At 42.9% G+C, this 144,179-nt stretch overlaps 1 protein-coding gene, 1 long non-coding RNA gene and 1 pseudogene across 4 annotated transcripts; 1 reads left to right on the top strand and 2 right to left on the bottom strand.

Moving 5' to 3' along the window:
* Positions 1–40,303: 40,303 nt before the first annotated feature.
* On the bottom strand, positions 40,304–139,614 carry UBE2H (ubiquitin conjugating enzyme E2 H). 2 transcript variants are annotated; one of them, XM_084897663.1, is made up of 7 exons: positions 139,095–139,614; positions 83,423–83,499; positions 82,748–82,822; positions 64,997–65,036; positions 63,509–63,561; positions 48,611–48,739; positions 40,304–42,575 (listed from the first exon to the last, which is right to left on the bottom strand). In XM_084897663.1, exons 1-7 carry the CDS (start codon positions 139,145–139,147, stop codon positions 42,451–42,453), a joined length of 552 nt encoding a protein of 183 aa, XP_084753789.1. In that variant the 5' UTR covers positions 139,148–139,614; the 3' UTR covers positions 40,304–42,450. The 2 variants fall into 2 exon arrangements, with proteins under 2 accessions (XP_084753789.1, XP_084753790.1); XM_084897664.1 differs by lacking the exons at positions 63,509–63,561; positions 64,997–65,036.
* Positions 84,684–138,070, bottom strand: LOC311629524. The gene is made up of 3 exons (XR_014796216.1): positions 135,346–138,070; positions 133,468–133,541; positions 84,684–84,704 (listed from the first exon to the last, which is right to left on the bottom strand). It is a non-coding gene; the product is annotated as an uncharacterized lncRNA (long non-coding RNA).
* Positions 122,419–122,995, top strand: LOC311628852 (large ribosomal subunit protein uL15-like; annotated as a pseudogene). The gene has a single exon. The product of its transcript is annotated as a large ribosomal subunit protein uL15-like (transcript).
* Positions 139,615–144,179: the final 4,565 nt, after the last annotated feature.

Here is a 144,179-nt window from a genome sequence, read left to right as displayed (position 1 = left end):
ATGCCACTCTCACATACACGAACCCACATGAGTGTGCACCACGTCTACTTTCTCAAAAAACCCTCTCAGGAAGTTCCTCCTTACGTCCCACCCAAGTCTTTCCTGCTACCAAGGAAGGCCATTTTTCTCCGAACCCATCTGGAGCCGACAGAGAGCAGCTGGTTGTTATCTGCCATCTGCTAACCTTTCAAGCACACGTGGTGAAGGATGGCACGGTCTTGGTCCCTCCTTGCCCTCACTCCCTCCCATCGTCTTTCCTTTATTTATTTATTTAAATATGTTTATTGATTTTTAGAGAGGAAGGGAGAAAGGTAGAGAGATAGAAACATCAATGATAAGAATCATTGATGAGCTGCCTCCCGCTCGCCCCCTACTGGGGATTGAGCCCGAAACCCAGGCATGTGCCCTTGGCTGGAATCGAACCTGGGACCCTTCAGTCCACAGGCCAATGCTCTAGCTACTGAGCCAAACCGGCTAGGGCTCATCGTCTTTCCTTTAAACTCCAACGACCCCAGTCTTCTCAGTCCCACCAGCCTTCAGGGGGACAGACAGGGTTTCCGTCAGTAGCACCCAGAGGGTACAGGCTCTTCAGGCCGAGGGCAGAAGGCAGAGAGCAGGGCACCTGATGGGGGAGAAGCCTCTGCCCAGTTTGTCATCTCTGACTCCGGCTGGCTCATGTCCTGCTTCAAAACCTCTGCCCCCTCGCCTGTCCTCGAGGCAGTCATCGGGTTGAAGTCTCTCTAAGACGGCACTTGTGAAGGCACCCGTCACATACCTGTTAGCACCTAGAGGCATAGGACACAAAATGGGTCCTTTATTTTTTTTATTTGGTTTAGACAACTTTGTTGAAGTAAGTTTACATACACAAAAGTGATCTATTTTAAGGGTACAATGAGATGAGCTTTGATAAGCATATGCACCTGTGTAACCACCGCCACCATCAGTAGAGTATAGAGCATATCCATCACTCTAAAATTTCCCTCAAGCCCCTTCCAGGCCATCTTTTCCCTCTACCTCTCCTCCCCCTCCCCACCACCACACACACACCTCCTCTCCATTTCTCCTACACCAGAAATGACTGACCTGCTCTTTATTGATGTAGTTTTGCCTTTCATATAAATCCAAACATAGAGTATATGTCCAGCTTTTTAGAGCATATAATCTGCCTGCTTTCCCTTAGCATAGTGGTCGGCAAACCGTGGCTCTTGAGCCACATGTGGCTCTTTGGCCCCTTGAGTGTGGCTCTTCCACAAAACACCACGTGCGGGTGCGCATGTACAGTGCGATTGAAACTTCATGGCCCATGCGCAGAAGTCGGTTTTCGGCCTGGGCGAGTCTATTTTGAAGAAGTAGCGTTAGAACACTCAAGGGACCAAAGAGCTGCATGTGGCTTGAGAGCCGTGGTTTGCCGACCACTGCCTTAGCATAATGGCTTAGAGATGTATCCAAGTTGTGTGTATTAGTAGCTCACTCCTTGTTATTCCTCGTTGTATTCCACTTTGTGAATGGACTCGCCACAGTTTGCTTCTCTGTTCTCCCAGCTGACTGGCATTTGGGTTGTTCCCAATGGCTGGCCATCATGAATGGAGTTAATGTGAACACTCACGTACTGTGTGTGAACATATTTCCACCAGACGTTGTGTGGGGACATGTTTAACAACCAGCTCTCTGGGGTGGGAGGAAGCCCTGATTTGTAGCCTTTGCTGGTTCATGAGCTATAAATATCCCCACCATGGCAATTTGAGGCTATCAATGGGCGACCATTGATTTTCACTTCCCTTGTCTCGCTCCTGAGAGAAATGAGAGTTCCAGTGGCTCTATGTCCTCGCCAACACTCTCTCTGCCAGTGTTCATGTCAGCATCCTGGGGCAGGTGTGCAGCTCCTTGTGGTTTCAATAAGCATTTCCTCGATGGCTGACGGAGGTGAGCATCGTTTCATGTGCTGTGTGCCTGGATGGGGGGGTGGGGGGGGGGCTGGGAGAAGGGCCTGGCTCTGCAGCCTTGTGGGCAGCGTCCTGGAGTGAGGTGCCACGTGAAGGGCCCAGGCACCTCGGAGCCACAGAAAAGGGAGGCGCTCAGGCCAAGGATGGGCCAAGGCAGCAAGCAGCCTTGACCGAGGCCCATGGATCCCAATTTACAGAATTCTTTTTTTTATATATAATACATTTTATTGATTTTACACAGAGAGGAAGGGAGAGGGATAGAGAGTTAGCAACGTCGATGAGAGAGAAACATCGATCATCCTCCTCCTGCACACCCACCACTGGGGATGTGCCCGCAACCAAGGTACGTGCCCTTGACCGGAATCGAACCTGGGACCTTTCAGTCCACAGGCCGACGCTCTGCCCTCTGAGCCAAACCAGTTTCGGCTACACAATTCTTTACACAACCCTTCCCTGAGCACTTGCACTTTCCTTCACATCTGACAGAGGAAGAGGCTTGAGGGGAGTGTGCGTCCTGTCAGAGGCACTTGGTGGGTGACGTGGCAGACCCAGGTTTCTCACTCCGGCCCCGATCAGGCCCCTTCGCTGCTGACTCAGAGCCCTGCACGCTTCATCTCATGTCGTCTCATGGCGTCCGCACCCCGTGAGGAAACAGAGGCTCTGGGAGGCCAAGTGACTTGTTCAAGTTCCACAAGTAGTGAGTGTGGCAGACCTGAGACTTGCACCCGAGTTTCAGATGGCTCCACCATCGGTCCCTGCAAGGCTCCTCTGACCTCAGCCCGGCCAGGCCCAAGGGGACCGCGCCGCCCTGCTTAATTCTATTGGGGCCGCGGCAGCAGCGCACGCCGCCAGCTGCCCTCGGCCTCGGCCGGTCCCGCCAGTCCGAGCTCAGCGCAGGTGAAGACCTGCTTTCTCAGCGTGGCTCTCATCGTGCCTGGAAGACTCCTGGACACCTGGCTTCAGGTTGCCCTCAGGCTTGAGAGTAGAAGACGAAGATGCTCCTCTTGAAGACGCTTCACATGCTCAGTGCTTCCCGTTTTCATCATGAAAATCCAGACCCCAATGTCTTATTAGACTCAGGAGCTGCGTCCCTGTGAGCATTCTCCACCTTCGAACTCAGACCCCACCTCTGATTGTCCGAGGGCTCGGTGTTAGCTGTGCCGTCTGGCATAGAGCAGACACTCATTACGTGCTTGTTGAATAAATGCATGGCATTTGTTAATGAACATGGTTTCTTTTTCTGGACTGTGGTTAATTGAAAAACCCAGGAGGAGGGAAGTTACATTGATTGGGTGGCAGCTTTACACTGTGTGAGGCTAGCATTATTATGCCCACTTTACAGATGAGAAACTGAGGCTTAAGAGGGTCAATAATTTGGCCACTCAGCTAGGAAGGGGTGGAGCTGGGACTCGAACTGAGTCTGTCTGAATGCCATGCCCACCCTCTGTCTGTGGTGCGAGAGGAGAGAGGGTGCGGCTATCGCTGGATGGGCCTACGGCTTCCAGGGGCAGGGAGGGAGCCCGAGATCCAGGCAGGCCTCGACCTGGCAGGCTGCACCAGTGAAGTCACAAAACTATGCTTTTCAAACTCTCCCCTGGAGCTGAGTCTCCAAACCCGGCATCCGCAGGGTCTGCTCCAAGGTCCAGACCTCTTCCTCTCCGCTGTGCGATCAGACAGGCCAGGCCCCGACATTCCAGCCCCGCAGCCCCAGGGCTGCACTCCGCAGCCATGTGCTTTGTCTGAGAGGCACCGGAGGCTTACGTATCAGCGTGATGGCTTTTCCATCCCAGGAGGGAGAAACGGTGGTCATGATGCGGACGGTAATGCTGCTCCACTAATGTCCAACCTCCTGGGACGAAATCCAATGACGTGTTTGTGTGTTTGTTGGTTGGAGGCCTGCTTCCAGGAGGAGCAGACGCTGAGAGACCCTCTGGAAGAGAAAGCAGGGTCCCCACAGAAAGAGGGGACAGAACGCACAACCACCTGCTGACGAAGCGGGGTGCCTGGCTCTCACCCGCCCTCTGGCCTCAGGGGCCCAAGGAGCCTCCGGCTGGCATGGCCGGGAGCAGACCACGGGGCTTCGAAGCTCACGCTCTCCCTCCCTGAGTGTCCGGGGGACAAGGAGGGACCAGGTCTTGGCCAGAGGCCAGATCTGAGCACGTATGACATGGGATTCTCTTTGGTCAAGGGCAGGGGTTCCAGAAAAGGTGCCCAGAGTGAGTTGGGTTTGGGGAGGGACGCCGAGGACAGGTGCTTGGGCATCTGAGAGGCTCCGTGTTTTCTGCAGGAACCTGGGCCTCTGGGCTGCAGCCCATGGTCTGGGCTGTTGGCACCCCTTTCGGCAGAGACCACTCCCAGCCGGGAGGGGGAGGACGGTGGGAACAGGGGGGCTGGGTCTTCCTTGGAGCCCTCAGCAAGAAAGAAGAGCAACAGCGATAGATACCTCGGGGCGCCAGGAGCAGCCTCTCATCTTTCTCTTTCCTTCACAGCCCATGGGGGGGGGGGGGGGGGCTGCGGGGAGGGGCAGGGAGGCAGGTGGAAGGCCACCTGAGGCTGCTTTTCAACGAAGCTATCCATGTACCGGATAGAGTTACTTGTATCAAGTGCACAGGACTTTTAATCCACTTGGTAATCAAACAGGGCATCACTCCCGGGCTGCCCGAGCCTGAGATGATGGCGAATTTCCACCCACTTCACTGGTGGGGAAACTGAGGTGCAGGGGAGACTCAGGGTTCTGTCACTCACTCCAGCCAAGCAGGCAGGGGCGAATCCGAGCCCTGAGCTCCAGGCCAGCCGGACCTTCGTGGAGAGCAGGCCTGGGCTCAGCTTGCCCGCGAGGGGCGCTGCAGGCATCTCTGTTATCCTCCAAAATTTCAGAGCCCCTTCCAGCAGGGTTTGTGTGTGTGCGCCTGCAAATACAGAAAACGCTTCGTCATCGGAGCATGCCACGAACTCGAGTTTCCGTCTGCAGAACCTGGGCCCCTCCGCTGGGCCCCCACGCAGACTGGCCAGAGCCTTCGCCCTGCCCTGGGACCCCTCCTTCTGCCTCCCGCGGAGACAGTTCCCATCCCAGCTGGCCCCCCCACCGTCCCTCTGTCCCTCTGGCAGGCCTTTGGGCTGGTCTCTCCCAGGTGCCTCGGTTTCTGCATCTGTGCCCGGAGCAGCAGGGCGCCCAGAGACGAGGGAGGGCAGAGAATCTGCTGAGCAGAAGATGCTAGACCCCCTGTGGGGCAGTCCCATGTCATGGTCAGAGGCCACAGCGGGGAGCAGGCCCTGGGCCCTGAGGCTCTGGGCCTCGGGACTGGTCTACAAAGCGAAGCTCTGCACTCCCTCCCGGCCAGTGCTTTCTGTGGGGCTCTGAGAGTGCATACCCGGGGTGGGCAGTGTTGAATCCTCTATGGTTGAATCCCCTGGTTGAATCCTCCATTCCTGGGCCCTGGACACCCTTCACAGGGGCACGCATGCTCTGGGCACAGGTGCCAACCCCTTGCTGCCAGCCCTTGAGTAACTCACAGGCTCAGCCTCTCAGGTCCCTCTCCTACCCCCCCACCCCCCGAACCCCGCGCTCCTTGGCACAGTTTGCTGGAGCGTGGACACAGGTCCTGGCACAGCGGCTTCTCACGCTGAGCTGGCACTGGAGGGAGAGCCCTGCTGTGGGGGGCTGGCATGTCTCTGCCCGGGCCCCGAGGTCCAGGAAGACAAGATTTGGGGATGTCACGTGCCTGGAGGCCCCCCCTGGCTGGGTGAAGGCGGGTGTCCGTGGCCCCAGGCTGTCACCAGGTGCCTCCTGCGTGGCCTCAGCAGCCGAGGAAACGTGGGCCCCGGGGTAGGGTTGCCAGGCAAAACCCAGTGCCAGCCAGATTGGAATTTCAGTAACAATGAATTGTTTTTAGTGAAAGTATGTCCCAAATGTTGCAAAAGACATACTTATACTAAAGGCATTCTCTGTGTACCTGAACTTGAGATTTGACCGGAAATCTGTATTTTTATTTGCCAAATCTGCAACTGCACCGGCATCCTATCCCCACGCCACCCGGTCCCGCCGCGGCTGGCAGGAAGTCCCGGGCCCAGCGGGCAGCTTCCCATCTTCCCCTTGCGGTGCCATGATGTTCCTGTGACCTGCTCCGCTGGTTCTGTTTTCACCTCCCGTTCTTGTCTCCATCTGCGCAGCTCTCGCCCTCCCGCCTTCCTGTCTGTCTCCACGGCCCCTCCTCAGCCTCCCTCCCAGGTGACACTGGGCAGCACGCTGACCTGCCTGGTGCCGAGGACCCAGGCCCCCCCCAAGGGGAGCAGAGGGGATGGGCCCTGCCCCAGGCCACAGGCCCCTCCCAACCAGCCTTGGAGGACTGGTCAGAGGGCAGTGGGATGTGCCCTAAAGGGGTGAACTCTGATCCAGACCAGGTGAGGGGAAGGCGGCAGGACAGCCTGTAGGGGGCCGGGCTGGCGGGGCCTCAGAGCGGAGGGCTTCCCAGGCCAGCCCCACCCAGGGTCCCAGCTGAGCAGAGGCTGGAGGGACCCTCCACCGCCCTCAGCCCCAGAGAAAGGACGGAGAGCGCTGGGACCAGCTGGAAGATGCAGCCAGCCCCCCTCCCCCCCCCCCCCCCCCCCCCATGGCTGGGAGTGTCTGCCGGCTCTCCTGGCTAATGTTACCTTAAACCAGCGACCTCACCTCTGTGAGCCTCAGTCTCCTCATCTCCAAGGTGGGGGCAAAAACACGTCTACCCCACAGGCTTAACTGCAACCATCTATATGGGGTTCTGAGCTCAGTGCACGGAAATGGGAGACCCTTGGTGCTCATTGCCTGGGCTGCGGGAGCCATCTCCAGTATCTTATCACACCCATTAGCCAAAGGGGAGGAAGCCCCAGGCAGATGGGACCTCCCACCCAGGCTCCGAGGGCCCTGCCCCCCCCCCCCCCACTGCTGGAAGCGCAGCTGGTGGCAGGGAGAGGGCCCAAGGGGAGACCCCTCCCTGGGTGGCGGTTACCTGAGCGGCAGAGAAGCCGTGGAAAAAGGGAAGGGGAGGGCCGCAGTGGAGTGCCAGGCGCCTTCGTGCCACGGGTGTGCCTCCCGGCAGACTTGGTTTGGTGCTTTGGATTTTTATTCTCCCTTTTTCTTTTCTTTTTTTAAAATATATTTTATTGATTTTTTACAGAGAGAAAGAGAGAGGGATAGAGAGTTAGAAACATTAATGAGAGAGAGAATCATCAATCAGCTGCCTCTTGCACACCCCCTGCTGGGGATGTGCCCGCAACCAAGGTACATGCCCTTGACCGGAATCGAACCTGGGACCTTTCAGTCCGCAGGCCGACGCTCTATCCACGGAGCCAAACCGGTTTCGGCGCTGTTCTCCCTTTTTCTATAATGTGAAAATTCATGTTTGATACCCCCACCCACCACATCACGGAGTGAAGCCTAGAATTGCAGACAGAGAAGACTAAGCAGATGTCGCAGACCCTGGAAGATTGCTGACCAGCACCCACTGGGGGCTCTTTCGGCCTTTTTCCCCATGTGTTTTTTTTTTAAATATATTTTTTATTGATTTCAGAGAGGGGAAGGGAGAGGGAGAGAGAGATAGAATCATCCATGATGAGAGAGAATCATTGATCGGCTGCCACCTGCATGCCCCCTACTGGGAATTGAACAGTGACCTCCTGGTTCCCAGGTGGATACTTAGCACTGAACCACACCAGCCGGGCCCTGTGTATTTTGTGTTAATAAAAAACTAGCCCATTTTCTGTGCACTGCTTTGTGTCTTACTTTTCTCGCCGAGTCAGCTTTTCCCACGAAGGAAGATCACAGTCTATGACAATGAGTGGCTGAGCAGTCCTTCCTTCTGTGCTCATTCCTTAGCTTGTCAAGCCCATCTTGAGGGCTTTTGGGTTTTCAGTTTCCAAGTGAGTGATGTTTAAAGGACACATTCTTATATGCGGCCTCTCTAGGTCAAAGGTTGTGCAAACGGAAGACATTATTGGTGCCCATTGCCAAAGCCACACGCAGGCACACGCGCCCGCGGTCATAAATGCCGACAAGCCGGTGTAAGGGCCCCGGGCGGAGGTGTGCTGGGTCCTGCTCGCTGCCTCCAGGCCCCGGCGGCTGGCCCTCCCCCCTGCGGCCACAGGGCCCTGGGTGCACAGCAACCAGACGGTCCATATTGGTGCCCGGGGTCTTCCTCCCAGGGCTCTTCCTTCTCTTCCAGGTCGTGTCCCCCTCCCAAGGCCAGCAACACCCGGAGGGGCCGTCCTGAGCGGAGATGGGCGTTGGGGTCAGGAGACACAGGTTGGGTCAGGATGGCAGAGTCAGCGGTTGTGACGGATGCTAAAGGCAGTGGTTGTCTTACTGCCTCGCTGGGCAGACGTAAGAAAGGAGGCTGACTGGCCCTGAGCTCCCTACTTCCTCCACTGATTTGCTCTATTTTTATCCATTGTTTTGTAGACATTAAGGAAAAGAAAAATTTTTTAAAAAATATATATTTCATTGATTTTTTAAAATATATTTTATTGATTTTTTTTACAGAGAGGAAGAGAGAGGGATAGAGAGTTAGAATTATTGATCAGCTGCCTCTTGCACACCCCCTACTGGGGATGTGCCCGCAACCAAGGTACATGCCCTTGACGGGAATCGAATCCAGGACCTTTCAGTCCACAGGCTGATGCTCTACCCACTGAGCCAAACTGGTTTCATCTATTTCATTGATTTTTTTACAGAGAGGAAGAGAGAGGGATAGAGAGTTAAAAAACATCGATGAGAGAGAAACATCAACCAGCCGCCTCCTGCACACCCCCCACTGGGGATGTGTCCAAAACCAAGGTACATGCCCTTGACCGGAAACAAACTTGGGACTCTTGAGTCTGCAGGCTAATGCTCTACCCACTGAGCCAAACCAGTCAGGGCGTGCAGGAGGCAGCTGATCAATGCTGTTTCCCTCTCATCAATGTTTCTATCTCGCTGCCCCTCTCCCTTCCTCTCTCTCTAAACAATCAATAAAAACATTTTTTTAAAAAGCTTCTTCCTCCTGGAAGCCTTCCCTGCTCCCAGCCTGAAGTGCCTCCTGCAGCATCTGGGCCAGTCCCTCCCCCCAGAGCCTGGGGAGGTCCCCCTTCCCGGGGCCTGTGATCAGAGGTTTGGTGGGAGCCTTGCTGGTCTGGCAGGACGCCTGGGGGATAAAGCTCTGGTGAAAACAACAAACAAACAAACAAACAAACAAACAAACAATGTCCACCAACCAGATCTGAAATATGGCTGACATGTACACATGTACACATGTACACATGAAGAATTGGGACTCAAAAGAACTGTTGGCCCAGAAAGGAACTCACTACAGACTGATCCGTTTGCCTCTCAGCATAACCATGATGGCTTGTCTCAGTTTCGGTTCTTACAAGGGTATTTCTTGGATCACATGATCTCACACATCTAGAGGAAATAATGAACAACATAAACTGATGAGCAAGGGCAGACCCAGAGAAAGAGAAGCAGCGATCAGACTCTCGAACCTCAGAGGGAAGGTAGGGGAGGGTGGGGGTTAGGGGAAGAGATCAACCAAAAGACTTGTGTATGGGCCTAGCCAGTGGCCATGGACAGCAGGGAGTGGGGCATATGTGGGGAGGGGTTTGAGATGGGAATGGGGGGATGAGGACAATGATGTGATATCATAATCAATAAAAAAAAAATAAACAAAAACCGAAAGAAAAAGAGAGCTGTGGGGGGTCTTGAAAGCTGGGGACCTCCCATGTGGGGACGTGACATAAAGACGGTGCCGCGGTAGCAATAGGTGGAGGGCCCCTGGGGCAGAGGGTGCAGGAGGAGAGGAGGCGGCAGAAAGCTCAGAAAACTGGAAATGGATGTCCCAGAAGAGGCTGGCTGTGGGCATGGGCGGAGGGAACCCCCAGGGCTGTGTAGGAGCTTCCAGAAGTGCCACATAGGGTCAGGGCTGGGAGAGAAGTCACAGGTGTGTGACCAAGGTCCAAGCCTTGGCTCCTTCTGGGGCTGGCTGTGAGTCCCAGGGCCAGGCAGCATGGCACTATGGGGACCAGGGCCAGGACAGGCTCAGGGCTCAGACTGGCCCATGTCCTGGCTGGTACCCCATTTCCTGGCCTACACATGGGGGTAACAAGAGTGCTCTCCTTAAGGGGCTGAGTGGGGTCCAAGGAGGCAAAGGGTCAGAAGTGGGGGGACCGCTCAGAGCTCACCTGCAGCCAACGGGGATGCAGCACCCGCCTGGCAGGGCTGCTGCGGGGAGGGGACGTGAGCTGAGCAGGTGGGCACTCAGCCTAGAGGGAGTAAGTGTCCTAGAGCAGGTCCTGCAGTGCGGCTGTTCTGACTGCCAGGCCTGGTGGTGTCTGCTCTGGGACCCCCACGTGGTCAGCCTCGATGCTTCAGGGTTCCCCATGAGGGCTCAGCACGGTCAGCCCCTGGGAGGGCCTGCTGAGTTATGGCGGCGCCCTCCCTCAGAGCCACGGGCAGGCAGGAGGTCTGCGAGGGGGGAGGTGGGGGTTGGGAGGATTGGGTAGAGGTGTCTGCAGCAGGGGCTCAGCGGGCCCAGGCCAGCAGGAGGCAGGAGCAGCTCCGGCTAGTGGGTGTGGGGAGTCAGGGCTGGGTGACCAGGCGCCTCCATCCCCCTCCACCAGCCTGGCCCAGAGGCCCCAGGGCTCACAGGTCATCCCAGCCATCGCAGTAGCACAGGACCTGCTGCTGGTGGGCCAGGGAGAGGCTGGGAGGAGGGCAGGAAGGAGCTTCCTGGCAGAGCTGCCTGCGGTGTGTGTGTGTGTGTGTGTGTGTGTGTGTGTGTGTGTGTGGCGGGCATTGGGGCGCCCTCATCCTGGAATATGATTCCAGGTCGCCCTGCGGAGTCAAGAAGGAAAGGTCCCGGGTCCTTTGAACAGCACGCCCATCCTCTGATGAGCAGAGGGGCTGCGGGGGGCAGGAGCGCGTGGGCCGCCTGGAAATGACTGTTTAGAGATCGGGTTATCTCTGTTTACCCCCGGGAGTGCAGAGAGCGGCGGCGTGCGCATTAACTGTGCCCACCTGCTCCCAGCGTGAACGTGCTCGTCCCGGGTTCCAGCCGGCGGCGCCAGCCATAAAGGAGATTGCTTTTGAAGTTGACAGACGCTGAGAACAGAGCTCTAAGATGGGCCCTCCCTCCCTCCAGGTGGCAGCTGGGTCCCTCCCCACCCACCTGCCCTCCAAAGCCAAGGGAGCGTGGATGTCGTTGTCACCATGGAGCTTGGGCAGGGGCCTCTGACCTTGATAAGTGCCCTTCCCTCCAAGGACCCTCAGCCTGCCCCCCAGCCCAGCACAGGGCCCTCTGGGTGCCAGGCTGCAGCGAGAGGGCCCAGGAGCGACACCAAGCAGAACTTCCTGGTGGCAGGCATCTCAAACATGAGGAAGGGTGCAGGATCTCCTCCTTGCAACTCTTTGGAATCCTGCCTAGGGCACCCCTCATGTGCATGACGCCCCATGACCTGAGTGGTGAGATTCACAAAGATATTCCTCCTTCAAGGGGCTTCTCTGCTTTCGGGACCCAAATTCCCACTTTCCTGGTGCCTCCCAGAACCATCTTCCAAGCTTCTCCTGACCCCCAGGCCACAGGGGGCCTGTCCCTGCAGAGGTGCCAGGCTTTCCCTGCTGGCCACGCCAGGCCCCTCCGTCTCCCACAGACGCTCACGAGAGTTCCCCTGCAGCGGCCGCTCAGTGACTGCGCTGAGAGCTCATGGCAATGGTCCCCACGATCCCCACACAGTTGCCCTCAGGTCCGGCACTGTTATCCGCTTCTATGAGGGCCTCGGGAGTCTGGGAGCCGTTCTGGAGGGTGGTCTGCCCCGCTCTGTCCAGGCTGTTTAGCATCCCTCTCTCCCAGCTGCTCCCTCCTCACCTCCTGCCTCCGGCTGAGAGAAACCTTTGGTCCCTGGCCTTGGGCACCGCCTCCCATGCCTCCCTTGGTCTGACCCCAGACCAGCTCACTGGAGGCACAGGACGCCTTGCCCAGAACCCCGGGGTGACGGGCACCTGGGGCTGTGGCCCCGGGCCAGGGGCCGCTCCCAGCCTTCCTGGGGCTCATTGTTGAGGAAGGTCTAGAAGGCTTTCCCTGGGCCAGAGGGGGACCAGAAACTCCATTTCTCTGCCCTCCGAATAGCAAAGCCAACCAACCCCTTCCTCGGCCGCATGACGGCAAACACAATGTGGTGTCTTCCGTCCCTTTAGTTGTAGAGTCTGTCCTGCTGGGAAGAGAGTCAGATGGCTGCTTCGCAGTCACTTGCTAAGTGTCCCTCTCTGTGGCCATGCCCTTTAGTAGGGACAAGGATTCCTTTGCTTTGTTCCACTTTTGATTTTTAGGAATTTTAAAAACATTTCATTTTAAATAATGTCTTTGTTTTGTTTTTAAAATATTTTTACTGATTTCAGAAAAGAAAGGACAGGGAGAGAGAGATAGAAGTATCTGCAATGAGAGAGAACCATGGGTCGGCTGCCTCCTGTGGATTGAGCCTGCCACCCGGGCATGTGCCCTGACCAGGAATCGAACCATGACCTCCTGGTTCATAGGTTGACAATCAACCACTAGGTTTAAATCATGCTTTAATTAATTTTATTTTTAAAGAGGTAAAATACATTTACATGGTCAAAACCAGAGATAATATTTTAAAAATATATATATATTTTATTGATTTTTTACAGAGAGGAAGGGAGAGAGAGAGAGTTAGAAACATCGATGGGAGTCATCCATCATCTGCCTCTTGCACGCCCCCTACTGGGGGTGTGCCCACAAGCAAGGTACATGCCCTTGACCGGAATCGAACCCGGGACCTTTCAGTCCTCAGGCCGACGCTCTATCCACTGAGCCAAACCGGTTTTGGCCGGAGATAATATTTTTAAAAATACTCTGAAAAATCTTCCCACTTATGCACTATCTTCCCCATTTCCCCCTTTCCAGCCACTTTTATTAGTATCCTATTATCTTTCCATAGGTTTTTAAATGAGGGCAAATATATCCGCTCTTACATACATGCACTGTAGTGTACTCTATGCATTGTTCAGCACAGTATCGTTTCATAAAAGTACTAAAAGCTGCCCTAGCCAGTTTGGCTCAGTGGATAGAGCATTGGTCGGCCTGTCAATCAAAGGGTCCTGGGTACAGGGGTCTTCAAACTACGGCCCGCGGGCCACATGCGGCCCACAGAGGAGTCTGATCCTGCCCTCCAGGTTTTTTGGGCAGTGAGCGCAGCCGAGGTGTTACAGTAGGAATTAGTAGTTCATATAGTCCGGCCCTCCAGCTCTCTGAGGGACCGTGATCTGGCCCCCACTTTAAAAAGTTTGAGGACCCCTGGTTAAGGGCACAGACCTCAGCTGCAGGCTCCTTTCTGGCCCAGGCCCTGGGCGGGGCTTACGCAGCAGGCAACTAACTGATGTGTTTCTGTCACATCGATATTTCTCTCTGTCTTTCCCTCTCTCTTCCACTCTCCCTAAAAATCAATGGAAAAATATCCTCAGGTGAGAATTAGGGAAAGAAAAGTACCTAAAAGCCAATCTTTTTTTTACAGCTGCATGGAATTCATTTTATGAATGTAGCAAAAGTTACTTTCATAGCCCACTACAGATTGATATTTTGGTTGTTTCATTATTTTACTATAACACATTACTTACATTTAATTTTGTGTTCTTTTAAATAAAAATTAGATAAATAAATATGTATATATATTTTATTGATTTCAGAGAGGAAGGGAGAGGGAAAGAGAGATAGAAACATCAATGATGAGAATCATCAATTGACTGCCTCCTGCACACCCTGAGAGTCGAGCCTGCAACCCCAGGCATGCCCTTGACTGGAATTGAACCTGGGACCCTTCAATCCATAGGCTGATGCTCTATCCACTGAGCCAAACCTACAAAACAAAATATATCAAATAAATCTAGCATCCATCTTTGCCCTACTTTTATATTTTAAAAAATGTTGTTATATACCTGGGAGGTTACTCCATAAAGGTAGATAGAAAAACTTTTTTATTTCCTTTATTTTTATTTATTTATTTATTTATTTATTTATTTATTTATTTTTTAAAATATATTTTATTGATTTTGTACAGAGAGGAAGGGAGAGAGATAGTTAGAAACATCAATGAGAGAGAGTCATCGATCAGCTGCCTCTTGCACACCCCCCACTGGGGATATGCCCGCAACCAAGGTACATGCCCTTGACCGGAATCGAACCCGGGACCCTTCAGTCCCCAAGCCGACGCTCTACCCATTGAGCCAAACTGGTCTCGGCCCTTTATTTTTATTTTTATTTTATTGATTTTTTACAGCGAGGAAGAGAGAGGGATAGAGAGTTAGAAACATCGATGAGAGAGAATCATCAATCAGATGCCTCTTGCACATCCCCTACTGGGAATGTGCCTGCAACCAAGGTACATACACTTGACCAGAATCGAACCTGGGACCCCTCAGTCAGCAAGTCGACGCTCTATCCACTGAGCCAAACCGATTTGGGCAAACTTTTTTTTTTTTTTTTAAATATATTTTATTGATTTTTTACAGAGAGGAAGGGAGAGAGATAGAGAGATAGAAATGTAGATGAGAGAGAAACATCGACCAGCTGCCTCTTGCACACCCCCTACCAGGGATGTGCCCGCAACCAACGTACATGCCCCTGACCGGAATTGAACCTGGGACCTTTCAGTCTGCAGACCGATGCTCTACCACTGAGCCAAACTGGCTTCGGCTGGGCAAACTTATTTATTTCTTTTATTTTTTAACAGTTGCATGGGACTGCATTATGCAAATATGTCACAGTTTATTGAGCTGTGTCCTGTGGGGACCACTGGGTTGCTGCTGTTTGCTCTTACAAAAAAGTCGCAGGTATTTCTGAAGCCCCTGGAAACAGCCATGTCTGTATCCCCGGCGGCCGGGGCCCGCGGTTATGTTCCGTGTACGCTCCTTCCGGAACATGCCCCGGGCTTCAGAGAAATGCTGCACCAAAAGCCTGATGCTTGAGCAAGGCCTTGGATCACAGACAGACCCTGAGGAGCCCGAGAGCAGGTGAGGAGGTCTGGGGACAAACTGCCTAGCTGGGACCCAGCGTGGACGGCGACGAAGGCCCCGATCAGAACCTCTGTGTTAGGAAGGGCGAGTTTTCAGCAAACACGGAGGAGGGTCACTGTGCTCTGGCTGTGCCGGGACAGGAGCTCAGGACCCCGGGCTCGGCTGGGGAGACAACGTCCGGTCGTCAGTTCTCGTGAGGGCCCGTGACTGTGACGAAGTCTTTCTCCCCTCAGCCATGCTGTTTGTTTTTTCAACACTTGTTTTTGCATACAGAGTGCAAAGGTAACTTCTTTCTACGGCGGTTTTCACACATGTCCAATGATGGATTAAAGATGTTTTATTGGAGGAGCTCTTGCAATGTGAATGAGTGAGTGTGTGTGTCTGTGTATTTGGGCTTGGGCCAGACCTGAATGATTTTTAAAATATATATATTTTATTGATTTTTCACAGAAAGGAAGAGAGAGGGAAAGAGAGCCAGAAACATCGATGAGAGAGAATCATCCATCAGCCGCCTCCCACACATCCCCCTCCGGGGATGTGCCTGCAACCAAGGCACATGGTTGCCTTGACCGGAACCGAACCCGGGACCCCTCAGTCCACAGGCCGACGCTCTATCCACTGAGCCAAACCGGTTTCGGCAAGACCTGAATGGTTTTATGAATAAAACTTAATCAGGACGACATGGGCAGAGGAGGGGGACGAGACACCCGCCTGAGAAGGAGAGCGGTGTTACTGGGCAGGGGAGGCGATGGGAAAGAACCCGGGGTGCCCACGGCCGCGGCTCCAGGCATGGGCGGGCGCTGCCGGAGGGAGGGAGAGCAGAGAGGCTGGCGTCGATGTCCCAGAAAAGTGAGAAGAGGGATGTGGTCCATGACCGCCCTGCCAGCGGGCGCAAATTATTCATGGGGAGCGAGCGGAGTCTGGTGGAAAGAGCCGGGCTGGCGGTGAGGAGGCCGGCGTGTGACCTTGGATGAATTCTGCTCGGCCTTGAGCTCGTTACGTAGGCTCGGTGCCGAAGCACCGGAGACACGCTGCCCAGGGCAGGGTCACCTCGCAGGAGTCCTTGTGCTGCCACAAGGCAGGGCACGGACAGACAGACAGACCGGGAGCCAGCTGAGGACACCGAGCCCCGCCCAGGAGGGCCACATGCCCAGGCACCCAGGGAGCACCGTGACCTTGGCTCAGGGGGAGAGAGCTGCCCGTCAGTCGGGGGCTTCAGACAGCAGCGTGGGCCTGGGTGCAGCCGGAGGAGGGCGGGCGCTGGCCAGGTGGAGGTCATTTCCCTTGCAGAAACGAATTCAAATCTGAGTGGGACCAGCGCTGCGGGCGAGAGGCAGCTGGACACAGAGGCGTCGGGGGCAGGGATCACGTCACCAGCGAACCTCAGGCCGGGATTCTGCCCGGGCCTTCCTTTCTGCGGGGCTGAGCCCCCAGACGGTGGGCGCTGGCTGGCCCCTCAGGGCTGTCCCCGAGGCCAGGCCGGGCTCCGGGCCCCCCACCCCCACCCCCTCCCCCAGGACCCAGCTGGGGAGGCGGGGATGGCCCCTCGGCCACGGCCAGCGCATGCATTAGTAATGGCCACTGATCCCGCTGGCCCCGCGCCTGTTTCCAGAGGGGCAGTAACTCGAGCCCCGGTGCCCCCTGCCCTCCAGACTCCGCCCGCGGCGGAGCCATCGGACACCGCCGCTCCCTGGTCCTCGGTCCCCACGTCGACATGAAGAGAAACCCGAGCAAGCCTCTCGGCCGACATCTGGGGCACTCGTGTTCACCGTCACCCCGCAGAGGAGCCCGCATGGAGGTGTGAGGAGGTGACCTGCGAGGCCCCGCAAGCCCTGCGCTGGGGGCAGGGCCTTCCTGGGCTGGGCCTCAGTTTCCCCGCTGGAACCATCGGTCTGCTCTGAGGCTCCCTCTGGCGCTGGAGTCCTGGGGCCCTTGGACTTGGTCTCTGCTCCCATGGGGGGAGCAGTTTGAAAATCCGGTTTAGGGAAAGCCTCCTGTGAGCTTAACGAGGCCCGGATCCTGTCCTCTGGCTCTGGGTCTTCCTTTGTCAGACTTGTGTGGCGCTTAAGACTGAAGCCGGGCCCTGACCGGCTTGGCTCAGTGGATAGAGCGTCGGCCTGCGGACTCAAGGGTCCCGGGTTCGATTCTGGTCAAGGGCATGTACCTTGGTGGTGGGCACATCCCCTCCCTGGTGGGGGTTGTGCAGGAGTCAGCTGATTGATGTTTCTCTCTCATTGATGTTTCTAACTCTCCCTTCCTCTCTGTAAAAAAGTCTGTTAAAAAATATATTAAAAAGACTGGAGCATGCGATTAAAGACTGTGTTTTGGTTCTTGTTGGGGCTGCCGAGTCTGGTGTACTGCAGCATGGGGCGTGGTGGTGACATCTCCCTCTCCTGACTGCAGTTCCTGCTCCTGAGAACAGCTCCCGCGGGGGCCACGGCAGAGCCAGCCCGGGGAGCGCTCTGAGCGTACACAGCGCCCCCTGCTGCGTGCGCCTCAGCGAAGAGCGAGGACCTGCTCCCAGGCGGCTCTCAGCATAAACCCTGACTCAGAGCCCCGTCCGGAAAGAATCGGAGCCATACAAGTTCTGGCACTGTCTTCTAAGTGTAACGGCAGATTTGGGGGGCACCATAAAGTACATTTAAAAAACGGAACATGATGCTTTTGTCAAATTAAAGAGTGCTTTGTTCAATCAGATATTTTAAAATCTACCTTATCGCCCGCCGGCATGGCTCAGTGGATGAGTGTCAACCAATGAATATATATATAATTTTTAAAATATATTTTTCCTGGTTTCAGAGAGGAAGGGAGAAGGAGAGAGAGAGAGAGAGAGAGAGAGAGAGAGAGAGAGAGAGAGAGAAACATCAATGATGAGAGAGAACCATTGATCAGCTGCCTCCTGCACGCCCTGCACTGGGGATTGAGCCCTCAACCGGGGCATGTGCTCTGACCAGGAATTGAACCATGATTTTCTGGTTCATAGGTCGATGCTCAACCACTGAGCCATCTGGCAGGGCAATAAAAAAATATATATATATATATTTTTTTCAAAATTACCTTATCAAGTATGTAATAAAGGATTAGTTGTAAATATGTAATATTTCATTTACATTATAATTAATCCTTATTTTATTTAATCTAATAAAATGTTTCATTTTTTCTCTTCATTTAAACAAAAATAAAATTATTTGCCAGCTGACAGACCAATTAGTTCTTATGCTGTTCTCTTTCATTAACATTATTGGAAAAGTTTTTGATCTTGATGTCTAACAAAACTATTGGCATTATTTCTCATTTTCTAATACAGACTTATTTTTTATTATTCCCGAAAGCCTAACAGCAGTGTGAAACACACATGAGCACATGTTTACTGAAGGAGTCCTATGTGTTTTTTTTTTTTATCATATTCTTCAAATGATAACATTTCAGTAGCACAGACAAATTGCATAGTGAGTGTGAGGACAAATCACCCCAAACACGGGGAGAGGACGGCTGGTGTCATTCCAGTGTGACATCGGAGCAGAGGATGGCAGGGCCCAGGACCACCCATTCCCCAGAGAATGTGTCTGTCTCTGAGCGACTCACTGTGTATCAGGTGCCGGACTGCTAGGTACTTGTTAACTTGCAGATTTTTGCTCAGGAGAGTGACAAATGCCCAGTAAGATATTAAGCAGTTTTGTTCCTAACTTAGCAAATGATCTTCAGCATCCTTTTGACTAACTGACTGACTATAAATCTTCATTCCTCAAATTCTCATTTGAACCAGTTATCATCCTTCTTATTCCCTCATGAATTATTATTATCACTGTTGTTATTATTTTAATCCTTGTGAGGATGTATTTTTATTGTTTTTTAGAGAGAGAGAGAGAGAGAGAGAGAGAGAGAGAGAGAGAGAGAGAGAGAGAGAAACATCAATTGGTTTTGCCTTCTGTATGTACCTCTACTGGGGATTGAACCCACAATCTCGGTATGTGCCCTGACCAGGAATTAAACCTTTAGCGTTTAGGAGATGCATGCCTGTGGGGAAAGAAGTGGGGGAAGAAGATGGGAAAGGGAATGGCAGGGATGTGGGGGTGCTCCCTAGAGGGAGAGCACCCTCTGGTCCTTTGTCTTGAGGTTTTGCAGGCGGGAATCTTAAAAAGGTCTCAGGGGAGGGTTTCAGCAGAATATTCATCAGTTTTCTGGGTGTGGGCTTCCAGGACCGTGGTCTTCACTGATTGGTCAGGGGCAGGGCAGGGTCTTCACTGATTGATTAGGGGCAGGGCAGGGGTCCTCGGTCTTCACTGATTGGTCAGGGGCAGGGCAGGGTCTTCACTGATTGGTCAGGGACAGGGCAGGGGTCCTCGGTCATCACTGATTGGTCAGGGGCAGGGTAGGGGTCCTCGGTCATCACTGATTGGTGAGGGGCAGGGCAGGGGTCCCCGGTCATCAAAGCTGGTCCTGGTGTCTCCCACCTGGTTTTGCTGCTTTTCTGTGTCTGGCGCTGAAGCACAGCAGAGGCCTGGATGTGATTTCTAAGGAAGTGCCTTTGGTATTGCTGTGAATTTCTCAGCCTGTTTGTTCAGCTGTCTCAGTTTCCCCATTCCTCTGGTCCTGGCTTCCTGGCCTGTCTCAAGATGACTTCCAATTCTTTACTTTCAGCAAATTAGAGGAGGACTGAATAGATTTGTCAGCAGGTAAATCATTAAAAAATAATTTGTGATGAAAGATTACTCTATGATTTTGGCTATAGTTCAGGAAGAGTTCAAAGATTTGATTGAAATTGTATCAAAATGCTTGCTGTTCCCATCTCCTAATCTATGTGAACAAAGTTTCTCAGGGCTTACATCTCTAAACATGAAAAAGAGGAACAATTACGCCTGAATCCTGCCCTAAAACCATGGATCTAAAACATGATTGCAAGCCCGGCTGACGTGAACATCCTCCTAGGAACCGGGAGATCACAGTTCGATTCCCGTCAGGGCACACGCCCGGCCTTCAGAATTGGGGCGTGCAGGAGGCAGCGGATCCATGATTCTCTCTCACCATTAATGTGTTTATCCCTCCTCCCTTCCTCTCTGAAATTAATACAAAATTTTTAAAAATAATTGCAAAACAAACAAAAACATTCCTGTCATTAAGAGAGAGATTTCTAAACATATTGTATAACAGCTTTTTATTTTTTTTTTAGCTATAATTCACAGTCCATGAAGTTCACCCTTTTAAAGCATACAGCCCAGTGATTATTACTATATTCATAGTTACCATGCAGCTACGACCAGCATCTAATTTTAGAAACTTTCATCAGCCCAGAGAGAAACCTGTTACCCATCGGGAGTCATTCTCTACTCCTCCCTCAGCCTGGTCTCTGGCAATTACTAATCTACTGTCTGTTTCTCTGGGTCTGACTATTCTGGACACTTCACTTACAGCATGTGGCCTTTTGTGTCTGACTTACTTCACATAGCATAACGTTTTAAAAATATTTTTTATTGAATTTTAGAGAGAGAGGCAGAAAGAAACATTGATGTTCAAGCAGAACATCGATCAGCTGCCTCCTGCAAGCCCCTTACTGTGGATAGAGCCCATAACCTGGGCATGTGCTCTGCCTGGGAATCGAACCAGCAACCTTTTGGTGCACGGGACAACACCAACCAGGGCAGCATAATGATTTTAGGTTCATCCATCTTATAACATACGGGTGTCAGCATTTCCTTCCTTTTTAAGACTGACTACCATTCCATTGCATTGTATAAACCACATCTGTTCATCCTTTCATCACCCGATGGACATCTGAGTGGTTTCTGCTTTGGGGCTATTATCAATGATGCTGCTATGGACATTCGTGAAAAGTTTTTTTTTTTTTGTGAACACGTTTTCAATTGTCCTAAGCACGTATACCTAGGATGAGAGTTGCTGAATCATATGGAAATTCCGTGCTTCACCTTTTGAGGAATTGGAAAACTGTTTTTCTTGTGGCCGTACCATTTTACATTCCCACCAGCAAGGTCTGACCATTCATTTATCCACCTCCTTGTCAACACTAGTCATCGCTCATCTTTGTTTTTTGTTTTTTTATTTTATTTTATTGTTTTTTTACAGAGAGGAAGGGAGAGAGATAGAAAGTTAGAAACATCGATGAGAGAGAAACATCACTGAGCTGCCTCCTGCACACCCCCTATTGGGGATGTGCCCACAACCAAGGTAAATGCCCTTGACCAGAATTGAACCTGGGACCTTTTAGTCCACAGGCTGACACTCTATCCACTGAGCCAAACCGGTTTCGGCTGCTCATCATTTTTTATTACAGCAATTCCAGTGGGTGTGCGAAGTGGTATCTCATTATGGTTTGGATGTTCATTTCCTTGTTGAGCATCTTTTCATGTGATTATTGACCATTCTTATGTCTTCTTTGGAGAAATGTCTATTAAAATCTTTTGCCCATTTAAGAACTGGGTTGTCTTACCTAGCTGGTGTAGCTCAGCAGTTGAGCATCGACCTATGAAACAGGAGGTCAGGGTTCGATTCCCGGTCAGGGCAGGAGCCCGGGTTCGGGCTTGACCCCCCGTGTGGGACGTGCAGGAGGCAGCCAGCCGATCAGTGATTCTCCCTCATCATTGATGTTTCTATCTCTCTCTCCGTCTCCTTTCCTCTCTGGAATCAATAAAACTATTTTTTAAATTTAAAAAATTGGGTTGTCTTTTTATTATTGAATTGTAATCGTTATTTATATACTCCGGATACTAGTCCCCTATCAGATATATAATTTGTGAATATTTTCTTTCATTCTATGGGTTGTCTTTCATATTAAAAGTTTGTTTTTTGTTGTTGTTTTTTTTGGGGGGGAGGCTGGTTTCACCACATTTTTATAACCAGTATTCAGTAGGGAAAAAATAAAGCTTTGAAATGTTATTTCTCCTTGTTGTTGTTGTTGTTGTTTTTTCTGTTTCTTAGTCCATCCACCTTTCTTCTCTTCTTTTTCTTTTTGTTGAGAACAGCTTTTTCTTCAATAAATACATTTTTAGAATGTCTGACATATTTTGAAGCAAAATTAAGTCTCTTCTTAGATTTACTGACATTCTTCAAACTGGGGTTTAAATTTTCTTTATTAAGAGGGCACATGCCTGCGTTTCCTTCCCATCCGTGCAGAATTATTTCACTTCAGAGCAGGACGAGCCACGCCCTCTGCCGACGCCTGTCAGCTGGCCGCTTGTGATCCCACCGCCACGGTGCTCCCACCGTCCAGAAAGTGGTCCTCAGCCACCATCCTCAGCGGGAGACTCCTCACAAACTCTGATCGCTGTCCCTGAGTAAGGTCTCCAGTGCTGGATCAACTGTAACACGAAATCCATCAGCAATCTGGGCCCCATTTCTGTTCAATGCTTTAGCAGCCGCTCTCTCCTCCTTAAACACAATGTAAGTGAAGCATCCGTCTTATATAAAAACTGCTGTTTGAAATTTTAACCCGGCTATTTGGCTTCTGTAAATGCTTGCTTGCTTTCTAAGACTACTTCCACTTCAGAGAGGCCATTAAACCTTCCCCGGACAAGGTTATCAGTGCTGGCACCAGGCCGGGCCTTTGGCTGAGGTCTCGAGGCCCCAGCACATAGGGCTCTTTAAGAACTTGCAAAGGGGGCCGGAAACACCCCATATTTGGGAGACAAAGAAGGTAAAAACATAAATAGGGAAAGTTCCTCCATGTTGGGGCCCAGAATTTGAGAGACATTTTTCTCTGGGCTCACGCATAATAACTGTAACTCCATCTCTCTAAGTGTTGCTTGGTTCTTCTCTGGTTTTCTGTAACACAAGCATTCATGTTTTTCTGCTCAGGGTGAATTCTATGTTTTACTACAGCCAAATGTTTGGATATAGTTCCCTCTGCTGGAATCACAGAACAAAACTGTACAGATTCTGTTGGTCCATACTTCTTAAAAAATTACTTTAGCTCTTCTTATTACTAGTACATGTGACAGGAAAGTTAGCCACATAGTTCTCTCATTCTTTAATCTCTCTTCTTGGTTGATTTGAATTTTCTTCTTTTGATTGAAAAACTGTGTGATATACATCATACAGTGCTTTTTAAAATATATATATTTTTATTGATTTCAGAGGGAGGGAGAGATAGAAACATCAATGATGAGAATCATTGATCGGCTGGTTCCTGCACGCCCCGTACTGGGGATCAAGTCTGCAACCTGGGCATGTGCCCTGACTGGGAATTGAACTGTGACCTCCTTGTTCATAGGTTGATGCCTGACCACTGAACTACATGGGCAGGGCCATCAAGTATATATATATATATATATATATATATATATATATATATATTTTTTTTTTTAATACATTTTATTGATTTTTTACAGAGAGGAAGGGAGAGAGATAGAGAGCTAGAAACGTCGATGAGAGAGAAACATCAACCAGCTGCCTCTTGCACACCCCCTACTGGGGATGTGCCTGCAATCAATGTACATGCCCTTGACCGGAATCGAACCTGGGACCTTTCAGTCCGCAGACCGACGCTCTACCACTGAGCCAAACCGGTTTCGGCAAGTATATATTTTTTTATCTGCTACTATCATACCAGATTAAGAAATTTCCCGCCAAAACCTCTTTGGCTCAGTGGAATGAGCATCAGCCTGCAAACTGAAAGGTCCCAGGTTCGATTCTGGTCAAGGGCATGTTCCTTGGTTGTGGGCACATCCCCAGTAGGTGGTGTGCAGGAGGCAACTGATCGATGTTTCTCTCTCATCGATGTTTCTAGCTCTCTATCCTTCTTCCTTCCTCTCTGTGGAAAATCAATAAAATATATTTTTTTTAAAAAGAATTTTCCCTTTTCTGCTCTTGTTTCTGGTGAATTTATTATTCTAAATCAGCACTTGCTAGAGTGCTGCTGGCCAAATTTTTGTCTGCCTCCAAAAGTTTCTTTTTCACTCAGGCCTTTTTGCAGATTCTTGCAAAAGTGGTCTTTGCGTTTGGGATGCACTTTCTTCCTCCTCATCCTGCTTCCTTTGGGGCCGTTCTCAGCCGCAGACCTCCCGGAGCTGCAGCCCATGGACCCGTGTGTCTGGGTCCGGGCAGCTTCCCTGAAAAATGATTTATTGAGATATTAGTATCACCGATGAATAACATTGTGTAAGTTCTCTTTTTCTTTTCTTGCGATGCTATTGCCCTCGTGGAATGAGTGAGGAGTGCTCCCTTCTTTACTATTTCCTTGGTAAGAGTTTTTAGAACTGGTACGAACATTTCTTTAAATGGTTGGTAGGACTCACCAGTGAAGCCAGTTGGGCCTGAGCTCTGCTCTGTGGGTAAGACACTCCCAGGGCTGGTCTCTCTGGTCCTCCCTCCCCGCCTCCCACGTTGGTCAGAGCTCACGGAGGCTCCCTGCATGGCCTGGAGGAAGGAGCCCAGGCGCCGGGCCTCCGGGCTCTGAGAGGAGGAGGGAGGCTGAGGTCTGCCTGTTCCCTGTGGTGACGATCCCTGTAAGCCCTGCTTTTCAGTGTGGTCTTTCCCCTGAGCTGGGCTGCAGGCTGCTGGTTTGCTCTTTCCCTAGACAGTGGTCGGCAAACTGCGGCTCCTGAGCTTGCAAGCCGAGGTTTGCCGCTCTGTTGACTAATGAGTTTGCAGACCACTGCCCTAGCAGAACCCCCTGCCTGCTGGGTGGGGAGGGTCGGGGGCCTGCTGCACAGACTGCAAGGAGAGGCCCCCAGCGCTGATGAGGCTCTGCCTCTCCTCCTGGCACAGCCCTCTCTCCAGCCCGGGACCGAGGAGCCTGAAGCCCCGCCTGGGAGAAGCTTTTTAAAAAAATATATATTTTATTGATTTTTTACAGAGAGGAAGGGAGAGAGATAGAGAGCTAGAAACGTCGATGAGAGAGAAACATCGACCAGCTGCCTCTTGCACACCCCCTACTGGGGATGTGCCCACAACCAAGGTACATGCCCTTGACCGGAATGGAACCTGGGACCTTTCAGTCCACAGGCTGACGCTCTACCACTGAGCCAAACCGGTTTTGGCCCTGGGAGAAGCGTTTGCAGTGAAAATGGGTCCTTCACTGTGTCCCTCCTCGCCGGTTGAGGCACAGGGATTTGCTTTGAATCCATCCTGTGAGTAATGACACGCACACCTGTTTCCCAGTCTCCACCGGTACTGTTTGCTAGGTCGGCCTTTCCTTTCTTCTGTTCCTGTGGCCGCACCCCCCTCCCTCCCCCACCCTATCCTTTCCCTGTCCCTGTGGGGTTGGCAGGGAGGGAGGTGACTGTGTGGGCGATCGGTCATCTTACCTGGAGGCCACCACCTTCTGCTTCAGGCTTTGGCTCAGACCTTCCCTTTTACCGGCACCTGCGGAAGTCTGTCCCCAGGCCCAGGGTGTGGCTGCCTCGGGTTCTGAGCAGACGCGGGAACCTTGGGTTGGTGAGTGCACCTTCTAGTGCCCTCACTGGAATATTTGAAGTGTGTGTTAGGACTCCGATCACGGAGGACGGAGAGCCAGTGTAACGTGCTTCGCCAAAAAAGGGCTTTAACATTCTGATCTAAAGAACGGCCCCAATGCCGATGCCGAAACCGGTTTGGCTCAGTGGATAGAGCGTCGGCCTGTGGACTGAAAGGTCCCGGGTTCGATTCCAGTCAAGGGCATGTACCTTGTTTGTGGGCACATCCCCAGTAGGGGGTGTACAGGAGGCAGCTGGTCAATGTTTCTCTCTCATCGATGTTTCTAACTCTCTATCCCTCTCCCTTCCTCTCTATAAAAAATCAATAACAATATATTTTTAAAAAAAAAAAGAGAAGAAAAGGAAGGAAGGAAGGAAGGAAGGAAGGAAGGAAGGAAGGAAGGAAGGAAGGAAAAAAGGAAGGAAGAAAGAAAGGACCGGGGAGGAGGTTCTGAGGCAGGTTCCCCGGCCCTGCTCCAGGCTCACCTGCTGCCAGCTTGGCATCCCAGAGGGAAAGGGGTCTTCAGAGCAGGGCGCCGGATTGGCTGGCGGGGGGAGTGGCCACCATTGGAGGGAGGGGAAGAGGACCTCAGACTCCAAAGGCCGCAGGGGCCAGAGCGAGTGAGGAGTGGGTTCCCGCACACAGCACAGCCGCGCCGAGACCCGCAGGGAACAGGTGCTGGGCGCAGAAGCAACAGGTGTCCCACTGCAGGCGGGTCACCCCGCCACTCAGCCCTGCTGTAAGTTACACCCTTCGCTCCATGCCTGGAGCCTCACAACTGGCCGTCTTGGCTTTGTGATTATTGTCACTATCACCAGGGAGACTCCGTGGATTGCCTCTTGACCCTTCAGAACTAAGTCCTTTGCCAGGGACTCCAACGGGCACAGAGCCAGGCCTCCTCGGTGCCCTGGGACAGGAAGTTGACAGCCAGGCTCGTGTGGCCCCGGATCACATGCCCCTCTCGCCAGGTGGGCCTCTCTCCGTACCAAGTCAAGGTCCAGCTCGCCCTGCCTCCTCCTCCAGGCAGCCCTCCTGGATGCCTTGCTGAAAGAGCTCCGGGAAGCACTGCCACCTATGGCTCTGTCTGCTCAGATACGTTAGGAACTGCTTGGGACCAGGGCCTGGGTCTCGCGTGCCCTCAGTCACACCGCTTCTTCCCTTCCTCTCTTCCTCCCAGGCCCGTACACCAAATCTGGCCTCACAGCAGATCCCGGAAGAACAGGGCAATCCGGGTGTCTGGCTGGTGCCGCGCCGGAGGGCAGGGCCAGGTCTGTTGGGGGACAGCAGACCTGGGACAGCCGGGCCGCCTCTGTCAGCCAGGAACGGAGCTCGGCTGCCAGTCACCGCAGAGTCAGCCTCCCCTGTTCCTTAGAAGAACTCCGATATTCCAGAACCCCCGTTTTAAAAATGTGAATCTCAGTGCTTTATTTAATAGCAGGACTTTACAGGGACTTTCATTGTGAAAATGTTATAATCTGTTCAGAAGTGGAGAGAATGGTATAACGGACTTCTGTGAACCCACCGCAGTTGTTAACATGTGCTACTCTGTTCCATCAGTTACATCCCTCCCACCACTGGGTTATTTGGAGACAAATCCAAACATCATATCATTTCATCCAACAATTCAATGTGTAGTCTTTGAACACACACACACACACACACACACACACACACACACACCACAAAACCTTTTAATCTCTAAAACACAACGATAATTCCTTTCCCCAGCTATTTCATTTTTTAAAAATATATATTTTATTGATTTTTTACAGAGAGGAAGGGAGAGATATAGAGAGCTAGAAACACTGACCAGCTGCCTCCTGCACACCCCCTACTGGGGATGTGCCCGCAACTCAGGTACATGCCCTTGACCGGAATCGAACCTGGGACCCCTCAGTCCACAGACCGACGCTCTACCACTGAGCCAAACTGGTTTTGGCAGCTGTTTCATTTTTTAAAATTTATTTTTGTTAATCCCCACCTGAGGATATTCTCCCATTGGTTTTTAGAGAAAATGGAAGAGGAGAGACAGAGAGAGAGAAACATCAATGTGCGAGAGACACATAGCCTCCTACTCTCTCCCCGGGGATTGAGCCTGCAACAAAGGTATGTGCCCTTGGCCGGAATTGAACCTGGGGCCGTTCACTCTGAGGGCTGGTGCTCTATCCACTGAGCCAAACCAGCTAGGGCTCACAATTTAATTTTTTTTTTTTTTTAAGAGCTGACTTGTTTCCAGAGGATCCAAGAACACAAGACTCACACAGTGCAGGAGGAGAACTCCAATTGCATTAACGGGCAGGTGTGCAGCCGGAGGCAGGCGCTCCCCGCTTCCTCGGCTCAGTCTGGCCAGGAGGAGCAGTGGGAGCGGAGGAGGCTCCCCAGAGGAACCCTCCAGAGGAGTGTCCCTGAGAGAGGAGCACCTTTCCCTCCCGCTCCCTGCTTCCTGCTGCCTGGAACTTGACGTACGATTCCTGGGGCTCTCGCAGCCGCCTTGGACCCTGAGGTGACCTTGCAAGGGAAAGCCAGAGCAGGATGGCAGACAGAAAGACGGTGGGACCTAACTTTCTACTCCACTGTCATTCCCGGTCTTTTTTTTTTATCAATTGTTTAAGGTTGGGTTCAGTGTTAAGAAATAGAAAACAAAATATATATATATTTAAAGTCATGGCTTAAACATGATAGAGCTTATTTTCCTCTCCACATAAAATGAGCCTAGAGGTAAGCAGTCCATGGCTAATACGGTGGTTCCACGGGGTCAGAGAGTATCAGATATCTATGGCTGTGTACTTACACCCCAGGTTCAGAAGCATAAAACCACAATTGATTACCTATTTCAGCTTTTCGGGGCCGGAAACCTGGGCCTCGTGCGGCCTGGGCTGCAGTCATTCCCAGCTTGACGGAGTCTCGAGAAGCCCGGGTTCCTGGCTTCCGTTCCCAGCCACGGGGTCTCTCCAGAGGCAGCTCCGGGCGGTGAGGAGGAGCAAGGGCGAGGCACACTTCGGTGGAGGCTGGTCTCCCCTCAATCTCAGCGGCAACACCCCCAGGCCTCCTTTATCCTGCCGGTCCTTGTGCTCCAGGTCTGGTGGCTCCGCCTGTCCCCCTGCCCCACCATCCTGACAGTAATTTGTCTCATATTCCCTCTCCACCAGCCTTTTTTTTTTCTTCTTAAACCCTCACCTGACCCAAAGGATATGTTCATTGATTTAATTTTTTTTTTCTTTATTGATTAAGCTATTACCTATGTAGCCTTATCCCCCCATTGCCTCTCCCCCACCACTCATGCCCCAACCCCCCTGTTGTCTACGTCCACTGGTTAGGCTTATATGCATGTCTACGAGTCCTTTGGTTGATCTCTCATTCTCACCCCTCCCTTCCCTTACCTTCCCTCTGAGGTTTGATGGTCTGATCGATGCCTCTCTGTCTTTGGATCTGTTTTTTTAAAAATATATATTTTATTCATTTTTTTTACAGAGAGGAAAGGAGAGGGATAGAGAGTTAGAAACATCGATGAGAGACAATCATCGATCAGCTGCCTCCTGCACATCTCCTACTGGGGATGTGCCCGCAACCCAGGTACATGCCCCTGGCTGGAATCGAACCCGGGACCCTTTAGTCCGCAGGCTGACGCTCTATCCACTGAGCCAAACTGGCTTCGGCTGGATCTGTTTTTGTTCATTCGTTTATGTTGTTCATTATATTCCACAAATGAGTGAGATCATGTGATATTTATATTTCTCTGCCTGGCTTATTTCACTTAGCATAATGCTCTCCAGGTCCATCTAAGCTGTTGCAAATGTTAAGAATTCCTTCTTTTTTTACTGCAGTGTAGTATTCCATTATACAGATGTACCACAGTTTTTTAATCCACTAATCTGCTGATGGGCACTTAGGCTGTTTCCAAATCTTAGCTATGGTAAATTGTGCTGCTATGACCATAGGGGTGCATATATCCTTTCTGATTGGTGTTTCTAGTTTCTTGGGATATATTCCTAGAAGTGGGATCACTGGGTCAAATGGCAGTTCCACTTTTAAGTTTTTGGGGAAACTCCATACTGTGCTCCTCAGTGGCCGCACCAGTCTGCATTCCCACCAGCAGTGCACGGAGGTTCCTTTTTCTCCGCATCCTCGCCAGCACTTGTCGTTTGTTGATTTTGGCCATTCTGACAGGTGTGAGATGATACCACATTGTCATTTTTTTTGTTTGTTTGTTTTAAATATATTTTATTGATTTTTTACAGAGAGGAAGAGAGAGGGATAGAGAGTTAGAAACATCGATGAGAGAAGAATCATCGATCAGCTGCCTCCTGCACACCCCCCACCGGGGATGTGCCCGTAACCAAGGTACATGCCCTTGACCGGAATCGAACCCAGGACCCTTCAGTCCTCAGGCCAACGCTCTATACACTGAGCCAAACCGGTTTCAGCCACGTTGTCGTTTTGATTTGTATCTCTCGGATGGCTAGTGACTTTGAGCATGTTTTCATGTGTCTCTTGGCCTTCCTTATATCCTCCTTCGAAAAGTGTCTATTTAGGTCCTTTGCCATTTTTTGGCTGGGTTGTTTATCTTCCTTTGTGTTAAGTTGTATGTGCTCCCTGTGGATGTTGGAGATGAAATCCTTATCGGTGATAACATTGGCAAATATGTTCTCCCATGCAGTGGGCTTTCTTGTCGTTTTGTTGATGGTTTCTTTTGCTGTGCAGAAGTTTTTTATTTTGATGTAGTTCCATTTGTATGTTTTCTCTTTAGTTTCCATTGACCTAGGAGCAGTATTGGTGAAGATATTGCTTCGGCATATGTCTGAGATTTTGCTGCCTGTGGATTCCTCTAGTATTTTTATGGTTTCCCGTCTTATGGGTTTTTTGTTTGTTTGTTTGTTTTTTAAAATATATTTTATTGATTTTTCACAGAGAGGAAGGGAGAGGGATAGAGAGTTAGAAACATCGATGAGAGAGAGACATCGATCAGCTGCCTCCTGCACACCCCCAACCAGGGATGTGCCCGCAACCAAGGTACATGCCCTTGACCGGAATCGAACCTGGGACCTTTCAGTCTGCAGGCCGACGCTCTATCCACTGAGCCAAACCGGTTTTGGCTCCCGTCTTATGTTTAAGTCCTTTATTCACTTTGAGTTTATTTTTGTGTATGGTGTAAGTTGGTGGTCTAGTTTCATGTATCTGTCCAATTTTCCTAACACCTTTTATTGAAGAGATTGTCTTGCCTCCATTGTATGCTCTTGCCTCCCTTGTCAGATATTAATTGAGAGATATAGAAATATAAATGAGAGAGGAACATGGATCAGCTGCCTCCTGCATGCCCTCCGCTAGGGATGGAGCCTGAAACCCGGGCCTGTGTCCTCAGTCGACCTGGTGACCTCTTGGGGTGCACACGACAGTGCTCCACCAACTGAGCCACACCGACTGGGCATCACTGATTTTTAAAAAATATTTTTATTGATTTTTAGGGAGAGAAGTAGGGAGAGGGAGAAAGAGAGAGAAACATTGATACGGGAATGAAACATCCATCAGTTGCCTCCTGCACACCCCCTACTGGGATGGAGCCAGCAACCTGGGCAGGTGCCCTGACCAGGAATTGAACCGGCAACCTTTCAGTGCACAGTACGATCTCCAATCAACTGAAAAACACTGGCCAGGGCTTCATTGATTATTTTAGAAAGATGGGAAGGAAGAGAGGGGAAGAGAGAGAGAGAGAGAGAGAGAGAGAGAGAGAGAGAGAGAGAGAGAGAGAGAGAGAGAGAGAGAGAGAGAGAAACAGAGGATCTAGATTGCCTCTTGCACTTACTCTGACCAGAACCAGGGATTGGATCCAAAACCTAGGTATGTGCCCCGACTTGGAATCAAACCTGGGACCTTCCGGTGTACCGGAAGACACTCCAACCCACTGAGCCACACGGGCCAGGGGCACCCAGCCCTCTGCTTCTGGAGAACACTTCAGGGCCCTGCCCACGTCTCTCCTTTTATCCCCGTTTGTGCTTCTGATGTCTGATTTGGCCCAAGCCACCATTCAACTCCTTTTCCATCACGACCACCAGGCCAGCCAGAACCCGGAGACCCACCCCTGTCCCACCGGCCCCTCAGGTCCATTCCCACCTCTGCACACCGCTGGCCAGTCCCCTACCTGCCTCCGGTCGCAGGGAGACCTGGGAGGGCTTCCTGCCTCCCAAACTTGCCCGCCTCTCTTCTCCCTTTATCCAGTTCCTGCCCCCCCCCCCGCCCCCCGCCCCCGGCTGCCGGAGCTTGTGGTCTGTGGTGCTTTATGACCCTCAGTCCTCCCTGTCCAGCAGGGGGGCCGGGATAGGGGGTGCAGCAGGTGAGCTGCCTCTCCCTCCCGGCCTCAGGCAGTGGCCGGTGGTCAGCGCCTGGGAGGTGCCTCTCTTTGCTGGACCCCTTTCCACTGCGGGGAGGGGTCTCCCCCTCAGTGACCTGCCTCCATCCCTTCTCTCTGGTCCCACCACGAGGCCGGGGCCTGGCGCCAGCCGGGCTGTGCTGGGCTGTCCTCCAGGTGAGGCAGAGGAGGGAGGGCTGGACTGATGCAGGGCGGGGGGGTGGGGGTGGGGGGCCAGGGCAGCCTTCTGGGATGGCCGTGTTCTGGCCGGATGGCTCCTAAGGCCGGGTTTGCGGGGTCCCTCTTGGCTCCTCTCATTTTCCCAAATCTTAGCCACAGCCTCCCCTTTCTGGGGCCCCACCCTGACCTCCCAACCACAGGCCTCTGCTGGCTCAGGCCCGCATCAGCCTCCGCCACCAGGAGCCCAGGGAGGGGCGGTCCGGAGAGGCCCTGGCCCCCTGGGCTGGGCGGGAGGGCCAGGGCCAGGGCCTCCGGCGGCCGGGGCCTCCGGGTGGAGCCGGTTTCCCGGGCTCAGGGTTTGAGAGGCCTTGACGGTTTTTTCTGGCAACTGCAGGGCACGGCGGGCAGAACCGAAGGGCCCGTGACGGGCGCCTCCGGGGGCCTCTGGGCTCCACTCCCCACCAGCTGGGCGGCGGGCACGGGACCGGAGGGCCATCCCGGACTCCGGGCCGCAGCGCGGGGCCCTGGCGCCCTCTGGTGCTCGAGGCAGGGACTGCCGCGCCCTCCCCGGCCCCGCTGCAGGAGGAACCCGGACCGTGCACGTCCCTGCGGGGCCAACCGGAGTCCCGGGGCCAGCACGGCGGGCACATGGCCGGGAAGTCACCCCAGGGGACCGGACGGCCGCCTGGGCCTGGCCCTGAGGGTCCTTCCCGGGACCCCACAGCGGTCCCCATGCGCCCTCAGCAGGAGGCATTCGCTCGCAGGGAGACCTGGGCGCGCTCCCCGCCCCCCCAAACCTGGCCCGGGCTCCCCTGGGCGGGGACGGACGGTTGCGACCCCAGAACAGTCTCTGAGTGTGAGGTTCTGGGTCTTGCCCCAAACCCACAACGAAAGTCGCTCTGGTGATTTATTTGCTTCTAAAAATGCCAGCTCTACCCGGAGGGCTCTGGGCTGCACTGCCCGTAGGTGGCCACGGCCACATGGGGCTACTGCTGAGCACTTGAAGAGGAACCCAAGTGTTCATGTTAATTTAAATGTAAAAGCAAGCCTTGTGAAGTTTGCTGGGACACAGCTTTGCTTTGGGTAGGACTGCATGTCACTTTGAAGGTTGAAAATGTAGCGTCCAAGCTGAGACGTGCTGTGAAAGTACACCCTGGATTTACATCCTTAGTGCAAAAATAAGAATGTAAAATACCTCATTCACTTTAAAAATTAAAAATGTAGGGCTTTTTAAAAATCATTTTTAAACTAGAGGCCCAGTGCACAAATCTGTGCGTGAGTGGGGTCCCTCTGGGTGGCCTGCAGGGACCAGGCCAAACCCGTAGTCCAACACCGCCCGCAGCCCCTACCTGCCGCTCCCCCTCATCCGGGCCCCACTAGTCCCTATCGGGAGAGGCTTGTGCTGCAGCAGCCCTCACCAGCCATGAGCCATGTGTCTGCGCCCTCCCAAGGGGAATGACCTGAGGGATCCTGCTGAAACCAGCTCTCCGACATCCCCTGAGAGGCCCCTGATTGTAGGCCAGGCTGAGGGACCCCACTGGTGCAAGGTCCTGTCCATCTCACTCAGTCTTGATGGGCTGGACCCCAGCAGCAAGCTAACCTACCAGTTGTAGCAGCTGCCCCCTGGTGGTCAGTGCATGTCACAGAGACTAGTCGACCAGTTGACTGTCTGCCCCATGGTGGCCAGTGCATGTCATAGCAAGCGGTTGAGTGGCCTTAGTATCATTAGCATATTATGCTTTGATTGATTGTTCGGTTGTTCTGCCGTTCGGTCTATTTACATATTACCCTTTTATTATCTATATACATAAAAGTACAGCAACCGTTACAGCAGAACAATCATGACTGGTTGCTATGATGTGCACTGACCACCAGGGAGCAGACGTTCAACGCAGGAGCTTCCCCCTGGTGGTCAGTGCACTCCCACAGCGGGAGTGCCGCTCAGCCAGAATCTGGGTTCACAGCTGGCCTGGCGAGTGCAGCAGCCGTGGCAGGAGTCTCTCCTGCCCCGGCGACAGCGCTAAGGAACAGTGAGCCAGGTGGTAAGGGGCAAGCAGGCGGGTAGTAAGGAGTGAGCAGGCGGGTGGGGTGGTTAGTAGTGAGAGGTCCCAGATTTGAGAGAGGGATGTCTGTCTGCCAGCAGTCAGACATCCCCTGAGGAGTCCCTGATTGCAAGAGGGCACAGGCCAGGATGAGGGACACCCCACTCCCTCAAAAATCTTGTGCATTTGGCCTTTAGTCTACAATAATTAAAATGTAATACGCTAATTAGACCAGACAACCAAACGACCTTCTGAACATCATTCTGAACATTCTTCCGGACAAAGCCATGGTGGTGGTGGTGGTGGTGGTGGGGAGGCAGAGGCAGTTAGGGGCAATCAGACAGGCAGGTGGAGTGGTTAGGGGCCATCAGGCAGGCAGGCAGGCAGGCAGTTAGGAGCCAGAGGTCCCTGACTGTGATCGGGCCTAAACCAGCAGTTGGACATTCCCCAAGATGTCCTGGATTGCAAGAGGGTGCAGGCTGGGCTGAGGGATCTCCTTCCACCCCCCAACCCCCGTGCACATATTTTGTGCAGTGGACCTCTGGCATAGGAGGTAAGTATTGTTGTAAGTCTTCCCCCATTGACCCCCTCCAGCCTGCCCCTGCCTCCAACCCCAAGACCTCACCACCCCTTTCTCTGTGGCCATGGGCCATGCATATATGCATACAACTTCCACTCATCCACACTCCTCCACCCCCTCCCTCTGAGATTCCGCACTCTGCTCCATGCTTCGGTCTCTGGCTCTACTCTGGTCATCAGTTTATTACTTAGATTCCACATATGCGTGAGATCATGTGATACTCTTCTTTCTCTGACTTATTTCACTTAGCATGGTACTCTCCAAGTCCCTCCACGCTGTCTCAAAGGGTAAGGATCCTTATTCTTTATTGCTGCAAGCATTCCATGGTATAAATGTACCACAGCTTTTTTATCCATTCTTGATCCATTCATCCATTGATGGACACTTGGGCTGTTTCCAGATCTTAGCTCTTGTAAATTGTGCTGCTGTGAACGTAGGGGTGCATACATTCTTTCTGATTGGTGTTTTAGGTTTCTTAGGATATATTCCTAGGAGTGGGATCACTGGTCAAATGGCAATTCCATATTTAATTTTTTTGAGGAAACTCCATACTGTGTTTCATAATGGCTGCACCAGTCTGCATTCCCAGCAGCAGTGTACGAGGGCTCCCTTTTCTCCGCATCCTCGCCAGCATTTATCACTTATTGATTTGTTGAGGGTAGCCGTTCTGACAGGTGTGAGGTGATACCTCATTGTCATTTTAATGTGCATCTCTCTGATGATCAGTGACTTTGTGCATTTTTTCATGTCTCTTGGCCATCTGTATGTCCACTTTGGAGAAGCGTCTATTTAGGTCTTTTGCCCACCTCATTCCTTTTTAAATAGTAATCACACACTGGAATATTTTGGATATATCGAATAAAACATTATTTTTACATTAAAATACGTTTTTATTGATTTCAGAGAGGAAGAGAGAGGGAGAGAAACATCAATCAGCTACCTCCCGCACACCCCCTACTGGGGATGGAGCAGCAACCTGGGCAAATGCCCTGGAATCTAACCAGGGGCCTGTTGGTACATGGGATGAGGCTCAACCACTGATCCACACCAGCCTGGCTACCTTTTTCTTTTTCTTTCTTTTTCTTTCTTTTTTTTTTTTTTTTTAATGTGGCTACTAGAAAGTTTTAAATTACTTTTGTAGATGGCATTCTATTTCTATATTTCTGCTCTAGGGAGTGGGCTGGGCTAAGTCTGATTTTTATTTTCTGGCTCTACTGCAGGCCCTGATCCTCAGAGACCCAGGGGCAGGGGGAGTCAAGCTCACAGAATCAGCTGGGAGCATCCGGTGGGAGTCCCAGGTGGCAGGCTCACTTAGGTATTAGATGGGCACCGGCCTTGGCACAGCATGGCACGTGCAAAGAACACTCATCTTTTGACCTGAAGACCTGGGTTCCAACAATGACTGTGCCACTCACTGTGCCCAAATCTCTTGGCACCTCACAAGCAGTTACTGTGAAATGGGGCCACATTCGGGTCTTCTCCTCCGAGGCTCCCAGGGCCCGTGAGAGAGCCTCAGGGAAGCCCGCTTTGGCCACAGCTGACGGCTCTCCCGAGGAAGGCATTACTGAAGACTTCACGTTTCTGGGATGCTGACTTGCTACCAGCATAATTCGTTTGCCCTCCGCTGAAGTACAACTTTGAAAAGCTTTGGTCCACTCTCTGCAATGCACCCCAGTGGCCAGTAGCAGGCTCCCGATTCCTTGCTCAGAGAACTGGATAGAACAAAATCGGGCTGAAGCTTCAAAGGGAGCTGCTTGCTCTGCCCGGGGGACGTGGCTGGCAGGAGCCACGGGCAGGGCAGCTGAGCGACCTGAAGGCCTAACCCCACAGCTGTCCAGCAGCCCCCCTCCAGGTCATCCGGCCATGACCAGGCAGCCAGAAGGCCGAGTTTTGCTCTTAGGAAGCCCAAGTCTGTTCTTGCCACCTCAACCACCCGACACCAGGCCTAGGAGCCAAGTTTGAGTCCCAAAGAGCTCTGAGGAGCCCAGGCTCCTTCAAAACTAAACATCTGTCACCATGGGCGCACGCGCACACACACACACACACACACGCACACACACAGCAAGAGGAGAAACGATCCCGACTTTTACCTTCTAACATTAAACCCCAACAGGGCAAGTCTTCCGCCCCAGGAAGTTGTGTGTGCACAGACCCCACAAGAGGCACTGGCCAGCGGTCGGCTCAAGACGGATCGTTCTCGGCCCATCCTGGGACCGGAGTCCCTAGAAGCCTGCGAGCTTCTCTCATCAGCAGGGCTGCTCCTGTCAGGTGCTCCAGGGCCTCTGCAGGGCCAAGGCCTGAGGGTCACACCCTCCTTGCCCTGGTTCTAGGTGGGCGCAGGCAGGAAGTACCAGGGCCGTGTCATGAAAACGCATCCCCGGTGGGGTGGGCGGGCGGGGAGAGCAGCCTTCAGAGATGGCAGAACTTAACCTGGGTGACCTTCCTTCATTCCCAGGACCATGTGCGCAGACACCCCAGGTCCCCTTCTCAAGGAAGGGGCACGGCTCAGGCAGGCAGCAGGACTGAGGCTGAGGCAGTGATTACGGACGGGAGAGGCGACGAGGTGCCAGCCCTACCCCCATCCTCCCCCAGTTTTTAAGGGAGCTGCCGTGTGTGACCCACTGATCCAATTCTCCCCTCAGCTGAAAACAGACGCTCCAAACTGCCAAAGCTCTTGGGGTTCCAAAACTCAACCTCTGCTCTTGAAACCTTGGTGTTTGTCGGGGTGACACAATTCCTCTCTCCGAATACGGTGTCCTGTGATGTTTCTGAGGCTAGGTGGAGTTGAGTCAGTGTTAGAATCTACTAGTTTAGGGAACTTAAGGCTGGCTGTACAGCTAGTTAGTGCAGGAGATGGGACTAGAATTCACACTGCTGGTCCAGTCCTGGGGCCCACTCCACCCTTGGCTGAGGGGCCAGTGAGACCACCTGCAAAGAGCCTATGCAATGCCTGGCTTCTGAGTCCTGGAGGCAGCCAGGGGAGTTTGAGGTGTTTTCACACAGGACATTGCTCCGATGGCTTTACCTCTCCCCCCCAGGTAGATACAAAGCTGGCTTACTGCAGAATACATGAGGATGCAACAAGAAAAAAAAAAAAGTGTGGGGGGAATGAATAAGGAGAAGAAAACGGGGAGTTGGGGGAATGAGAACATGTGACCAAAGGAACGCTTTGTCTTAAGGGTCTGCTGACAAAATCCAACAGATTCTCCAATAAACTAGGTAATAGCTCCCTCTGGTGGCCACTGAGGGCGATGCCTCAGGAAGGGAAATGCAGCGATAATCAGTGGCTAACTTCTGATGGACCCACTGCTCTCCCCTCGCTGCCGAGGCTGGCACCTGGCACAGGGGGGGCCTGCTGAGGAAGACTGGCCCCAGCAGGAAGCTGCACTGCCTGCGGACCCCAGCATCAGTTGCCGGGGTCTGGAAGGTTTGGGCTAACGTGGAAGCCATGGCTGCTGACCCACTTGGGGTCACTGGGTCCTTCAGGCCACAGGACTTGATAGAAGAAATGGCTCTTTAAGGCCCCCAGGAAGCCTCCTGGCCAGCCCTGTGCACAGCCAGCAGGCACCTGCTGCTCCAGGGACAGGCCTCTGAGGGAAGGGTCTCGGTTATTACTGCCTACAAGTGACACTCCAGTCCCACGCTCACCCCGTCTGCCTTGTAAGAGCTTCTCCGCAGGAAAAGGAAAAGGAAAAGGAAGAGGCCAGCTGCTGTGCAGAGGAGCCAGACGAACAGGGATGACGTTAATAAAAACAGGCCAAGTAATCACGGGGGCCAATCTCATTCATCAAGGTCCAGCCGTTTGCCAAGGTATATACACATTTTATTTAAAAAAAGTTTACAATTTTCATTATACACAACTATTAAGAGGTTATAGTCAGAGGAGGCATTTGTCCTGGTGACACAAGTGCCACTAGATCATCACAATGCAAGGGAAAAGATGGAAGGGGGGAGATGGGGCGAGGAAAAAATAAGTGGTAAAGAGCTCAGATTTCAGCTAAGGGCTGGCGAGTCCCTTTTATCTCTTCAAGTATCACACAATATGTACCAAATACAATCAGTAAGTAATGGCCGCTCCTCCCCGAGGCCACAGCCTAGACCAGCATTTGCTGGATTAAGAGTCCTGGCCCTTCCTCCCTCAGGTGAGGGGAAAATCGTCACACCTGAGCCGTTAGCTCCCCTGCCCCCAGGGGCCTCCACTCCAGCCAGTCCCAAATGGGATCGCCAAGGTGTCCGTGGCCACAGGAAACATGGACATGGATTCAGAAGTCCAAGAAAACCGGGTGTCTGTGCCCAGTCAGAAATGCTTTGATTTCAGTCAACAAGGCTGTGAACCCAGTTAGGAAGCTGGTGAAATAAAACTTACTTCTGTTGATGGCTTTCACTTTTCTAATCGAGTTCCTAGGACACAGAAGGGTCACCTGCCACAAAATCCAACACTAGTTCCCAGAAGCTTGGCCCCTGGAGCTAGTGGAAGATGTGTCTTTCATGATTAGCAGCCATCCCAACAGGAGGTGTCTTACAAAGCAAGTGTCCTAGGCCAAGGCCAACGCCAAGGATGGCTCCAGGGGGACGTTTGGGAGGGGACATTCCTTTGAGGGGAGACACCCTCCAGGAGCTTAGATCAGCCAGTTGGCAATTAGAACAGCTTTGGAAGTGGAAGAAAAATGTTAGGTACATGGCAACTTGTGGTAATTATCTCACTAGTATAAAATGCTGGTTGAAACTGCACAGTCAAGTCAAGGAGGGCAATGAGACTGAAGACTAAAAGAGCAAAGACGCCATAGTCTAGGTTGGCTACCAACAGACACAACCCACCAGGCTGGGGCCTGGGCCGCGGACAGCAGTGGATCCACTGCCACAGCCATCTTGCTCGTTGGTGTTTGGCAAGAGCTGGAGCTCGGTCATTGAAAGGGGCAGAGAAGGGCCGGCGCTGGTAAACCACAGGGTAGAATTTTAAAAAAGTGACCAGTATTATGGAAGGGAAACTGCCAGAAGCAACCCTGACTTACCACCACCACTTCTAAATGCAGTAACACCTGGCCCTTCTGAGGGGCTCCAAATGCATCTGAGCTGTGATGAGACAAGCTGGCAAAGTGCTTGGTGCTGAGACCCCCCGCCCCGGCCTCCCTCTGCCATCTGTTACTGGGGGCCCCGACCTCAGATCCATGCCAGGCCTCTTCCAGCCCCCTCTGCACTGTAAGTACGGTCTCCTACTCCCACCTCTTCCAGGCACTGGGAAGGGACACACAGTTAGCTTTAAGAAGGGATTCTGTTCAACTTACCCACAGTCCCCTTGGAAGTGGAGAGCTCAAGACCCACACAGAGTGAGGAACATGCATGGGACCAAGGTTAGTGCTCTGATGAGTGATTTGCACAGAATGAGTGATTTGAGTAGCAATTCTGGAAGCTTCCAGTACTAATAGAGAAGCCCTAATTACACTTTCATCACACAGACGTGGAGACCACACACACACACACACACACACACACACACACACACACACGCGCGCGCGCGCGCATGGCAGCCACACTCGGGTCTGGTTCTTATCGCCTGCACCCCGCTCCCGTCCTCACGTGGGATTCTGCACTACCGGATCTCTAGCGCCGAGCTCTCATCACAGGCAAGCTGGTGTCTTTTCGTTAGAGAAGCAAGGGTTCAGTCGAGGAGCATAGCTGTGGCACATACCTTTCCTAAACTTGGTTCTGCTAGTTTTTGGGGACAAGATTTAAAATAATTGTGTGTTTTTTTTTTTAAAGGTAATTAGAACACTATTGTTTATACAATATTGAAAAAATACAATTTTTTATTGTTTGAACTCAAATCACCACCCAGCACTTTAAGCCTACCCTAAGTCGCACCTACAATACCGGTTATAGCACAAGCAAACTGCTAATTCAGCAGGTAAGCAAGTTAGACAGTGCCAGCAGACCCTCCCTCCCCCAAAGCAATGAGAAGACAACGTGCTAGATAAGAGTGAAGTACACCGTTACATGTTAAATAGTTAACACTACCCTTCCAACAAGCCACAAATGCTAGGTCGGCAACTCAGTACGGTTAACTAACCACAGCCTTACATAACTGCACTTTTAATTTTTGTAAAGAAAACCTTTTGCTTCATGCCCGTAATTAACATAAAATAAGTAAATTCTTTGTCTTTTTTTTATTTAGGAAAATAATCATGCTAAAAGCAAGTTGTACTTTATATAGATTTTCAAAGAAAAGATTGATTGTGCTTTTTGACTAAAAAAGATAGGATATCTTCCAACCTCATTGACTCAAATCTTATGGAATATAGCACTTCTAAACTAAAAACACACATCAGAAAGAGAAATTAAATTATCCCGGTGGGACATTCAAAAATTGTCTTTAGAAGGTTTTAGGATTGGCTAATTCTGTTCTTGTCCTACTGGTTGCGACACAAAACGAATACAGAGGTGCTGTCTAGAGTTCTCCAAATTCAGCAGGCAACACTCAGATGGGAAAGAAACTGCCGGCAACCTGGACATATGGTTAGCTGAGTACACATTTCATTAGCAAGCATTGTCAGCTGTCTGATTTCCTCTTACCATGCACAGGAGAGAAGACTTTCTGCCTTCTAACCTGTTTTACTACTGCATCACATTTCCGATTCCTTTCCTCCACTCAGTCACACTCGGAAAAAAGCTGTGTTTTTCCCATGCACAGTCACTTTGGGTACAAGATACTTTATTTGTTCCAATTCTCACTCGTGTGAAATTTAGAATATGTGTTGGGTCTAAACTACCCATTTCCCACTCCCACAAGCAGATGATGACCAGGCCGCTGCCCAGAGCAGCAGCAGCAGGAAAAAACCAAAACCAAAACCAAAACCAAAACGCGGAGGAGAGAACCCAGGAGTCACAGCCACCAGAAAGGTCGTCTTCCTGAGTCTAATGGTCCACTGAGCGGCTCTCCACGCAGGAGGCCGTCTCTTGGCAGGTGGAGATTAAATGTGTAACCTGTCTAAGCACAATTCACACGCACACCAAAACCCCAAATCCAAACGAACCCACAACCACCCTCAGATTTAAAGCTCTCAGCCAGGGCAGCGTCCCAAAGCGGCCCCCGGAGGAGGAGGAGACTGCGCGTGCTGGAGAGGAAGCATCTTCCCAGTCACTCCTCTCCTCCTGGCCTGTCCTCTCAACAAAGGTCTGGATCTCAAGCTCCACCACAGAAAGAGTCAAGTTCAGAAAACACTTCGCCTGGGTTCTCCAAAGGGATCCGCCCCGAAGGAACGGCTGCAGGGCCGAGTAGCCAGGAGGGCAGGAATCTACATATAAAAATGCACTTAAAATCCGAGGCAAAAATTGTTTTAAGTTTCAACACTCCAATTAGCTCCCTGCTCACACTGTTACTCCCCAGCAACGAGGCCACCCAGGTCGGCCCACAGGAGGGAGCAGCTCCTGACGCGCTGGCTCCCGCTCCCGCGGCAGGCCTGTGCCCCCCCCCCCCCCCCCCCCGCCCCTCCTTCCCGTCTGAGAAAGCACTATTCTATCTTCACATCCAAGAGCTGGCTGGTTCGGTTTGTTTCTTTGGAACCATCAATAAAAGAAGCAACTTTTTCCTGTTACGTTTACTTGTCTACCTATCAGAGCGGCTATTTCTTTTGACAGTTAGTAGCACACAGGCTGACTTGGCCAGATGGACTTGTGAATGCATGCATCCAGACCGCATATTGCTACCAAAATGGAATGTGGGAATATGCTATGCACCTCAGGTTGAGAAATGACCAAGAAATCAAGATCTAAAGGGTGATATATAATATATATATATCAATGCTATTATTCATAAAAACCTTGTTTAGTAATAAAAAAAATTGCTTTGTTTAAATATGAATATTATAGTCTGCTTCTCATGGTTAGGAAATAATAGTCTTTCTGAAAAGCAGGTGCTTTTTCTACTACAACTCCATATCCTGGGCCTCATCTTCTGAAAAGTCAGACATAGAACTCTCCGAAGAGCTGTCACCAGTGCCTTCCTCCTGCTCCTTCAGCGCCTCCTCCGTTGCGTATTTCTGGATGTACTCTGCACAGGGGGCAGGGAGAAAGAAAACACAGGGGCAGTGAGCAGGCAGGCATGTGCTTTATGACCCCAATGTTGGCAAGTCCCAGGAAGCCCCAGCTCTCCCAACATGGGTGGGTCGGTGGGAGGCAAGATAACATTTATGGTCACAAAAACCAAGGGAAGACTTTGGAGTTTGTGAACTTTACGCCATTAGGAGGAGAGGCAAAGCAGGACGCGGACTTGTAGGGGAATAAATACACTGTGTCACCATCTAGACCTCCCTGGGCCATCGCCTCCCAGATGTAACAACATCTGTCAGGTGTGGGAACACCCTCCGATGGATGTACACAAGGCAGCCAACCGCCCTTGGCACAGGAAGGTCAGAGATACCCAGGCCGCCGCCCAGCGTGACACGGCCTCCAGCCCTCTAACCTGCAGTACGGCTGCCCTCCTCCAAACGTGACGGTTTGGGAACATGTGTTCTCTGCCCTTTCTTGTAACTTTCTGTATTAATAAAACTATTCACCTCCCAGATAGCACTGGACTAGTTATGATTCCATAGTAATTTATACGGAAATCCCCCACCATTTTTAGATTTGCAGTTATATAATTGTAGTCAGCCAAATCTGTTATTTTAGGAATAGATTTGAGTTTAAACAGATCCTGCCTGTGAGGTTTCTGAAGCAGCTGGAAAAGCAGTCTCTCAGTTTGCTCAGGAACGAGCTGCTGTCTGAGACAGCCACCTGGAGGGACTTTACCATGTATTATTTACCTGAAGATTCATGCTGCTGTAATCTAGGTTGAAAAAACATTTAAGAACTGCTGAATAAACAACTAATCTTGTTCCTAAGATCTTTAAGGGCACACTGTTCTCAAGTAAATAGCCTATACACAATATGAAGAGACAGACATTTAGATTCCCGTTCAGAATGCCAGCGGGGACACACACACATCCTCATCTCCTTACGCTTTGTTTTTCCTCCCAGGGGATTCCTTAGGGGCTAAATAAGATGAAGATGAGAAAACAGCCAAACGGGACTGTCAAATCTGAATAACTTAGCGCAGGATCCTAGATAAGGATTTTTAATTTTTAATTTAAATGATGAATGAGAATCATTGATCGGCTTCCTCCTGCATTCCTCCCCTCCTACCCAATGGGAACAGAGCTCGCAATCCGGGCATGTGCTCTGACCAGGAATCGAACGGTGACCTCATGGCTCATAGGTAGATAATCAATGAGCCATAAAAATTAAAAAAAATAATAATAATAATAAATATATATATATATATATATATATATATATATATATATATATATATATATATATATAAATATAAATTATTGATTTTTTACTGAGAGGAAGAAAAAAGGAGAGTTAGAAACATAGATGAGAGAGAAACATCAATCAGCTGCCTCCTGCACACCCCAAACTGGGGATGTGCCCGCAACCAAGGTTCATGCCCTTGACCGGAAACCAACCTGGGACTTCCCAGTCTGCAGGCCGATACCCTATCCAATGAGCCAAACTGGTTAGGGCTAGATAAGAATTTTTAAAAAATATTTTTTTAAAGGGTTGTTTAAAAAGAGAAAAAGAAGAGCATGTAACAGACACCATAGTGGCCAAATTGGGTGTTTACAAAACAAGTTTACAGATTTCTGATTTCAGAGTCCTACAAATTCATTGTGACAAAATTTAACGCTGAGATAATGAGTTGGAGAAAAAAAGCCCCTAACTAGACAGAAACTGACATCACCTCTTAGAGTGAGAAATGTTTATTAAAGCCCTAGAAATTTTATTTTTACTCTCTAATGGGCTGGCTACTTTGTAGAAATAAGCTGCTGCACTTTGACACTGCAATTTGACACTATTAGCCTTCTTAATTAAGTATATTCAAGGAAACACATACATATTAAGTGCTTGCTGGGACAAGGCGTTTCAGGAGAGAGAAAATGAAGAGCAAGGTCACTAATGAGGAGAAGCCGTGAGGAGAAAAGGCAGTCGGCTGCTGAGTGCATCAGAGGGAAGGAGCGTGTCTGCGCTGACCCCTGAAGGGGCAGCGCAGGAGCCACCGCTCCCGGGGAAAGCCAGGGCCCGGCCAAACACACGGAGGGAGAGGAAGTGGCCGGGAGGCTAAAATACAACCTTAAGAGAGCTACATTTGTTTTCTTAAAAAAAAAAAAAAATTTTTTTTGAAGCAAATAAGGCAAAATGTAAAGGTTCATCTAGAGTTGGGTGGTGGGGACAGAGTTATCTCTTTCTCGGTAGTGCTGATACTTTCCCTGACTAAGGAAGAGGTTATAATTGGGTACCTGAAACTCAGCCAATTTTACTGTCTTATACTGATGCATTTAGAGGAATAAAGGTAAAGGTGAAGATCACACACAGTAGCAGAGCGTCTGGAATGGCAAGCTGAGATGCCACTTGGTGAAGGATGAGCAGGGAAGTGACCGTGCCAATGACGCCCTGTTCTACAGACAGTCCAACAGTCACAGGTAAAACAGCATCAACTCGATATGAATAATGCACATGGTATAAATGGTGCATACACTGACCTCTGTGTGATGTTAGGAGAGGTCACACCCAGACACATTTTTTGTTTTATTTTTTATTTTTAAAAAGCATTTTATTGATTTTTTTTTTAGAGAGGAAGGGAGAGGGAGAGTTAGAAACATAAATGAGAAACATCATTCAGCTGCCTCCTGCACACCCCACACCGAGGATGTGCCCACAACCAAGGTATATATGCCCTTGACCAGAATTGAATCTGGGACCCTTGAGTCTGCAGGCCAATGAACCAAACCAGTCATGGCTTTATTTTATTTTATTTTTTAATCTTTTTATTGAAAGTACTAGAGGCCTGGTGCATGACATTCATGCACTCAGGAGGATTGAGGGGGATCCCTCAGCCAGGATGGGGAGCGGGCCTAAGCCATCAGTCGGACATCCTTAGTGCTGCCACATCAGGCCACTGCTGCTGTGCTCACCAGCTGACAGTCTGGCTTGTGGCTAAGCTGTGCTCGCCCTGTGGGAGTGCACTGCCCACCAGGGGGCAGCTCCTGTGTTGAACATCTGCTCCCTGGTGGTCAGTATGCATCATAGTGAGAGGTTGTTCCGCTGTTTAGTCAATTTGCATATTACCCTTTTATTATATAGGATTACATATGCCCACACCCCCCCCCCCCCTCCCGTTAGACACATTTTTGGAAATCATCTATCTGGAGGGGATTTATTTTTTTGAAATATATTTTTATTGATTTCAGAGAGGAAAGGAGAGAGGGAGAAAGAGAAACTTAAGTGGTAAGAGAATCACTGACTGACTGCCTCCTACTGAGGATCGAGCTCACAACTTGGGCATGTGCCCTGAGAGGAAATTGAACTGCGACCTCCTGGTTCATAGGATGACACTCAACCAATGAGCCACACCAACTGGGCTGGAGGGGATTGTTTAAAGTTGTGAGGGTTGAATAGGCTTTCCAAGGGGTGGGAGAGGCGGAAGAGGGGGTGGACAGAATTTTAAAAAGAACGACCATGTTTGGGAATGGAATGAGAAATGTTTTCAGAAAGAGGTAAAATACCAAAGCTGCAGAGAGGTCCATGAAAACAGGTCTTGAGAAGGATCCAAAAGATTAGGAAGAAATGAGATCATAGATTCAGCATAGGAGGAAAAATAAAAGTAGATCTCATAAGTCTAAGGCAAGGAAACAAGAAGTTTGAAAATGAAAGGAATTAAATAGCAAGACTCCTAAAGGAATCCACAGGAGCAGATAGAGGCTTCTGAAATGAGAGTGCTTCTAGTAGTTAGGGCCGTGGTCGGCAAACTGTGGCTCATGAGCCACATGCAGCTCTTTGGCCCCTTGAGTGTGGCTCTTCCACAAAATACCACGGCCTGGGCGAGTCTATTTTGAAGAAGTGGCGTTAGAAGAAGTTTAAGTTTTAAAAATTTGGCTCTCAAAATAAATTTCAATCGTTGTACTGTTGATATTTGGCTCTGTTGACTAATGAGTTTGCCAACCACTGGTCTAGGGGAAGAGGAACCAGGAAAAGGGGATATAGTCTGAGAAATAAGACGGGACATCTCTTATTTCCTATTGGAGGGAACAAAGGTACAGTAGGAAGTTGGGGTGAGCTCAGGTCTGACAGCCATGATTTTCTCAGATTACTAAGGAAGATAAAATGATAGCCGGCATTAACATTTCAGAAAGCTAGAGTTCCCTAAGCTAGAGCTAGCCATTCTAAGATGAAAATGTAGGCTAGGTTCCTTTGCAATTGGTACTATAGCAGATATGTACTAAAACAGCAGTGTTCAATTGCTGCGGCATGGTAACACAGAACTACAGACATGTGTTCTGCATAAAGGTATCTGTGGGTTGTAGACACTGTTAAGTGATTCCTTTGTCAAATTTTTAATAGTCTCATAATATTGTAGAATTCTATCTGATTGAAACTGCCTTTTTTTTTGATACATGTTTGTTTGGCTATGTAGATATTCTGCCGCATAAATTAGATAACTTGCAAAGCACCTGAGAGCTAAGTAAATTAGAGGAGATTTATTTCTATTTTATCTCAATAAAAATATTGAACAATACCCTGTAGAGACCAGAGAAGATGAGAAAACAAAGAGAAGGAAACCGACCATGTTCCACCAGTAGCCCCAAATGCTCCCGTCTGTCTCAGACTGCACAGAGTGAAGACCTATGTATTCAAATCCTCATGAATTATTCCTACTACCATCTCTTACGAATGCACCTCAGAGGGCACTGCGCTGCCAAAGGTAATGTTCTTAACTGCTAGGCAGATGCGCAAGTTGTGCTAAATTTTGGGTATATACCAATGCCTTCCATTTGTTAAGGCAAACAGGTCTATGGATTCTTTTCCTTTTTGGTAGAACTTTATGTATCTAGACTTTTCGATATGAAAGTTCTCAAGCATGCACAGATAAAGAGGACAACTTGATGAACACCACGAAACCTGGGTGATGCTTTAAACGTTCTTTTGCAACCCTAATTTCATTTTTATGACATTCATGTCCCATTAGCATGTAAACAGTTTTAAGATGGGAAAATGGGATTCTAAATCCTAAAGAATTAGGAAACTAGTCCTGCCATCACTAACATATTTCTAACTTAACAGTACATTTCAGGTTTTAATAGAAAAATCCCATAGATCAGGGGCAAGGTATGTGCAGGAGGAGAGCGATACGCCTACATGAAAAGTTCCCAGAGTAAGACAGTATTGGACCAAGAAAAGAAGCCAGCTGAGTATATTCTTTTGGTGGTTAATCCTCACCGTAGGATATTTTTCCTCATTAATTTTTAGAGAGAATGGAAGTAGGGGGGGAGGGGAGATAACGAGAGAGAAACATCAATTTGAGAGAGACATATCAAGTGGCTGCTTTCTGCACATGCCCTAACCAGGCCCAGATCAAACCTGCAACCCAGGTGTGTGCCCTTGACCAGAAACTGAACCTGTAACTTTTCAGTGCATGGGGCAATGCTCTAACCACTGACCACAGTAACCAGGGCCCAATTGGGAATTTTTAACTCAATAGGTAACTATGATTTTTTATAAGTCTAATATGGATTTGGCAATTATTTTTCCAACTCCCAAAGGTAACTGTTTTATTGAAAGGCCAGGATGATTGTCTATTAAACACATGTGAGATTATACCTTTCAATTAATAATTATTCTCAAGTCCAATTTTCTAACTTTATAGGATAAGAGGAAGCAAATGAAGGCAAAAATTCTTTTGGACAGGTGTCCACATTGGTTTCTGGCAGGGTTACACCTTCTTCCACCCAACAGTTAAGCCTCCCACTTTCTCATCTTTCCATCTTTCATTTTGCTCTTTCTCTCCTTCCCTTCTCCCCCTTTGGTACTGCAGCTTCCAAAGGTTGTCTCTGACCCTCAGAACTACAGAGCTAGTGAGCTCTGCTCCAGCCAGCAGCTATGTCTTTTCAGGCCTGAGAAAAGTTATTAGTAACTAAGAAGGGTGATCGCTGATCAAAGCTCAATAGACTTCTGTTCTTCTCTAGGTTAAACGATTTGCCTTCTTACCTTTAATTTTCTGCTTGTATTCTTCTGGTCGGTGGAGGTACATGGCTGCAGCGTCACCATTGAGAGGATCTATGGGGTTGGGATAGGCCAACAACTGGGGCAGGAAGGACTCAAATATATTGGTAAGATCTGAAAAAACCAACAGAAATACATCATGCACGGAACAAACAAGTTCACCTAAAATTCACTTGAATTCAGTAGTCAAAACTTCCTATACATTCAGTAGCTTACCTTCCTAGACATTTAACCACATGGACATGTGCTCCATTATCTGTGCTGTACATTGTATATTCCTTTTAATACCAATTAAAAAACTTAAATTTAATTTTAATTTGAAGAACTAGATAAAGGAATACTTGATATTCACTTTGAAAGGCAATTTTTCCCAATTCTAAATCACCCCATTTTCTAAATGAGAATTCAGAAATACTACATACATTGTTTATTAATTAAAACTTGTGCCCCAATACTTACTTTCCTACAAAGTAAGTAGTTGATCTCTTAACATAGCCTTTTTCTAAAGCTTTGAAAATCACCACTCTGAAAAGTATTCAAGCACCAGATCTTATAAGAACTGAACACAATTTTATAGGTTTTGACATTTAATCCAATTCTCACAACTTCTAATGGAGGTAAATATAACCAGTTATTAAATTATTTTGTGTAATGAGGGTAAGAACTTATATGGACAACCTAAAATCACAACTAAGACAGATAAGTACTAATTTACTCCATTTCTCAATTATTTAAAAACTCCTTCTGGCCAGATTCAGCACAAGGTACTGGGTATATACACATGACATCTACACACTCAGTTAACAAAAACCCTGCGGTCACATCGTGTTTCATCAGGTGGACCAGAAAGCCTGCAAAATTAACCACATGTCCCCACTAACTTCAGAGATGGTGTGACTTCCATCTTATTTGCTCCCCAGTGAGCAGTGAACTGTGGAACCTCAGTGCATCCATTCCTCTCTGCCCTACTCAGTTTCTCTATCTGCTAAAGGAAACATTTCTATTTCTGGAGAGAATGCTAATGTAGCATAAAACAACTTTTTAATTTATTCAGCTCTCTAAAGATTTTTTTTTTCTCTTAGTACTATAAATGGATGTTTTGTCAAGCCACATCACCATACATTAGTGGTTCTCAGAGCAGGGGGTGGGGTGGTTCTGCTCCCCAGAGATGTCTGGCAATGTCTGGAGAAATTTTTGGCTGTCACACTGGGTATGGGACGGGGCAGTGGTGCTCTCTGAATCTAGTGCACAGAGACCATGGATGCTGATAAACATTCTATAATGCACAGGACGGCCCTTCAAAACAAATAATTATTGCTGAAGTTGAGAAACCTTGTCTAGATAAAAGTAGTGGCAAACTTTTTGTAAAGGGAGAGTGAACACTATGGGCTTGTGGGCCACTTTTGGTCTGGCATAACTACTCAACACAGCTCTGCTGCTGTAGCACAAAAGCAGCCATAGGCAAACCAACAGGTGTAGCTGTGTTCCAATAAAACTTTAAAGAACCACATTACAGTAAGATTCCCATGTATCAGGAAACAAATACAGAGACTCCTAATCAAAACAAAAAAAAAAAATCTCCTAAGCTAACCCTTACCATCTGCAGGATTTTCACTTGCCATTTTATTTATATATATATCTTTAAAGGGTGAAACTGTATACAACAAACCAATAATTATCCATGATTAAAAAAAAAAAAACCACATTGAAAACTGTCAAGGCTAAGTGACAGAGAAAAATGCTTATGCTGTAATGCTGGGTGGTTAAAATCCATAAAATGATATGTCCTCTAGAATTACAACTATGTGCAATATGCATTGTATACACAGAATATTTAAAAAGTTGGGTCAAGGCAAAAGGCTTGTAATTTCCACTTTCCACACTTCAAATGACACTTTACACCTTTAACCTTTAAAAATAGCACTTTCCTAAAAATATGTTCTTTTTACTTTTATATGTTTGACACATTTAATAAAACACGACAAGTGTGATAATTTTTCTTTTCCTCTCTTTATCCTTGGGTGGATTATTGATACAGTGGTAAAAATTGCTGAAAGGTAACCAAGTTAGGAAGGAAAAACAAGGTGTGGCAGTTCTAGAAATTAAACATGATCCGAGAGCAGGGAAGAATAAAAGTTACAATAACGTTAATAGTTGCAACAGCAATGACAGCAGCAACAGTTTATACTTAGCACTTACTAGAAGCCAGGCACTCACCAATGTTTACATAGACACTTACTTTCAATGCAGGCAATGAGGTAGGTATCATTACTATCCCCGTTTTGTATATGGGGAAACTGAGGCAGAAAGAGGGTAAGTAACTTGCCCAAGGGACTGGTTTTCAAACCTGGGCCTATCTAAAATGCTGCCACTATTACAGATAAAATGAATACTGACTGTCTTAACTTCATGATGACATAAGCTCCCCATGTCTGCATCAAAAACATATACCCTCAGTGATGGCCACCCTCTCTTCAAAGCTTTTCTTTTTCACAAGTTCAAGGCCAGCAAGATGATCTCTAAGTATTTAGGTGTTTCTGTGGCTGAGCTGCCTGTATTTCACAGAGGCTGTGTGCTTGTTTTCAAAAGCACAGCCACAGGAAGTAGCCCAGGCTGTTCGCGGATACCCACACACAGTGAACTAGGGGCTTCTCATGTCCTTACTACACACCTGCACAGAAAGATTAGCAGCTGAGTATTCCTATCATACAACGAAATTAAAACAAATAAAAGATCGCTCAATAACTGGTTCTTCCTTCATGTGTCTACTTCCTGCATTAACATACTTTTTACCCATTTCACAGATGTGCTGAGTCACATGTGTAACACAGAGCAGAAAAGGGAAAGTATGGCACTCTCTCTCCATGGAGCATGTCTGTGCCGTTCCCTCCCTCTCATCTTCCCCCAAAAGCACGTACGTATCCCCTAAACTCTAAGGGACTCCATGAGACTTGCAACCAGGGGAGCAATGGGCAGAAGCAGCTTATCCCAGCTAATCCCCTAAACCTGTCTCCAAGGCCCCTATTCTCTGACTTCCCAGTGAACCCAGCCAGACTCTCCTGTTGTTTCTTCTATGTCCTTCCGTGTCTCACACTCCTAAGTATATTTTTGTTGTGGTCAATAAATTCTTGCTTGCTTTTCTACAGTCTCTTGATTGAAATCTCTCTCTCCAGAGGACAGGAACCGAGGTCTTGTCATCTCCCTGGTAACATCTTTTTGGCACAGACTGCACAAACACTTGCCTGCCCCTGGATTCCCAGGCATATTCTATCCCAACCACGTCTGTGGAGATACTTAACACCCGGCATACTCCTTATATTAAAAAAATAATAATAAAATTAAGTTTAAAAAAAGAAAGAAAAGGGAAGGTACGAAGCCCAATTTTGGCTACAGAAGGCAGCCTTTGAAGGGCAGGATGTTGAAGCAATGATGCATTCCTAAAAGGGGCTAACAGAGTGATTACCACCGACAGGATCCTCCCCAAAGACATCTCTCTCAAACATGCAGATGTGCACAAAATCTTCTTTCAAATAAATATGTTGGCAGAAGAGACCTAAACTATAAAAAATGAAATAAAGATACTCATCTTTGGAAAAATGCACCATAACAAACATTTCCCCCTAGAATTGTTAATAAAAACATCTATCATTTCAAAAGTCTTTTTAAAAAAACACATTAACTTCCACTTTTTGAAAGGGAGAGAGCCAGACATGGGCCACCCAATCTACACATTACAATCATTTGGCTCCACTACTGGCTGCCTTCATTGCCAATTCCTGAGAAGTATGGTTTACAACGAATGAACAGCTCCAAATTCTGCCTTGGACTAAATCAGCACTTACCAAAATGCAATCCATTAGGACGGACTCTTCAGTCTGACCCTATTAGCATTCATGTTAACAATATCACAACATTCATGTCTCCATTTAGACACATAAACTAATAATTTATATTTAATTTGTAATATTTAAAAAAATATATTTTATTAATTTTTTACAGAGAGGAAGGGAGAGGACAGAGAGTTACAAACATCGATGAGAGAGAAACATCAATCAGCTGCCTCCTGCACAACCCCTACTGGGGATGTGCCTGCAACCAAGGTACATGCCCTTGACCGGAATCGAACCTGGGACCTTCAGTCCGCAGGCCGACGCTCTATCTACTGAGCCAAACCGGTTAGGGCTATATTTAATTTTTAGAAACACTCAAATCATATTGATCTCTTATTTAAAGCAGCATCATTTATCCCATTCAGTCAAGAGCAAAGGCTTATGGGTGAATCTAGGTCCTGGCTGTTTGTCCATCAGATTTACCCGTGGAGTTTCCTCACAATACTGAGGTCTCATACTCACCCCATGGACTCTGATTTAGGATTGGGCGGAGTGTGTGTGTGTAGAAATACACAGCCAGAAAACACTACCTACCTATACAACCTCTATCCTCAGGGACCAAATGAGAAGATGGCCATTTGCTTGTGGCTTCTTTGGTTCAAGAAAATATTGTCTTGGCAGCAATGCTGATGAGGCTCTAGCTGAGTATCCCTCCCTGGCCCTTTCCTCATGCTTTTGTCTACACTTTAAGCAACTTCACTTCCTCCGGGTGGAGGTGTTGTAAACCATGGGCAGGAAAAAGTGGGTCCAGGCATTAAAGGGCTGCTGGAAAGTAGAACAGGTGGTGATGGGTGTCACCCAACACACTGTGGACATCGAGTAGAGCAAAGCCCACTAAGCTGAACTGTTTCTAGCAAAAGAGGAGTTAGCTCCTTAGAAGTGAACAACATGAAAAATCTAGAGACCACAAGTCTAATTTCAGGCCTTCCACTGACTGGTTCTTAGGCCTTGGGCAGGTCTCTCTGCATCCCCAAAAGAAGTATAATACTGCAGTTCCTTAAAAGGAAGAATTCACATTACTATTAATGACTATAAAATAGACTTCAAACTGCATCAAAGAGGACTAGTCTAAAATAGTTACACAAATATGCCATTTTCTTAGAGTAGCAATTTCATCTACTTGTATCCCTTAAGGAATACATGTTAATAAAAATGAGCCACATTGAAAAAAATAAAATAAAAGCACCAATTCTTAAAGTAAAGTTACCCTATTCCAGGTAACTCACAAAAAGATGGTTCATTGCTTAAAAGAGAAAACATGGGAGGGGATGAACCACACATCTCATGTTTTATTCTTGGCTGTTTATGAACCAGTGATCATAAGTTATTTCTTCTTTATTTCCTTTGAAAATTAAAATAACTCTTGTAAAGCATGCTGCTATCTTCAGGTTAAAACCCTGTGGAAGCCCAAAGGTTCACGTGGTCTGCCCAAGTAGAAACCACAATTACCAAGCAAGGCAGTCATCTCAGAGACTTTAACTTGCATAATCTTCATTTGTTTTTCAGCTTTAACACCCCAGATGCTGTAACTCAGAAAACACCACCATCATACAGTACAGTCATAATCAGAAGCCTAAAACCATCAAATCCTTCTCACATGCCACCTCTCACCCTTTCCCCAATTCTACTCCTCGTCTTCCAGATGCCCAATGACCTGGGTTCCTTCTTTTTAAAACCAAACAAACATGGAAAAGCTTGTTTGAAAGAAATCAGTATTAAGAATTAGCTTCATACTCTCACTCAGGGAAGCTCATCATCTTACAATAAGCCTATGCTGATAACTGCCAATTATTTCTAATCAGTCTTTTATATTTTGATCTTATCAAACTCAATATGTCTAAAATTATTTCTCTGAAAATCAATTCCTGCCTGGCTGATGTGTCTCAGTGGTTGAGCACTGACCCATGAACCAGGAGGTCACAGTTGATTCCCGATCAGGGCACATGCCCAGGTTGTGGGCTCGATTCCCAGTGTGGGGCATGACAAGGCAGCTGATCAATGATTCTCTTTCATCATTGATGTTTCTATCTCTCTCTCCCTCTCCCTTCCGCTCTGAAATCAATAAGAAAAAATATTTTTTTTAAAATAATTAATTCCTTTCTCCTAATAGCTAGGTTGACCCTGTTCCTTGGCTCCAAATCTTTGGAAGGACCATGATGAGGCTTTTCTCCTTTCCCCCTGTATGCCAGTTTCCCAGACTTGCTATTTGACCTAATAAAATGCTTCTAGTTCCTCTTCTGTCCCCTCTGCCATGTAATTACATTAAACTCAATATAGCATTCCAGCCATGGATCAAGGCAACACCCATCTGCTGGTTGGCCTTCCAGGCTGTAAACTCTTGCCTTCCTTTAAAACAGTCAATTCTCATCAAGAGCAAGTTCTCTTTCACAACTCTTCATTACTCCAGAAGCATGCTATGCAAGGGCCTAAGCCGCAGTCGGACATCGTTTTAGCACTGACCCGGAGGCGGGCTGCTCTGCTGGCCAGCCTTTAGCCCGACTTTGGCTGAGCTGCGCTCCCCCTGTGGGAGTGCACAGTCATCCCACTGTTCGGTTGATTAGCATATTACCCCCCTTTAAAAAAAAATATGTCTTTATTGATTTTAGAGAGGAAGGGAGAGGGAAAAGAGATAGAAACATCAACAATGAAAGAGAATCACTGATTGGCTGCCTCCTGCATGTCCCCCAATGGGGATCAAGCCCGCAACCCAGGCATGTGCCCTTGACCGGAATTGAACCCGGGACCCTTCAGTCAGCAGGTTGATGCTCTATCCACTGAGCCAAACCAGCCAGGGCACATATTACCCTTTTATTATATAGGATATATAGGAAGAATATCCTTGATTTACTACAGAAAATCAGCAGCTTACCTTTCAAAATCTCATTGACTTTTGCTCATCTTTGAAGAAACTTTAATTCATTATGAACTGCTAAGCAAGTCATAAATTTATAATGTATCCAAAATAAAACTCATTTCACTCATTCAACAAGTGTTTTTTTTTTTGTTTGTTTGTTTTTTTTTTGGGGGGGGGAAGGTAGGGTAAGGGAGAGACTATTTATTGTAAGTATAAAAAAAAAATACATCCAAACATATATGCAGCCAATTTCTTTGGTAAGACTGAAACGGCAAATAAAATTTCCAGATTTTCTTTAGTTACTTAATAATTTGGGGTTAATAGATCTTTACTTTTCTACTCTTATCAGCTCCTAAGAAGTTACAATTTAACAATGGATCTGAGTGTCTTCTACTTTAATGTTCACCTGCTTACAGTATGTAAACATTAAGAAACAGTGAAATTCTACCCCCCAAAAATAGTAGTCAGAAATCCTATACACTCAATTGGAGGGTTAGCATTGTATCTGATCAAGCAGTTAGTATATATGAAAAAGACAGAGTAAGCAGTGGGCTAGAAGACTGACTTCCTCAAGATCTTCAATAAAGACAAATAGGAGAGATGCCCTCAGACAGGAAGGACATGAAAGAAGTAAGGGCTTTGAGATTAAAAATCATTCTCTAGCCGAAGCCGGTTTGGCTCAGTGGTAGAGCGTCAGTCTGCGGACTGAAAGGTCCCAGGTTCGATTCCGGTCAAGGGCATGTACCTTGGTTGCGGGCACATCCTCAGTAGGAGGTGTGCAAGAGGCAGCTGGTCGATGTTTCTCCCTCATCGACGTTTCTAGCTCTCTATCTCTCTCCCTTCCTCTCTGAAAAATCAACAAAATATATATATAAAAAAAATCATTCTCTAAAATAAATATTTTGAACCCAATTTCAATGAGGAAAAGCTTATTTCTATAGCTGCCTGAGGGCAAACATGTGCTGAGCTGAAGCAGACAACCACAAAGACTTTCTGTGGTACCATGGCAGAACCAGCAGGCCACAAGGCTAGCCATGCTACATTTGGTTTACCAAGTGCTAACATGCTGCTAATGGAAGAGATCCAGCCACCAATTTACTAGATGATAAATTCGAGAATGTATCTGGTTACTTAACTGAGAGGGTCTTCTGTGTAGATAAAATATACAAAAAATCTGAACTCATCAGATTTATGTATGTTCTCATGGTAGTCTATGGGGATTTACATTTTTTAAAATATATTTTTATTGATTTCAGAGAGGGAGAGGGAGAGACAGAAACATCAAAAATGAGAATCATTGATTGGCTGCCTTCAGCATGCCCCCCCCACCCCCCACCCCCCGAAGCCTGAGCCCTCAATCCCGGGAATGTGCCCTGACTGGAATGGAACCACGACATCCTGGTTCATAGGTCAATGCTCACACCACTGAGCCATGCCAGCTGGGCATCTATGGGGATTTTTAAAAAGACAGAATAAGATCTCATGAAAAGAGTCATGCAGGCACAAAACAAAGCAACTCCTTCCTTACCCCTCTCAAAAGGAAGAACAATTAGTAGGAATTAATAAGAATTAGTAATTAGACAAAGAATTTTGTAATATATGATATGCCTAATCTCACTAGTGGAAGCATTACTGTTTATAAGTATTCTAAGCTGAAAATAGGTATTTCTGTTTTATGTGGGAAAGGACAATGTCAAAGATGTAGGGTACTAAACCCTGGAGGAACACCAGACACATTCTGCTAAGTGCCAGATTACCAATGAGAGGTATGTATCAATAGTTATGTAACGCCAACAGTTTAAAGCATTCCACCAATTTAGAAAATAATCTTGCATCCATTACCTCGATGTGGCTCCCTCTCCACAATGTATTTTAACTAAGAGATCTACAGAAGAAAATGAATGCAAATACTTAGACCAGAATGAAGAAAACAGGCTTTTGTTCATGAAAAACAATCCCTTTGTTGCCATGTCAATCTCAAAACACTTTCCACTTTACTTAGGTGGTTCTTTGGAGGTCATCTTAGTTCTCCCACTTACCACCCCTGCTTACCATAAACCATTGCAAGCTAAAAACATGGTAATAGGATTTGTTATTAACCTTCCAGAAATGAGGGCAGTTAATGTTTAATTAACTACTTGAGTATTCTTACAGTCATACTAAAACTCATTATTTAAGTTTTTAATTACTAGACAATAACTTAATTTGTCCTTAACATCAAAAAAGAGCACGGTAATTTCATGCAATTACAAGATAACTGGCTATGCATGGAGACTTGACTTATACACAGTGATCACATGCAAACAAAGAGAAAAATAAATCCATATAATCACAATTGAACTCTGAAACTATAGCCCCAAAGAAAGTAGAACAGCCCGGCTGGTGTGGCTCGGTGGTTGAGCATTGACTATGAACCAAGAGGTGACAATCTGATTCAGATTCAGAGCACATGCCTGGTCCATATCCCACGATCTCACAGCCTGGATCACTCCATGGTTTTAATCAATTTCTGCTAAGTTGTTCAAGAGACTCCATTTTCTAGGAATAGTTAATTAAATTCTTGGGCCTCATAGCCATACCACATCTGAATGTCTCCAAGCAGATAAAGGAAGTGGACGATGAAGCTAAGTACTGTTGAAGTCGTCAAATCCAAAACTCAGCCTATTTCTTCTTTATGTACAATAGCTGACATTTCTCCCAATGTACCTGGCCTGTCTCAGAGACCCATAACATCCAGCTATTCAAAGGATCATGTTTGTGATTCCAACATGGATGCATTAGTACTGTGTTTTCAAGCCTGTTCAAACAGTAGTTGTTGGCCAATCATCCATGCAGACAGACACATATATTTTTGTCTAACTACACTGAAAAGTCTAGAAACATAGTTAGAAAACACTAACTCAAAGCATTATTTTAAGATATTTACCTTCAGCCAAAATTTGCTTTGTTTGGAAAGATTCACAGGTTATCTAACTGAAAAGAGGGATGGAATAAATATTTCCAGCATGGGAAACTTACAGTCATTTAGCAGCTTAAATTCATTAGGCTACAGTTTAGTACTAGTAAATAAATAAATGGTTTAAAATTTTTCTAAATGTCTAGTGAAACTTTCTTTTGTCTTAACTCTAATCTCAAAATCCCTGAAGCATTCCTTTTGTTGCAGTCACTTTGTTATTGACTCTCCAAATGACCTAGGGGAAGTAATTTCCCAAAAAAAAAAAAAAAGAGTACCCAGTCCATTAGCTAGTAACCTAACGGTGAGAATTATAAAATGCCTGATTTTATAAGAAAAATGTCTTCCACCTTTCATGTCCACATTTTAATCTACAAAATAAATAATTTACCAAGTCAGTTGAGAAATTAGTAAAATGAAAGTTGGGAAGATAACCACAATCTGCAGGGGTCAAGTGTGCATGGCCCAGAAGGGTGGGAGGAAATTAGAGCTGTATTAGAGTGAAGGTACCTGAGCTTCCAAGAATTTGGGTTGGAAAGACAATTACAGATAAAATAAATTGGAGTAAAAAGGAAAACAAAAATAGAAAGGGGAACTTACAAAGCTACCTATGACTTAATGAACTTGGCTTCCATCAACCTTTAAAATTAGAGTTGTTTTTGAAACTGAAATCCAGATCCCCTTGGCTGCATTTTAAGTTTTCCAGAGCTTTTATCACTGCTGTCTGGAAAAGCAAGCAGGAAGGGATGTAAAAAAAAAAAAAAAATTTTTTTTTTTTAAATGGTATTATACAGGAAGCCAAAATAAATCAATTTTGTAACGGCATCTGCTACTTTTAATGTCACACGAGTAACAATAGAAACTTTATACTCAATAGATAACTTCATACTGATGACAAATATTTTTAGGAAATTAGCCAAATTACCCACTGTAATTAGTTCTCTTGCAAGGTTAAATAATATAAAATTAAAAATTACTGAGCAATTAAACTACAATTATACTAATTCAGAGTTCCTGAATAAGCAAACTGCATGTATACTTGGCAAGGAAAACCAGGATGAGAACAGGAGCAATGAGTGAAATGGACTACCAGAAATCCCATTTCTTTTTCAGGGATGGGGCGAATAGAGGACTAGACTTGCTATAAACATGAATGAATGCTGTTTATTTTCAAGGTATGGTAAGTATAAATTTGAAATTTCTACTGGGAATTGCTATTATGCTAAACATATGCATATCCTTTGCACAGTACATTACCTGAGGCAAAGTTAATTGCAGAAAATTTCCAAGTAACTCCATGCTCCTTACCAGATTGTACAGTAGAGGTGCTGGGTTGCCAGGCTAAGCATTTTTCTTTTCAGTTGAATGTGCTAATATGATACCTTTCTCATATCAGTTGTTTTATATTAAATTTTTTTGTTCTTTGAATAAATATTCTCTCGAGTTTACAGCAAAAATTAGAGTAATTCAGAATTCACCAATTTTGAATTAACCTTCAATGCCAGAAGCTTTAGCAACTTGTAATAAAAATTCAGTTTAGGCACAAGCCGGTTTGGCTCAGTGGTAGAGCGTCGGTCTGCGGACTGAAGGGTCCCAGGTTCGATTCCGGTCAAGGGCATGGGCATTGGTTGCGGGCACATCCCCGGTGGGGGGTGTGCAGGAGGCAGCTGGTCGATGTTTCTCTCTCATCGGCGTTTCTAGCTCTCTATCTCTCTCCCTTCTTCTCTGTAAAAAATCAATAAAATATATTTAAAAAAAAAATTCAGTTTAAGATCTCAAGATCAGGTAAGTCTGAAAGAAACAAGGTAGCCCTGGCCAGGTAGCTCAGTCAGTTAGACTTCTGTCCTGTGTCTCTCTCTCCTCTTTCTTTCTAAAATGGATAAAAATAAAGTAAAAGAAACAAGGTAATTTGAACCAGCCCTTTCTACCCGGACTTTGATATAAATTGTATTTATCTGCTTCTAAAACTTTTTATGAAAGAAAACTTAAGTTTAAATAAAATTATAAAATTTTCTTGAGGAATAGTTTGTGTGTGAGCAAAATATCAAGAACAATTCTCCCATGCACAATATACTTTGGACTATATTCTAAATATATTTCTTCTGATTTCCTGCACTTACCTGTAATGTTAGTATATCCATGCTCTTGTATCATGGAACATTTAATGATAATTCACACTCATGTAATACAAAAATAAAAGTTCACTTTGACCAAGAAGGTTTAATTCATGTTACTTATTAAATACTTTACAAGGTAATACAAGAACATGTTCTAGCATTTTACAGACGTGATGAAATCTTAGTCATGTTGGCCTTCTGCTTTTTTTCTTTTTTTAAAATATATTTTTATTGATTTTAGAGAGGAAGGGAGAAATAGAGATAGAAACACTAATGAGAGAGACACATTCATCAGCTGTCTCCTGCACAACCCCCCCCACTGGAGATCAAGCACACAATCTGGGCATGTGCCCTGATTGGGAATCAAACCCAGGATCTTTTATTCCATAGATGATGCTCAATCGACTGAGCTACACCAGCCGGGCTGGCCTTCTGCTTTAAAATGTGTCCTGAACCTCTTACATTTGACATACACTGGTGGGAATGTAAAATGGTAAAACCACTTTGGAAAACAATATGTCAGTACCTCAAAAGATTTAACAGTTACAGAAATTCTATCCAGTAATTTTGCCTGTAGGTAAAACACCCAAGGGAAATGAAAACATATGTCCACATTGAAATTTGTGCACAAATATTCCTAACAACCAAAAAGTAAAAGCAACCCAAATGTCCGTCATCTGACAAATAGATAAAAATATGATATGCTTTGAAAAGGAATGAAGTACTAATACCTGTTACAACAAAGATGAATCATGAAGAGATGATATGAAATGGGGAAAAGGGAGCTGGTCACAAAAGACCACATATAATTCTATTTATAAGGAATGCTCAGGATAGGCAAATCTAGAGAGACAATAAGTAGATCAGTTGTTGCTAGACCTAGGAGGATAAAGGGGTAATAGTTAAGAGTAACGGGTTTCTTTTTGAGGTGATAAAAATGTTTTATAATGAGAATGTAGTAATAACTGCAAATATACTAAACCTATCAAATCACACATTATAAATGGGTGAATTTTATGTATGTAAATTATAATTCAATAAGGCTGTTATTATAAAAATAATCAGTTCTGAGATGTGAGGTGCTTGAGAATTAGCAAACCTCTTCCACAAAGGTTATTAGGTTAATAGTGAAAGAATTAGTTAAATTAACGTCCAGTTTACTTTATTGTAAATGGAACCAGCTTACAGTATTTTGTTATGTACATTTCTAAAAATGTGAATGCAGTTTAAGAAAAGACGTCATTACATCAGATATTCCAGGCAGCCTGCCATGAGACATTTTTACAAAAAAAAAAAAAAAAAATTAAAAAAAATCTTAAAAGGAATCCATTTAATCAACCTTATATGTTCTTTCTTGTCACTTCTTTTCTGTATAAGCTGTAATTTCCTAAAAACTCTTGTTAAACAGTACTGGGCACTATTTTAGACATGTGTGTATACATGTGTGCACATAAAATCCCTGCTCCCATGGAGCTTACAATCTAATAGAACAAAATAGCCAATAAACAATGCTGGTGTGAAAGACAGATTTTTGAAACCGAGTGCTGTGCTATGATGGCTATTGTTTTAGAGGGAGTGGTCAGGGAAAAAGGCTTCTCTAAGAGATGATGTCTGAGGTGAGAAAAGTACCAGCCACACAAAGATTAGAGAAGAACTCTAGACAGAACAGATAATTCTTTTAAAAAAAATATTTTTATTGATTTCAGAGAGGAAGAGAGAGGGAGAGAGAGAAAAACATTAATGATGAGGAAGAATCATTGATCTGCTGCTTCCTGCATGCCCCACAATGAGGACTGAGCCCGCTATCCAGGCATATGCCTTGGACCAGAATCAAACCCAGAACCCTTCAGTCCGCAGGCTGACGGTCTATCCACTGAGCCAAACTGGCTAGGGCCAGATAATTCTTAAATAGCACAATTAGGAGAAAAAAGGACTAACTGTGCACTGCTGGTAAGCAACTTTCCTCTGTGATTCTCATGTTCCATCCTTGTATAAGTGTGTCTGGCAAGGTTCTCACAGATTGTGGCCAGAAAATGATGTCTTAGATACCTTAAACCTTTAAAAAGTCTCACAACTCTTCAACAAGAGGCGGCCATCCCTTGTTAACCCCAACCTGAAGTGATCTTTCCTCCCTCTTCTTGCATCTCTCAGCAATTGTTTCTGCCACTCATCCTTTCAAATGCATGAGTGTTAGGAGTGCCAGGACTTTAAGACAAATCAGACATACACACCTTAAACAAAAATTAAGGCAGGAAAGAATTTAGTAGTTCAAAAAACATAGGCATAACAACAAACACAAAGTAAATGCAGGGCTATAAGATGTAAGAGTGGCCAGAGGTTACTGCCAGCCTGAGCATCAGGGGAAGCTTATGGGGTTAGGGCAGGAGAGCAGGGAGAGTCTGTGATGTCTGAGGACTCGGTATGTGGGGGAATAAACATACTAATTTGTTGTATTCCAAATTAACTTTAAATATATTTTAAAATATTTTTAGCTCCCCAATCAAGTTACAAGCTAAGGGAGAGAAGGCCTGACACTCCTTATATTTCTCTGTGATATTTAGAATAGTATTTTGCAATGCTAAATTAGGGAATTCATTGTTGATTCACTGTACATAGATGTCAAGTTCAGCACTAATGGTAAAGCTAAATTATTATTTGCTTCATTAGCAAGAGTTAGGCCTTTGAAACGGATGGTACCCCAAACCTCTTAATACCTCATATCATTTAATGTTTTTCTAAAGAAAAAAAAAAAATTACAGATAAACATGTATACAATGTACTTCTGAATACACACAGATATGCAAACATTTTAATATGAATCTCTATGTCTGCATATGTATATCACTATACCTTAATTTCAGAATCACACAAGATTATTTTAAACTTCTGCTAACCCAAAGTTTGAACTTGAGAAAAAATTTTTCTCACTGATCAAAACTCTCCCATCCAGGACTTCAAAATCCCTTCCCATTCCCAACAAAGCATCTTAAATCAGAGAGGAAAAGCCAAACAACATTTTTTTAAGGCAGTGTCTCAACATCTCTAAAAATATTCCATGGCCAAACTCACCATAGAGAGCTGTCCAAGTTTGATTAATTACATCTAGACACACAGTTCCTGACCTGAAACAGATGGAAAGAATGGCATTTTTTTAAAAATTAGAAAGTTAGTTGCATGTATCTGGCAACTAATTTTATTTATCAAGAAAAATACTTTTAATAGATCATTAAAAAAAAAAATCCCAATTGGGGAAAGTATGAAGAAAATCAGAATATAATACAGAGTGCGGCAAAAGTAGGTTTAGAGTTGTGAGTATGCAAAACAGAGTTTATTCTTGTATTATTATTTACTGATTATTGTATTATTTTCCATACAAACAACTATAAATCTATTTTGTCCCACCCTGTATTCAACGTCTTAAGTGTCTCTGTACAGATTGAAAGGGAAAAACAATAGCTATACCATGGAGAAACCAACACCTGAGCCGGTGATATGAATTAACACTGGTAACCAGGGGCAGACAGACCTATATGCCTCTGAATAGGATACCCTGAGGAGGACACAATCTCACTTTGTGGTTTTCTGGCCTTAAGTGCATATTCTGAATGTAACAGTAAGAAGATGTCAAACAAACCCAAATGGAGGTATAGTTGTCTTATAAAATAACTGGTCTATATTCTTTAATAATGTCAATTTTATAAAAAGCTGAGGAACTGTTCCAGATTAAAGTAGTATAAAGAAACATGACAACTAAATGTAATACATGAGCTTAGATTGGATCCCTTACTAAATGGGGGAAAAAAAAAAAAGGAAACAAAAGCTCTAAAAAGTACATTGTGAGAATATGGCAATAGATTAAAAGTACTGCTACATTAATATTCAATTCCTGAGTCAGAGGACTATATTGCACTTACACAAGAGACTATCCTTGTTGTTAAGATGAGTGATACATAGAAGTATTAAAGGACAATGGGGCATGATGCATGGATACAACCTACTCACACAGTGTTCAGAATACCCCACATGTATGTGTATGTATGTATGTGCACAAAATATCAAAATTCAGTGCCATGACAGGGAAAAAATGAAGAATAAATAATTATGTATTCTAAACATCACTGAAGTAACAAAATAGGAGGCACGGGTATCAAATTTAAAATATCACTTATATTAGAAGAAAATAAAGGGGTAATTAAGATTCAATCACAGAAATGAAACTAGTCATGTCTGCTTTACTCTCATGAACTGAGAAATACTTGAAAGGGGTGAAAATAATAAATCTGTATATTAAACACAGATCTTTGAATTGTGTCTAACAGAGATTGGAGATGTGGCACATTCATGACAATGGAAAAACTAAGCAGTCCAATAGAATTTGAACTAAGTGGTTTAGAATATCATATCCCTGGGACTGTATAGTCTAAGTGACCATTCAGATAGTCCTATCTGCTGATAAAATCCAAAAAGATAACTGAAGCCTCTGTATAACGAAGAGAGAGATGAACTCTAATCAAGAGCAGTTGCTGCTAAGATTTAAACATTTTTAAAGTTACTTACGCTTCATCAATGTTGGGATGGAAAATTTTATTCATGAATCCTGTAAAAAGAGATGTTAATTAGCAGCAAAAAGTACCCAGAGAACAATTAAAGTATTTCTGTATCAGAAACATTTTCAGATTGGGAAAAGGTAATGATACTCAGAACTCATTACCTTTCAATCTTAGATCTTTGAATATGATAAGACTATCTTCTCCTTACAATAGCATTTACTTAAAATACACGAGAGTTCTATTTTTAAAATGCGCAAACTCAGAGCAATGCAGCCTCTTACACAAAATGATCATTAAAAGAAACTGTTTTCAGAGTTATGAAGTTACTTGCCAAGAAAATTGATAGTCTTAAATGGTTTATAACTAGTGTCCTGATAAAAGTTAAGAAAGCTACTCTGACTTCCCTCCCCCAAGTTTTATTGTTCAATCTCTAAATTAGGAGGTTCTGCATTTGAACACTTTCAAAAGCTGTTACTGGTATCGCTCTGCTACACAGTGTGCGGAACATGAATGAAACTGTTGAAATGCTAAAGGAGTGCCGCTTCCAAACCACAAAGGATTTCATAAGATCGGTGACCAAAATGTTTCCTTTAACTTTAGTCTACTCATTCCAGGAAACCCAATTTTGATTAAAATTGGGGCAACCAAGGAATGAGGCAAGGAGTTAAAAAAATTCTGTAAGATAGCTAGATCTGTCAGGGATCCAAGTTTTCTTTTCTTCCTTTCTTTTCTTTTTTTAAAATTTATGCCTAGAAAAACAAGTATGGACTTAACAAATATATTGATGTTTCAATTACAAGAAGAAATGAATTTTTGTAATGTAAAACTGGTGATTTAATCAGCCTGTTATATATGCAGATGGCAATATTCTAAAACAGATCCAATGTCAAAGCTGTCATTTTACCAACCTTATCACTTCATTTCCTTTTAAAACTTCCTATTGCATTTCACTTTCAAAAAATTGAAATTCCTTACTAAAGTGACCATCTCCATTTCCTACTCCCACTCTCTCATACCCCCTCACATGGTCTCACTTTCCTTTATTCAAAATATATTTGGTCAACGCCTATGTTTCAGGCACTGTGGTTGTGTAGGGTACAAAATAAGTAAGACTACACTATTCTCAAGGAGGTGGCTGTAGCAGCGGAATAAGAGACATGAAGAAATAGCTGAAATGTGTGCACAGAGCCGATACAGTCAGGGAAGAGGAAGCTGTCAGAAAAGATGCAGAGAAGTGGCATCAGAGGAAAACCCTGAAGGATGAGTCATGACAGAGGATATCTCAGAAAAATCTAAGAAACTTCTTTAGACTTAGAAAGGGGGGATACTACACAAAATCCTAGATATGCCAGTCTTTGCTTGCTCTAGCCACTCCAAGTATTAGTCATGCTTCTAATTTTTTTAACCCTTTGTGTTGAAATAGCTTAATGTTTTATCTCCTACTATTAAGAGAACCCATGCAATGTTTAAATTACTCTGATGTAGAAAAAAAAAAAGCCGTATGTCCATTTACAATTTCATATTAATTTTTCATTATGGAAATGAAAGAGGTTTCAAAGTCTAGATTTAAGAGTTATGTGCTTATGAATAGATTATACTATAGCCAATGGAAATGCTCATGTTTTAATGGTAAGAGGAGAAAAAGCAGGATACAAATCTACATGACCCTAGAAAAACACTAATATATGTGTTCAAGAAGACCTATGAGGATTATTTGTTGCAGCATCCTACCTAATAAAAGAGTAATATGCAAATTAACCACAACTCTGCTCAAGCCATGCCCAACAGCCACACCCACCAACCAATCAGAGCGAGTATGCAAATTAACCCCAACCAAAATGGCTGCAGCCACAGAGAGCAGTTGAGAGGCTAGGGTTGCCCCCGGCAACGGAGGAAGCAAAGCTTTCCACCTGCCCTGGCTGGCCTAGGCCTCCACTCAAGAATACAAAGTTTTAATTATAGAAGATACATAAAACCAAACAGAAATAGCGGCAGCCAGAGTGAGCAGAGGGCTTGGCTCTGCTCGAGGCTACAAAGTTTCAATTGTAGAAGGTAAATAAATTCTAGATACCAGGGCCTCCACTTGGGTTGCCGGAGGGCGTGGCTGGCCTGCAAACCACCACAGGCCCCTCGCCCAGGCCATCCCACGTCCCAAAGGAACCCCCACCCTGATCCGGGACACCCTTCAGGGCAAACCAGCTGGCCTCCACCCATGCACCAGGCCTCTATCCTATCTAATAAAAGAGTAATATGCAGATTGACCATCACTCCAACACACAAGAGGCTGCCCCCATGTGGTCAAATATCCTGCCCCCATGTAGACACAAGATGGCCAGCAGGGGAGGGCAGTTGGGAGGCACCAGGTCTGCAAGGGAGGGCAGTTGAGAAGGACCAGGTCTGCAAGGGAGGGCAGTTAGAGGCAGTCAAGCCTGCAGGGGAGGGCAGTTAGGGGTGGCCAGGCCGGCAGAGAAGGGAAGTTAGGGGCAAACAGGCTGGCAGGGGAGCAGTTAGACATCAATCAGGCTGGCATGGGAGTGGTTAAGGGGTGACCAGGCTGGCAGGCAGAAGTGGTTAGGGGCAATCAGGAAGGCAGGCAGGCAAGCAGTTGGGAGCCAGCAGTCCTGGATTGTGAGAGGGATGTCCGACTGCCCATTTAGGGCAGTTTAACATCCCTAGAGGGGTCCCAGATTGGAGAGGGTGCAGGCTGGGCTGAGGGACACCCCCACATCCAGTGCACAAATTTCATGCAGCGGGCCTCTAGTTATTTATAAAAGCTAAGAAACAAATGTAATCCCATCAAAAGGAATTTTAGAAACTGTGGTATATTCATAGACTGGGAGTCCTATACAGCCAAGGTAATGAGCTAAATCAGTAAGTAGCAACTTGGATAGATTCAAACCTGAGAGGGAAAATAGTTGCAGAATGATATATTTACAGCATAACACCGTTTAAAGAAACTAAAACAAAGCAATGCTACATATTCTCTATGGTAACAAGTATGGAAACAGTACTGGACCAATATATATAATTTAAAAATTAAACTAAATAAAAAAAAGAAGGCGACTCAGAATAGGAATGCTGGGGTGGGGACTGCTATTTTGAATAGGACAGTCAGGGAGGGCCTTACAGAGAAGCTGACTTAATTTGATGGAGGTGAGGGAGGCTCATTCGTTATCTAGGAGGAAGAGTGTTCACACAGCACCAATAGCCAAGTGCAAAGTGCACCAGGAGTTTGCCTGGGTGTTAGGAGACCAGCAAAGGAAGTAAGTAGTAAAACTAAAGTGGAGTGAATAAAGGACAAAAGACCAGTCGTAAGATCAGAGAGGTGATGCGTATTTGTGGGCCTTTTAAGGATGCTGGTTTTCACTGAGTAAGGTGGGAAGCCTGCTGGGTAAAGAATGATGGGGAATAGCAGATCCCAAGATTGAATGAAGCTTCGACAACTTATGTCACAGGAAACTTCAAAAGTATACGTCAAGAACACAGCTATGATGAAAGACCTCTACGTGCTTATCAACACTGTCTCTGAAAGGTTAAGGTGCCTCCCTCCTTGTACAAGACCTGGAAATTACATTTGGAATCAATACAGTTTCCACATTGTTTTCAATTAAATCTAGATTTTTTGACTTGGTTGAGTCCAAGAGTACATAACAGAGAGGGCCAAAAAGGACTTAGTAAACATATTCTTAAGTAATAAATGGTCGTTGGAGCCCAGTCCCTTGCGCCCCTACTAAGTATAAAACACTGTCTGAGACAGGCAGAATCAGACTAGAAAGAGAAAAGCACTAACAGAGATTTGGGTCTAGTCCCAACTCTGCTGTTAACAGCAGGCCTTGGGCAGGTCACGTCACTTCTGTGGGCCTGTTTCTCTACCTGCAAAGAGAAGTAGCTAGACTATATAATCTCTACAATATCCAATATTATTCTGTTTGTAAAGGGACTCTCAGCTCTAAAAATGTAAGATTTAATAACAATGGCTAGAGTCCTGAATACAGAAAACTTAAGGGGAAATGTCCAGAGATTAAGTCCTTAAAGAAAATTTATTCTATAAGACACATTTTTAGGAACAGAAGTATTGTGGAGAATACAAAGCTACCAACATGCTAAAATACCACCAAGAGACACAAAATCTGCTGACTATTCCAAAGTAGGCAGAACAGGGTTTATTACCTGGCCCCAGAGGAACAAGCACAGCCAGACCAACCAACTCTAACAATTTCCAGACTACAGTGCTCTCTTCCTATCCAGGGCTTCTCAATTGTTAGAAAAATACCCAGAGCGAATAACTGGAAGTGAGCATATATATCTCTTGCACATTTGTGCTCAGAAAAAGCCATTTACATTCTGGATAATGTGGGCAACAATGGAACTTTTGGACGAGGAAGGGAGCAGATGAGAATGAACAGGCTAGGAATTCAGAGAAGGAACATTCTCAGGGCTGAGCATGTTTGCCCTGGCATGTTCTCTTTCCTTTTGGCAATGCGAACACCACACTAATGAATACATCTGCAACAAGAGAACTTTCCCAACACTTGTTTCCATTCAACCAGGAACTATTTTGAAGATATTTTAAGAGAATATATTTTGAAAACTGCTTTTATGGAAACATGATAAGTGGACACAACAAGTCATTTTAATCTACAAGATTTAAGGTTTTAGTCATTACTAGATATTTTCTAATTATGTATTTCAATGATTTAACAACATAAAATTTAGAACTTTTTTGTTTTAAATCTTTTGGACAATTATTCTCTGGCATGACTCAAGGACTTGTGAAAAAGGGGATAATAAAACAAATGTTTAACTAAAAAGCTCACCACCTCTTTTTTTCTTTTAGCAAAAGAGAATCAGGTGATTTATAATTCTGGTGGGGAAATGCAAATCATGCTTAGTTGATACAAAACTACATATTTAAAAAAATAATTGCATAGATTATTAAAATAGAAAATATTTTGGTTTGTTTCACTCTAACACTCAACTGCTCTAGAATAACAAATCTCTTGGCCCATAGGCTAATAGGCAGAGAAAGTAAATAACATTGTGCCCAGTCATGCTGAAGAACTGTTTTTCATTTCAGCCTGTTTCTGAGTTAATCTCAAGAGAGGATCTGTACAAAGTTGCACATACTTTCAAGTAACTTCTGATATTGGGGTCAATATGTAAATAAAAGAGGCAAAGACTCATTGTATTTTTCACCTTTGCTTCCTTTACTTGTGAGGATATTTTTAATGATTGAATTTGTGGATAGAATGAAATACTACCTAGGGCCAGTCATCTATCCAGAAATTTCCTTTAGAATAATCTTCAAAATATGAGAGATCAAACGAGTGACTCATGAAACAAAGTAAACCAACTTTAAGGTAATAGGTGAAAAAGTGTCAAAGGCAAAAAAACGATAGCTCTCTCCCAAGGATAAAATGAGCCTGGACTGCAGATGGTTGAGGCAGCTGTGGCTGATGCAATTTAATTATAACCTTATAAAGTCCTGTGAGAAACAAGTAAATACATTAAATTATTCTGATATTCCATCTTCAGGACAAACGCCCACATTAAGGAGATCATTCAGAATAAGACTGATTAATTCTATTTTTAAAAGTAGGTATAATTATTTAAAATATAATTAAAGATTGAATCTTATCTCGCCTATCAGTATATCAGACTATAGACTCTTTAAGGGCAATAACCTGGATCTCCATTCCCCGCATGCAGGAAGAGGTGATTAGAGTTGGGGACGCTGCCAGTTGCACTAGCGACACTGCCAGCTCTGTGCATTACTGCACAGTTGATAGATTATCATCTTACCTCAGACAGCCAGGCCCAGCCCATGGCAGCCTGCACCCGAGTAGAAGTCTCTTCAGAGAGCTGAGCCTTCCCTACTCAGGAGAGATGGACCTGGACCGGTCTCTTCTTGGGTGAGGAGCCAAGCAAGAAGCTCCCTCTCAATGCCCTGTGTCATGGGAACTTCTGAACTGATCCTGTGTGTGTTCAGGAGATCTAAACTCAACAAGGGGTCCTCTTTTCTGTTTCTTCCTTTCTCTCTGATAATATGGAGTCTGAGGAATGGGCTGGGTGGATAAGAAAAGGTCATTTATAACTAAGAAAAGGTGAAGTGTTATCCTTCAACAGCATAACCCTTCTACCAACCTAGCATTTTACCAAAACCTGCACCCTTAAACCTACTCTTCTGTATTTTCATTTAAGACGATTGTAATCACTTTCCTGTTTCCATAGCTTATCTTTCACTTTCCTAGTCATTCATATAACCATACTGAGTCAGGCAGTATTTATTTTATTTTCATGGACAGAGAAAGTAAAATATAAAAGACACTGGACTTCAAATTTTGAGACCCAATTCCAACTCTCTGCCACTCATATTAAACAAAAATATTAGTGGTGGGGAAAAAAACCCACAAAGTCGCCAAAACCGGTTTGGCTCAGTGGTGGAGCAGTCTGTGGACTGAAGGGTCCCAGGTTCGATTCCGGTTGGGGGTGTGTGGAAGGCAGCTGGTCGATGTTTCTCTCTCATCGACGTTTTTAGCTCTCTATCTCTCTCCCTTCCTCTCTGTAAAAAAATCAATAAAAAATATTTTAAAAAAAACAAAAACAAAAACAAAAACAAAAAAACCCCACAAAGTCATGGTGGTTAAAAAATCAGATGCCATCTAGACCGCCTAAGTTCCCCTCTATGCACTTTGGGCAAGTTAGCGTTACTCAACCTCTACCTTTCTATTTCCTTAATCATAATGCTAAGTTAAATAATGGTATCCACACATAATAGGTCTGTCATGAAGGTTAAATGAATTAATATATGTATAGCATTTGTCCAATAAATGGTACACAGTAAGCACTCAGTAATATTATAGTTTAATGAGCTCAAGCAAGTAATTTCCTCTCATTTTCCTCATGGTAAAAATAAAAATACTACTTCTACATACCCATACATCTCTTAATCCTGTAGGAATTGTAAAGAGTAGTAGAGGATATTTTGATTATAGGACACTGGGTTTCCTATAGCCCTATCACACTGAAAATGGAAAAGTACAGTTGTTCTACTAATTATTATTAAGAAGACTATTCTGGTTGCATTTTTTTGGGAGGGGGGGTTTGGGAGGGAAAGAACACTAGCCTGGAGGCCAGAAAGCAGGCTCTACAACTAGTTAGTTTATATATCCTCCACCTTCCTGAGCCTCATTTTTACCATCCTTAAGGTGAAGCAGCTGTATGGTATAATCTCTGGAGTTCCTTCAAGCAATATGGTTTTCACCAGCATCAGGAATATAAACAAATCTTAAATTGTGTGAAAAAGCTTTTCAAAGGGAACTAGGACATTATTCTGACTTGTTTTTATTGTTTCTGACTTGTTTTTAAAAGAATTTCACTTTAACCAAAGAAAAAGGAAGCCAAGAGTACATGTACCAACCGTAAAGTGGAAGGAATGGATTTAATGCAAAAAAGATGACAGAATAACCAAGTCAAAAGCTAGAGGTCTCCTACTTTAGTTAAAGCAGGGGCTAACCTAAACAGCAAGTTAGATGGAATTTTTATATAACAAATGGAGAGTATATAATATTGCAAAATTAAAACTGACATAAGCCAGATTCAAGAAGGAAGTGGACACATCTCACAGAAGCGAGCATGTGAAAGGCAAGGCTACCCTTAGAGGTGGACTGGAGGAGGTGAAAACATTCAAGATGTGTCCTGGGAGTATGAATGAGATAGAAGGAAGGTCACTGAGGGAAATCTAACTACTATTTTTACTCTGGCTAATAATAAGCTGAATTGAGATATTATAGATCACTAACAGAAAGTTTTCTTTAATAGGGTCAATCAGACCACTGGTTTCTTCTGTCCCTGAACACCCAGCCTCCAAGTCTCCCCCCACTCCCCCCCAATTCCTGTCATTTTAAGTGAGATTATCACCTTTACAGACTACACTCCAGACACCCTGGCTTCTCAGTCAGTTCCTTAAGTTTCTCCTCAGTGACCTTCCTTCTATCTCATTCATACTCCCCGGACACATCTTGAATGTTTTCATCTCCACAAACAGTCTCACCTCCCAACTCACAAATTCAGACACCCCCTTTCCCACCAGTCTCCAATCTCTGTCAAAGAGCTTCCCATCCTATCAGCAATTCTTTCATTTGTGAACTCTAATCCATTGGTCCTCCCTTTTCTTCCTACCTATCAGCCCTATCTTTCTCCTTTCTCCTTTCCTCAGCTTAAGATTTAAGAGCCATCACCATCACCATTCTCTAACAATCCTTTGCAAAAATCCCTGACCTTCTCTCCAAATGCCATGTACAGGGGGTGGAAACCAAACATTCACATCCTCTAAACAGACTTGAGGATGCCACTAAGGAGGCATTTATTCATTTACTCAACAAATACAGCTGACCCTTGAACATTGTGGGTTTGAACTGTACAGATCCACTTATACGGGAAGTTTTTCAGTTGACCTATGCAGGTCAAACGGCACTGTTCAAGGGGCAACTCCTTGGTTGGAAACCCGCAGATACAAAGGGCCAACCTTATACGTGATTTTCAACTGTACAGGCAGTTAGCACACCTAACTCTGCATTGTTCAAGGGTCAACTGTATTCTTCTACAGAACAGGTACTATATCAGATTCTGAGACAGAGAAAAGAGCTTGTTAGTAAAACAAACTCAGAGACAGTCTACATGGAGTCTTTATGGGTTGACAAGGGAGAGAGATATAAGTAAACAAATGTAACACCTTTGGCCCAGCTGACATGGCTCAGTGGGTGAGCATCAACCTATGAACCAGAAGGTCACAGGTTCACAGGGCACATGCCCAGGTTTTGAACTTGATCCCCAGTAGGGGACATGCAGGAGGTAGACAATCAATGATTCTCTCTCATCATTGATGTTTCTATCTTTCACTCCCTCTACCTTCCTCTCTGAAATCAATTTAAAAAAAAATTAAAACACAAAAAGTATGCTCAGCCCAGCTGGTGTTGCTCAGTGGTTGAGCATCAACCTATGAACCGGGAGGTCATGGTTCAATTTCTGGTCAGGGCAGGCTACAGGGGTCAATGGGAGAAAAAAAGGGGGACATATGTAATACTTTTAACAATGAAGATTTTAAAACAAATAAACAAACAAAAATAAACAAAACCTCCTTTATATCTTCCTATTTGTATCATGCACATTTGTATGATTTCCTTAATATAGTCATATTTTTTCAAAGCAATGTATATCTACAAGGAAGTTTCTTCTCAGCTTTGGCCTCTTGATCCAAAACTCTGGTCCAAACTACTAGTATCTCTACTCTTTCTCTATATCAGTCAAGTGACCATTAAAATATGCTTAAAATCTTTCCATGGCCGAAACCGGTTTGGCTCAGTGGATAGAGCGTTGGCCTGTGGATTGAAAGGTCCCAGGTTCGATTCCAGTCAAGGGCATGTACATGGGTTGCGGGCACATCCCCAGTAGGGGGTGTGCAGGAGGCAGCTGGTCGATCTTTCTCTCTCATCGATGTTTCTAACTATCTGTCCCTCTCTCTTCCTCTCTGTGAAAAGTCAATAAAATATATTTTAAAAAAAATCTTTCCATGGCTTTCCCATTTCATTAAAAATAAAACTCAACCCTTTAACCTGGCCTTAAAAGCCCTAGGAGACCGTTCTTTCCTATCTCACTCTTTCCCCAGCCTCCCAGCCTCAATTCTCTTCCATGAGAATGCTAATCACCTGTCTGCCTCTCAGGGCCTTTGTCCTCACAAATTATTTTGCCAGGAATGCTCTCATCCCTGACTTTGGAGGACCAGTGCTGGCTTTTTCCCCCCTTTTCCATTTAAACCTCAGCTTGAACTTACTTTGTCAGAGAGGCCCTTTCTGAATACCTAATCTAAGGTAACTATTATGTCAATTCTATTGTATTATGTCCATTCTCTGCATAAAGCTATTAGACATTTAAAATTTTGCTTTATCTTCTCCCACCCCCCAAAAAATAATTTTTAAGTGTCAAGGAAGCAATCTTTTCACTTTTGTATCCAGAGCACTTAGAATAATGCCCTGCACACAGTTGGTATCCCATAAATTTGTGGAGCTAATTAAAACAAATGATGTTAAGATGTATCAATTTTCTGAGAAAGTAGGTTCTGCCTCAGCTGCCCGATATAATCATTTTAAAAATCCATCCTGAAAAACTTCATTTTCAAAACATCAATAAAAAGAGCTTTTGCCAATTTTTACATTCTCGTAGCATTATCTAAAGTTTTTAATAAAACTTCCCTATTAGAAATTTGTTTCTCTCTATTGGAATTCAAAAGCTATAGATCACTAGCAGAGTAGCAATTATTTAACTGTTTGAAACAGGAACTAAATTCAAACCCAAGCTCATGAAAGTAGAGAACTATACAGGTGACCTTAATGGAATTGTGCTTTCTCAGTCTAAGAATTCATTCTGTTTGTGGAAATACAGTGGTCCAAGTAGGTCTTTATTAAATGACTAATCCAGCCAGGACCAGTTTGGCTCGTCGGCCTGAGGACTGAAAGGTCCCAGGTTCGATTCTGGTCAAGGGCATGTACCTTGGGGGGTGTGCAGGAGGCAGCTGGTCGATGTTTCTCTCTCATCGACGTTTCTAACTCTTTGTCCCTCTCAATTCCTCTCTGTGTAAAATCAATAAAATATATTAAAAAAAAAAAAAAAGACTAATCCAAAACCTCTCATGAATGACACACTCCTCTAATCTAATTTCTTGTCCATCCCTGACTAAACTTAAGTTACTCAAACTAGTTCCTGAAGGAATATAATGTTTCCACCTACAAAGACACAAAGTAAAATGGTAAATATTCTAAACTCCATAGTTTAGTTTAGTTTACACCATATTATAAAACTCCATTCTAAAGATATTGTGAGGTAATTTCTGGCCATAGTGAAATAAAAATGACAATGCCAGAAGAGTATGCCATTTGGGCAATAAAGAAGGTTTAATCAGCCCAGCCAGTGTTGGCTCAGTGGTTGAGGATCGACCTATGAAGCAAGGGATGGGGGTAGCATAGGGTCTGTAGGAGGCAACCAATCAATGATTCTTCTCTCATCACTGGTGTTTCTATCTCTCCCTCTGAAATCAACAAAAATTTATTTTTTTTAAATAGGTTAAATTGCTTCCCTGAATTGCTGGCATAAGGAAAAAGAATATGATGTAATGATTATTAGAGCATCTTTTAAATAAGAACCTATGGCGGCCCTGGTTGATGTTGCTCAGTTGGTAGAAGCACTGTCCTGTACACTGGAAGGTCGAGGATTCAATTCCCAGTCAGAACACATATCAGTAGCTGATTAATGTGTCTCACATCGGTGTCTGTCTCTGTCTCTCTCTCCCTTTTCAACCCTCTCTCTAGAAATCAGTGTAAATGTCCTCAGTGAAGAATTAGAAAAACAAACAAACAAACAAACGAAAAAAACCTACAGCAGATTGGGAGATTTAGAAAAGGACTCTGACATGTTATTGAATCTAGTTTCCCTTGGAATAGGATGACCTAAACCATCCTAATTAAAATGAAAATCTGACCTAATTGTGAAGGCCATAGTATAGCGCCATATAGTATTTTATCTATTATTATTGCCTATAACTTTTTCACTTTGTCTCCATTTACTCAGTGGGCTTGGCTAGTCTAGCTCTTTCTACATGCTACTGACATCAAATTCCACTGCAGAATGAGTGGAGGTTTTTCCTGGCCATTCTAATCAGCATTTAGCAAAGCATTAAGTGGTCCCTCCAGAATCCTGTTCTCAACCAACCATTCCTCTACACGCTCAGCTTTGGTATCATCAAATTGCAGTCCAGACACACAGCCTGCAGTACACACAGCCTGCTCCTAGGCGAGGCTGTTTCTCACTGTTAATATAGAGATACACATAGACAGTACTTAAAAAAGTTAGTTTCTAGACTTGTTAGCTGGATCTTACAACATAGTTTCTATTAAAAAAAAAAAAAAAAAAAAAGTATAAATAGTGACCAAGTGCCCAGGCTGGGCATAAGGTTATTTACAAAAAATTCTAAAATACTCTATAGTTCTATCCGAAATTAGTAGAATGCAATTCTGTTACTATATTAGCCAGTAATAATTTAAAAATAAGGTTAAATGACAGCTTAACTCTCTTAAATGCAAGTGTTTAAGTAAAGTAGGTATGATCTGATGAAGACTACGGTATATCCTGGAGGGGTCTTCAAGACCTTTAGATGCTAAAAAACAAATCTACTATTTAATGTCTATATTTTATTAGAAGACATATTTTATTTTCCCTCAATTTTAATAAAAGTAGTACTGTTGTTATTGTTAGCAATGTACAGGGGGCCTTTTTAGTTCAAATGAAGAGAAAAATTGAGCAATGGGGAAAACAAGTGGAGCAGTCAGACTGGAGAGAGAAGTAGTAAGAACCTGGAGACAACAGCCCAAGAGATGGGAAAAGGTAAGCAAAGACAGGAGTAAAGAACAGTTAAGTGTAAAAGTGTAAAGATAGTACATAACATGGAGTAAGCTAAACTACAGTCAGAAAGACAAAGGAAAGAAAACAGTATTTACACTTATGCACATACACCATTAACATTGAAAGGAAAAAGAAAGGAGGCTGGTGAGAAACGGTGTATGTGTATGTGTGTGTGAAGGAGGGTTGTGGGGGAGCAATAGGTCCTTAGCAAGCCACCAGGTGGGAATTCTGGCCACAGAGAGCTTGATGGCTTTCTAGAGTAGAAGACAAGAAAAGTGTAGGCTCATACAAGGATGCAGACAGGATACTAAAAAGACATGTATTTGCCATATGTTTAAAAACATTTACTTTTAGGATAAAAAGGAATTTGTAGAATATTTGGAAATTTACAGAAAAAATGTCTTTAATATACTTAATATTTTGTCATTCATACTTGGGATTTGCACGGAAAAAAAGTTACACTATATAAAGTTACATATTTTTCTGTGTACCTTTAAAGATGTGTTAAAACATGAGTAAAGGCTGTAAAACACTTGGTTCATTAGGCCGTATCATAATTTAACTGTTGTCAACTGGGTCATTTAGGTTGCTTCCAACTTTTTTTTAAAAAACAACACTGCAATGTACATATTCTTGCACATTAATCTTAGAATACATCTCTGAATATTTCCTTTAGATTTATTTTTAAGTAAAATGACCCAAAAGATATAAAATCTTTATTGATCAATATGTCCGGCTAGGTTGACTACATCTCATACCTTTTACCAATAACATCTAACCTGTCAATTTGATAAGTCATATATTCTCTCATTAATAAATCTGCGTTATGTGGATTAGACATAAAACCATTTTATACCCTATGCTTATTGGTTATTTATTTTTATAAATAATTGCTCTACATTGCCCTCTTTATGAAATCACTTCTTTACTTCACCCCCACAGCAACTGCAAGTCTGTCTTGTCTTTGGTAAAAACTTTCTCATACTACAATAGATGAGCACATCTGTAATGGCTGAAAACTGTGACTCTGAAGTATGGAATATGGCAGTCTCTTAGCAACTTCTTCGCATAGGACAAAATCTTCATGGACTGAAAATTACTTGGGGTCTTGAAAGAGTACGTCTAAAGATGTCATGTGCACTTCTACATCTCTGAAGCTTTGTAAAAACTATATTCTCAACACATATCTCCTCTATACACTCTCTCTCCTTCAATGGCATGCTGTAACCAAAACATATGCAACATTTTATTTATTGATTTATTTTATTTATATTGATGTATTGATATATTCCCTCCCTAACTAGAGAAAACCTTAAACCTTCCCAATTATCCAGTAGAATTGCAAACATCTTGAGTATTTTATACATTAGTCAATATCAAGCATGCAGAGTTCACTTAATTATAATATCTCATTTTCTACAAGAGGAAGCAACAGTTCAGATGGTATCATTCTCATGGTCAAGGGAAAGCAGGGCCAGAAGCACTCCACTGACCAATCACACTCTCCTAAAGCTCTAGCACTGCTAAGCATTTTAGGAATGTTTCTGAATGAGAAAGATAAAAGTGAACTTTCAAATAAATCAGAACTGAAAGAATCAACGATGATTTATTTCAAAGCAGTCAACTCAGGAAAACTAAACAAATATTTCAATGATGTCTAAAGTGATTAAAGGAGTTTTATAATTTCTCTTTGAAAACTCCCATAGGGTCAGTTTATAAAAAAATCATAATCCTTAAACTTAAGTCAATTTTATAATCATACATAATTTTTTTACTCCAATTAATGATACTCAGTTTTCCCATTCACCTTCTCTGGGATTAAATGACCTTTAGTCATTTCAAAAATTTATATCCAGCTTCAAAGCATCAAGATTTGCCATCACTTACAATATTCAAAGAGAAAGTAAAATTCCAAAAGATGAGCTTAAGATGTTTGGAACAATGATGGCATTGTAAGAGTAAATTCATAACCTCCCAAAGTGTCTATTTATATTCCTTTTCTTTCCAAAGAGGATTTGAGGTAGCTTTATTACTATTTTGAAAAAAACATTTAAAGATGCAAATTGTTTAAAAACAGGACATTTTTAGTTATACCTCATAAAATCATGTAAACACTGAAAACTCTATCAAATTATGTCTGGAGAACATCCTAAAGATAAGTATGCCAAATTATATGGAATATATATTTAAATATGCAGAAAAATGTTTGAAAGTACATACACCAGAAAGTAAATGATGATATCCAGTGAGGAATAGGATTATGAGACATTTTAATTTTTGCTCATTTGGACTTTCTTACATTCCTGTTATGGATATCGAGCATTTATACAATTAAAAATTATATATATACACATAATTATATATATACACATATATATGCTTATATATAAATATAAAACAAAAAAGCATATATACATATATCTTTTTAAATTCCAAGATCTAGGTTATCAAGGAGGCTTAATCTAAATTTATACATCTTAATATATAAGAGCTCAAAATTTGGCACAGGAAGGAGTGTATGCCTGCCTAGATCCTATAAGAGGCAGGGTTTATAAAGAACATTGATGTTGGGTTTTTCTTATCTCCTTGCCCTTCTGTATAATTCTAAAACTATCTATATTACTTGAAAAGGAAGCCTTGCTTATTCTAGTGAGCCACTCCCCCTTGAAGTGTTTAAAGCACATTCCAACAGTAATTACATTGTTGATGACCTGAAAATGGGTCACCCCACACAACTGATTAAAACTCTCTTATGCAATCTTTCTTTGGAGAAACAAGGACAGCTTGTACAAATATTTCAACTACATCTACTTCCTTAAGAGAAGATGGTACACTTTGTAGGTATTACAAAGTTCTAAAAGCATACAGAAAGGCAAAGGAAAAATTATAAGGTTAAATTAGCCTAGTCATTTGTCTCAACCAATTTCACATTACATTATTAATATAAGAAAGTGCATAGGTTTCTGCTACATTGTTAGTTAATAAATTAACAATGTCTAAAGTATAGATATTTTCATTTGAAAGTTATAATGAAGCAACTGTATTACCTGAAAAAGTATGAAAAAGTAAGACAAGATTTGAGAAATAATTACATTTCTATAGGATATATGTAATTGCATTTCTATAGATTCACTGTTCATTTCCACAGGTATACTGTTTCTTTTCTGATTAAGAATATAGGGTAACAAAACTAGATTTAGCATGCCAATTTTTAGTCTAAGTAAATAGGTCTAAGTAAATTTATGAAATGTCTTTAAATGAATTTATATGGTTTGGAATTCTGTTTGTACAAGTTTAAAGATCACATCACTCAACTGCATAAGGGTTTAAAATATCTACATACAGAAACACCCTAAAGTCAAGAGGTAAATGGGGGACAGGGTAGCACAACATGATAGAAAAGCTGTCCCAAACTGAGTGGAACCTACTACCCTAGAATGGACTGGGACAGGGCTGTTGCCAACCACATAGACAGGAACGCAGACACCCTGACTGTCTCAAAGACTCAACACCTCACAGCTTCCTCCTACTTCACCATTTGATAACTGAAGCTTAGAGACCCTGGTAGCAATGGGGATGCTTCCAACTCAATTATCCACAAAGTACTTCTTCTCAATTACTAAATTTAGAAAACTCACCCAAGAGAGCATAAGAGGAAATCACTAGTTTGAACACTCACAGTTCCTAGATTGAGAAGAAATGAGATACTTTGTAGTATTTTTATAGCATAAAGCTCTAAAGCATATAAAGTAGCTAGATGTCAGGGGAGAGGCTGCTGCATTTAACTGAGAATTAGTCTGTGACAATCCTAACTTTCCTGCATTATTTATCCTAGGCAGAATTGTGGGGGCTTAGAATCAAAGCATAAAGCTCAGAATGCCTTTGATCTACCTCTTTTAAAAACCCTATTGTTGGGGCAGGGGAATGTGTCTAATCTCCTATTAGTTCCAAAGACAAGCCCACAGCAGCACCAAGATGTTTTAACTCAGGCAATTCTGAACATGAGGCTTGGTGTGACTGTCAGAGAATGTTCAATATATTCCAATTTTATTTCCTCCCGTTCTTAAAATTGGACAATGTTTTAGAGTATTTTTAAATAATCTGCCAAAACCGATTTGGCTCAGTGGATAGAGTGTCGGCCTGTGGACTGAAAGGTTCCGATTCAATTCCAGTCAAGGGCATGTACCTTGGTTGCAGGCACATCCCCAGTTGGGGGTGTGCAGGAGGCAGCTGATCGATGATTCTCTCTCATCAATGTTTTTAACTCTCTATCCCTCTCTCTTCCTCTCTGTAAAAAATCAATAAAATATATTTAAAAAAAATAATTATTTATAGAATGAAATTTTTTTAAAATGATTTAAACCATAGCCAGTTTGGCTCAGTGAATAGAGTGTCAGCCTGCAAACTGAAAGGTCCCAGGTTCAATTCCGGTGAAGGGCACATGTGGGCTCAACCCCCAGTAGAGGGCATGCAGGAGGCAGCCAATCAATGATTCTCTCTCATCATTGATGTTTCTATCTTTCTCTCCCTTTCTCTCTGAAATCAATAAAAATAATATTTTTTAAAATTGGCTTACATTACTACCTTAGCTAAATTACTACCATTTTATAATCTCAAAAATAATTAAGGTATTAACCTTCAATCAGATATACCTCTATTGCATCTGACACAAAAATACCTAAACTGTCACAAGTGCCTTATTGGATGTGACACTTAAAAATATCACTCCTTTGGGCAGAAGGAAGATGAAGGTGAAGAAAAACTTTATATAATCTCACTGGAGTTTCTTCAGCTGTTTAATGAGTTTCTTCAGCTGTTTAAAAGACTAAAGATTAGGAGTAAAGAGAATTGAAAACAGTCATTTCATTGCTAGGTACCCAGAGCTGGAGTGAAAAAAAACAAAACAAAGTAGAATACACAGAGAATTTTTAAATGACAGAATTAGAATAGAAACTATATAATATTAATTCCAACAATCTGGCATTTAAAATGAAATTTAAGATATACTTATTATTGTATTGCTTGTAGCCTGAATAGTGAGCTTTATAATTGTTTAATCTAACCCTGAAAAAAAATCTACAGTTGTAGTCATTACAATCAGGCAAAGGGTATATTTAAACATCTTCTATCACACTATGGAAGTCCCATAAAACATCACTGATCAATTTAACCAAAGTCAAAAAAGGAAAAATTCAGTTAACAAGCCATTTCTGGAATTATCTCCCACAAAACCTAGGATTTTTTTTTTTCTTTTTCCTCTTTAATATAAAAACTGTTAAAGGAGAGAAACTGGGTAGTTACCTACCTATAGATGGAGATTTGAAAGGGTATTTATCGGGAAGATCCACTCTAACTTTCCACACTCCGCCTTCATAAGGGGCTGAAAGAAAGTGAAAGTGTTGCACATTAAAATACGTCTCCAAATTAGAAAATAGGCCTGAGTGTAAATTAAACATTAAATCCTAATCTCTTTTGATAACCTTGCAAATTCCCTTGAAAGTCAAGGACCTCTTATAATTCTATGTTCAGATTAAAGTACTTTTCTTTAAAAATCTACAGTTAGAAAATGAGAAAAGATTCACTTTCTTCCCTCATGTTACATGATTCTTTAAAGTATTAAACACTATCCAATTATTTAGGAAGTAATAACCTCTTATCTCAATCTAACCTATGCCCCCTCCCGAACACATATATCATAAAACAAAAATAAAACAACAAAACACATTTCCCTAAGCCCTCAGTATAGTCATCCATATAAAACCCAGAATTCACAATTCATGTTTAATACTGTCACATACAGATAAGAGGGAAAACCATACGAAGTAACTATGATAACAGCGAGATTTTTCTCTCTGGTTCTAGAGTTGTAAATTTACTTTTCAAAAACCACATGTATCACCACCTGTCTTGGATATTTTTATTGTCCATTAAGGAGAATAAAAACTGTAATAGAAGAACACAGACCAACACATGTACTTACTTCCTTGTGGTCCATAAAACTTCACTACAAATTCATTGAGTCCTCCCAGGATCGTAACTTCATGCTTACTTTCAATGCTAAGGTAGAAGGTTAAGGAAATTACACAGGCTTTATATTATCTTAAAGAACTATTCAATAAATATGACATCTTAATTACGACATTTTAAATGTAACCAACATTTACATAAAACTGATGAAATATTTAAAAGATATAATAAATCTGTTAATTTAGAAGGCAATATATACTCTTGTGTAAAGAATATAAATGGGCTTTAGATTCAGAGACTGGAGTGCAAATTCCAGAACTGCCATCTACTGGGTTTGTGGGCCTAGACAAAACAATGTGAACTCACTCCCCGAGCCTTTGTTCTCTCCTTACAATTCAGGAAAACATCATTTCTTAGGATTTCTGTGAGGATCAAATGGATTAACTATGTAAAATGCATGAGACAGCTTTTTGTAGTCATGCTGCACATAAATGAAAACCAGATACGTAGTCTCCCTTCTTCCCCCTCCCTCCCACTCTCTCCTTTCCAGCGGATCCCCAATGAGCCTTTAACATAAACCCAGTATCCCTTTATTCCATTTCAAATACTCAGGGAAAACACTAATTCTCCTAAACTAAAAATGCTATGTTCCTAAAATTATGGATTTACTAAGGAAAGTCCCCACAATTTTATCCCTGGCTTAGCAAATAGTCAAAATACAGACACAACCTTGCTACAAGTACTGCGCTACCAAATGCAAAAGACCAGCAAAATAAACAAATAATAGTTTAAATCTTGTCTGAAGTGCTTCTTTTCACGTACTCTTTCGCTCCCTACTGAACCTCCATCCCTCTTAGACTGGGGGACTCTGGGTTATAATCACAAAGGACTAACACTTCTGTGTTCTCTTCATCAAAAACATACCTCTCCTTGAGATTCTCACCTCTTTCAGGTACTAGGATCCAATTACACAAACAAAACCAATCCATCTCAGTACAGGAGAGGGCTACTGGTCTAGTACCTGTTTTATGTCTCTGCGCTATGGTCTAAATAACTCTGATAGGAATTTTAGGTGGTGCTAAGAGCTTTGGAGAACTCACAAAGCCCACTCTAACACTTATTTAAAAAAATATATTTTTATTGATTTCAGAGAGGAAAGGAGAGGGAGAGATAGAATCATCAATGATGAATCATCGATTAGCTGCTGCCTGCACGCTCCCCACTGGGGATCAAACCCACAGCCAGGCATGTGCCCTGATCTGCTGATTCACAGGTCGACACGTCAGCTGGGGCCACTGTAACATTTAAAAAAATATGACAGATTGGTCTCATCTAAATCAGCAGTACAAATTGCATGTACTATTGTGCAAAAGAGAAATAATCCAAAAAAATTTTAAATCATCTCTTAAATAGAGAAAAATTGTATTTTTAAAGGTTTGAAATGAAGTATTGATCTCTCCAATTCTGTACTGTAGGCCACAGAATGAGAGACCAGGGGTATTTTTGGCCAAGTCCTGTTGAAGAACCTTGAACAATATCCTCTACAGATATTAAATAAAATAATTTAGTCATGCTTCGTTGACCTAACTACTTTAGTAACATGCACTCGGAAAGGATTCAAACAGTATCCACAATGGAAAACTGGCTTTATTTCTCATGGTCAAATGACACATACATGCATGCTTTGATATACTACATTCTTCCTGACCAGTCACCCTCTGACACCTGCAAAATATTCCAAAGCTAATCCTAGTGAAATAAATAGAAGAGTGTATGTTTAAACTGTTTTAACACTTTAAAAAGCACCCTTGTGTTAGTGAAAGAAAAGGAAGTCAAATATAGTTACAATAAATAATATTAAATATAAGCAATAACATCATCAAAGAAAACACTTAAAAAAAATCTCGGGGGTAAAAATGCTTTCCTAAGACTGACACCAAAGCCAGGAACCACAGAGGAAAATAATAGCAGATGCAAGCACGCACACACATTTAAAACTACTATACTGTAAAAGACAGTTAAATTAAAAAACAAACTAAGAAGGAAAAAAGTATAGCATATGACCAAACTTTTTATTAAAAAAAAAAAAAATGAGTTGTTACAAAGTACTAAGCAAAATCAGAAACACCCCCAACAAAGAAAAGGCCAGAATAGCAAAGCTAATAGAAAAAAATTCAAATGAGCAAAATTAAGCTATAAAAAGTTCAACTCAGTTTAGAAATGAGACATTTTTCACTATAAACTGATAAAGATGAAAGCTAGATAAAACCTAGTATTCAATGGAGTATGAATTAGTATTCCTGAGGACAAATTTAGCACTATATCTCAAAACTTAAAATTAACTTACTCTTTTATTCAAATTTCACTCCTATGAAATTATGCTTCAAAACAACCAGGCACTGCTGGTGGGAGTATGAAATGGTTTCAATCACTGGATACTTGACCCTGTAAAGCTGCACATATGCGCACCCTATGCCCATCAGTGCTTCTCCTGACATATACAACGAGTGGCTAGACTATTATGATCTCTGAACTCATAATAATCTGACCACATTGTGTGTGTGTGTGTGTGTGTGTATGTGTGTGTGTATGTGTGTGTGTGTATTAGAGGACCAGTGCATGAATTCGTGCATGGGTGGGAGTCCAGCCAGCCTGGCCAGGGGAAGGGGACATGGGTGGTTGGCCAGCCTGCCTGCTGGTCAAACTCTTGGTCGAGGGGACAATTTGCATATTAGCCTTTTATTATATAAGATTATTATATAGGATATACACTGAGTGGCCAGATTATTATGCATTCAGAGATCATAATAATCTGGCCACTCAGTGTATGCATAGATTGGTTCACCACAACACATGCCTAAGAATGTTCATTGCACTATTTGTAATATTCAAAAATTAGGTTACAACCTGAAGGTTCATCAACTATAAAAAGGATAAATTATGGTGCATACAGTCACCCAACAGACTATTATACACCCCCAAAAATGAATTGCTACACATAAATGTACGTCTCACAGATATAATAGTGAAAGAAACCAGATACCAATGAGCATACACATTAAGATTCCATTTACACACATTTCAAATAGGCTAAATTAATCAATTATGTTTAGATAAGATAGTGGTTAGGCTAGTGGAGACTGCAACAATTGGAAAAGAGCTTTGAGCACCCTTAGGGACTTTGTGGGTGCTAGTTACAACTTTATTGTTCCATTTATCATTGAGCTACAAAAACTATGCAGTTTTTGTATATATTTTATTGTTTAATAAAAAGTTCTAAAGATAGTGTGTCTGGTACTATGTTTACTAAAATTTTTAAATGGAAATCATCTAAATATTTATCAACAGAATATTGGTTAAATGAATTATAAACCATTATACTGCTACTAGTGTCTATCTCTACCCACCGAGAGCTCCACTGATGTGTGTTTCCACTCAATGTGGGATATCCAAAGTAGTCAACTGAATATAGTAGTACAGATAAAGATATCTCAGCCATTAAAACTAAACAAATTTATAAGGATAATGAAAGAATGGAGTAAGGTAGAAGAGTAAATGAGTTTAACAAAAAGAAGTTGTAACCTATTTTATAATATAAAAATCTATAGAAGAACAATCTAGCTACCAAAACTAATATGAATGGCACTGATCTCTGGCAATTACTCTTCATTAATTATTTAAAATTAAGAGTTATCCACATGGATGTCTCTTCTAGAAAATTAAGGATATCTTTTCTATCCTTTACATGATGAATAAATCTAGGTTTATTCCATTTTGTGGTCTGTTTGGGATACAGTCCATGCTTTTATCCATTTTCCAACGAAGATTCTCCTTTCCAAATAGTCACTGCAAATCTATTTTTCCATTGATTAGAAATCAATGCTCCAAACCGTCTTTTCCCCATAATCCCTGATATAATCCACCTGCCAGACACATTTGGTCTGTCTTTACACACTATATTGTTAATCAGGAGTGGGGAGCCTTTTTTTCTGCCAAGGGCCATTTGGATATTTATAACACCATTCACAGGCCATACAAAATTATCAGTTTAAAAATTAGCCTGCTACATTTGGTCAAACATTCAATTAACTCATTTAATGCCTTGGCAGGGCCAGACCAAATGATTTCTCAGGTCTTATATGACCCCAGGGCTGGATGTTCCCCACTACTGCTGTAAATTAATGAGTTATTATAGTCCATTTCATGTGAAAAGCTAAAAGGAAACTGAGTAAAACCTTAAAAACTTCTATCAAGTTGGTAAAATAAGAAGCTGTGCTAAATTTATGCTGCCTTGGAATGGGGTACAGATACTAAATTAGATGGAAAAAAAGAATTTAAATTTAGTTGAATGAAAAATTACATTAAAAATAAGCCATTCCATCATCACAAATGAATGACTTGACCACAAAAAATATATAAAATTACTAGACTGCTGTTACCATGTGTATTTATGGTAGAGGCCATGACTTACTTTCTCTTCTCTGCTGCAAGGTCAAGGGCAAGGAAGGCAATGAGAAGGCAGGATACAATGACAAAAGTAATGATCTATTGCTAAGATGTGCTTGTCAGGCTAGCAGACTGGTGGGAACTCACTAGAAGCTTCCTTCATTACTTTCTCAGTTTCAAAGCGTAAAAATATCCTTCAGATATTCTGGTAAACATGTGTTAAACCCATAAAATTACATTTTACTTATCTCTCATAAGTTATTTGTGAAATACTGCTCTTTTTGTTAATCCTCAACCCAAGGATATATTTTTCCCACTGATTTTTAGAGATGGAAGGGAGGGAGGGGGCGCCGAGGGAGAGAGATAGAGAGAAATTAATGAGAGAGAGACAAATCAATTAGTTGCCTCCTGCCTGCTCCCTGACCAGGGCCAGGAATTGAATCTGCATCACAGGTACATGCCCTTGACCCAAAAATCGAACCCACAACCTTTCAGTGCACAGGTCGATGCTTTAATCACTGAGCAACACTGGCCAAAGCAACAAAATACAGCTTTTTATTTACTTATCATTTCACTATTAAAAAATAGCATCAGCATTTTTCAGTAGACTAATGATTAACATTGCTACGAACCCAAGTTCATTTTACTTTTAAAATGCCAGCCACCCACTGCCTTATTTTCCCTGAATGCCATTATGATTACACAATCTAATATTTAAAGGCTAATGCCAAACTGTCAAGAGATAACTGACATTCTTGGCAAAACATGTCTATCAGGATTTTAGAAATGATTTTTATATAGTTCTGGAATTTTCCAGAAAGGGAGCCAAAGTGTAAGCCTGTGTCACAAGACTGATGTTAACTGATCAAGGACCTAGGATTCAGACAGCATTGTTTCCGAAGGTTACTAATAATGAGTTTATAAAATAAAAGAGGGTGGTCTCTTTGAACTTTATCCATACAACTGAAGAACTGGGGTGAAGAAATGTGCTTCTCTGAAGAAGGCAGAAGCAATTTGTACACCCCCCCCCTCTCTCTCTATGCTCAGACTAGTCTGTTGACAATTCTCCTTGAAATTAATCACACTACAGAACCTAAAGAAACTCAGCAACCTTCACTATCTCGTTCGTTGTCTTGAAAACATTAACATTAATCTGTTAATGTGCGAAATATCATAAAATCAATACTTTGGGGTTATGTTTATAAAGAATCCTCACTCTAGCTGGTTTGGCTCCGTGGATAGAGAGTTGGCCTGCGGACTGAAGAGTCCCAGGTTCAACTCTGGTCAAGGGCACATGCCTGGGTTGTGGGCTGGATCCCCAATAGGGGGTGTGCAGGAGGCAGCCAATTGATTATGTTTCTCTCTTATTGAGTTTCTATCTCTCTATCCCTCTCTGTAAAAAAACAAAACAAGCCAAAACCGATTTGGCTCAGTGGATAGACCGTCGGTCTGCGGACTTAAAGGTCCCAGGTTCGATTCCGGTCAAGGGCACGTACCTTGGTTGCGGGCACATCCCCAGTGGGGGTGTGCAAGAGGCAGCTGGTCGATGTTTCTCTCTCATCGACGTTTCTAACTCTCTATCCCTCCCAATTCCTCTCTATGTAAAATCAATAAAATATATTAAAAATAAATAAAACATTATTTGTTAAAAAACAAAACATTAAAAACAAAAACAAACAAACAAAAACACTCCAGTGTGGATAGAGTAAAAAAGGTTTATAAGAATGGTATTGGCCCTGAGTTGATAATTACTGAATCTGAGTAATGAGTACATGGGGGTTCATTCTATTATTCTATTTTTGTTTATGTTTAAAATATTGCATAATAAAAGTTCTAAAAAAATTAATGTAGTCAATATCATTAAATACTAAAGTACTTAACAAGCATAAACAATTCAGAAGAACCTAGCTACTACAGTTTTCATGAAAGCTCATGAAATGATATAACATTTTCCTAAGATCCAATACATAGTCTGAGGAAGAAAAATTTTTTTTAAATTACTTAAATATTCAAGTATATAAGAAAACAAAGACTTTATATTGAAAGATAAGACTGCTCTGGAGGATGAGAAAAATGGGTAGAGAGAGCCAAAAGGTACAAACTTCCAGTTGTAAAATAAGCCATGGGGATGTAATGTACAGCTTGGCTATTACAGTAAACTAGGAGCCCAGCACGCGATTCGAAATTGCGGGGCGCTGCCGGGGCCCTGCCTCACTCTCCGGCCCTTGAAGCAGCCATGGCCCCTGCCGATCGGGCCCCCCCCAGCACAGGCGTGTGCGGGCACAGAAGGCCCTGCTGCCCCACCCCCGCCGCTCCAGGCAACCTCCTCCTGTCAATGCACCTGTTATGGCGTCCCAGTTAATTAGCATATTTCCCTCTCTCTCTCTCTCTCTCTCTCTCTCTCTCTCTCTCTCTCTCTATATATATATATATATATATATGTATGTATGTATGTATGTATGTATATATTTACTGTATTGCATAATTGAAAGTTGCTAAAAGTTCTAAATCACAAAAAAAAATATGTAACTAGGCTAAGATGGTAGATGTTAAAACTAGACTTATTGTGGTGATCATTTCACAATATATACAAATACTGTATCATTATGTTATATACTTGAAACTAATATAATGTTGTACATCAATTAAAAAAATAAAGACTACTCTGCCAAGATAGTAAATCAATAGCTGATATTCTAGACAAGTAAAATTTCAGTGCCTTCAAAAGGATGTCTAAAAAATTCAACCGCATTGAGAGAAGATGAATATGGCTTTTGAATATCTATGACAAACAGCCTCTGGGAAAAATAATTAAACATGTATGTGGCCGAGACCAGTTTGGCTCAGTGGATAGAGTGTCGGCCTGTGGATTGAAAGGTCCCAGGTTCGATTCTGGTCAAGGGCATGTACCTTGGTTGCGGGCACATTCCCAGTAGGGGGTGTGCAAGAGGTAGCTGATTGATGTTTCTCTCTCATTGATGTTTCTAGCTTTCTTTTATTTTATTTTTTAATTGATTTTGTACAGAGAGGAAGGGAGAGAGAGAGAGAGTTAGAAACATCGACAAGAGAGAGTCATCGATCAGCTGCCTCTTGCACACCTCCTACTGGGGATATGCCCACAACCAAGGTACATGCCCTTGACCGGAATCGAACCCGGGACCCTTCAGTCCGCAGGCTGACGCTCTATCCATTGAGCCAAACCGGTCCCGGCTGTTTCTAGCTTTCTATCCCTTTCTCTTCCTCTCTGTAAAAACTCAATAATATACACACACACACACACACACACACACACACATATATATATATAGAACATGTATGTGCCTTTGTTTAAATTATAAGGAAAAATGGTCATGTACAATAAGCAAAGGCTCCTGGTTGAGAGCAAGTTTAAATTTCCCCCCCAAGTTTTTTAAAAGTTAGTGTTGGTCATATTAGGAGGATAGGGAATTCCATTCAAAGGAGAAATAAAAGCTGAGAAAACAGACATGGAGAAAGAATAAAAGACAGAGAGAGGGAAAAGGCTTCTACCAGTGATAAAATACATAAATATAAAGAATAAGGGCATTTATCTTTATCTGGGAGAGAAGCAATGATATAACACGAAGAGCAATTAACAAAACAACACATGTGTCATAAGCTCAAGCAGTTTTAGTCCCTCCATCCTTCCCCAAAAAATAGTTTAAGCTTTCTACAAAAATAGAAACCTGTTATGCTGAGTTAGCACCTATTAAACCCACAAAAGATCACAGACAATAATTTTATTAATGTTGGTTTACTAAATATTCTACACAGAAATGCCTTAAGGAAAACAAAAACTCCTCTTAATACACAACCTGCCTTCAAGAAGCTTAAAATTTAGCAAGGGAAGATGAGATCTGTCCACTAAGGAGTAAATACAAAAAAGGGTTTGCATAAAGTGCTACTAGAGTTTAGAGTAGGAAGAGATTGCTTACAGCCTGCAGGCAAAGACAGCAATGGTTTGCCTAGGAAGCCAAGGATTTACACAGGCCTTAAGACCAGCGAGTGACTTGGACATGTAGAGGAGGGGGAAAGGCATTTAAAGCAAAGACAGAAAGGCACAGGATAGGTCCAGAGAACAGGGACCACTGCATTTTCATTTTGATGGGGAGAATTAGAAAGTAGGTCAAGACTGGATTATAAAGAGCCCCAAAACAGATTTTATCAGGCAAACAGGGAGACAGTCGTTATTTCCATGCATGTGCATAACTGCTTTACAGAGATAGCAGAGCTATATGTACAAGACTGGCTGAAGGCGTGATAAGCAGAATTAAAGCAAATGAGCAGAAGAGAAATGTTTAAGGTCTCAACTAAAATAACAGCTGCGGGAATGATCGGAGAAGATTAAGAAGACTTTATAGGCTCTGCAACTGACTAGACAGGGGACAGCCACCGAGAAAACCCAGTGTTGCTAGAATGCCTCATGTTCACGAGGAACCAAGAAACTAGAGTTCCATGTCAATCTCCTCATTTCACAGTGTAAACAAAGTACATGTGCTCCAACGTCTGGGTTTGGTGAAGCTTCTGGGACACCCTGTGTGTAGCAGCATACAGCTGCATTCCACCATCTAATATACTGTATAGTCTACTACATGATTGGCTGGTTTGTGTACTGCTACATTCCCAGAGCCTAAAGAGTCCTGGCACACTGTAGGCACACAAATAAATATTTATAAAATGAACACATGAATGAAGATGCAGGACAGCCACAATCTGAAGCTGCCAGTTTGAAACCTAAGAATAGTTTTAGCCTTGTCAGACAGGTGAAATGATACTATTAATAACAAAGTGGAACACAGGACAGAAGGAACAAGTTTTTTATGCAAGATGTTGAATTCAGTTTTGAACACATTAAAATTTAAACTATAAATATATAACCAAATGGCAATATAATAAGCGGACAGAAAACTCATGATTTAAAAGGAGTCACCTTGTAATCCACTAACTCAGCCTGTTTTCTAACCTCTAAAAAAAGGTGAGGGAGACGAAATAAAATATCTACAAAGGTACCTGACCCTACATCTGCCACAATAGGAATTACTTTTTTTAATGTAAAAGAAGTACACAAAACTCTGACTACATTAATTCCCATATTGAAACTTCCTAAGCAACAAAGTTTTTATAATATCAAAAATGTTACTTTCTTCCACATTTTTTTTTTCTTTTTTTAAAACAATACCGGAGGTGTGTTTTTTTAAAATTGATTTTAGAGAGAGAAAGAGGGAGAGAAAGGAGGAGGAGAGGGAAGGGAAGGGGAAGGGGAAGGGAGAGAAGGGGAGAGAAGGGGAGAGGGGAAAATAGAAGAAGAGAGGGAGAGGGAGAGAGGAAGAGGGAGAGGAAAAGATTGATGTGAGAGAGAAACTTAGATTTGTTGCTGGGATAGAACCAGCAACCTGGCTATGTGCCCTAACCAGAAATCGTACCCACAACCTTCCAGTGTATGGGACGATGTTCTAATCAACTGAGCCACGCCAGCTAGGGCCATTCTACATTCTTAAGCAGAATCCTAAGAAAACAACCTTTCTTGATACTGAGTCGTCATTACGAGTGATAATTGCTATAGGGTGTTACAAAATACAACGATGCCTTTAGGAACCAATATGGTATAAACTCGTTTTCTGCTATAGAAATTTCTGATCCTGTTATGCTGAAGGCATTGGCAAGTTTTCTTCCCAGTTTCTCTTAGTTCTTTAGCTAAGTTTGAGAGCCATCCCCGGGCTGCCATCCCTTAAAATGTATCTATGGTGGGTTATAAAAATCAGATAACCAAAGTTTGTGAATTTCACGTCAACAATAAAAAAATATGACTTAAAAAAAATATATAGTAAGAACTGGGAACCATAAGGTGACTGGAATATTATAGTTTGAGGACAGGAAACGGCATTTTGCCAGAAAAATAGAAAAGAGGGTGAGCCTGGCTGATGTGGCTCCGTGGGCGGGAGCGTCCTCCCGCACAACCAATCGGCTCAGGTTCAGTGTCTGGTCCGGGCACAGACCTAGACTGAGGGTTCAGTCACTGGGGTGCATGTGAGAAGCAGCCAATCAATGTTTTCTCTCTCTCTTCCTTCCTTTAAAATCAATAAAAATGTAGCCTTGGGTGAGGGTTAAAATAATGAACATGCTAAGAAAGACATCCTCCAATAAACAAAATACGTAAAGTAGGTAAGTTTTAGTTGTTCATTTGCAGATTTACAGCTAAGTTAGTTAGCTCAAGTTGCCAACCACCTCTGGAGGGGGTTTCACATTTAAAAATAGCCATTTCAAAATAAGTATGTATTGTCCAGAAGTAAAGCAAAACACCTTGACAATTTACTATGATATACGGAACACTTTAAAGCTCGTTATCTAAGGGGTGAAAAATAGTACGTACTTTAACATTTTTATATAGATAAGTCACAAAATTTAGTTGTAAGGAAAGTATGTTCATTCCCACCTAGGAACCCAAAAATCACACTACCTTAGGAAACAGTTTTCCCCCCCGCTCAAGTGTTATGCTTTCATTTAAAGCTTCCCTGTCAGAAACCAAAATAAACACTGGCAAGTTCCAAGTAAATGTTATTTTTTAAAATGAGAAAATCACCACTGTAACTTAGCTCTTCCCTGGATGAATCATTTTGCAACCAGATTCCCAAATAATAAGGTTAAAAAACTTTTTTTAAAAAAATGAAGAGTCATAAGTTAAGAAAAATGCTTTTATTCAAATAGATTTTAGAAAAAGGAAGTGTTCAAGATCTATAGAAAAACTAAGCCTCACTCCATCCCCCAAAAATGTTTTATAAAGCAGATTTACAAAGTTAAATAAACCAATTGCAGAAAAAAGTAAGAGAGAAAAGCAAAGAAAAATATGGTAAAATGATGCCACCCTGAGATCAAATACAGTAAAAACATATATAAAATTTATATTCTCTAAAAACTTTTTATTCCAGTGAACCCTGTCACTCAAAATATTTAGAAATCAAAAGGCTAGCAATAAAACAGAAATAGATCTTTAATAAACAAACGTCACTGCTTTGCTATTTCACAGCAACAGTGAATCTTGTTTATGTTTAACTAAAAATTTATAAATCCATGTATATAAATTAACAGTTTAACTAAAAATGTATAAATCCATGTATATAAATTAAATTAGCTAATTAAAAATATATTACTGTTAACTCATGAAAGGTTAATCAAAAGCTTAATTTTCACAATTTGGTTTCCTTGTTATAGCTTGATTCTAAGGTAGGAGACACAGTATGTTTAAAATAAATCATCTTCCCCCAAAATTGCTTATTTTCTTAAGTATAATGGCATATGGTTATTTAAGAAAACCCCTGAGATATGTCCTAAAATATTTCAGAAAAAAGAGAAATAGATATGTGAGGAAAATACCAATAATTGCAAAACTTTAATTTGGGTGATGAGGATTCATTAAACTAAGCTTTAATTTGTACACTTAGAAAATCCTATATAATAAAAGTTTAATATGCTAAGAGTCTGACCATTCAACTGTTCAACCTGTCACTATGATGAGCACTGACCAACAGGGGGCAGATGCTCCAACCGGTAGGTTAGCTTGCTGCTGGGGTCCTGTCCATAGGGGCTGGGCGAGACCCTGGAGCCCTCCCATGGCCCCTCCCTGACCTTCAATCATGTTCTGACCTTTGATCGGTGGGGTCCCTCAGCCTGGCCTGTGGGGATCAGGCCAAAACTGAGGGTTCCTGGATTGAGAGAGAGCACAGGCCAGGCTGAGGGACCCCACTAGTGCTCTGGGCTTCTGGTCTCATAATAAAAATAAATTATTTGCTTTTATTTAATTTCCAATACCTACCATTTCTTTTTTTAAATCAGAAAACTGTATGTACATATCTGACTATACTAGCACTTCTATGAAAAGAACTATTAGCCAAACTTCCAGTTTAAAATGTACAAACTTGGAATACAACTCTGAATTGCAGAGAAAAAAGATTCTCAGGACACAAGACACTCCGATACATCAAGTCCTCAATGAAAATCCAAACAAATGATGTAAACTCTTTTAAAAAATATTTTTTGAAAAAATTTAGAAGGCATTAAGTTCCATATTAAAAGGTACTTAAACACAACTTCCAGTTCTTCTGTTCTCAGTATAGAGGTAGACGAACCCACTGTCCACCTGCCAGAGAAGTGATCAGAAGGAACCCTGACACTCCAAAGGCAGACTGCCTAATCATAGTAGGCTAAAGAAAAATAAATCAAAACCTTAAGGATGACAACAGCATCTAAACTTGAAAATTTCGAAGTCATAGGCAACATATAATTTCCCCATAAATGATACAAAAAAAATACAAATAGCCAGGTGGCCCTCGACAAAATCCTAATGGAAACAGCTATTTAAAATTCTGACCTTCCCTTCTGGGCTGTGCCTTCTATGCTTTTTGCTGTGCCATCCACAAAGGACAAAGCACACCATGAAGTGGCTTCTCATAAATATTACTAAGCGAAATTTAATAGGGCTTTATGGAATACTTACGCAGTACACTTGGTATTTATGTTTCCAACGTTCTCTTCTTTGAAAATCTTTGAGAACTTTATTTCCTTTATTCATTTTATTTATTTATTTATTTATTATATACTTTATTGATTTCAGAGAGGAAGGGAGAGGGAGAAAGAGATAGAAACATCAATGATGAGATAGAATCACTGATTGGTTGCCTCCTGTATGCCACACTGGAGCCCACAACCCAGGCATGTGCCAATACCAGGAATTGAACTGTGACCTCCTAGTTCATAGGCTGATGCTCAACCACTGAGCCACGCTGGCCAGGCCACCTATATTCATTTTAAATACGCTGGACCAGTTTTTACCCTAACACCTGACATGGATTGCAATGCCATGCAATGAAAACAGAATTAAGCTAAGTGTTTAATAATCCTTACCCATAGGTGTTCTAATCAAGGGACATGAATCATTCACAGTAATCAGGGACATTTTAAAGAAAATATTTTCTTTGGCCCTCTTTAAATGACATATAACTAGAGGCCTGGTGCATGAAATTCGTGCAGGGGCAGTGGGTTGTCCCTCAGCCCAACCTGCACCCTCTCCAATCTGAGACCCCTCGAGGGATGTCCGACTGCCCATTTAGGCCCGATCCTACTGGGCCTACAATCCAGAACTGCTGGCTACCAACTGCTATCCTGTCAGCCTTCTTGATTGCCTCTAACCACTTCTGCCTGCCAGCCTGATCACCCCCCAACCACTCCCCTGCCAGTCTGATTGATGCCTAACTGCTACCCTGCCAGCCTGGTCACCCCTAACTGCCCTGCTAGCCTAATTGCCCCCAACTGCCCTCCCTTGCAGACCTGGTTCCTCCCAACTGCCCTCCCCTGCTGGCCATCTTGTGTCCACATGGGGGTAGTCATCTTGTGTGTTGGAATGATGGTCAATTTGCATATTACTTTTATTAGATAAGATACAACTGCAAAGTGATGCATAAAAAATTAATAAATACAAAGCAGTGGTACCTATTTAGCAGATGAAGATTACAGAAGAGTGAAAAACAATGGATCACAGAAATGAGCAGAAGGGGATCTTAGATACATGGTCATCCTCTTGTCAATACATCCCAAAGTCATGGAAATACTGAAAGACCCAGGTCCACAACCCAAGGCCATGGCTCTTCTCCCTTTCTCCGTACTAACTATGAGCTTGTATCTCTAGAGATCAATGATTCTCCGTCGTAATTTTATGACTTCAATAATCAATGAAAATTTTTTTATATATATTTTTTCGATTTCAGAGAGGAAGGGAGGAGAGATAGAAACATCAAAGATGAGAGAGAATCATTAATCAGCTGCCTCCTACAGACCCCCCTACTGTTCCCTTTACTACTCCACATTAAACATAGAAAGTGTTGAATATTAATAACTTTGATTTCATAAAAATTATAAGGGAAAAGAAAGCAGCACAGACTTAGGCTTTGTAAAGCAATAACTGTGCAAAGAAATACATAAAGATTCAAGATCACTGTTAAGATTTAACACTGAAAAAAGGCGAACTATGGATGAATACACTGGATAAAATGCTGTCTAAAATAGAGAGAACTCTGCACTCCAAAACAAAAGAATATGCCTTCATTCTATTGAGCCTAGTTTCTATTATCCATTTGGAAGACTTATGAGAGGCAGTAGCAATTATAAACAGTATAGAAAAACAAAAGGGTGAAAAGGTAATCTAAAGTGACAAGGAAAAGAGCAGTCTCATTTGAAATGTTGCTGAAAAAATTATCTGAGCCAACTATCTATACTTATAATAGGGTAATATGTTAATTAGACCAGGAGACCTTCCGGATATCTTCCGGACAAAGCCATGGTGGTGAGGCAGAGGTGGTTAGGGCCGACCAGGGAAGGGCAGTTGGGGCGAGCAGGCTGTTGGGGGCAGTTGGGAGCAAGCACATTGGCAGTGGGGGGAGGGGGGGAGATAGTTGGGGGTGATCAAGTCAGCAATAGGGGGTGAGGGGGAGGTCAATTGGAGGGCAATCAGCCCGGCAGGCAGAGTGGTTAAGGGCAATCTGGCAGGCAGGCAGGTGAACAGTTAGGAGCCAACAGTCCCGGACTGTGAGAGGGATGTCTGACTGCCAGTTTAGGCCTGATCCCTGTAGGACATTGGCAGTCGGACATCCCCCAAGGGGTCCCAGAGTGGAGAGGGTGCAGGCCGGGCTGAAGGACACCCCCCCCCCCCCCCCCCAATGCATGAATTTCATGCACTGGGTCATTAGTACTTTAATTAAAAAATTAGTAAAATCATGTATTTAAAAAACTAAATGGAAAGAGTACTTATTAGACAAATATCCTACTTGATACATGAAAGCAGCTATTATAAAATACCTGTATTTATTATCTTTCTAAATAATTAGAATGAAAGAACTGGGATAAAAACTTTCAACAAAAACTGGAATGTTGCTTTTTTTTCTTTTTTTTAAGTCCATAGTAAAAATAAGCCAAAGAAGTAAAAATTTTAAATGGCAAAAAGTTGCTTTTAAAGAAAACACCCTATTATAAGAAAACAACACTATAATATGGTTAAATAAGCAGAAGACCCTGGAGAGTCAAGAGATATGAGGTGAAAGGAGACTATAAACTAGGTGTGCAATGTGACACAGGATGAAGAGTGGTTGGAGCTATTTTAAGCATGACACAAGTTAACAGTGATAGAGCTGAGTTTTCCAATTGTGCTAGTAAGACTACTAGCTCAAGATCAATAGAAATGATTACCACATAGTAAGAAATGGGTTGTCAGGTATAATTAGATATGTAAGTGGTAAATAATATGGAAGCTAGCCTAATAATTTAAACAGAAGTCTGAGATTTAAATATGTATAAACAGCAAGAGAATAAAGATTGTACTGTTATGTAGTACAGGAAGGAAATAAAAAATCGTTTCTCACAAGGGGTGCTTCCTGAATAATTAAACAATGTGTGTGGGGGAAATCAAAGTTATTTAGCAAAAGAGAAAACAAACTTGACACATACAACAGTGAGTGTATATATAGTAAGAAAATTTGGCATTGAAAAGGTGACAAAACTATAAGGTTTCCCCTTCTCATGTTTGTACCATGGGGACAAGTGGGACTGATAGGCTCAGGTGCCACTGAGACAAACAGTCCTCTGGTACCAAATCAGAGGGCAGAGCAGTTCTGAGAACGCCTTTCAACACAACTAAAGAATCCCATCTAGTGAAGTACTGAGTTTTAGGCTTTAAACTGTGAATGGGGGATAAAGCAGCTTTTCTAACCCTTAACCCTCTAGTCCCACCGCCCCGACACTTCAGTGTTGCCTAAATACTACCATTGTTTGTATTTTATACAGAAATGTTTATACATAAATACATTCACATCACCACAGAAACACAGATGTAAACTAAACTATTCTTTCTCCATGTAGTATTTGGAGGACATCTTTCTGTATCAATACTTATAGATCTAAGTCACACCCTCTTTTTAATGCCTATACAATTATCAATTTTAACTCAGCATCCATTAGCGAACAGGTAGGTTGTTGTCAGTTTTTTTGCCATTACAATGAACAACCCAGTACCATTTCTTGCTATATTTTTCAAGTTTCTGTTTGCAATTTCTGAAAGTAGAACTTTAGAGTCAAAAGGATATATACCAAATTTTGATAGTGCCTAAATGTTCTTCAGAAGATTGTATTCATTTACTTTTTAACCACCATCATATAAGCTAATGGGTTTTCCTCACTCTCTAATATTGGTATTAAAGCTTTTAAAGTGAAATAAAGTTCATCATAAATCACTGCCCCAATTGCCATCTGTACCTCAAACTGCCCAGTCTCCTGTTCTTTCATGCTGTTCACCAATTCAACTGCAGCCCTAGCTGGGTCATCCAAGGGAAAAAATCCACTCTGTTGACCCTCTCTCCTTCTTGCCTCTCTAACACAGCACCTGCACGAGAAGGTGACCCTTCAGGATTTATGAACAAAAATGCACTAGATATGCAGCGCATTCCACTAACTATCTCAAAGACAAGACTAGCCAATCAAATCTCAACATTTCGTGGGTAGACCTAATAATACTTTAAATAGCTTCTATAACAAACTACTTTTGTTATTATAGCATAAAAATAATAAATTTTCACAGATTTGAATCCCTCAACCACAAATATTCAACATTGTAAGAACTACATGTTAGTCTCCAATTTACTAAAAGTTAAAAGCCATAGTTTAGCCCTTACTACTTAAAACAAGGAGATCTTACAGAAAAAAATTCAAACATATTAAAATGGTATTTACCTTCCATATATCTAAATAACATTCTTATATATTATTTGATTTTCTAGTTACAAATATTATCAAATGACTTTTTCATTATGGAAGTCAGAATTTTCACCTTAACCCCACAGTCCCTCTCCCTAACCATGGAATAGTTATATCACCACTGTTGGTCAAATTGATATTCAGAGATTATGATATCAATGACCATGTAAATATTATTCACTGCCGAGCCATATATTATTACATGATTAAGTTTTTCTTTTTCTAAGGAAAAAATCACTGCCTTAAAAAAAAAAAAAACTAAGCAAACAAGAAACCAATGTATCTACCATTAATCTATCCCTTAACTCTGATAGAACTGTCTCAACATGCTTAAACATGTCAAGATAAATATTTGAATGTTTTCTCTCGCAAATATATCTTTCTTACTCCTGGGCTGGATCAGGTAGCATGCATTTCCTAAGCACATACTGGCTAGATGGCAAAGGAAAGTGACTAACACCACTTTAAAATAAATAGAAAATATTAAACATCAGCATTATCTACACGGCAAAATCCAGGACTGAAGAGTCACATTTAGGAGATTGAGAGAAGACAGCAAATAAGTCCTAATACACAACTAACCTTCCTGCCACTCATTTCCACAAAATCACTGAGATACAAAGCTCCGCTAATGCCAAAGAAAGAGGGCTCTTTTCAATAGAAATTTTGCAATATAATAAGGTCAAAATTCTAGTGAGTACAGAGTGGGCTATTCATTAGATTCAATCTCAGCTTCATCATGTACTTGTCATAATGGTCTTGGGAAGGTCATTTAATCTCTGTGTATCTTGGCTTTCCTTAGTGTAAAAAGGGAGTAATAGTAAATATATCACAGGATTAAGAAAGGCTCAGTATTTGCTATTATTAATAATACACCAAAAACAGCATCCTCAGATTTAATAGGGTACATGTTATTTTAATCTACCTTAGTTAATAACCTAAAAATTGAAATTACATATCTTCAATCTTGAGATGAATTAAGTACATGTGACTTTTTATCTTTTAACTAGAGGCCCAGTGCACAAAAATTCATGCACTGTGGGAGGGTGTTCCCTCAGCCCGGCCTGCCCCCTCTCACAGTCTGGGAGCCCTCAGAGGATGTCCTACTGACTTCAGGGAGCCATCAGCCAATCAGGGGAAGGCACCTGCCCCCATCACTCCCTCAATGCTACTGCCTCTGGCCTCCCTCTACAAGCGGCCACCCGGCAGATCAGGGGAAGGCAACACCCCCCACCAGGCCTCTGCTGCTGCCACTGCTGGCCGCCGGCTGCCTGAGCCTTGGCCCTTGCAGCTACCATGGCTTGCCTGAGCTTCAGACTGGCCCTCGCAGTGGCAGCCACCATCCATGGCTTTCCTGAGCCTCAGGCCGGCCCTCACAGCAGCAGCAGCAGCAGCAGCCATTGCCATCCGTGGCTTGCCTGAGCCTCAGGGAGCCGCTATAGCTTTGTCCGGAGGACATCTGGAAGGATGTTTGCTTTAATTAGTATATTACCCTTTTATTAGTATAGATATGCTCAGTCTTATACTGATGTTAGCAATTGCTAATAAGGGGATTATTAACCTATAACTTGTTCCAAATCTGGCATTTAGCCCAACTTCGATGCTGGTACAGCCCCTTCCCAATTCTTTAAATTACTACTTCCCCTTTTTAGTCACAAATATTAACCAAAGCTAGCCCTTTTTGCAATTGCAATGTACTGGGCACTACTCTAAGCCTTTTTACTAATTCAACCCTCACAAGAGCCCAAGGAGACAAGTTATTATTACAAAGACAGGTTAAGTAATCTACCCAGGCTCACACAGCCTGTAAGTTGTAGAGCTAGGATTGGAACACAGGCAGTCTAGTTCAAGCATGTGCTCTTATTACCCACGCTACACTCTATATCAGGAGTGGGGAAAGTCTGGCCCAGAGGCCACTTAAGGTGCTGTGAAATCATTTGCTCTGGCCCTGCCAAGGCATTAGGAATGAGTTAATTAAATGTTTGACCAAATAAAGAAGGCTAATTTTTAAATTGATAATTTTGTATGGCCCCCAAATGATGTTATAAATACCCAAATGGCCCTTGGCAGAAAAACGTTTCCCCACTCCTGCTTCTAGATCACAGAGCTGTTGGAGAGGTGTGTAGCATTCTCAAACTTGTCCTGAAGATTAACCGCAGAGGATGGCAGGGAGACAATGGTTGGAAAAAGGCCAGAACAAGGACAGGGAAGATCCGAAGGCAGCAGAGGCTGGAGAAGAAGCTACATTTCAATGAGATTTCTAAGAACGGAAAGAACTTCATGACTAATTGTATGTGAGGGAGAGAGAGAACTCAAGAATATCTGATGTTTCTGACATGGTGGATGACACTGTTCCCACAAAAATAAAAGGAAGGCAGGAAGAGCAGCAGGTTGGCAGTGGAGTGGATAAGAATATGGGACATTAAAATGTAAGATAAGACAACATTTAGTAATATTCCCTCATGTTTTATCTACTCTAAAAAAATTCTAAGTATTGCTGAAAGAGTAAATGAAATACAACTTCAGGTTCTTACTAGTCTACGGGATTATTAAATAAACAACTTACAGGTCCCCCAAAAAAACCCTTGTTCCACTGATGAGAGTTAAGGAGGATCCATAGAACGGTGGAAGACTGCACTCAGCAAAACTGGGTTTGATGCATGCATATAAGTGTAATCAATGGACGCAAAACTCTGGGCATGTATGGGGGGGGGGGGGGCAATGGTAAGATATGTACACATATAATAACTTAATTTAAAACAAACAACAACAACAACAAAAAAACACAACTGGGTTTGAGGCCCAGTTCCACCACTTCCTAGATAAATAGCCTAGGAAACTGATCCATTCCAGACTAATTAAGATCTCCTGGTGACTAACATGCACATTCAGGTTTTTGCATGTTTTTTAAAATATACTTTTTATTGATTTCAGAGAGAAAGGGAGGAGTAAGAGACAGAAACATGGATGATGAGAGAGAATCATTAATTGGCTGCTTCCTGCACACTCCCTACTGGGGATCAAGCCCAAACTCGGGCATGTGCCCTGACCGGGGAATCAAACAGTGACCTCCTGGTTCATAGATCAATGCTCAACCACCAAGCCACAGCCACCGGGTCACATTAAAGTTTGAGAAGCAGCCGAAACCGGTTTGGCTCAGTGGTAGAGCGTCGGTCTGCGGACTGAAAGGTCCCAGGTTCGATTCCGGTCAAGGGCATGTACATTGGTTGCGGGCACATCCCCGGTAGGGGGTGTGCAAGAGGCAGTTGGTCGATGTTTCTTTCTCATCGACATTTCTGGCTCTCTATCTCTCTCCCTTCCCCCTCTCTGTAAAATATCAATAAAACATATTAAAAAAAAAAAAAAAAAGTTTGAGAAGCACCAACCTACAGCAAGTGACACTTTCTCTAAGTCTTGCTTCTTTCCTCACATTTACAAAAGTGGAGATAATCATATTTACCCCACAGGGGAGTTGAAGATTAACAAATGCCAAATATTTACCAAGCCTCTACCAAGAGCTGTTAGTGTTTTACATATGTTACTTCATTTAAACCTCTCAACAACCCTGCTGTGCAGATACTTTTTCCACTATAAAGATGGTCGGGCTGTGCCACTTTCCAAGGTAAGATTGTTGGTGAGTAAAGCTACTACTCATTGTCTTCCAAAATATTCTGATTCCCATTAAGCCCAAGAATGCATATATAATCTGGTGTAGTGAAAGACACAAAACAAGTTTGTGAGAAGGGGAGGAGAGAGGCCTTCCCCACCCCCCAAAATTTTAAAGTTAACACACCAATCAACATAATTCAAATAGAGTACTCACACAAGTTTAAACGACTCTGCTGTGCTTATCTTGAATTGGTTTTCAGATGACGATACTGCATTAATGCAGAAAATAACTATGGTCAATCAGTGAAAATTCTCAATATGATACAGATGGCTTATCTGTCTTTATTATAAGTTCCCCAGGGATAGCAATGCAGGCACAGAAAGAAACTTCCTAAGAGTATCTGGCCAATTGTAGGATATGCTGCACATATTAAATTTGAAGGTTTTTTTTCAGTCATTATTTGTGAAAATTAACTTTCCAGAAAGGAATATGCAAAATAAACATTTAGAATCACTAACAGATAACAAATCTAACCCACACGAACTGTATCAATAGTTGTCTAATCTACCTGAGCCCACAATATATACTGAAACAATATATTCATACCACATTCTTCCTCTCTGACTTTCCAGCCACATTGGTCTTTCATTTCCTAAAGCACAACAAGCTCTCGTCCTCCGTCCTTAGGGCCTTTGCAATGGCTACTTCAGGCTAGTTCTCACTTCCCTTTTCCTACAGATAGCTTGCTTCTTCTTATCCTTGACAGTGTGTCTTTTTATTTCAGAGAGGAAGAGAGAGGGAAAAATATAAACATCATTGAGATACATATAAACATCAATGATGAGAGAATCATTGACTGGCTGTTTCTTGCACACACCCCAACTGGGGATTAAGCCTACAACCCAGGCATGTGCCCTGACCAGTCATCGAACCATGAGCTCCTGGTTCATAGGTTGATGCTCAATCACTGAACCACACCAAACTGGGCCCTTTATGGTCTTAAATGTCACTTCCTTGCTAGTCACCCAAAGTATACACCCCAAGATATTCCACAAATATTCTCTACTTCAGCCTATTGTTTGTTTCTTTGAAGGTCTGGCCGTAAGTACTATTTTGTAGGTCTGGCAGTAAGCATAGAGTGGGTGCTCATCAAATACTGGGTACATGGATAAAGTGAATGAGTGCCAGGTACTACGCTAGACAGTGGATCTGCCCTCAGATAGTGCCTGCCCTCAGATATTCAAGTTCTATTGGAAAAGTAGACAAGCAAACAATCAGCAGGGAAAGAATTAAGTGTTATAATAAGGATTACTCGAAGAGTGCTAAAGAGGCAAACTGAGAGTGCTCTAAACCCAGAAGGATAAGGAAGGGAAGGTGTTTGTAGGAGGTAGTGATGCCAGCTGAATATAAGGGGAAATTAGCCTTTTGTTCTTACATAGAAGCTACAATAAAGTTTTCTCCAAAGACATGTAATAAGGTGACCCTCAAAGTTCAACTCGAGATCAATGCATAATGAATAAAAAAAAAAAGGTTGTAAGCCATCTGAAAGAGAAAACTTGGTTTCCCCAGGCAAGATTCAAGCAGAGCCATAATGAACATACTCTTACATGTAAAAACAAAACAAAACACCAAGGTATCCACCCTAGCTGGTTTGGCTCAGTGAATAGAGCGTTGGCCTGCAGATTGAAGAGTTCCAGGTTTGATTCCAGTCAGGGGCACATGACCAGGTTGCGGGCTCGATCCCGGGTGTGGGGTGTGCAGGAAGCAGCTGATGATCGATGATGGGTTTATTCATGTTCCACAGTTGGTCCTCATCTATTAATTGAAACACTTTTCTTGTCTGATTTCATCTATTGCCTGAACACAATTGTCTCAAAAATTAAGATTTCACATCTCTTTTAAAAAAATATTTTTATTGATTTCAGAGAGGAAAGGAGAGGGAGAGAAAGATAGAAACATCCATGATGAGAGAGAATCATTGATCGGCTGCCTCCTGCACGCCCCCTACTGGGGATCAAGCCTGTAACCCATACGTGTGCCCTCAACCGGAATCGAACCCAGGACCCTTCAGTCTTCAGGCCGACAATGAGTACTAGACATTTCCACTTAGCTGCTCTTCACAGACTGCACATTTATCGTGACCTATGTAGGACATTTCTGTATTTTACACCTCTTATTGTACTGATGAGGACCAACTGTGGAACGTGAAAAAAAACCATTATTAAAAGGACAGAAGAGGAACTTTCCAAGGCAGACTGTGAAACAGAGACAGGCATCTAAACCTGTTCTAAATATTTGTTGAGTTATTGTTCACTAACAGATTTCAACAAGTACATGTGCAATGTTTTTTCTACAGAGAAAGTACCAGGTTTCAAAATAAAAAGAAAAACTATTTGCTAATAGTGAAGTTACCGAAAAAGACACATAAGTTCTTTCAGAATACCATAATATGGCTTTCCTGGGACAGGAAGGAAACAATGAGGTACACCCTGACTTCTTATTAGTATTTCAAAAAGTAAAATAAAACTGGCTGAAAGGAACAAAGAATTTTCTTTTGGAACTACTTTAAATGTTTAATCTTGCCAAGAGTTCAAAGTCCATGATACTAACCACCTTTGGTTGAATTCCAAGACAGAGATAAAAGTTCCAATGGATATTTTAATGACTAACACTGGTTTTGAGAGACATTACTCTGAGACAAACCAAACTTTTATCCTCTAAGAGGTCTATATTATAGCAATACTATTCTCTCCTACACTATCATGAGTTGGAAGAGCCACTGAAAAGTTTATTGTCGTCAAGAACCATTTACAAGTTGCAAAGTTAAGTGCCAAATAGTAGTACAATAGGTTGTATGAGGAAACTATTGCTAAAGACTGAATTGTATAAGAATTAGGTTCTTAAGGAAAGGCAAGAAAGACAAAACAAGAAGAAATATGAGGTGACAGGAATACTGCAGGCAGGGTTCAGACCTGAGCAAAGAAATACATGTAGGATCTGTGCTGGGAACCAGTGCTTTTTTGGTGTTTGTTTTTAATAAGAAATTTATGTAGGCAGGCAGACAGTCCATATGGCCAGAAAAGCAGACAAGAGGCAAGAGAGCAGAGGACTAGGCTTTCTCTGATAAAGACCATGTAGCCAGTGATGGTTTTATATATGTGGATGCAAAACAAGATTTAGAAAAATTAATCTGGCAACTGTGTGTAGAAGAGGTAATAGGGATTGTAGTGGGACATGCATCTGTTAAAACTTATCAAATTATATGCTTAAAATTGTTGAATTTTATTATATGTAAATTATATACCAGAATGGCCAATTAAAACAACAAAATAGGAATGAGCTAAATATTAAAAATACAGGCTGAAAAAATATATAGGCTATAAAATTCTGAACATTTGACAGCTGAGGTTTTAATTCAGCAGTGTGAATTAACCAGCTGGTTATATGCACTTCTTCCCAACTACAAGTCAGTGGCATCACATTGGTAGTCTGAAACCAGCCACGGTGGGGTTCCTACATCTGAGAAATCAGCAAATGCCACAAATCAGGGCTTTACCCCCTTCCCCGCCTCAGGGCAGCTGTTCAATATTCACCATCATACCATTATGTCATTTCTATCACGGTATGAATTTGGCACTAAAGTTAGAGCCCCTTGACATTTTCTTCTGATTCAAAATAATAACAGTTCTGAAATACGTTTTTTGGTGTGTGTGTTTTTTGCAGATATTTTATTAGTAAAGAGAAGGGGGGCAGGAAGGAAGTGCGTGATTACCATTTCATTTGGTTAATAAAATTAAGTACTATTCCTTAATCTTACCATCAGATGATGGTTACCAAAAAAGTAAGATTTAAGAGACTAACATTTTATTAAATTCAAGAACAAAAGGATGCCTATGAGTAAGACAGAAACCTTTGTTTGTCTCTCAATCAAGGTTTTCTAGCTATTATGTGGTTTCCCTGGGACTAACACCAATTGATAATGATAATGCACAAAAAAATTCCAGCATTTACTTCGTTATAATAAAGGCTAATTGCATGGGCCTATTATCGGAACAATCTTTCCTATTGCAAACTAGTGCATTTCAATATAGTAAAGAGGATTCCTGGTGAAATCCTACTGTGAAGAAATGAACTTTGTGTTAACAACTTTAGCTTCAAAAACTATTCATTTATAGATGCCCATTTAATTCTCTGAAGTAAAATGGCTCATTTGTTATGCAGATTACTAAGCAGTCAGTTAAGAATAAAGAGATCTTCTTTAGAGACTCCAGCTAACTATCTGCATAGGCTCAAAACCGGCCAAGTATACGTATAACTATGACATCAAATAACTGATTCAGCTGCAGAGAAACATGCGCCTCCTTGAAATGTGAACCAAAAAAATTTACACCACCTTCCAATCCACCTTCCAGGAACACCCGGGGCTCCTCCCAAGAGAGGATGCCCACATGGAGCTCCTGAGTCTCTCTCTGTAAATGTCAATCAGGGTATAGAAGGGGGATGCAGTAAGAGATATAGAATGTTATTCTCTACAGTGATTCCACAAGTCCTTAACAGACTTAAGTTTTGTTTCAAAAGTTCTTAATTCCATTGCTTACAACTCAGAATGTAATTTCTCAAAAATAAAAGCCAATTTAACTCACTTGTATCTGAGTTCACCATTTTACTTTGGCATATTAATCCTCATCTATATCAATGTTTCTACTAGAAAATGTAAATGCATTTGGAGTTCTAAAATGAGATGCTAACATGTTCATCATCTGAACTTCATTGCACCGAGAGCCCCCCTCTCCGTGGAAAGGAACTAAGAAGATTTAAGGAGAATATTCACGAAGAACTCAGATATAAGAAGCAGGGAGAGAATGTGGGAGAAATGACTGGAAATAGGAAGAAACGTCTGGGAACTATCACTATGGTATTGACATCCCCTGCCCATGATAACTAGGTGGGGAGAAGGGTGGTAGGTATCCATTAGACATGTATACTGTGGTGAAACACTCCAGGAGTTTCTGATCTGCACTCCAAACGAAGAACCACTGCTCTAGGGTGTGAGCTGCCAGGCCATGAAGAGCCTGGGGGGTAGGGGGAATTATAAGCATCAGGCCATCTTTGTACCACAGATCCTAGCCCAAGGGTCTTTTCTTTCTCCCTTCCCTCCCCCGCCCCCCAATCCGTTAAAACTCACCCAAGGACATGGTTAGAGAATGAAAAGGAAAAAGAAACATGGATAAACTGCCTTCCATACATGCCCCAACTGGGGATCGAACCCGCAACCCAGGCATGTACCCTGACCAGGAATCAAACTGGCAACCCTCTGGTGCACAGAAAGGTGCTCAACTCTGGCTGAGCAAGGGTCTTTTCTTTTTTTGGCCAATTCCTTGGACTTTTAATTCCCCTGGGAAAGTAGAAATAAGAACACACCCCCAAAACGAGAAAAAAAAAAAATTGTACATGTGGCCCCAACTCTTTATTACTAAATATTTACTCTTCTTCAAAATGTCCAAGCCCAGATGTACAATGTACAGTTTTGGAGTTGGGGACAAAGGCATAGAAGATACAGGATTTATCCTCCAAGGAACAGCTTGAAAGAGGTGGGAGTTGGACCACAAGCACACAATAGATTACAGAGTGGTAACTAACTGCTTATCTGAAGGGAAAACAAAGAGTGCTATTATTAAAGCATGCAGAAGAAAAGAAAAACATCTAAGGCAAATGTAGAGATGTGGAGAGAGGTACAAAGAAGGCTTTGAGGTAGATGCAAAGCTGGAGGTAAATACTGAAGAATAAATGAAGTTCTAAGGCCAGAAGTGGAAGGGAAGACGGTGTGCTGCAGGTGTGGGTGCAGCACCACAGCTTGGAAGGCAGGCTCTTCACCTTCTCTATCAAAATGACTCTTAAACCAAAGTTCGGCTTGAAACCACAGGCACTGAGGAACAAGGGGTTTTAAGCAGGAAGTGGCATGATCAGATGTACTGAAAACAGGATAGCAACAAAGAGACAGCCTAGATACAGGGAGCCCTGAAGTTGTGAGATGTTTTGCAGCAATAGTCCAGGTAGAGCACGAGGGCCTGAATAAAGCACTGGTGGCAGGGATGAAGAGAAGGGGAAGAGTAACAATCAAGGGGCCAGAATCAACAGAATGAAGGAGTTAAGACGACCTCAGGTTTCCCACTTGGGTAGCAGATGAGAAAGTACACACACACATCCACACAGACTATATTTTGATTTTGGAGGATATTGCAATGAAATCTGTATGAGACATATTAAAGTTTTAGGAACCTGTTGAAATATTCTTGGAGACGAGTTTGGAAGGCAAGCAGCTATACTAATCAAGAGTTGAGAAATAATACTCATGAGAACGTAGAGTTAGGCGCAGCTAAGCACGGTGCAGTGCATACCCCCACCAAACTCTTCCCGTACTCCTGGGGGTACGCGTACCACACTTTGGGAAACACTGTTTTAGTCTATGGGTCCACAAACTATAGTCCATGGCCTGTTTTGTAAATAAAGTTTTATTGGACCATGCCAAGCCCATCCACTTACATACTGTTGGTGGCTGCTTCTGTATTCAGCATTGAGTATATGATCCACAAAGCCAAAATTTTTACTATTTGGCTCATCCCTGCTTCTCACCTCAGTTTCTCCATCTGAGAAACAAAAAGTACATTCTGTTTAAATGCAACAAGAACTTAAAAGGCTCATGAAAGTTGTTGATTTAATATCAAAGCCATTCATCAAAATGTATGCTCAACCCTTAAAAATTTTCTTCAATAAAACAAATTTACAGTTAAAGTTAAGATTTTAAAGTATATAAACATTTACAGCATATAATGAGGAAATGGACCACAAAGCAGAATAAATCACCATCTCCACCATTACTGCCATTGTTTCTTGGACATCTACCATGTCCAGATACCATGCTGAATATCTAATGATTGTTTGTGCCATTCAAAGTCCTACAATAACCCATGGGGGCATCCCTTCATTTGAGATGAGGAAACTAATCTTAGAAAGGTTAATAGTCTCCTCTCAGGTCACCTAGCAGACAGTGGGTAGGAGAACAGGTAACACCGGTACAGCCACACTCTGAACCAGGTCTGACCTCAGAGGCTTTGTACTCACCCTCAACCCCATACTTTACAGTTTGCTGCCTACACCAAGGGAAACAACATTTGTAAAGGGACAAATGGAATCTGGCAACAACTAGGAACACATATCTGTTTCTCTGGAACTGGAGGCAGGTCTTAGAACCCAGGTTGGTATCACAAGCATAAGTAGGGGAAGTCAATCAACTGACACAGTGGGGTATGGCCTCGGAATCACAACCAGGTACAACACCCACTGCTAGCAGACTATGCATTCTGAGTTCCAAACCACCATCTCACAAATGAAGTTTTTAAACAAACCCCGCTATAAACTGATGGCAGCCAACACAAGAAAAAAGATCCTAGTAAATCAGATATTACAGTAATGTCCTCTAAGAGGTAATCTGACACACTCAGTGGAAAGAACACAGGCTTTCACTTCGAACTGACCCAGGTTTGAATTTTGGTTTCAAAGCTAGCCACATGAGAGTAAATTACTTTTATCTACTCCGAGCCCGCTCCCTTGGGAAAGCAAGACCACCAACCTTGCCACGTGGTCCAGAGAAATATAAGCAGTGTAATGTAGAGTCAGGCGTCCTGAGTTTATCGGAAACTTACTGGCATGAGACGGGGGGCCTACACCTCAGAGGTTTCTCATCTTTAAAAGATGAAAAATGATAAAACGAGCTACCACTCGGGGTTATTTTGAGGATTAAATTAGATTTCAAGGTGCTTTTTTTTAAAAAAGCATAATGCCGTGCACAAAGTAAGTCCTCAAAGAGGCTTTTTATCAGTTTAAGTTTTAGACCAAATGACAATCAGTTTTTCCAACTCTCCTAAAAATGATTTTTAGGGGAAGCAATATCTTTCCCTGAGGCTATGAAATTAACTTTTATAGCTTTAAAGGTGTGTAGAAACAAATTTCCCAAGAAAATCCAGTGGCTTGGCTCCATTTTGTTAAGGAAGTTTGAAAGTTTTCTTCATCTGTTGTCTCAAATCTTAAAACAATTATTAAATAATACTTCTGGTGGCCCCGCCACATGGCTCAGTGGTTGAGCATCAACCTGTGAACCAGAAGGTCACAGAATTCTAGTCACGGCACATGCTCAGGTTGTGGGCTCAATCCCTAGTAAGGGACTTGCAGGAGGCAACCAATCAATGATTCTTTCTCATCATTGATGTTTCTATTCCTTTCTCCTTCTCCCTTCCTTTCTGAAATCAATAAATTGTATTTTTAATAATAATAATAATAATACTTCTGGTATATTTAGGCAACAGAAAACACCTTAACCTATAAACAGAATGAGACTATTTCCCCCACATGTGGTTTTCAGAACACCATGAAGAAACACTGGAAAGGTGTCTATTTGAAAGCAGAACTTCAATACTGTCAAACAGCCTGCCTGCACCTGTGGCCAAAGCAGAAGCAAACAGGCTTGGCTAAATGGCCCATGACTCAAATTTGCCTGTCTTTTAAAAGATCCCTTCCTCTCCCACCCCCCAGTATGCAGTCACCCTTGAGCCCCACTCCCATCTAGAAAGCAATGAAGATAATGAGTTGCACAGGTTTTTCTTTCAATCATTAGTTCAGGACATAGGAACAGAGCAAAGATAGTGACAAACTATAATATATTCTTTCCCTTAGCAGTCTCATAAATGCATCCAGCTATTGATAAAATGTGCCTTTCACACCACGTTCAATTATTAATGACAAGCCAGAAGAAATCCATAAAACCTTCTGACTCTCAGAAGGCTTTCTCAGATGCACTTTTAAGTTTTCAAATGGCTTATATTCCTGAACCTGCTAATCTTTCTTCATATAACTTTAGAGGTTTTTTTTATAGGTAGATAATCACATTGATTTAATCCAGGATTTTAATGCCTAAAACACAAAGTTGTTGTTGTTTTTTAATTTTAAAAATGTGTTTATTATTTTGAGGTTGTGGGGAAGAAACATTGACTTGTTCCACTTTATGCACTCATTGGCTGATTCTTGTATGTTTCCTAACCAGGGATCAAACCCACAACCTTGGCCTATCAAGATAAAGCTCTAGTTAACTGAGCTACCTGACAGGCTAAAATAGTTTTAATGGGCACTATTACTGCCTTAACATAGAAAGCCTCTACATTAAATATCTCTACTTCGGGGGTGGGGGAAGGCATTAAAAAGAAATAGGAAAACAGTCTTCAGATACTGCACTGGTTTTATCCACCATAGAAATCAACATGCTCATGGTATACAGACATTAACAAATTTGTTTAAACTTCTCAGCCATTTGCTACAGAATATGTACAGTGGTTAATATCCTTGTGTTTCTTATCACTTTTTAAAAAATATATATTTTATTCATTTTTTACAGAGAGGAAGGGAGAGGATAGAGTTAGAACCATCAATGAGAGAGAAACATCAATCAGCTGCCTCCTGCGCACCCCCTACTAAGGGATGTGCCCACAACCAAGGTGCATGCCCTTGACCGGAATGGAACCTGGGACCCTTGAGTCTGCAGGCTGATGCTCATTCCACTGAGCCAAACCTGTTAGGGCCTAAATATGGTTTTTATTGATTTCAGAAAAAGGAAAGGATAGGGAGAGAGGGTTAGAAACATCAGTGATGCAAGAAAATCATACATCAGCTATCTCCTGCACACTCCCAACTAGGGATCAAGCCTGCAACCCAGGCATGTACCCGGACTGGGAATCAAACTGTGACGCCCTGGATCATGGGTACTCAACCACAGAGCAACATCGGCCAGGCTCATCTCACTTTTTTAAACCGTGTTCTAACAGAACTATCTATGCTCACGTTCTAACGGAACTTTTTTTAAATCCTTACCAAAAATCAATCTAGGACCAGAGCCATCCTCTTTAGCATTATGCAACAGTCTAATTCAGATTTACAAACCTTACTTTTGTTTTGAAAGCTAATGGAAGGAAAATAGATTTTCTGTTTTAGATTTCATTCCTGGGAAAATAGGAATAGATGCAAGGCTTCACGGTTAGACACTACAGAGAAAACATCCTGTCTACTTCTAGCATGCTCACAGCTAATGGCCAAACCACCTGCAAAACTCTCATTTGTTCAGTCTCAGATGTAGCCCATAAATTCAAGATGGTGCTGTTTCATTTTATTTTAGAACAGTCACCTTGTATCCAACTGATTCAGCCCACTTCTGCTGCCAGTGTTAACATGTTAAACTGTCAAATTGTATGTGTATTTGTGTTTGTGTGTATATATTGGAAGCTGGGTGGCTCACAGATGACAAGGCTGAGAGAATCATCAGCGGGGGTTTCTGAAAGGAAAGGGCAAGGTAGGAATGTTGGGTGACACAAACTTCTGTCTAGATCTTTTAAATATGTTTTTATTGATTTCAGAGAGAGGGAGAGAGAGAGAAACCTCAATGATGAGAATCATTGGCGGGCTGCTCCACACACACCCTCTACTAGGGATCTAGCCTGAAACTCAGGGATGTGCCCTGACCAGGAAAGGAACTTCGACCTCCCCGTTTCATATATCAATGCTCAACGAGTGACCCACACTGGCCAGGTTTCTGTGTATATCTTTTTTTGTTAAGTTTTATTGATTTCAGAGAAGAAGGGAGAAGGTAGACAGAACCATCAATGATGAGAGAGAATCATTGATTGGCTGCCTCCTGCACGCCCCCTATTGGGGATCAAGCCCACAGCCCCGGCATGTGCCCTTGACTAGAATCAAACCCAGAAACCCTCAGTCCGCAGGCCAATGCTCTATCCACTGAGCCAAACCAGCGAGGGCTGTCTAGATCTTTTAATCCCAGGTATGGTTCTCTCAGTAAGCACTCTCCCTGGACTAAGTACTAAACTAATAAAAAGCCTTTATTTTAGAGAGATTATGGAGGGGAGAAGTATGTATTTTTAAAGTATTAAGTAGCTAAACACAACTAAAACTCTGAACTGCAAAATTTAGAAAAAAGTTCTTTTAAAAAATGCAGTCCTGGCTAGTGTGGCTTAGTTGGTTGAGCATCATCCATGCACCAAAAAACCGTTGATTTGATTCCCAGCCAGGGCACATACACAGGTTGTGGGTTTGATCCCTGTTGTGGTGCAACCGGATCTGTTTCTCTCTTGATTGAGGTTTCTCTCTCATTATCGATGTTTCTGTCTCTCACCCTTCCTCTCTAAAAATTAAAACATTAATTTTTAAAACTCTACTTACCTTGGAGTTTCCTAAATTAAAAATAACATCTGTGCATATCTGGCCAGTGTGGCTCAGCTGGCATCATCCCGTGCACTGAAAGGTTGCTGGCTCCATTCCAGGGGATATTCTCAGTTATGGGCTCGATCCCCAGAAGGGGACATGCAGGAGGCAACTGATCACTGTTTTGCTCTCACATCCATGTTTCTCTTCCTCCCTCTCTCTATAAATCAATAACTTATAATTTGGGGGGGAAATAACATCTGTTCAGTGCTCACTGTTGCCCTGCATATCAAAGAACACACGTTTGAATACTCTCCTTAAAGCTAACACAAGTGTGAGGTCACTAAGAGCAAATACCAAGCATGCACACAGTGTTTGCTGTTCTGTGCTATATGTTTAACATTTATTTCTTTCAAGGCACTGAGAATTTTAAAATAGTACAACTGTCTCCAACTTGGTCTCTAAATCTGCTATTTAAATTAAAGGCTGGCAGGCCTCAACATTCATGCCATAAAGCCAGACAAATGCTCCTATTAAACAGGACTCGCAGCTATGGAATGCTAAAAGTGGCAAGGATCCCAAAGAGATCTATGTATCTCTTCTATCCTCCTCCCTCTCCCTCCCTCCCTCCCTCTCTCTCTCTCTCTCTCTTTCTCTCTCTCTCTCTCTCTCTCACACACACACACACACACAACTGAATTGGTAAGAGGAACTTAAGCTTTCTAAAGGAAGTTCTTTGGACTATATTCATACTTGCTCTTATACAGCAATAAAAAAAGACTGAGCCAAAACCGGTTTGGCTCAGTGGATAGAGCATCAGCTTGTGGGCTGAAAGGTCCCAGGTCCGATTCCGGTCAAAGGCATGCACCTTAGTTGTGCGCACATCCCCAGTAGGGGGTGTGCAAGAGGCAGCTGATTGATCGCATGGATATTTCTAACTCTCTATCCCTTTCTCTTCCTCCCTGTAAAAAAAAAAAAAAAAAAAAAAAAAATCAATAAAATATATATTAAAAAAAAAAAAAAAAGATTGAAAATATCCTGATGAAAGACACTGTCCAAAAATACAAGTTCTTAAAAATACCAACCCTGTACAAACCTACACCCATTCTTATTTGACAATAGAAAGAAAATACCCTGAAGACCATCTGTTGTCATACTTAAAACCAAGCAGCATAGAAAAGAGCAAAAATATCATATGCTAGGCTACAATTATTTCTATTTTAGAAAGCAATGACCAACTTCAGTTCAAAGGAAAGAATTTCTATTATCAGCCTGTTTCAAAAGCACAGAAATAAGAGGCAAGCTAACAAGTAAAACTGAAAAAAACCTTATTGACCAGAATCTTTAAAATACCAAAATCCATTTCTAGACTTGGGGGGGGGGGGGGAATCCTATTAAACCCTGCTTAAAATCTTCACCAATTACTATCAGTTTTGCAGTACAAAACTCCTTCAACCTGCCCACCCATCTGCAGATTCCCCTCTGCCTCTTCCTAGGCCTCCCAATCCCAGGACTCCACACACAGTCATTAACACTCAGTAAGCTCTCTGAACAATGTGGTTTTACAGCTCTATGCCTTTGCCCAGTACCCTTCTATCCACCTAGAATGTCCTTTAACTCTGTCTGAAAACACCTCCTCATGTTTCAAAACCAAGGTCAAGCTTCATCTCTCACAACAGCCATGTTTCCACGTGGACTGCACATTGCTCTGTCTCTGACACTTACAGGCTGACAAAGTTAACCTCCCTCTCCGAGAAGAGGAGAAGTCATGTCTCGGTTTTCTTGGTAGCAACATTTCAATCCTCTTGGTAGTATCTTTACTGCTTTGCAAAGCGTCTGACAGAAATGGCACTCAAATTATTTGATCAGAAAACAGACTTAGAAAACACTGAGATACCGTTTCACATCATATTGGCAAATATTAGAAAGCTAGACAAGTGTTGGTTTTGATAAAAACAAAAACAGTTAAGCTCAAATGCCGTTAATGGAAATGTAAAGTTGGGTACCACCACTTTAAAGAGTAAGATTTTCTTCTCTAGCAAAGCTGATGTTTGTCACTTCCAATAAGACCAGCAATTATGCTTCAGGTTACAGACATTAAACTATCTGCCAAATGTGGTGCCTGATTAGCATATATTTTTTTAATGAGGGGATATACATACACATATCTCAAGGGTTCATCTCACAAATATATGGGTAAATATTTTTGTAAAAGTTTAGTGTCTAGTATGCATATATAAAACATGTATATACTGGGTATGAACATAAGTACAATTCTTATTGTATCTACTAAATTAAAAAGCCTGCCCACCCATATATATAAATATAAACATAAACATAAACATAAACATAAACATGTGGCAAAGGACCTGAATATACACTTCTCCAGAGAACATACAGATACTCAATAGACATATGAAAAGATGCTTAATAGCGCTAATCATCAGAGATGTGAAAACCATAGTGAGATGTCTCACACCTGTCAGAATGGCTGTCATCAATAAACAAGTGTTGGCAAGGATGTGGAGAAAGGGAGCCCTCGTGCACTCTTGGGGGAATACAGCATTGGTGTGGCCACTATGGGAAACAGGATGGAGGTTCCTCAAAAAATTAAAAATGGAACTGTCTTATGACTCAGCAATTCCACTTCTGGGTATATACCTGAAGAAACCCAAAACACTAATTGAAAAAAATATATACACCACCCTAGTCAGTACGGTTCAGTTGGTTGAGCATTGTCCCATGCGGGCTCGATCCCCAGTGTGGGGCATGTAGGAGGCAGCTGATCAACGATCCTCTCTTATCATTAATGTTTCTATCTCTCCCTCTCCCTTCTTCTCTGAAATAAAATATATTTTATTTTATTTTTTAAATTTTAAAAAATATATATTTTATTGATTTTTTTACAGAGAGGAAGGGAGAGAGGTAGAGAGCTAGAAACGTCGATGAGAGAGAAACATTGACCAGCTGCCTCTTGCACACCCCCTACATGCCCTTGACTGGAATCGAACCTGGGACCTTTCAGTCCGCAGACCGACGCTCTACCACTGAGCCAAACCGGCTTCGGCTGAAATAAAATATATTTTAAAAAGAAAAAGAAAAAACAAAAAACTTTTTCTAGACAATTTCTATTGAACAAAAAACTTAATACCGCCATCATTATGCAGTTTTATCTGAATCACCCATATCAACTAACTTTCAGAAAGCTAGTAAGATGAAGTTTTACTTATAAAAATGTGACAGCTGCAGTACCCTGGCCAGTGTGGCTCAGTTAGTTGGAGCATTCATCTCATACACCGGCATGTGGGGAGTTCTAATCTTGGTCAGTGCACATGCAGGAGGAAACTGATCAATGTTTCTCTCTTACATTGATGTTTCTCACTCCATGCCTTCTTTTCTAAAATCTATTTAAAAATCTAAAAATTTGAAAAGAAAAAGGATCTATGCCCAGCCAGTGTGGCTCAGAAACTGAGTGTCGACCCAGGAACCAAGAGGTTATTGGTTCAATTCCCAGTCAGGGCACATGCCTGGGATTGCAGGCTCAATACATTATGGGGATGTGTGCAGGAGGCAGCTGAGCGATGATGTTCTTCTCTCATCAATGTTTCTCTCTCTCTATCCCTCTCCCTTCCTCTCTCTGTAAAAATCAATAAAAACCTTTAAAAAATAAAAATGAATTTTAAAAAAGGATCTACAATAAAGCCAAGTTAAAAGCCTAACACTGTATTTTAATCAAATATTACTGCCAACTTAGAATTAGGTTCTACAATATTAATCATAATTCAAAGCTGCCTTCTCTTGCTATTGAACAAGCTTAGACACTTTTTATGCGATTATACATTGTTTGAAAGAATTCCGTGAGAAACCAAGTCCCGCATGGCTTAGAGGTTTAGGATCTGGAGAAGCGCTGCAGGCAAATGAGGAGACAAGAAATAATTTGGAAATTGGGGGCCAGGCAGAGAGTCCAATGCAAGGGGAAGGACTTCACTGGTGCCCAGGCCCTGCCAACCTTTTATTCAAATTTGGATACACATATTACCCTTAGGCAGGTAATTCCAGTAACAGACAGACAATCTTAAAGATCAGTAAATATTAGTAAAGATTTACTGTGAGACTATTTGGTCAGGAAATTTGCTTGAGCCACCATTATCTCAACTCAATAATTGGTGCATAGCTTTGGTCCTTGCCAGAGCTCAAGGTCCACCAGCGTTCCAGGCTCCTTGTTTACACTTTTCTGATAGTGAAGACAATGGGTAGCTTCCAACAGAATTCAAACACGGGCCTTGCCCCATCTACTAAACCATACTGTCTTTCAAGAGGTACTCTATATTACCTGGTCAGGGTGGCTTAGTTGGTTGAGCATATCCCAAGAGGTCACTGGTTCCATTCCCAGTCAGGGCACATGCCCAGGCTGCAGGCTCACTTCAAAACAGGAGGCATGCAGGAGGCAGCCTAACCATGTTTCTCTCTCATCAATGTTACTATCTCTCCCTCTCTCTCTAAAACAATCAATAAAAACATATTAGGGGGAAAAAGAAATATTCTAAAAATAATAATAATATTCTATATGAAAAACTAAACTGAAACAAGACATGAGGGAACCATAAGATTCCTTCACTGAAACATAATGAACAGATACACCCTTGCCCCAAAGAACAAAATCAACTTAAGTTGGCTGTTCCTCATTACCAGACAAGGACGGTGACATCTCACCTCAATTCCAGCATCTATAATTATGGCAACAAGTGACACTTTCATAGAGTTGGTCAAAGTTTGACTTAAACATGGTAAACAAGGCATTTGAATTCTCAGGTCAGCAGGTGATGAGTTAACACTGGATAGCATTTTAATAATTACCATTTCACAATACTAAATTCTAGGGATGCATTTCTAGAAAGGAAAGGGCAGTAAGTGTTACTGGCAAAAGATAGGGGCTTTTCCTACTCAAACTTTTATTAATGCACATTTCCAAATATAAAGCAACATCTTATTACCATGTTTCAAAATCAGAAAGATGTCAAGATTTTCTATTTCATACTTCTAAATGCCCTAATAAATATTCATACAATGTTCATACCAAGAAAGTCATAAACTGCAGAACTTATTTTAACTATACATATCTATCCATAAAGATAATAATATTCAAAATAAGATTTTAAAGTTGTTAAAAGCTATTTTTAATTCTCTGCTCCCTAGAAGGCAATACATATGGTATGAAATTTTTTTTATACTATCCTTCTTGCAATTCAGGGCCACTGGCTCCTAATTGCTCACCTGCCTGCCTGATCGCCCCTAAACACCCTGCCTGCCTGCTTGATCCCCTAACTGCTCCCCTGCTGGCCTGATCACCTCTAACCACTCTGCAAGCCTGCCTGATCGCCTCTAACTACTCTCCCCTGTCAGCCTGAATGCCCCTAACCATCTCTACTTCGGCCCCGGCCACGGCTTTGTCTGAAGAATGTCCAGAAGATGTCCGATCTATCCAGTCTAATTAGCATATTACCCTTTTATTAGTATAGATTATTAGTATAGATTTGTTAATCCTTCACCCCAGGATATTTTTCTATTGATTTTTAGGGAAAGTGGAAAAGAGAGGGAAAGACGAGAGAAACATGGATGTAAGAGAAACACATCAATTGTTTGTCTCTAGCACATGCCATGACCAGGGCCTGGGCCGGGAAAAAGCCTGCAACCACGGTACGTGCCCTTGACCAGAATCGAACCTGGGACCCTTTGGTCCGCACACCAGCACTCTATTGATTGAGCCAATTTTTAAAAAAATTGATTTCAGAGAGGAAGCGAGAGGGAGAGAGATAGAAACATTAATGATAAGAATCACTGACTGCCTCCTGCATGCCCCACACTGGAGATCAAGCCCACAACCCAGGCATGTGCCCTGACCGAGAATTCAACCTGTTCATAGGTTCACACTCAACCACTGAGTAACACCACCTGGGCCATGTATAATTTTTGCCTTCCTGAAAACTTAGTTTCTAATAGCCTACTGTTGACTGAAAGCCTTAGAGATAATGTAAATGGTCAATTAACATACTTTGTATGTTATATGTATTATAAAATAAAGAGAAAAGAAAATGTTAAAAATCACAAATTACATTTACAGTACTGTATGTAGTTATTGAAAAAAAAAATCCACATTTAAGTGGATCTGTGTAGCCCAAACCCATGTTATTCAAGGATCAATTGTATCTCCATGTTATGGTCCTATTCGTTTTTATATACAATTAACAGAAGCACAGGGTTAATTATAGGATTTAATAACATATCTTTAAATATACCTATTCAATAGAATAGAAAAAGCTCTCAAGATTAATAAATGAGCAACTGTGTCTTTTAGGTCTTCATAAAACCATGTAGAATAAATATTAACAGTGCTTAGATTCAGAATAACAGAAGCCAAGAGTAAACTTGTGATTTAATTCCTCAAGCTTCAGTCAAGTATTAATTTAATTTTTTTAATTAAAAGAAAAATCTAAAAATTTTATTCTGCTACTCTTCACTTCTTTTCCAAGAGCTACATAGTAAAACCTCCCAAGACCTGCTTTACACAGAAATGGAGTAATTCAATACCTACCATTATGTTCCCACCAACAATATGATTAAAAAGAAAGGCAGGCCCTAACCGGTTTGACTCAGTGAATAGAGCATTGGCCTGCAAACTGAAGGGTCCCAGGTTCGATTCCGGTCAAGGGCATATAACTTGGTTGCGAGCACATCCCCAGTAGGTATATAGGAGGCAGCTGATGGATGTTCTCTCCCATCGATGTTTCTAAATCTCTATCCCTTTCCCTTCCTCTCTGTAAAAAATCAATAAACTATATTTTTAAAAAAGGAAATAAAGAAAGAAAGGCAGCTCAGCCACAGACATGCCATCCAGACTGAGGAAGACCCGAAAACTTCAGGGCCACGTGAGCCACAGCCACGGCCGGATCGGCCAGCACAGAAGCACCCAGAGCCGCAGTAATGCTGGTGGCTTGCATCATCACAGGATCAACTTAGACAAATATCACCCAGGTTACTTTGGGAAAGTTGGTGTGAGGCATTACCACTTAAAGAGAAACCAGAGCTTCTGTCCAAATGTCAACCTTGATAAACTATGGACCCTGGTCAGTGAGCAGACACGGGTAAATGCTGCCAAAAGCAAGACTGGAGCTGCTCCTATCACTGATGTGGTGCGACCAGACTACTACAAAGTTCTGGGGAAGGGAAAGCTCCCAAAGCAGTCTGTAATTGTCAAGGCCAAGTCTTCAGCAGAAGAGCCGAGGAGAGGATTAAGGGTGTTGGTGGGGCCTGTGTCCTGGCAGCTTGAAGCTACATGGAGGGAAGTTCATTAAAATGTCCAAGTAGCCGTGGCCGGTTTGGCTCAGTGGATAGTGTGTCAGCCTGCAGACTGAAGGGTCCCAGGTTCGATTCCGGTCAAGGGCATGTACTGTGGTTGTAGGGGAGTGCAGGAGGCAGCTGATTGATGTTTTTCTCTCATTGATGTTTTTAACTCTCTATCCCTCTTCCTTCCTCTCTGAAATTAATAAATAAATAAATATATATATATATATATATATATATATATATATATACACACACACACACATACATATATAAATGTCCAAGTTAAAAAAAAAAAAAAAGATAAAAGACTTTGCATGTAAAAAACAAAATTTGTAAGAGTTTTACATTTTATTTTAAAAGCCAGAATTCTGGCAATGAAGTCTAGTCTTCTAGCTTGGAATAAAGATAACTGCTTTATTAATGAAATATTCTAACAATGGGTCCCCACTGTCAGCTGTCCAGAGTCAATTCAGTGCCTGATAAAAATAACATTTAATATAGCATATCCTATAGCCCAAGAAGTAATCTGCTATCCATTGTATTTCCTCATCTCCACACAAAAAGGAGGCACTACATTATTTCATCACATCAATGACACAACACTGTTTTATGACACACCATGAAAAAAAAAAGCTGACAATCAAAATGTGACTCACCACCAATTGTAAGATATCTCAATTTCAAAGATGTTAAGATGCAAGAAAAAAAATGTCTTAGAATCTGTAACATAGTGCAAATCTGACATTCTTTACTAACAGAAACATTTGCTATCTAAACACATCACCAATTTTCTTTCTTGGCTAATGGTATATTTACATGATTTATTGTGTAATTCAATTCAATCTGATTCAAATATTTTATCAAAGATCATACTATTACGCCAACACTATGCTAAGGACAAATAAAGTACATCCTAAACTTTATAACAATATGACTTCTCTTCCAACATAGAGTAGCCCCCTTATCTGTGGAGGATATGTTCCAAGACCCTCTGGTGGATGCATAAGACCTCAGAGAGCACCAAACACTATACATGCTGCTTTTCCTGTACAGCTTCTCTTTGGCGTATCCGAATTACCAACACCAATAGTCTTATATTTGAGATCATCATTAAGTAAAATAAGGATTACTGCCCTGGCTGGTTTGGCTCAGTGGATACAGCGTGGGCCTGTGGACTGAAGGGTCCCAGGTTCGATTCTGGTCAAGGGCACATGCCCGGGTTGTAGGATCGATCCCCGGTAGAGGGCGTGCAGGAGGCAATCAGTTGATGATGCTCTCTCATCAAGGATGTTTCTATCTCTCTCTCTCTCTCTCTCTCTTCCTCTCTGAAATCAATAAACATATATTTAAAAAATAAAGTAAGAGAAAAAAAAAAGAAAAGAAAAAGGAAAATAAATAAATAAATAAAAATAAAGTAAGATATGGGCTACTTGCATGTTAAAAGGGACAAAAGCATAAGAAGGCCCAGTTGGCTCCAAACCATCACTAGACGGACTTACTCTATGATCTCAACACTTTCAACCAACCTGCGTAGCCTGAGTTTCTATCTCGAAAAAAAATGGGTCATAACATCTCAAAGCAAGATGCTATGAGAATAAATGTTAGAATGAGAAGTATCACATTACTAGACAAGTTATCAAAGAATAAGAAAGGTAGAAATGAGGAGAGAATGGGCCAGCAGGATAGACTTTAGCTACTTGTTACTAAAAGATTTTTTTGAAAAAAGTACTAAGGTAAATCTGAAAAAAATTAGAAACCATGAATAGTAATAGCTCTATTTAGTAAAAGTGGCTCAGGTGAATGAACAAACAAACCGGTACATTCAAGCTATGGAATATTTCAGTGCTAAAAAGAAATGAGTTATTAAGCCATGAAAAGACATGAAAGAAATTTAAATGCACATTACTAAGTGAAAGAAGCCTATCTGAAAAGGCTATATATACTGTATGACTCCCAACTATATGACATATGGAAAAGGCAAAAATGCGGGGACAGTAAAAAAAAATCAGTGGCTGCTAGGGGGTGGGGTGAACCAGGTGGAGCACGGAGGGTTTCAGGGCGGTGAAAATACTCTCTGATACTGTAACGGTGGTTACAAGCCATCAGACATTGGTCCAAATCCATAGGATGTACAACACCAGGAGCGAACCCTAATGTAAACTATTTTGGATGATGATGTGCTAATGTAGGCTCATCAACTGTAACATGCATCACACTCTGGTGGGGGATGTTGATAATGGGGCAGGCTGATCATGAATGGGGACAAGGATATAGGAAATAGCTTTCTATACTTCCCTTCCATTTTGAGATGAACCTAAAACTACTCTAAAAAACTAGTCTTGATTTTTAAAAAGGGCTATTTGGCATGTAAACTTAAGCAAGTAAGCAAAGGAAAAGAGGTTACAAAGAAAACAGCTAAGCCGTGGCTAGTGTGGCTAAGTTGGGCGTTATCCTGTGCATTGCTGGTTTGATGGGTCAGATTGTGGGCTTGACCGCCTATGGGGGGAGTGCAGGAGGCAGCTGATCCCTGTTTTGCTCATATCATACTAATGTTTCTCTCTCCCTCTCCCTTCCTCTCTCTCTCTCTAAATCAATAAAAAATAAAATAAAAACAAATTTGTAAAAACAGTTGAACACCAGCCCAGGGTCATCAAGACACTAGGATGACCCCAAGTGTCACACTATTGACTCTTAGCGTCTACATGACATTCAGATGCTGGCAAAGGCCAACGATCTGAAAATGTACCACCAAGGTAACTAAATCAATAAACAGCTGGTTATAAACACTTCTGACTTAGATACAAAAACCCAAGTGTCCCCTTGAGTTGATACAGAAATTCTGAACTATCCTCTACAATCTCAAAATAAATAATTACTACTATAGTATTTGTAACTAATGAGATATTTCCCACTAACATTCAGTTTCTACCTTTCTTCCTCACTGTTTTTAAGGAAGCCCCTGAGAAATAAAATCTTTGGCTTAACTTTTTAACCTAGATCAAATGCGTTAGGCAAAATTTTAATATCTTACTGCTGCTTTATAGCATCAGCTCTAAATATACTCTGCTCAAGAAAATAAAACATTGCATATACTTTTAAAAATATATATATTTTATTGATTTTTTTACAGAGAGGAAGGAGAGAGATAGTTAGAAACATTGATGAGAGAGAGTCATCGATCAGCTGCCTCTTGCACACCCCCCACTGGGGATGTGCCCGCAACCAAGGTACATGCCCTTGACCAGAATCAAACCCAGGACCCTTCAGTCCACAGGCTGATTTCTATCCACTGAGCCAAACCAGTTTCGGCTGCATATACTTTTAAAAAATGTATTTTTATTGATTTCAGAGAGGAAAAGAGAGGGAGAGAGAGAGAGAAATACCAATGATGAGAGAGAACCACTAATCGCTGCCTCCTACACACCCCACCCTGGACATGTGCCCTAACTGGGAATTGGTCAGAAGCTCAATCACTGAGCAACACTTGCTGGGCTAAAGAAACCAATTTTACCATAGGCTGAATCATATAAATAAGAGTTTAGTTCCTGCAGTATCTCATCAGCATTGTAACAAAGATACACTGAATGTAATAGCATTTTATATTACCTTAGCTCCAAGTTATCTTTCTGATCTAAAACTCTTTAAGGTGATAGAATTGCTTTAGTTATAATGCTCTTAATAGGTTTGCAACTCATCCTAAGTTTATCTTCATTTTCACATATAAATGTTATAGATCTAAAAACAGCCAAATGTAGAAAGTTAATTTTATCATGCAAATAGCAAAACAAATCCACCAAATCTGTGTGCTTCTAGACCACATCCTTATATTAATACATTTATATCCCATCTTATTTCCAAAGAGGCAGTGCCAATTACACTTCATTCAAAATCAAAATAACTTCTATACAAAAGCCACTAATAACTAAGATTATTACTGCTACATTAATTATCAAAAGTTAACAACAATTACTCCCTCCAGAGATGGAGTGTAATTCTTCCAGCTCCCTAGAGTGTCAGCTTATCTACACACTTAGTGACTAGCTTCCAAAGAATATAACACAGAGGGAAAAACTTACCATGGAGAAACCTGGCAAGAACCACGTGTGTCAAGGTTACCGTTACCTGTGCAGTCATGAGGGGGCACTTCCCCTCTGTGGTATTCTGTCCAAATACTCACAATGAATTTGGCCATATCTTGAAATCTTACTATGATGTCTAATCATGGGGGCAGAGGGGAGACCACATAAACAGAAATTGAGGAGCATTCCAAAAAAATACCTGACCAGTACTGCAAAACAATCACGGTGATGTAAAACAGTGAAGGAGGGAGAAACTCAGACTAAGGAGACATGACAACTATATATAATGTGGCATCCTGGATTGAATCCTGGAACAGAAAAGAACATTCATGGAAAAACTGGTGAAATCTGAATAAAGCCTGGAGTTTAATATACCAACACCGGTTTCTTAGTTTTGACAATATAAAATTATAACACAGAGGTAATTTCTGTATTATCTTCACAACTCTTCTGTAAATCTAAATAAAAAGTTTATCTAAAAAAAGTCAAAAGCTAACAAACATTAAGGCAAAAACAATAGAAAATGAGAAGTGTCGCTTACACCCAAGCTTTCTTTCATAAAATCATCCCAACTTTTAAAAAATTAAGCATCGGAAGTTTTTATACAAGCTTAGCTATGTTGAGACTAATAATTAAAGATACTAAAACATGAAGCAAAACTGATCCACTATAGGCACTCAGAGCTTAAATATCAATAAAAATGTTGGCACCCAAATTTTCTGCAAATATATATATTTAAGATATCTGGAGAGTATTAAAAAGCATAATGGGCCCTAACCAGTTTTGCTCAGAGGATAGAGCCTGTGGACTGAAGGGTATCAGGTTCGATTCCGGTCAAAGGCTTGTACCTTGGTGTGGGCACATGCCAGTGGGAGGTGTGCAGGAGGCAGCAGGTCGATGTTTCTCTCTCATTGATGTTTCTAACTCTCTGTCACTCTCCCTTCTTCTCTGTAAAAAAATCAATAAAAAATATATATTTTTTAAAAAGCATAATGGTAAAATATTTAAATGCTTAAATACAGAACTGTTTCAAACTCTGACGGGATCCTATCCTGGCTCTGGGAATATTATTTTACTCAGTTTTACTCCCATTCCCTAATTTACCTTTTAAAAAACAAAATATATGCTGAAACCAGTTTGGCTCAGTGGATAGTGTGTCAGCCTGCGGACTGAAAGGTCCCGGGTTTGATTCCGGTCAAGGGCATGTACCTTTGTTGCAGGCACATTCCCGGTAGGGGGTGTGCAGGAGGCAGCTGGTCGATGTTTCTCTCTCATCAATGTTTCTAACTATCTCTCTAACTCTCCCTTCCTCTCTGTAAAAAATCAATAAAATATATTTTAAAAAATAAATAAAAATAAATAAATAAAAAACAAAATATAGCCCTAGCTGGTTTGCTCAGTGGTAGAGCGTTGGCCTGAGGACCAAGGGGTCCCGGGTTCAATTATGGTCAAGGACACATACCTTAGTTGCAGGCTACTTCCCAGCCCAGGCCTTGGGGCTCATGCAGAAGGCAACCAACTGATGTGTTCCTCTCACATCAATGTTTCTGTCTTTCCCTCTCTCTTCCACTCCCCCTAAAAATCAATGGGAAAATATCCTTGGATGAAGATTAAAATAAAAAATATATATATATATCATTCAGGTAATTAAATATATAAAATTTTGAAAGGAACAGCATGCTGCCATTCTAGCCTGATAAAAGCTTCTATAAATCAGGCACTCTGACGGTCTTATTTTATTTTTGAAATTGACAGGGCACATACAACTCAGAGAATACTAAAGTATGCCCTGGCCAATTGGCATGTGCAGGAGTCAACCAATAGATATGTCTCTCTCACATCAATGTTTCTGTCTCTCCACCCTTCCATTCTCTCTAAAAATCCATCGACAAATATCCTCAGGGGAGAATTAACAACACAAAAAAGAGTTAAAAAAGAATACAAAACACAATGCCATGAAATCTACTGTTGTACAGAGATATCAGAACATTTATATAAAAACTTACTAAGACGAAACCGGTTTGGCTCAGTGGATAGAGCGTTGGCCTGCAGACTAAAGTGTCCCAGGTTCAATTCCCGTCAAGGGCATGTACCTTGGTTGTGGGCACATCCCCAGTAGGGGGTGTGCAAGAGGCAGTTGATCGATGTTTCTAGCTCTCTATCCCTCTTCCTTCCTCTCTGTAAAAAAAATCAATAAAATACAACCAAAGGACTTATGTGCACACATAGAGCCTAACCAGTGGTCAAGGACAATAGGGGGGGTGGGGGCATTAATAGGAGGGGAGGATTGGAATGGGGGGTTGAGGACAAATATGTGATACCTTAATCAATAAAGAAAATTTTAAAAAAATCAATAAAATATAAAAATTTAAAAAAACTACTAAGATATTGTTTTATTTATGAATCTTGAATTCATAAACAAGATTAACTGAGGCATTAGGCTATACTGTTTAAATTATATTTTTCACATAATAACAGTGACTAATAAGTAGTGAAACTGACTTTATAATCCTATCTAATAAAAGAGTAAGATGCAAAGGGGCCAAAACTCAATGCCAGGAATGAGCTCCGGCAGGGACAGGGGACTGACTACTATTCCCTCTCACCTGTCTGAAGAGCACAGGAAGATACTGGGTGATAGAGATCTCTAGATTTCCTACCTTGAGGACTTAAAGAAAATAGTTAGTAGCTTTTGATCTCAGGAACACTGACTAGACTGTATAATATTAGCTTACAAATTCTTCATAGACAAAGAGAGACCAGTGCCTTTAAAATATAAGAACACAAAATTCAGGTGCCATGTTCCAGTGTGCCTGACTTCACTAAAAATTAAAGCAAATCTAAGGCACAGCCTAGTTTTACATTCAGGAAGTATATAGCAAAGTTGTAAACTACTATACATTTTCAGCATAAATAAGTATAAGTTTGATAAACAATTGCCTAGCTGCACAAAGTGAAATAAGCCAAGTATTCTCTGATTTTCAAACTCCTAGAAAAAAAATGACCTGGCTTCACTACTACTTTTAATAACCTTGCATGTAAGATACTATAAAGGATCTGGAAATACCTTCTCCCTAGAGGTTTATTTACATATTTTCCTCCCAGTGAATTTAACTGTCTTGCATGATTTCTAGAAATTAGTCAAAATATAAGCTAGGAACACTAATAGAAAACAGACATATACATTTGAAATACTATATGAAATGATAAATATAGGCTTTATAAGCCACCAATAGTCTTCTTGATTTATCATGGTTTACATGTTATAAAATTCCTAGCTAAATCTCAAAGGAGAGCCACATTAATTAAAGACAGAAAGAATCTGGTACCTAACTATTCTAACCTAAGAGCTTACAGAAAAAAAGATAAAAGCAAATGTGTTCACAAAAGCATGAATGACTCAATACAGGTATACTTAAATATATGTCATTTGATAATCAAAGACAGCATTCAAGAACTGCTTTTCTTTACTGCCAGGAAAAAATGGGCAGCCATCCAGATAATTAGACTAAAGAACACACTCAAAAGTCTACTTCCTCTCCTCCTTCCACTTACAAAACAAATCTGACTTTAAAAAAAAAAAGTTTTGTTTTTAATCCCTAAGGATACAAATGAATTGAAAGACAAAATACAGGGTTTTGTAGCTATGGCGAATTGAATGAATTACTTGGTAAAACTAACAGTTGCTAATAAAGTCAAACTGTGTTGCCAAGATCAATGATTCTGTTATTAAACATGTATTATGTTCTACATTTTAATATACTTACTTAAATATATTCTAAAGCTATATTGAGATCAGCCACCAAGTTAAGAGAGCTAAAACTCCTTTACTCAGAAAAAGCCTCAAGCATTTAAAATGCATTTCCCTCCTATGCTCATCCATTTGAATGTAAACATAATTTGTAATAAAAATCTAAAATACCTAAGACCAAAAAAAAAATATCTAAGACCTACATCATGGCATGCTTTCATTGTAAGAGCCTTAGTTTGGATCAGTGATCTAACCAAGTACAGTAGTTCACCACTCCACCTCCTTATGCAGTTTCCCTTTCCGTGGTTTCAGTTATTCATGGTCAAAGTAATAAATGGAAAATTCTAGAAATAATCCATAAATTTTAAATAGCATGCCTTTCCGAGTAGCATGACAAAATCTCATGAAGTCACGCTCCATCCCACCCTAGGTGTGAATCATCCCTTTGTCCAGCATATCCCCGCTGTCCACACTACCTACCCATTAGTCATTCAGAGGCCATGTTAGTTATTAGATCTATTGTTAAGGTACTGCAGTGCTTGGGTTCAAGTAACCCTTATGTTACTAATAATGAATACCCCTAAGCACAAGAGTAGTGATGCTGGCAATTCAGATAAGCCAAAGAGAAGCTGGTAAGGGTATGTATGCAGAGGCAAAAACATGGTATATGTAGGGGTCAGTACTATCTGCAGTTTTAGGCATCCAGTGGGAGTCTTAGAACATACACCCTGCTGATAAGGGAGGGACGACTGTACCAGTTGACGGTTGTGGGACCCAAAAGCTGTACATAAGTTACCATTTGTTAATAATAATAACTTTTGCCAAAACCGGTTTGGCTCAGTGGTCGAGCGTCGGTCTGCGGACTGAACGGTCCCAGGTTCGATTCCGGCCAAGGGCATGTACATGGGTTGCGGGCACATCCCCAGTAGGGCGTGTGCAAGAGGCAGCTAGTGGATGTTTCTCTCTCATCGGCATTTCTAGCTCTCTATCTCTCTCTCCCTTCCTCTCTGTAAAAAAATCAATAAAAAATATATTAAAAAATAATAACTTTTTTTAATAACTAGTTTCTTTTCCTATAGAGTAAAATAAAAAAGGTTATGTAGTTTCAAAGCTTTGTTGCTAAATTAGGAGATTTACTCATTTATTCACAGATTTAGATAAATAACTAGCAAAAGAGCAGAGATGCAGTACTCTCTAATGCCATAAGACAAATCTAACACCTTGTGATCTCTTATAAACATGATTCCTATCAAATCAACCTTCTACAGACAGACACTACAATGAAAATGTTTATCTGCATTTTTTTAATATTTAAAATTAATCTTTCAAAAATTATCTATGTAATATAAAGTCAACTGATTGAAAGCACTATCCAGATAACTAAAGTTATACTGGCACCATTTAAACAAAACAACTACATTTATTTTCACTAATATAAATAGTAATCCAATTGCTTCTAAGGTAACACAAATCAGGCACATGCTGTATCTAATTTTTTCTATTTATATTACCTCAACTAAGAGTTTATAATCCAAGAAACCTTGAACCCCAGCCGGGTATCTCAGATGGTTAGAGCATCGTCCTGATATACAAGGTTACAGAGTTGAACCGCAATCAGGGCACATACAAGAATCAACTAGTGAATATATCATTATCAATAAGTGGAACAAATCAATGTTTCTCTCTCTAAAAATCAATAAAATAAAAACTGAAAAGAAAGAAGTATAAAAGTATCCCTAATTTGAAGATCACCATTATCACAAAAAAACAAAGTTTCAACAAAGAGATCAGAACTCATCTTTCATCACGATATCAGGCTGACTGCTTCAGTGCTAAAATAACACCAACAAAAACACAACAGAATAAAATGAAAGCCCCAAAATATTTAATTAAATATTTTAATTCAAATGTTTACCTTCTTTGATATAGAATACCATTTCAGGAAAATAGAAATAATCTATTTTATTTAAATTAAAAAAAGATTTAAGCACAAAAGATTAATTTCAATCTTATTTATCACAGAAAAATGACAAAGAAGTATACCAATGAATGTCATATCAATTATTCATTTATGTCTGATATTTTTAACTGTGAAAAATAATTGCATAAATATTAAGCAAAAATGGCACACACAGTATAAGCAACAGGTTGAAAAATATATCCTGGTGGGGTGTGTGTGTGTGTGTGTGTGTGTGTGTGTGTGTAAGATTGATGAAAAAATCATCATAATGGTCAATGGGGGGGGAAAATCATCATAATGTTAACATTTAAGGACAACAGTTATTACATTGTGGTCCCTACACCAGCAGCAATGAACTTGTTAGAAATGCAAGTTGCCCTGACAGTTTTGCTCAGTGGATAGAGCGTGGCGTGCAAACTGAAAGGTCCAGGGTTCGATTCTAGTCAAGGGCACAGGCCCAGGTTGCGGACTCAATCCCCAGTGGGGGGCATACAGGAGGCAGTCAATCAATGATTCTCTTTCATCATTGATGTTTCTATCTCTCTTTCCCTCTCCCTTCCTCTCTAAAATAAAAAATAAAAATAAATAAATAAATAAATAAATAAATATATATATATATATATATATATATATATTTAAAAAGAGAGAGAGAGAGAGAGAGAGAGAGAGAGAGAGAGAGAGAGAGAGAGAGAGAGAGAGAGAGGGAGAAATGTTGCCCTAACCTGTTTGGCTCAGTAGATAAGAGCATCGACCTGCAGACTGAAGGGTCCCAGGTTCAAGTCTGGTCAAGGGCATGTACCTTGGTTGTAGGCACACAGGAGGTGTGCAGGAGACAGCTGATCGATGTTTCTCTCTATCCTTCTCCCTTCTTCTCTGTAAAAAATCAATAAAACATATTTTGTTTTAAAAAGAGAAATGCAAGTTATCAGGCCACACTGTAGACCAGTGAATAGGACAATTCCAGGGGCAGGACTCAGCAACCTATTTTAACAAACCTCCAGAAAATTGAAAACCACTAACTAAAGGGTAGAATTATGGGTAACTATTTTCTTTCCCTTTTTGTAACCTACATTTTCCGCAATTATTTTAGTACTTGTATAACCCAACTAAGTCTTTTCCATTAAAGTTTTATTAAAATGTACATTGTGGGTCTATAGTTGAAAACCTATTGTGCCATCCAGGTTTCTCAGTGGTTAGACCAAAGGGTGGAGGGTCCAATTCCCAGTCAAGGGCACCTACTCCAGTTGCAGGCTCGATCCCCCACCCTGTGGCCCCAGTCAGGGCAAGTAAGGGAGGTAACCAATCCATGTGTCTCACATAAATGTCTCTCTCTCTTTCCCTCCCCTTCTCCTTCCTCCCCTCCACCCTTTCTAAAAAAAAGAAAAGAAAAGCTGTTTTGCAGGTCTGAATTATATACGTAAAAATCAAATGATTCTTGGAACCATTAAATCTGTTAAGACTGAAGAAGATACTAAAATATAAACACTATATAAATGTAGGTCAAGGTGCTGGGGAAATTACACACTAGGAAACCAACCAATCCATGGTTTTCTAACACATGCCCACAAACAGAGTAAGGGACTTTTACAGGTCACACGTGCAAAAGATCTCCTCCTCCCCCAAAAGCTGACTATTTAGGCTTGCATGTAATTTACTAGAACTGCACTGCAGGAATCAGATGTCTTGAAGCTGTAAATGCTTACTCATGTAGGTACCCGATTAACCCAAGTAAGTACTAGTATGTTACATCTGTCACCAAATCCAGGCAGCGAAGACAAATTCAGAACACTGGAAGTTGCCAAAGCCTTAACTTTGAGCTTAAAGACCATTAAACTGTTCTACCTTCCACCTCATCATCTCACTAACATAGAGGCCAAAGGAAATAAAAGGCAAAACACAAGTTCCCAACTGACACGGGAGCTAGTTAAAATATTACATAATTGTCTACACTTTGAGCACAAATCAAAGAGTAACAAAGATTACTAACTTAGGAATAGAATAACTACTGATTAACAGCAAAATACTGACGTTGATGTCCAAGACATATGACCACACATTTTAATGTTTCTTAATTCCATTTTTTTACATCTATCTTTTAAATAACAGGAACACAGATTCCCATACATCCCATCACATAAATTCACATTTTAACCTTTCTATTCCTTGAAAAGTAAATTCTGAAATTAAATACAATTATTCAGAAGAGAGATATATACAGTGTTAACCTTAAAAAAAAAAAAAAAAGTTTGACTTGTTACAGAAGCGTCATGACTATCCACACTGAATTTTTCCCTACTAAATTACCCCAGCAACCTTACATCAAACCTGGCATCAAGGGGTAACTCAAACATGTGAGGGGATGAACTGTTATTAAAGGCTTTTGAATCCTAAAGCAGACAGCCAGGACTCACTAACACTGTCAATGAATTCAGGGTAAGTCACTGCCCCTTTCTAGAACGCTAACACTTTTGCAGGGGAAGCTTACATTTCTACCATACTTTTAAATCTCTGCGTGAGTCAGTGAAGTATACCTAAAGTAGCAGCATATCCTGTTTTAAACTTCTGCGCTCCCTCTGAAAATTCTTGGTATTATAAAATAAGTTCCAAAATCTCACAGTTAACAAGTACAGTATATGCCAAATTCCCATTATCATCACATTTACTTTTCTGATTTAACCTTGAACATTTCTTCCACTCTATGAGGGTAGACTTTCCTCTCTTCCTTTTAAACCTTGAAAATGCACTTGATCCTGTAACACCACGCACAAGAACTCCCCAGCCCCAACTTCTTTTGCGTGTAAACACTCTTCTGGCCACACACCCCATCAGCTGTTTGGTGGAAGCTCCGCCCCCCCTCCTTTTCCGGGTAGTAACAGCGCAGCCAATGAGTGGTGAGGAGCTGTGCCTGCGGCCTTTCGCCTGCATACGCTTTTCCAAAACAAGTAGCTCCAGCCTTCAGCAGGGGCCACTGGTTCACAGATAAAAGGATCACCAGGCTGTGCAACAGGGTGAGCCGTCTAACCCCACCAACAAGGAAACCCGTGTAATCTGAGCTGTTTGTTCCTCCACCAGGGAGAATTTAAACTGATATTCCTTTAGGGCAAATCACGATTTAAGGTCACCAGAGTCCCAGTTCTCAGACAATCTAAATAACCAGCAGGGTTTGAGCTGGAAACCGCAAAGGTTGCCAAACTGGAAACAGCACAGGATTACTGATCTACCTGACTTTGCAGACAAATGGCCACACTATTCACAGCCATGCCACAGGAGTTGGGCTAACTGCAAGTTTCTTGATCCGGACACGTTCTTAACAAGGCCCAAAAATCATGTATGTACATCAGCTTCTAGGCTCCCGGAGAGGTTTGCACAACACTCAGCAAAGGATCAGAAGAGAAACAATGAATGAGTCAGAGTTTCAGAACATAATCGCCCAGAATCGGTGCAAAACACTCACTCCCTGCATAACTTGGGAGTCGGTTCTCCTACCAAACCCCGGCTCTATAAGCCACCAGAATCTGTGTCTCCCAGCGAGGTGGTGGGAGGCAGGGGCCAATTTGTTACACATCCTCTTCCCTCCCTACCCCCACACCCCACTACTTTCCTATTACACAGGTTCCCTACGAGGCTGTAAATCGTGGTGGCATAATTACACTCAGGAGACATCCAAAAATGGGCTGAAACAGGAGATTGCAATGAAACCAGTTATCAGCCTCCACACCAGAGAAATCATCAAGGGACACTGAGGGGCAAAAAAGCAAGCACATACATTCCTTCAGACCTTTTCTACTTCCTCTCCTCTATCTTTCATTTTCAACCCCCGGCCCTTTTACACGATTGTACTCATTTTCATAGTGGGTTGGGCAGTTTTTTCCCTTACATTTTTTTGCTAAATATACCATGCTCCAAAACTGCTGGCTCCATTTGGGCCTACTAATTCAACAGAGAAAGGAGGCCACAAAATCACCCAACCCCACAAGACACACACAGACACACACACACACACACACACACACACACACACACACACAAAAGGAAACAACGAGAAATTTAACTTCCAAACTCTGTGAGCCCAGAAAATAATAAACACAAAACAAAGGTAACCTCTGCCTTTTAAATCCCCAGACGGTTGTCCTATCTCAGAGATCTATGATTTTAAAGCGCCTCAGCTTTCTTTTGTCAGAAAGGAGGAAGGTGGGGAAAGAACAGAAGGCCAGTGCATCTTAGCCTTTCTTCATCTTCTACTAAAAATAAGCTATGGAACAAGCCACTTATGGGGAAGAAAAAAAAGAAAGACACCCTGCTGTTCTTTGTCTGTTTTCCTCTCCCTCTCCGCCCCCCACACCCCGACTCCTAAACGCGGTAATCATTCTAGATGCCACAACTACTAAATGAACAAAAGGCACTGTATGGAAAAGGCATCAGGTCAAGTCAGGCCTCACCCTTTACCCTCAGTCTTCCAAAAATATATATGTATATAATTTGAGAATCTGACACTGATCAAAACCAGCTGGCTTTCTCTCACCCACCCCCATCCCAATTAAACATTAGGTAGAAATTTACATTAGGTGTGACAGTAACTCTCAAGTCAGGATAAAAATAACTCAGAATCTGCCACCATGTCATTTCCTAGTTTCTAAACAAAACAAAACAAGAAACACCCGAAAACTGCTTTGTGTGAAATGTACACACTGCCATGGTTACAAGTTCTCTTGAAACCTTATGAAAAGCCAACATCACTGCTATCATTCACACATTTACAAAACTCAATCAGAGCCACAAACAGCTCATGGAGTGTCACTTATGCCTGGAAATATGTTTGGTAACGAAATGTGTACTTTTATTACTTGCTCCTCTCTCTAATCTCCACTCCCACCTCCCCCAAACTCCAAAGTTGAAACCCTAAAACTTAGCAGTCTATCTGTTCCTAATTTCTAGCCACGTTTTCCTAAGTGAGGCGATAAACACCTTCTTATTCCTGAAAAGATTACGGAAAGAAAAATCTCTTCCCCAGACAACTTCCCTCCCATCCCCCGCTTCCAAAACTAAATGCAAAAAACGACTTGTTTAAAACTTTAGCGAATTCCATAACTTAGCACTTGACAACAATCATCGATCGCTACACGGAGGTAAAATGTCCAATCGAAAACAGTAACAAAGGAAAAGAAGGAATCCACCTGAACAATCTAGCCAAACTTGAGTTATATAAACAAAACCCTGCAACAGGGGGAAATGGTGGGGGATGGGGGTGAGAGAGAATCAGCAGCAGGAGACAGGACTTTTTAACTGTTTCACACACTAAACACTTCCCACCCCTGTGTCCCCCCTCTCCCCAGCGATTCGTTGTTCAGAAAACTGGGCTCATTTCCTCCCCCCCCCCCTCTAAATTAACCCCTCAAAAATGTTCTCGATGTATCACAGGAACCTTCGCGACTTTCCCTAGTTGTCATGAAATAATCAGTCTGGACTCCAACCAAAACCACTGCCTGAAGGTCTCTTTATCAGCTACAGCTTTCCCACTGCTCTGCCTCCAGAGTATAGGAAGTTGGAGGGAGGGGGAACAGGAAAAGAAAAGGTGTCATTTGGCAATGATTCCCCCAGGAACCTTATCTTCATAGAGGGAGTAGGCTTAAGTGGCCAGGACAGGGGCTATTTGGTCAAGGAGATCCTCTTTCTCTCCCTCCCCCCAGCTGTCACAGCCACAACAACATGGAGGGTGGCTTGCTGGAGGCCCTGGGGGCCCTCCCCACATCCAACTAGGGGTGGGATAGGCCTTGTCACCGTCAAGAAAAAAGTGGGGTTCTGCGAGGGACCAGAAAAAATGAACAGGGGTCTCTAATTTAAAACACCCAGAGCTCCTGACCACTTACAAGAAGGGGCCGTGAGCAGGCTACTCTCTTCCTAATATAGAAAGGAATTAGGGATAAAGGAGGTCACTTGAGTTACCCCAGTTCAAGAAGCACCGTGAGGGGAAGAGAATGGAGGCATCTCAAGAAAAGGGAGAAAGGCTTCCTTCACTCTCGGGAATTTCTACCTCGAGTTCCTAAATCAAGGGCAAGCAAAAGGAAAGAGACCCTGGAGGTGGGCTTGGTGGAGAAGAGAGCCGATCTTGCAAAAATTAAAAAATAAAAAAGCCGTCTTGGGAGTCCAAACGTCGTGGAGCAAAGTCACAGGCACTGGGGGGTTGCAGGCAAAGCGAGGAACAACGCACATTTCGGGGTTCTGCAGATAAAGGGGGGGCCGAGAGGGCCCTCGGTTCCTGGGAGGTGCCAAGGAGCCGCCGTAGGCACTGGGGGCAGGGAGGGGAGGGAGCGAGCCCGGACAGTGGCCTGGAGCGCCCCAGGGCCCTTGTGTTGGGTTTCAGGGGTGCCCCGGGCACCGCCGCGCCGCCCGCTACCGACAGCCGGGACCCCCCTCCACGAAGGATACAGCTTGACCACGTCCGTGTCCATCCGCCGCTTGCCCGGGCTGGGGGATGACATGGTGTCGCCGCTGCCTCCCCGTCGCCTGCGCCGCCGCCGCCGCCGCCGCCGCCTCTCTTCCTTCCCCCGCCGTCTGTCACGGGCCCCGGGCCCCGGCTCTGAGGAGCCCGCGGCCGCGCCGGCTCCCCGGTGGAGGCGGCAACACCCCCGCGGTCCCGTCGGGGCCAGTCAGCCGCCGCCGCGCCCCCCGCTCGGGGGAACACCGGGCACGGTCCGGCCGAGTGGGGGTGGGGACCCCGCGGCGCCCGGCTCGGGCTGCTCCTCTCCGGCGGTGGCTCCGCCGCGGCCCGGCCCCGGCCCCGGCGCTCCGCGGCGCCGCGCGACGCTCCCTCCGGCCCGCTCCGGCTCTCCGGTCCGCTCGCCGCTCACCCTCCCGCCGGCTCCCCAGCAGCCTCGGAGACCAGCAGCAGGCGACTCCGGCTCCGTCGGCCTCTCTACCCCGGCCTCGCTCTGGGCGCCGTGACGTCACCTCTGTGACGTCATCGGCGGGGGCGGTCCCGCGGGCGAAAGGGGTGGGCCGCCGCCGCAACGTGGACTTCCTTGGGGGGAGGGGGATTCTGGGAGATGTAGTTCCTCTTTCTCCTGCCTTCCACAGCCCTCTGCCCCCTCCTCCCCCTCCTACTTCCTCACACACTTAATGGCTCAACTGCCAGTGTCATTACCAGCATCGTCAACGATAAGAGTAAATAATAGCAATAATATTTATATTCGTGCGTTTTAGGGTAACGAACCCCTTTCTCACAGACACTATTAAAAAGTCTGTTTATTTGATTTAAGGAGGCCAAGATGGCAATGACTCAAGGCACCAAAATCTGGAAGATTACCACACCAGCAGGTTCCCTGCACTCTGCACCCTCCTTGGATGGAGAGAATTAGTTTGCTGAGATTGTGGACTGTAGCCAGGCTTCCTCAGAGCTTGCAAACCAGGGTTCATTACCCTTCATGTGTATAGAACCACTATTTTAAGGATTAGATTTGAGGCACCAAGGTGACAAAGCCAAAAATAATTCAGCACTCACATCTTTACTCCACATAGTATGAGGTAATAACTGATAGAAACAGGAACACCTTAAATAGGCTGTAGTTCAGGACAAAGATAGTCTGCTCTCCAAACTCCTACACCAACCCTAGTACTCTGTCATTCATTCAATATTTATTGAGCACCTACTGTATACTAATTACTCTGCTGGACATAAGGAAATCATGATAAACTAAGAATTGACTAAGTTTATACAACCCTCCCAATATGGTCTGTGGATCTAGTGTCAGCATCACCTGGAACTTGTTAGAAATGCAAGCTGGCGGCCCAGGCCCTGGAGCTCAGCTGGTTAAAGCATCATCCTCATATTCCAAGGTTGTGGGTTCAATTCCCAGCTGGCCAGGTACACACCTGGGCTGTGTGTTCAATCCCCAGTTGGGGTATGCTTAGAACGGAACCAATCAATGTTTCCCTCTCATATTGAATAGTTTTTTTCTCTCTCAAATCAATAAATGAAAAGAAATGCAGACTAGAACTTTACCTCAGACCTACTGCATTAAAATATGCAGCTTAACAAGGTGCACAGGTGATTTTATGCTCAATGAAGTGTGAGAGACACTTCAAGGCATTCCAAAAAGTAATTAAGTGATATGGAATCCAGGAGTCAACCAAGCAAAGGGGGAAGGAAAGAGTGCTCTAGACATCTCTCTCCCTCTCTCTCTCTTTCTTTTCACTGCCATCAATTTTCAAAATTTTTATCTATGAATCCATTTTTTGTTTAAATCCTCACCCAATGATATTTATTTATTTATTTATTTTTTAGCGTAGAAGAGAGAGGAAGAGACAGAGAGAAATATCCATGTGAGAGAAACACATTGATTGGTTGCCACCTGCAAGAGCCGTGACCAGGGCCCAGGGCCAGGGAGGAGCCTGTCCCCTGGACCGAAAAAGAACCCTGGACCCTTCAGTTGGCAGGCCAACACTCTATCCACTGACCATAATCAGCCAGGATCTATGAACCATTTTTAAAAATATATATATTTTATTGATTTTTTACAGAGAAGAAAGGAGAGGGATAGAGAGTTAGAAACATCGATGAGAGAGAGACATCGATCAGCTGCCTCCTGCACACCACCTACTGGGGATGTGCCCGCAACCACGGTACATGCCCTTGACTAGAATTGAACCTGGGACCTTTCAGTCTGCAGGCTGATGCTCTATCCACTGAGCCAAACCAGTCTCGGCTGAACCATTTTTATTTTGTCAGTTTCCTTACTAACCTCACACACATGCACATGCACACGTACATACATCTAGGCAGCAGCAATCAGCTAAAATTGAATGTTGTTTGCTCTTGTCATTACATCCCTCAAAAAGACTGGCTAATTTGTGTGTGTGTGAGTGTGTGTGTGTGTGTATGTGTGTTAAATATATATGACATAAAATTTGCCATTCTAACAATTTTTTAAACAATCTTAATTTTTGTATTTTTTAATATATCTTTATTGATTTTAAAGAGGAAGGGAGAGGAAGAGAGAGAGAGAAACATCAATGAGAGAGAATCCTCAATTGGCTGCCTTCTGCACATCCCCCATTGGAGATCAAGCCTGCATTCCAGGCATGTGCCTTTCCTTGACCTGAATTGAACCTGGGACCCTTCAATCCACAGGCATGCTCTATCCACTGAGCCAAACCAGCTAGGGCCATTCTAACAGTTTTTTTTTTTGTTTTTTTAGTTTTTTTAAAAATACATTTTATTGATTTTTTTACAGAGAGGAAGGGAGAGAGAGAGAGCTAGAAACATCGATGAGAGAGAAACATCGACCAGCTGCCTCTTGCACACCCCTTACCGGGGATGTGCCCGCAACCAATGTACATGCCCTTGACCGGAATCGAACTTGGGACCCTTCAGTCTGCAGACCGACGCTCCACCACTGAGCCAAACAGGCTTCGGTGATTCTAACAGTTTTGAAGTATACAGTACAGTAGCATTAAACACATACACTATGATGTGCAATCATCACTAGCACTCATTTCCAGAACTCTTTTTATCATCCCCAAACAGAAACTCTGTTCCTATTAAGCAGTAACTCCTCATACATTCCTCACTCCCCTCAGTCCCTAGTACTTTCTATTATACCTTCTGAAAAATATGGGCTATTTTAACTGCTTCTAAAAGGGGTGCATTCGTCTTCCGTACTGCACATGGCAATTCTGTCAGAAGAAGGACATGCCTGAATGAAGGGATTTGTAAGCCTTTATAAGACCTCTTTGTTAAAGGAAGATAGGGATGGAGCAGAAAATTGTTCCTGACTGTTCTCTAGGTTCTTCAGGCTCCTGTGGCTGCTGCCTCCTCTCCCAGCTGGGCTCCCCACTCTCCTTCACCTGTAACTCCCACCCCCGTGCTGAGACAATGCTTTGGTGTACTTCAGAATCACCTGGGGAGCTTGTCAAGTTCACAGGTGAGCAGGCCCCACCCCTGGGATTCTGATTCAGGAGGTCTAGGCGGCGTTGGACATCCATGCCTTTAACAAGCTCCCAGGTGATTCTGATGCAGGCCAAAGTTTGAGAACCACGGCTTTCGGCATTAGCATTTTCAAAACACCTGTCTGACTAGTCGAGGTGGCTCCTGTGCTTCCATCATGTCCTATGCAAATAAGGATGCTTCTTCCCCACTGGAGAGCGAGATGGCAAGCTTAGGGGGCCCACAGGTGTTGTTTCCAGAACAGAAAGAATTGGTCGAGGATGGGACACGGAGAAAGAAGGGCATGGGGTGGATCTAGAAGTTTCCCCTGCTGCTTTCATCTTCCCAGATGCTATGCTGCTGTGATCCAAGATTCAAGCAAAACTAATCCAAGGACTGTTAGTTGGGGAAACTTGCTTTGGACAACACTGGAGAAGTTAGGGTCCCTCTGCCTAGAAATGCAGTGCAGGTTTAGCGCTCTGAGCAGCTACTGAAAATGAATCACCCTCCCCAGCGTGTCTAATGAGCATGGTAGCTCTGGGTTGCTTAGGACAAACCTGTCCCTCCCCAGCTGTTAATTATGCCTCAGCTAATTGCATATATCCTCCTGGAGCCTCAATTTTCTCATCTGTAAAATGTGGTTCATAACTTGCGTGGGTTGATGGAGGAAATCAAAAAAGCCCCTCGTAAACTATAAATTGCTTTTCATAAAGTTAACATGAAGCGTTCATTACAAGGTGTAATACAATATTGGTGGCGGTATTGTTGTATTATTAATATCAACACTCCCCATATGCCCCATTCCTTATATGCTGTATATTATTTAAGGAAAATGGCATTCATGTTTTGGGGTTTTTTTTGTTTGTTTTTTTTTACAGAAGGAAAATGCTAGTTTAATCATTTACAAAGATATATACAATATTAAAATATTTAAGAATATAAATGACCAGTTTTGGGGGGGGGGGGTATTTTTTAAAGATATCATAGGGTCAATGTCTCCTCTTTTTGAAGGTATGTTCACATTCTTATGATATGCCTGTTTCTCTCCGGGCCTTCTGCCATTTGCTCCTTCATAAATCTATCTTCCCTCTTCCGACTCCCCGCCCCGCCTCCGTGCCCTCCTCTTTCTGGAGTGTGAGGTTTCCTGAACCCTGTCCTTGACCAGGTAGGTTCAAGAGATGGCTCCAAATGGTGCCAAATGACACCGAATGGTTTTACCTGTTTGGGGCTTATGAAACCTGGAGCTCTTGAACGAAGTAAGTGTGTGCTCACCTTTCTCCCCGATGTTCATCCATTCAGAATGTCAACAATGTGCTCTAAAACAACACGGGGCCTGGAGTGCCTGTTTACATGTGCGCGCACATGGCTGCACGCTGGCAGGAGCCACGCTCTTCCTTATCAGGAACAACCAGGGGCACCGCGAGGGAGCAGCTGTCCGGCCTGCCTGACTCACCAGTGTTGCAATCTGGAAAACATATTCGGGCCTGTTTATCTCTCCCCAGGGCAGGGCCAAGCTTGACCCGCAGCGCCTCCGGTCTCAGGAGCAGCTTCTTAAAGGCAAGAAAAGGAGTTTGAGCGAGACGTAAAGC

The sequence above is a fragment of the Pipistrellus hanaki genome, assembly GCF_964339955.1.
Source record: "Pipistrellus hanaki genome assembly, chromosome: 10".
In the NCBI taxonomy this organism is placed as follows: Eukaryota; Metazoa; Chordata; class Mammalia; order Chiroptera; family Vespertilionidae; genus Pipistrellus; species Pipistrellus hanaki.
This window is presented reverse-complemented; position numbering and strand designations above follow the sequence as displayed.

Excerpts from the sequence above, each read along its gene's own strand:
- UBE2H (XM_084897663.1), bottom strand. The coding sequence starts at position 139,147 with ATGTCATCCCCCAGCCCGGGCAAGCGGCGGATGGACACGGACGTGGTC. Across the intron at positions 83,500-139,094 it reads GACACGGACGTGGTCAAGCT|CATTGAAAGTAAGCATGAAG; the intron begins GTATCCTTCGTG and ends CTTCTACCTTAG. Across the intron at positions 63,562-64,996 it reads CATCCCAACATTGATGAAGC|GTCAGGAACTGTGTGTCTAG; the intron begins GTAAGTAACTTT and ends CATCTGTTTCAG.